At 42.1% G+C, this 121896-nt stretch overlaps 2 protein-coding genes across 2 annotated transcripts; one reads left to right on the plus strand and one right to left on the minus strand.

The window, feature by feature from the left end:
- The first annotated feature begins 25295 nt into the window (after positions 1-25295).
- On the plus strand, positions 25296-42710 carry LOC137301320 (galactosylgalactosylxylosylprotein 3-beta-glucuronosyltransferase 1). The gene is made up of 4 exons (XM_067970772.1): positions 25296-25407; positions 28613-29127; positions 35770-36066; positions 42624-42710. The coding sequence occupies exons 1-4, from the start codon at positions 25296-25298 to the stop codon at positions 42708-42710; spliced, it is 1011 nt and encodes a 336-aa protein (XP_067826873.1).
- Positions 42711-60070: 17360 nt separating this feature from the next.
- On the minus strand, positions 60071-120259 carry LOC137301507 (beta-galactosidase-1-like protein 2). The gene is made up of 19 exons (XM_067971034.1): positions 120021-120259; positions 103335-103532; positions 102464-102532; positions 101243-101338; positions 97199-97307; positions 95668-95760; positions 89358-89439; positions 88638-88699; positions 86539-86620; positions 83704-83841; positions 82924-83004; positions 81915-82021; positions 79958-80104; positions 74713-74784; positions 72529-72607; positions 68539-68626; positions 65891-66002; positions 63582-63698; positions 60071-61945 (listed from the first exon to the last, which is right to left on the minus strand). Exons 1-19 carry the CDS (start codon positions 120143-120145, stop codon positions 61877-61879), a joined length of 1926 nt encoding a protein of 641 aa, XP_067827135.1. The 5' UTR covers positions 120146-120259; the 3' UTR covers positions 60071-61876.
- Between the last annotated feature and the right edge of the window lie 1637 nt (positions 120260-121896).

The following is a 121896-nucleotide window of genomic DNA, read 5'->3' on the forward strand; positions in this document are numbered from 1 at the left end:
GATTATATAGGTAGTTATAGACACTTGTAAGTAATCCAATCAAGCAACTGAATTGATGACATAGCCCACTACAACTCACATGTAGTCTTTTATCTTCATTTAATTTATCAGCAGGTTTTATTGTTTCCATTTTAATTTATACTATGCCAAATCTCCATTTCTTGCCCTTGCAATCGTTTGTCCCTTTGATGTGGAAGTTTTGTGTCCTGCGATGTAGGGCAAAAGGTCAAAGGGTATTATTGATTTTATGATGCAGGAAATTAAGTTATATTGGATCAGATGGCAGGTCCTGCTGTATCACCAGTTTTTCCACAGTGTGATTTGTCTTATCTTGTAAAAGGTAGTTCTCATTGCTCAGGGTAGCACAGCAGATTGGAGCCCAAATGTCCATGGTTGCCAACACAATGCAATTTATGGTCTCAACTGTGTTGTCAAAGTGAAGCAGTGAGTGAATCGCTGGAGCTTTCTTACACTGGAGGGGAAATTGTAGGCCTAATCACCTAGGTCTGCTCTCCTTTACCCCCTTGTGGCCTGTCGTGAAACAGCATCAGGAGCGCAATAGGAAAGATGTCAGCCATGTGCTGTTGGTCAGAAAGAGGCAGGGAAATGGAAAAGGGAAGAAAATAAGAAATTCCTTACAAAAATAAATTGTACGTAAGGGTTTTAAGAAATTATATTATATTGTCCCTTTCCCCTTTTTAGCCACCCAGTACCACTGGGGGCATTAAATCATATCATTTACACTATATTGGCACTTCAAGTAGGAGACCAACTTCCAATGCCATTATGGTGGAAATTATATAATTTAGCACTCCTGGCACAAAGCTTCTCATGACAGGAGCAAGTATCAGGATCTTAGGTGCAGAGGTCAGCATGTCTGATCCATGGTCTGCACAATTTTCTCTCCAGCATAGCTTTTCCTTTTGTTGAAAAGTGATTGCTGCAGTCTCCAGTGGATTAGTTCCATATCTTGGTCAGTCGTACGTCTGTACACAGGAGTTCTCAGTCCCTCGAGAGTACTAAAAATGGGAAGTGAAATCTGGCATTAATAGTATTAATGCATCCAAATCATGATATGAGGAAGATCAGTTTTCATGGATTGGATGGTAGGCAGGACATAACTGTGTAGAGGCTTTTATGGGCGGAAGTAATGTCACTGGGTCAAAATCCTGGAACTCCCTACCGAACAGCATTGTGGGAGTACCTTCACCACTTGGATTGCAATGGTTCAAGAAGAAGGCCCACCACCACCTTCTCAAGGGCAACTAGGGATGATCAATAAATGCTGGCCTTGTTAGCGATGCCCATATCCTGAGAATGAATTAACAACAAAGATTTCCATGTAGGTGATGTTTTGTCATCCCATCACATTGGAAGTAGGAGACCAACTTCCAATGCCATTATGGTGGAAATTATCTGATTCGGAAAGCCAGAGAGTACAGTATAAATGATGACATGACTTCATTCATCTCTGATCATTCATAGTAGACTATGTAGAGAGACCACAGGGTCCATACAACAGAAAAGGACATTGCTCATATATGAGATTTCATTACTTCCCATAATTTCAACTCCATTATCTGAATTATCACCCTTTAATGGTATTAAGAGCCTCAGTTGGTGCACAGTCTGTCAATGTACTATCCAATGTGGTGCTGAGTTATCTAAACCATGAAGCTCCTGGGTTTGATCTTGGCTTTAGTACCGAGTAGGCCGATCTCAGTCGAGGGAGCTATCGGGGTTCTATAATTGGCCATAGAATCACTGGATTGGGTCAAGTGTTAAACTCCTGATCAATATCCACTATGACTCTGGTTGGAATGTGTGGACATCAATTGGAGACAAAAGGTGAGGATAGCATCAGGCAGTGATGTCCCACAGTTAAATAGTCTGCCGACACTCTCTGCCTAAGCTCACCCATGAAGAATAGCGATTTGGGTGAAGTACTGGAGAGTCCAGAATGGGCCAGCAATATCAGGGGAGTCTGGGAGGGGATAAAGGTTTAAACAAATGAAAAAGATCTTAACTGGTAAATTTTCTTGATTGAAACTTAAAAAGTGGAGCATCATATACCTTAATATATGATGCTCCATATAAGCCCATTTAAAAGAATTTCCTGGTTATTTCTTGATGAAATATAATGTTCTTATCACACAGCTTCAATGTGGTGAGAAACTGCAAGGGATTGTAGGCTAACTATAAATAACTGCTGGAAGACTTGAGGCACTTCACTGCTGCAGGGAAAAGGTTCTGTTTTGTCAATTAAAATGGGAATTATATTCATTGAATTAGTACTGTAGTTTAAATGTTATAAAGGGAGACATCTGTACATCTACTGCTTCTCATTCTTCTTTTATTCCTGTGGTTTATTCTTTAAATCTGCTGGTTAGAGGCAGTGCAGGAAGAGAAAGTGTGTGCATAAGTTGCCCTTGATATCGCTAAGTTGCATTCCAGTGAAATTATTAATAATGAATGTTGCATGCAGCATACTGTCTCCTCAGTGATGAATTCTGCTCCCCTTTCATGATTCTATTGAAATGGAACTTATAAAAATATTGCAGGATGATTTGGTACAAAAAAAGGAATAGGATTATTGGGTAAATATTAAATATTTTGTCTTGGTGCAGAGCTTTGCATGATGGGATCCCATATGGGAAAACCCAATTTACAGTCCACATGATTGCCTATTCATCGCCAGGAGTGCTATATTGTAAAATTAACTCCTAGATTTCTTCTGAATTTGTGATAAATGTACTTACTCACGTGTTGTGAGTCACCAAGAACCTTTAGAAAGAAAGAATTTACGTTTATATAGCGCCTTCCACATCCCAAAGTGCTTCACAGGCAATGAAGTACTTTTGAAGTGTAGTCATTTTTGTATTGTAGGGAAACAGGGCAGCCAATTTGCACACAGCAAAATCCCACAAACAGGAATGAGTTAACTGACTAGACAATCTGTTTTAGCAAGGTTGGTTCAGGAATAAGTGTTGGTTATCACAACATGAGAACTCTCCTGCTCTTCTTTAAATAGTGCCATGGATCTTTTACGTCCACCTGAGAGGACAGATGGAGCCTCAATTTAATGTCTCATCTAAAAAACCGCATTCCTTCGGTACTGCAGGGATGTGTCAGCCTAGATTATGTGGTCAAGTCTCTAAAGTGGGATTTGAACCCACGATCTTCTGACTCAGAAACAAGTGTGCTACCACTGAGGTAACGATGTGTTTATATTACAGCTAATGGTCTGAGCTACAGTGATCAGTTCCAGACAGGCATTGTCTTGATTATATTCCTGGCTGTGACTGGAATTATTCTTCTCCAGGAGACGTCCCTGTTCATTTATGCTTACAGGCAGGTGAAGAGCCATTAAAATTTGACACTGCGGATACGTTTAGAAAGAGCCCGGATCATTTTTTGAACCAGGTCTGACTCATGCTGGAGTTATACTCCATGGAGTGTCAAACCCAAGTGGGGCGGATGTGAGACTTCCTTCTCCAGGAGGTGTCACATTGCTTCATTCTGGAATCTGGTTGGGACCCGACTCTGGGGTGTGCTGCATCCCTAACCTTGTTGTGAAATGGAAGCTGCTCTCCAGTGACACTAAGGTTGTAATATAAATGTACCCTTCGAACCAATAGAAAAATAAAAAATGGTCTTCCAATCCTGCACAACTTCAATCCTTTTTCCTTAATTAAGTAAAGAAGTGACTATGATGGGAGCAAAGACCAGAACAGCAAAAAAAAATCTTTTTAGTCAGATTTTGGGCATTTTAAATTTATATAAATCAGGAAGAATTGGTGTCATAAAATAAGAATGTTTGTATTGAGTTTGCTTTTGACACTCGTGTCAGCTTTGATTCTAAGAGTAATACAGAACTCTTTGTCCCCGAGCAGCCTCCAGTCTAATTGGTTTGAAAGCATTGCACACAGCAACAAGGGGGAGCTGAAACATAGCCTTTACAACATTTACAATTCTGAGGCAATTTGGATGAATGGCGTCTTCCATTTAAAAGACAACTTTTTTAAAATCTGCGACTTCATAAACTATAAGACATATAAATGTGATCACAGGACTTTGCAGTGAGTTTTATCTCAGCCCTACCTTTCATGGTAGAATTCAGTCCATAATTGAAGCAGAATTAACTGCAATGGAAATTCTAGAGATGATTGTACATGATCAGAGGGAATATACTGGACCTATAAATCTTAACTAGTATAAATGAGTATAAATTTCACCATATGACATGAGGTACAATGGCCCGGAATTTCCTTGGAGGTGCTTCATAACTTCACCGGAAGTGTGACAGAGGGTGTACACGGGGTATCTGCTGCACGTCCAGTGAAGTTATGGTGACACTGCCTTTTGATTGTCCTGGCATGCCTTTTTTCACATAAAGCATGACATCTTGTGATTGGGCTACTTCTTAATAACCATTCATCTTAACGGTTAGTCAGACATTCATGTATTAGCCATTTGGCAGTCTGGTGTCACAACCGTCTTTGGGACAATGTTCCTCTACCAGCACTGCATTTGCCAAAGTGAGGTAATTTCATCTCTGTTTGCAGTTGCAGACGTACAGGTATTGGTAAGATAGCTCAGCGCACCAATGGAGCAGCCTGACCTGCCTGGTTACTTCTCTTCTTCGGAACACATCAGCACAGAGGATTCCCATTGGGAAACCCACTGCTGTCATAAATAATCAAGTACAACTGGTTCATGAGAACTGAAGTGCCAACAGAAAAAAAATGCATGATCAAAAATAGCCCAGCTCTAAAAACAGCTTTGCACCGTATACCTACGAAACCAGCTCCCACATGATTGTCAGTCTCTAGCATCCCTGAGCGCCAAGTTTCCTGGGCATGAGTTGCAATTGATGCGTGAATGCCCGAAGATCAGGAAATTGCCTCGACCCCTTTTACACATTTTGATGATGATCTTGCCTGTTTCAGATCCAAGTTTCCACCATCCATTCCAACACCACCCCCAAACCCCCACCCCCACTGGAAGTTGGAGTAGGTTGAAGAATAAACAGAGTTCAGTCAGGATTAATCACTGGTGCATTTCCTGCTCCATTACATTCTGTCTGCGCACATTTCCGGGGTGTGATGGAGATGAAAACTATCCCCTTTGGGTCTGCAATGGTCTCCAGGGTGCTTACTGTCTAGTCTCAATGTTTTCTGAATAAATGAACAAGTTGTAATCTCCTGCATTTCAAGTGTTTTAGCTGGTTTTATAAATGCTGCTATAACCCTCCAATACCCTAAGAATTAAGAAAAACAAAGCACTATTGATAAGGATTCCCATAAGGAAAGACAGACGGGGATCAGAGCTCCTCATCAGATCTTTAGACCTTGTCTGTATCTATTTCCAATAAACTGCTCAAATTGAAATCCTCTCTTGGTTTTAAATGGGCCGAGAAACTCTTTGTACTGTTTAATTCCCTGTAATTTATACAGCAAGATCATTTATAAAAAGTGCTGAAGGCTAAGAAATCCAAAGCCTAGAGATGATATTGCTAAGAATTATATTGCTGACGCATTACAAATACTCACAGTGTTTAAATTCAATGTAATTACCAGTGGCAGAACAGGATCTGCAACTCCCTGGAGGCCTGCTGTACTGAAGCTGAAATAAAAATGAAATCTGTGTGTGAGATGCACAAATAAGTGCATTTGATCTCACCAATATATATCATTTATAATGTACTGTAATTTTAAATGTTCTTTGGGACTTTGGGAGAAGATGAAATGTTGGACTGGAATCAAGTGGATGTTCAATTCTCCACATTTTGCTTTGTATGTCAAGATATTCCCTTATGTGTTGTGTGGTTTGGGGCTGTTAACTAAATGCTTTTGCACTATATTAATTGTATGAAAGTATTACATAAGCATTTTTAAAAAAGGTTTTAATGATTTCTCATTTAAAATGCAATGTCCATTAGTTAATTATTTAGTAAATTAGCCCGTAGAAAAATCAATGATTTTGTCAAGATTAAAAAAAGTGATAGAACTTTGGAGTTGTATATGTTTCTATTACATTCCAGGTACTGGTTTGGCACTAGTACTTGATTTAGAGTGGTGTGGGCAGGGAGTCATACTGCCGATTGTGCTGCACTGTACTCAGACAAAGTGGAGGTTAGAGCACAGGTACATAAACTCACTGGTTAGAATATCAATGAAATTTGAAATGTAGCAAAGGAAACAATTATCCTATCTGCTCTTTAACACCAGAAACTTAAACACTGTGCAGTTGATTACTTGGGATGATTGTTAACAAATACTTTGCACTAAATGCAATTATACTATAGCTGCTGTTGACTACCTTTTCAAAGTTGACTACTTTCTCAAAGTTGGCTGATACCACTTGCCAAAATTCAGATCTCATTCAGATTAGCAACCTGGAACTAGAATCATACTGTATTGCAGTGACAGAGGAACTACAGTATAACTGACCTATTAGAAAAACGATTCAAATCCTAAAACTGTTCCCATGTTCCTGTTCTTGCATTTTAAGTGCTTAGAATTCATCCTTTCTGAGGGGAAGAATTAATGAATTTTATGTTCATCAAGGTGAGGGAGGTTACTGCTGGAGAACAAAAAATATTTTGACATTTTGTACCAGGAGTCCACATCAAAAGCTTACAGGTTTGGATACAGCACAAGTGAATCTCCTACTCCATCCCAAAAACGCACCTCAACCCAAAATCATGCGAGCACTGCTGCAACTTTATTTGTAGGATTTAACATTGGCTTTAATTGCCATTAGATGTTTTACCAGAGGAGATTGACACTTTGTCCAACTTGCTTTAGTCTCTTACAACCCACTTGTCACGTAGATAAGAGTGCTTGACATTTAAATGAATCAAGTTGGAATGTCTTTGTGAGTGATTCTTGGCTTTAACCCTTACATTGCTGGTATCATTCATGGAATTTTAATTTGTAATGTAATCCCACATATAACATTAAAACACCTAGTTCACAATTTGAATATTTCCTTTATATCACAATCAAAAGTCCTGTACTGGTAAGAAAAACAATAATCTTATAATAATAGTAATAATAATCCTAGTTTCAACAAAGTTCCCAGGAACACAGAATAACAGATATTCAGATCATGCTGCTATATTATGATTGATTAATAACAGAGTAATAACTACTCAAAATAATTTTCATTTCCCCCCCCCCCCATTTTAATTCCAGGAGTGAAGTCCTTTAACAGGTAGCCCCCTACAGGAAACATACTACAATTAGAAAGAAGGAACTTGTATTTAAAAACTGCCTTCCATGACTTCAGGACGTCCAAAGTACTTTATAGCCATTGAAGTACTTTTGAAGTGTAGTCACTGTTGTAATGTAGGAAATGCGGCAGCCAATTTGCACACAGCATGGTCCCACAAACAGAAATGTGATAAAGACCATATAATCTGTTTTAGCGATGTTAGTTGAGGGATAAATGTTGACCAGGGCACCGGGGAGAACTCCCCTGCTCTTCTTTGGATAGTGCCATGGGATCTTTTACGTTCACCTGAGAGAGCAGACGGGGCCTCGATTTAACGTCTCATCCAAAAGAGGGCACTTTCGACAGTGCAGCATTCCCTCAGTACTGCACTGAAGCATCAACCTAGATTTTGTGCTCAAGTCTCTGGAGTGGGACTTGAATCCACGACCTGACTCAAAGGCGGGAGTGCTACCACTGAGCTGTGGCTGACATTAAGAAAAAGGGGACAATCTTTTTGACAACTTGTTATTGGAAAATAACACAAAGGACAAATCCCAGGTTGAAACAAATCAATCTTGACAGTAATAAAATTGCCATAAAATTAACAAGTAAGCATGCTTTTAAAAAGCTTATCTATGACCCTTTTATTAAGATTGTTTCTGTTTATTTCAGTGTTGGATTTATTTGTTTCCATAATTTTATTTGTTAATTGATAAATGTGTCTTTGAATTTGCATTTGGCGGTGGTTTTTATTTGTGCAATGAGCTGAGGAGGAAACCAATGTGTAATTAGATGGAGGGCACTTTGATGGTCATGTGGGAGTGGACAGGTGGGGAGTGAAGGCCTGTTGGTGAGTTCGAGAATGTAGTTAACACTATTGATAGTGGGCACGGATCAGGTGAGCACGCAGAACCCTCGCAGACAAGGTTCGTGTACCCTGTTGCACCCTTGCGTCTTCGTCCACTTCCTCCTCCAGCTCCTCCCCCTCCTCCTCCTCAGCCTCTTCCTCCTCCTTCTCCTCTTCAGCCTCTTCTTCCTCCTCCTCCACCTCTGGCTCAGGTCATCAGTGGCAAGGGCTGGTTCCGCATGATGGCGAGGTTGTGCAGCATGCAGCATATACACCACGAATCTTCCCATCTGCTCAGTGGAGTACTGTAGGGCTCCTCCAGACCGGTCCAGGCAGCGGAAACATTGTTTCCGGAGGCCATTGGTGTGCTCCATGACGTTGCATGTGGCAGCATTGCTCTTATTGTAGGCCTGTTCTGCAAGTGTGTATGGGTTCCTGACCCGAGTCATGAGGCAGGGTGTGAGGGAATAGCCCTTGTCGCCCAGTAGCCAGCCTTTGACTTGCCGAGCCGGGTGAAAGATAGCTGGCAAGTTGGACTGCCGCATAACGAAGGCGTTGTGCTTGCTCCCAGGGTAGCGGGCATCGACCTCCATGATTCAATGTGTGTGGTCGCACACCAGCTGCAAGTTCAGGGAATGGAAGCCTTATCGGTTGATGAAGACGGCCAAATTGATATGCGGGGCACACAGGGCAATATGCTTGCAGTCAATGGCACCCTGCACTATTGGGAAGCCAGCAATGTGGGTGAACCCCCGTGCTTGCTTGTTCTGCTTGTCTCCATTGAGAGGGAAGGTGATGAATCTATTCCTCATCTGGTACAGTGCGTCTGTGACCTCCCTTATGCAGCAGTGCACTGCATACTGCGAGATGTTGCACATGTCGCCAGCAGAGGCCTGAAATGATCCTGAGCCATAGACGTTCAGCACCACAGTTACCTTCACAGCCACAGGCAATGCTGTCCTTGCCCTGCTCTGAGGCTGCAGTTGTGGCCGCACCAGTTGACAGATCTCCTTCACGTCCTCCTTGGTGACCTCAGCTATTGGATGCAATGCTCCTCGCTCATGTTGAGTTAAGAGAATTGGTTCCAGGAGGCCCTCATTGGATATGGCCTCCTGCTCAGTGCCCTGCGCCTCCTCCTCCTCCTCCCTCTCCTTCAGCTTGACCTGCTATGCATGGCCTCTCTGCGTGCTCCCAGTCGTGCTCAATGCCCAGCGGGAGCCCTAGCAGACTACCCATGATTGCTAGGAATGTTGTTCAACCATGGTTGTAACTTTCCAAACCGTAAGGCAGCAATTGCCAAACCACTCTCAAATGTACTCTAGCAACTCTCAGTAACTATAGGGAGCTTCAAAACACACTTCCTATTCCACCAGCAGCCAGAAACAATAATCCAGCAACTAACCTGTAACATCTGCATGGTCCCTTTAAATGGCGCTGGTGGGGAATCCTCCAGGCACTCTAAGACATGTTCAGGTGTGCATGGTTAAGACTGTGCGTTGAGTTGAGCGTTAAGGTCCAAAATGGTGTCTATTACTTTAAATCAGTGTTGCACACTGATTGTATGCATTTTCTCCCGACTTTACGTGCTGCCAGCGTTCGGTATTTGTGCATGTGCTAATACCCATACCAAGATGGCGTCCGGCATACGTCACGCTGGAAATGTGCGTGCGCAGCCAAGACGCCATCTTGGCAATTCGGGAAGCCATGTAGCGCTCAAACAACAGGCGCTACACAGCCCTATTTCTAGCCCATTATGTTTTTGACGTTTCACGTACGGAAGTTTTGTTGTGTGATGAAATGCAAAGTGTTATTTGTGGGTAGAAATTCAGAAAAATGTATTTCACTGATAAAGTGCACAACAGAGAAATGTAAAATAATATTTGGATTCAGGTTGACAGCTGCCTGATGTTCGTTACGTGATCTGCCTAACATCCAAGACTGATGGCTGCCCTTAGAATCTTCAATTAGGGTTGCCAACTCTGGTTGGACATATTCCAGGAGATTTCATCATGTGACCTTCCGCCTCCAACTGCCCCGCCCCCACGCTCCTGCCATTGGTTGCCCGACACGCCCATTCTCACAGCACACCGTCTTCTCACGCCAATTGGAAATCAAACAGACTCTTCGTTACCTGATTGGATGATTCTTAACTGTCAGTCAAACAGTACTTTTTTCCATTTACAATATTTTATTTTATGCCCCAGTAATTTTTCTCCCAGGTTGCTTGCAATAGTGTCTGGGAGATTAATCTTTTAATTCCTGGAGACTCCAGGACAATCCAGGAGGGTTGGCAACTCTACCTTCAAGTATCAGTTCAAAGATCCCAATCAATCTTATTTAATGGAAAATCACTCCATCATATAAATTCCCAACATGCAGTTCAGGCACTGAAAGGCTCTGCACCAAAATGTCATGAGGAGCACGTCCCTGAATTCCCAATGTGCACTCCTGGTGTACAAAATTCTGCACTAGGAGCAATAAAGACAAAAATTTATTCATCCCTGTCTGACAGGCCCAACACTGTCTGGCTTCACAAGTACAAATTTCCTGAGTTGATCTTAAATTAAGTGAACTTAAGGACATAAAAAGCATGGAACAAGGAAACGTCATTCTGTCTACCAAACGTTTTTCTCTCATAGGCAATGTTTAGTCCACTCTCACATACTCGACCCGACATGTTTAATCACCTCAGGAAAGACTTTGGGGGCGATTTTAAACCCCAAGAACGGGTGGATTGGGGACGGGTGGGAGTTGAAAATAGTTGGTTTTTTTGGATCACAACCACAAAATTTTCGGACTTTGCATTCCCAGTGGGAAGCCTGTACTTTCCGCACTGACGTTAAACCCGGAAATAAAGCCGGGTTGTGGTCGCGGCCCAAGAAACAACTATTCTCAACTCCCACCCGCCCCCAACCCACCTGTTCTTGGGGTTTAAAATCACCCCCTTTGTCCCTTGTATGTGACCCCGACTCTTGCCCCAATGTTTGCTGCATTCACCTGACAGCTTGTGTCCAATCAGATCCTGCACATCCTTGCTTCTCCAGTCCTCCGTCGGCCTACCTGTAACATAGCTAATTAAAACCAGCAATTGACACTGGAAATGTTAAAAAAATCAGCAGTTTTTAAATTATATATCCATCTGCACATGAAAAATGTGAAGCTAATTAATATTTTTTGGGTACCTTTGGTGCATTTATGCTGCACATTTAGTTTTGGAACAACTGCAGCAACTCGCCAAGGCTTCTTCGACAGCACCTCCCAAACCCGCGACCTCTACCACCTAGAAGGACAAGAGCAGCAGGCACATTGGAACAACACCACCTGCACGTTCCCCTCCAAGTCACACGCCATCCTGACTTGGAAATATATCGCCGTTCCTTCATCGTCGCTGGGTCAAAATCCTAGAATTCCCTCCCTAACAGCACTGTGGGAGAACCTTCACCACATGGACTGCAGCGGTTCAAGAAGTCGGCTCACCACCACCTTCTCAAGGGCAATTAGGGATGGGCAATAAATGCCAGCCTCGCCAGCGACGCCCACATCCCATGAACGAATAAAAAAATATATAAAGTCAGGCCCCAACCTGACTCTGGTAAGAAGTGGCATGATCTTTTCTGGGGGAGACAGTAATCTCACACCACTTCATGGAAGGTAAATACAAATACGATGTCAAACCTGCTTTACAAAATGCTCAGGGGCCCACTGGATCTTTTATACCCACCTGATTTACAGAGTTGGGGTGCTCACCTCCATACTCTCTACACATTCAAATTTTAACTGCTGGATGAGTGACTCTGTGCATGCAAGTGGACACACATACAATGTGCAGGATAATTGGAGTTCCAGCCAGGCAATATATATGGGATCCTGCCTGCCTTACGCCCATTCTGCAGCTACCAGTGGGAGGCCAGTTGCTGTAGCACAAACGCAGCCCCAGTCAACATTTTAGCTCTAAAGCTTTGTTAGAGACATTTCAGTTCCCTTCTCATGAATTCTAATCTTTTTCTTGTCTGTGTGCTATGTGCATGCATAAAGAGCAGATGATAATGGAATTTTTATTGTGCTCAGTTTATAATAATTCCTCTTGTCGAGCTTAATCAATTTAGAGAAAAATAATTATGCAGAATAACCCTGTAGTGCCTTTGATTAAAGGTGAAGCTAGCCGTGTGTTGCTGATGTATATACACTAGAGTCCGAACTTATTGCCGTCTTTGGCAGCTATACAAAAAACTTGTTATGGCAAAGGGCAAGTTGGAGAATGGGTGTTTTTCTTGATTTAGTGAGGGACCCATGTGCAATCTGTGTCATATGAGAGAGGCCATAGTATATCAGAGTGTCATTGTGAGAGGAGAGAGTATTCAACTACTGCCGAGAACCCAAAGAATAATCCTTTCATAATCCAGTTAGTTTCTGAAATTTGTGCTTAGTATTTCTAAATTAGGTGCACTGTGTTCCTTTTCCAAAATGCTAACTGGATATGGGTGAGATAATTCCCAATTCATTTTCCCCAACTTAGGACACTCCCTACAGTAGGTTGACCAAGGTACTCATCACCATTACTATTAGCTGGGATGGTATGGATTGTTCATTACTTTTCCAGCCTGGTGGTGACTTTTTAATAGCTCAAATATTCACAGTTATAGATCTAAGCATTGGCTGGCAATAGTAATGTACAGCAGTTTTTCTCCTGCCTTCCAGTTCCACAGATTTATGTGCACTTGTGACTTGGTTAGTTTTATGCTCTCAGAGTCTGAGCTCTACAGAGCCAAGTGACCAGTATCTGTTTGGTAGAATCATCAAGCTCATGATGCAAGTTGCACATACAATTTTGGAGGAAGCTGATAAAGACAATCGTACATGATCAGTGACAAATACAAAGTGGCCAATTGTAGTTGGAGCAACTGGATAACTATTATTTAATATGCCTCAGCCATCCTGTCTCTAACAAGGGCCACGATACAACTTAACCAATACTGATCATCTACAAGCCAGGTAGGCCAGTATGGCTGTATATACACAATATATACAATTCATTCAGGAATAAAGATGCTGCAAATACAAAACAGGTAAGTCAGCATCAATAAAGAGAAAAGATAGTTTAACATTTCACATATAAATCCTTTTCAGATCTGCGGAAGCATCTGTATGAAAACTGTTAACTTGCCTTTTCTATTCCCAGATGCTGGCAGGCCTGCTGTGTGTTTACAGCATTTACTGTTTTTATTTCAGACTTCCAAAATTTGCTTTTTTTTAATCCAGAGGTACTGCTTGAAAAACAACTAGAAGACTATAATGTGGGGCATTCTGATACAGTGCTTTAAAAGTAGGTTCCTAAAGTAAAGCAATCTTTAGGCCTATTTTAAAATAAATTCCAATGACTTGTGAATTGATTGTGGTTTAATTAAATAGCTATTAATCAATGCTTTCCAATAAAAGCATAAAGATGCAGTGAGTCAAGCTTTCAACTGTTGCAGGAACTAGACTCTGTCTCTTTATGACAGATATGTTCATTACTTTTATCTTGTCATTACTTATTCAGGATTATATAGTGTCACAAATGGCATTGAGCAATGTGGTCATGTTCCTCACTGGTAATAACATACATTAGCTATCATTGCACCTCTCCATTGGTCAACAGAATATTAACAGCACTTGATTACGTCAACTTCAACACTTGGTGCACGACCGATTAAGACTGAATTAAGTTCAATGGTTATTACATTAAGTCGCACTCGGCACCTCACCAGCTGGTAGTGAATGGGAAAGAGCTAATCAGAAAAAGTATTAGATATCGACCTCATTTAAAATCTGAATCTATTAAATTTTGATTACAATCCATGACTTTATACGATTTCAAATTTTAATAAGCAAGATTCATTTTCTTCCCTTTTGCTCCCCAAAGATAAAAGTGTTCCATGTTACTCTCTCTTCGTAAGTCATTGTCATTACACTGTTCATGGTGACCATAGTTCTATTTGTGTTAGTTAAAGGCTACCCAAGGAATAAAGATCCAGAAGGAAATGCAAGTAAACAGAATATTCCACATTATAAGCACAAACTTTGCAATTTCAGATCGTGCCCTCCCAGTTGTAAATTCATTGCTGGAGGATTTATGCACATTCCCAATAAAAAAACTCTGAAAAGGGCATTAGTGAGTTCTTAACATAAATGATAATATTAATTAGAGGCTTTAATGAAACCTGGTGCAATTTCCCGAGCCTCGTTTACATGGGTTCTGGCCTAAACTACTGCCGAGGTCTATCACAAGATCCACCCGGAGATTTAAGTACGTTTTACATTGAACAAAAAACAAGAAACTGCAGATGCTAGAAACAAAAACAGAAATTGCTGGAATAACTCAGAAGTCTGGCAGCATCTGTGGAGAGAACAGACAAGTTAACGATTCGGGTGTGAACTCTCATACATTGAGATCATTGTGAATAATTCATTCATATTCCCCAAAAGAAATCCATACTTTTTTGGTGACGAGACCCCCTCCCTCTCCATGAAAAATTAAATAGAACAGTTTCTTGACTTGTCTTTTAGGCTCTCGCTGATAAGGGCTGGAATTGTATAAGTACAATTTAAAAAAGGGTTTGTGAGAAAAAAGCCAAGAAAGAAAGGCCTAGAAAGTGGTTCATGCCCAAATTGGTCTTCTTGAGTCATCAGGACACGACTAGCATGTTGGGGTCATCATGTCCGTCCCTTCAGGCGGTGGTTGTGAAGAGCAGGAAAGTCGACTGGCATATTGGCCCATAGTGAGTCCGGGGGAAGTGGGGAGATCAGGAGGTGGGGATGGGGGTGGGGCGAGTGGCGGTCGGCTGCAGCCCGCAGTTTTAATGTGGGACCAGAAGGATCATTCAGGGAAGTAATTTTTTTTTTAATAACCTTTCTCGTGGCAGCCTCCAGTGGTTTGGTTGCTGTGGTCAGGTGCGATCCAATATGGACAAAGGCCCTGAAAACAGTGCAAAATGATCGCGTGCACGCCGCATGCCATATTGGACCCTTCAGGCGCCCATTCTCGCCCGAAAAATTGACATTTTGCCATTTAATTTCTGGGCCAAGATAATCAAGGAAACTTTGTACAAATATTGCAGAACAGTCAAATTGTAAGAGAGGATAATAAGTGATTGATCATTGAGGAAGTGATTAACAGTAGGAGACCAGTTGTGAATGGTATTTCAAGGTTCACGGGTCAGTAATTAAACATTTGTCAAGCTGCATTCTAGTATATAATGTTATACAGTTTCCTATGTATTGGTTGAAAGCATCAAAGTAAACAAGAAGTGATTTGATATTTTGAAATGTGATAGGAATAATAATTTTATGGTCAAAAGTCTTCATATTAAACCTTCAGTATATTGCTTCTCTGTGGCCTGTCATACGCACAATGATTCTACTCTTATATTGAGGAAATGCGATAATATGCAGAGGATTGAATTGTAACTTGGTGTCATGGGACAGGAAATATCAGTGTTGGGTGTTAATTTGGGTAACCAGAGGACACAGATTTAAGGTGATTGACGAAAGAACCAGAGGCGACATGAGGAAACATTTTTTTATGCAGTGAGTTGTTAAGATCTGGAATGCACTGCCTGAAACGGTGGTAGAAACCAGTTCAATAGTAAGTTTAAAAAGGGAATTGGATAAATACTTAAAGGGAAAACATTTACAGGGCAATGGGGAAAGAGCAGGGGAGTGGGACTAAGTTTATAGTTCTACCAAAGAGCCATGATGGGCTGAATGGCCTCCTTCTGTGCTGCATCATACAATGATCCTATGACACTACTATGTGCATTCATGCAAGTATATAAGAAGTATACATTGATGGTAAGAGGTGCTGTTATAGAATATTTTCTAGGACTGTTCGGCACAGATGTGGTATGAGAAGACTAGAAAATAGCCAATATAATTACACTTTTAAAAAAACAATGCATGGGGAATGATAGACCTGTTGCAATCTCCGTAGGAAAGGACTTGCCCCTTCTGCTATCTGCCACTGGCTGCATGGCCTGTTTGTATTGATTATTGCTAAAGTTGTTTTATAAATAATATTTTTATTCAAAGTCCATCTTTTAAATTTGTGCAGTGATGTGATACAGATGATCCATACACCATATAACTGATAAACCAAGTGTACAAACAGTTCATTGGCTATTACACAGATTGTTAACGTCCTTGACAACTCTACAATGCACTACTTTACATTTTTTTGGTTACTTTATTGCCATTTTCTTAAGTGTGGAATGATACATGTGGTGATACGTCCATGACTGACACGCATATCGATCCTTTTGAATCATTTGACAGCCATGTGCATTGCTGAAAGACACTACTGCATCAAAAGGAACAAGTACTGGTGGCTGCTCCTGGAAGCACATGCTATTATCTAAAGACTATACAAGCTGTAGAAATGGAAAGCCCTAGTGCATTTTTTTTTAGTTCTTTGAATGTGCCAGCACATCCATTAGTTTGGTCACAAAAATGGCAAGGTTCAGTGGAGTACATAATGAAGAAATTGGAACCCTTTGAATTGGCTGTTGTGTTTGCTTGGGAGAAGGTGCCTCTTTCTGGGTGGATTTTTATGTTACACAAGAGTGTTGCCATGGAGACTAGCACAGCTAATGCTTTTAGACAGAGTTACATAAAGGATCATTTTTGGCAAGATGAAAAGTAATATGCTATCATTTGCTTCATACATAGGAAAATTAAGTGCGGTCACATAACCCAGTTTTAGCTCAGAAGCCACAGAAAGGACTTCCTTATGGAAATCACAGCTTCTGACAAAATTCCTGCAAAGGCCATTTAATAAGGTACTGGTTGGTGGAAATATTCTGTTGGCTGCTGAAAATTAAATGAACTAATGGAAGATTAAGGAAAGAAAGTTACTTTCCTAAGAGTTTTCCTTTGAGTATCATAGCGAGTTCCGCGGAGCCTACTCGCTCGTCTCAAGCGATAATGTACATTTGAATAAAATGACCCCGGGGGGGAGGAGGGGAGAGATTTCCTCCGTGCACTGCATCTAATGAAGTTGCAAAATCATTTATATAAGAACAGAATTGTAATTTCATCGCACGGTGTAGAGAGGAAATCTTGCCCACAGGAGAGGTAGCAAACTATATTTGGAAGTGAGTTGCTCCTGTCGTTTTATGTATTTCTAATCTGTGAGGGCTTCTAAGAATGAGGAAAGTTTGTGTGTTTGGATGCTGAATGAAGACAAGCTTAGGCTCAGCTCTGTTGTCCTCGATAGTTGAATAGCCCTCTGACATTCGCTGTCGCAGTTCATGAAGAAGGGGGCTAGCCAGCAGTGCAATTCACTGGGAGGGGTGTGGGAGGGGGGTGAAATCAGGCAGTGCAGCAGATCTTAAAGGGCTGCTGTTTGCCTTTAAAGGAGTGGTGTATTTTTGATGTGGCAAAATTGTTTTGTCTGGTCTTGGTTTCAGGGATTAGTTAAGCATGGCTATATGATTGGGGGCGAGGGGTGGCGGAGGGGGGGGTTAGGCCTCCTAGTGGCCATATCAGAGGGGATCCTTCGCCTTTCATGGTCAGTAGATGGCTTGCTGTGCTTGGAGTTAGGGCAGTTTATGCTGAGAAAGCCTCCAAGAACACACCCCAGAGTGCTTACTGTTCTTTCCAGTTCCAGGCAGAGGCTGAACCTCGTTCATTCTGGTCGGAATATGTCCCATATGTATCCTCAGTCACGTGTTTGTTGTGGGGAGGACTGCATCTTCACCACAGTGGGGATGCATCTGCTTGCAGCTAGTATCAAGAGCTATACAAGCCTATTCATTCCGCTGGAGTCCTGGAACAAGAGTTTCACTGAAGCCTGCCAGATAGAGTTAGAGTATTTACTAGGCAGAAATTGTTTGTAGGCCTCCACCACTACCAACAGTAATATGTAGGTGTTACAAATTTCAGGTCTGCTCTAAATATTTTCTCAGATTCAGCATTTCTAATCTCTCCCATAAGTGGATCCCATGTCCCTTACATCGGGAGTTTACCTTTACTGTCTAATATCTAGCCATATGATAGCACAACCCAGGACCATAACAATAAACCCCTGTGTTAAATAAACTGGTTACTGTAATTTCGCTTTTCCAATCTTTTCAAAGGTAGACTGATTCACACTTTAATGAGACAAGGCTGAACACAAATCAGGGAATCATATAGCACAGACGGAGGCCATTCAGCTCACCGTGCCTGTGTCGACTCTTTGAAAGAGCTATTCAATTAGTCCCACTCCCCGGCTCTCATCAGATCAACATCAACAAATTAGTTTGTTTTACAATTGTTAACTGAACAAACAGAGAACATTTCCACTGAAGCTCACTGCACTTTCACTCAATAATAACAAAAAATAAATATGCCACACTGTCCCTAATAGCCGGCTAAATATTCATTTTGCCTGGTCAGCCATTTCTCTGACTCTGACAGAGTCTATCTTAAGGAAAAGGGACTTGGACACAGTCTGTCTGTCTCTTTCTCACAGCAAACCTCACCAGGCCATGTGTTTTTCATCCTTTGTTCATGCTGGACAGGAAGCCAGCAGTTTGACCCCTTATTCGGTCTCTGTCTCCAGGTTGGCCAATAGGGCTGCCAATTAAACTGGCTACTGCGCCTCTGGGTAGAGGCCCCTTAGAAACTATCTCCTGCTGTTTCTCAGATGAATAATATCATTCAGACATAATGAGCAGTGATGGCTCAGAGAAAAGAAGCTAAATCAGCATAATCACCCAATCTCTTATCTAGGATGAGTTAATGACTCTTACTGTCTCAGAGGGGAATGATACACAAGCAGCAGCACTCCACAAACTGTTTCTTCTAGCTTTAAATACACATCGTCCAGGCTTCCTGTTCGGACCATTTAACTCTTTAAGAACAAAATTTAACTTAAAAGTAATATTTTAATATAAATCAGACCAAGATCCTTCTGCGGTAAAAATGGTCAGAAATTCCAAAACTTGAGGCCTTCCCCATCTTCTGCCAGCTTTCTAGCAATTGTAAACAATTTTACAACACCAAGTTATAGTCCAGCAATTTTATTTTAAATTCACAAGCTTTCGGAGGCTTCCCCCTTCGTCAGGTGAACGATGTTTACCTGACGAAGGGGGAAGCCTCCGAAAGCTTGTGAATTTAAAATAAAATTGCTGGACTATAACTTGGTGTTGTAAAATTGTTTACAATTGTCAACCCCAGTCCATCACCGGCATCTCCACATCATGACTACCAGCTTTCTAGCAAGCACTGCCCTTTGCAACAGCTTTGGATCGAGCCAAGTACCTTTGATTAAACGCTTCTGCCCATTGCCTCAATATTTAATCAGCACAGAAATGGTGCACTGCTTAGTGTAACCATGGCAAAGAGGATCTGTCTTGGAAAATAATTTACCCCTTTAGTACAGAGTGGAGCGACATGGCATCATAAAGCACAATTTAAAAAATTAGATTATAGCAATTGAAATTAAAGGGTTAATTTTCTAACTTGGCGGAGAGATTTGCTTGTAGTGAGAGAGCACATTGTGGTGGAGAGATTTGCTTGTAGTGAGGGAGCACATTGTTCATAACCAAAATGGTTGGGAAATAATGGCTACTGCATACCCGATTTTCCAATATATACTCTCAGCAGGCAAGACTCCCTGCCAGCAGCGGAGAGTCAGAAGATGAACCTTGAAGCTTCACTTTAAAACTACAAGGTGAATCTTTACCGGGCAACAGAAAGCATCATCTGTTGCCGTGTAGATCATGTTACAGACTTTGAGGTGAAGTTTGAGCCGACAGTTTCTGGCTGCTCCAGGAATTGAAAAAAAGAACTTGCGTTAATAACCGAAAGGTCCCCAACGAGATGACAATCTCTCTTTAACACCTCAAAATTACTTTCTCATTAAAACAAAATCAAATTTAATTAAAATCATCACTTTCAATGCACAGACTAATTATGGGGGAACCTTGTTATGACAAAGTCTATCAAGCACACCTCCCGTGCAATAAACAATTTCCTTAGTCTCTGCTATAGATAGTAGAAGAGTTTAAATTTCAATAAGGTGATTAAAATCTGCTTTACCAGTCCCCAGAGCTTGTAATAACAAGGTTACACTGTACTTCATTTCAGTGTGATATAGCAAATAACATAATACACTTCCTATTAGTTGGTGTCATCTTGGCTCCACTCCAGACCTTGAGCAGATAAACCAAACGTAACGCTACATAGTGCTGCATTGTCGGAGGTGCAGTTCCTTGCATGACATGTTAAACCAATGCACTGTCTGCCTGTTCTAGTGATTCAGGTGGATATGAAAGTTCCCATGAACCTGGCTTCTTTTAATAACACCACCAAAAGAAAGATAATTTGGTCATTTATGTTATGCTCGAGGGCTCTCATTGGGCTCAAAATGGCTGCCATTTTTACCTACACAAGAAGTAGAATCCACAATAACTTTTAAAAGGGAAGTGGATAAATATTTGAAAAAGACAAATTTTAAAGAGCATGGGGAGAGCGCAGGGGAATGGAGCTCTTTCAGACAGTTATCACAGGAATAATGGGCCGAATGACCTCCTTCTGTACTGTGCACAATGCTTACACTTACAATAGCAGCCACTAGATAGAGATTTGGAGCAGGCGATAAGCCAATTTTTCCTCTCTCTAACTGTGGCTATATTTCATAAAGATTTTTCTAAAAAAAATTGCTGTTATCATTCTGAGAGAACAAGACTGTACAAAATTCTTGTGCTGCTGATAGAGATGTTAAAACTGTTCTATTTTTGAAGGGGATTGGTTGGATATAATTAAGCGTGAGCTTTATTTTCTTTCATCAGTCATTATAGATGAGATGGAATACAAGGGTAAGCCATCGGACCGGTGAAATAGTATATTGTTAATATAGTTTGAAGCATGGGTTAAACACTACGCTCCAGTATATATCTCAGTATAAGAGCTTTGCAGTTATAAATCTATAATCTTGTGCACAATATAAAATGCTACTTTTTCTTTTAGTCATAAACGGACTGTGGAAAAAGTCCACTTCTGCAGATGAGTAATGTGATCCTACAGAGCAGTGGCATTTGTGTCTGTGCTCTGTGTGGACTGTGATTTGGGAGGCCGGAGCAAGTCGGGGGGGGGAGAGGAGATGAAAACGTTTCTGCTTCCAGAAGTGTCAGCTTCTGAAAAAACTGTTATACTGCATAATCTGGTTGACTGAACTCTTTAAGACTCTGCTCCCTGAGAGCTGTGCTGATATTACAGGACGTGATTTTCTGGATGTTTGCTGGCGGCAAAAGGGCCTTGCCTGCCATAACTGCAAAAGGGGGAAATCCCAGGGGCACTTCCCACCAGTTCCCATCCATTCATTTTAATGGCTGCAATTTCACAAAACGCACACCAGGCACATCTGAGGTACGCATCTGAAAAGTCACCTCTTTCCATTCATTAAGTTAACGGCAGTTCTGAAGTTCAGATCTCACTTCCGGTTTATATTACCCCCTACACAAATTTGCTTTTGATTGGCCTTCAATGAGACCTTAACAAGCAAAAAATTATTTTGCATTAATTTCCAGGAATGGATTTTAGGTTAGACCGAGGTTCAAACAAACAGGTGAAAAGTCTGTTATTGCTTTCCAGAAAAATAGCTATTTAAAAACCTCTACTTTTTCATCCAAGGTATCAATCATATTGAGGAAAATAAAAGAAAGAAGGAACTTGCATTTATATAGCGCCTTTCACAACCTCAGGATGCATCAAAGTGCTTTACAGCCGATGAAATACTTTTGAAGTGTCGTCACTGTTGCAAAGTAAGAAATGCGGCAGCCAAATTGCACACAGCAAGATCCCACAAACAGCAGTGTGATAATGACCAGATAAACCTGTTTTGGTGATGTTGGTTGAAGGATAAATATTGGCCAAGACACCGGGGAGAACTCCCCTGCACTTCTTTGAAAAATGCCATGGGATCTTTTACATCCGCCTGAGAGGGCAGATGGGACCTCGGTTTAACGTCTGCCCCGAAAGGCGGCGCCTCCGACAGTGCAGCACTCACTCAGTACTGAACTGGAATGTCAGCCTAGATTTTGTGCTCAAGTCTCTGGTGTGGGGCTTGAACCCACAACCTTCTGACTCAGAGGCGAGTTATCACTGAACCAAGGCTGACATTGTCATCAGTGAATCAAATGACTTCCCTGAACTCAGCTGAACCTCAGTTATAAACAGTAGTATCTCAATAATGTGACAAGGATTCTTTTATCACGGCCCAGAGTTTGTAAAAACGTTGCACTGTATCTTTTTAATATGAATCGTAAAAGCTGGAAATTCTGCATCTGCAAGAGAAAGATTGGTTAATAGGGTGTGAACCCCTCATCATGTTTTCACCAGTTTTCACACATCCTTTCCTCAAGATGCTGAGGTACAGCACAGCACACAACAGCAGGCCTTTGCTACCTCACACAAATGGACATTCTTCACGAATAAGCCGAGGTACTGAGTGCCAACGGGCCATTCAACTGTGGAAGGCATCACATTTGAGAACTACTTTGTCTTGGCCTGACATCCATCACACAACCTTTCCAACTTGAGTCATTGGATAACAATTAGGAGTGGCAGATCTTCCCCCTCCCTAGCTTTGGTCACTGTGACCAGCAGCACTAATAATGTCCGACAGTCTATAACAGCTAAAAGCAGCATGTTAATTCAGTTGATTGGATCTGTCCCCTAATAATTGGCTCACTCGGTGTCTTCAGTCCACTGGAAGAAGCCACCTAATGTTGGATTAAACCCATACCAGAAAATGCAACGTGGCGTTAACTTTTACTCTCTGCTATTTTTTCTGCAATTTTCTAATCCGTGCTAAATCAGCATAACAATTACCAGTGTTCAGAAGATACCATCCTGACCTGTACCTTCATTGTACAGGCTGGAGCTGCTCATTTCCCAAACCAGCTGGAAGTAGTTTTAAGCTGTGGATGTACTTCCATGGAGAACTAGGTTAAAACTCATTTGTTGTAAATCTCAACTGAGATTTGCAGTTTCCAAAATGTACACCTTATTTAATTTATTTCTGCTTTGTACAAATGAACCTTATAATCAGACAGAAAGGTTTTTATATACACTGAGAGATTAGCATGTCTTTGTATTAAATTTTCATCATATCTATTAACTGTTTTCCACAATCACATCAATCATCTCTTTTTAAAGTTATGAGTGTATTTTTTAATTCCCTCTGTGTTTGTGTATGTGTAGTTGACTATGTGTGTGTGTGTATGTGTTTGTGTGTGTATATGTATGTGTGTGCATATGTGAGTGTGTGTATGTGTTTGTGTATGTATGTGTGTGTGTGTTTATGTGTGTGTGTGTTGGTTGGATAGGGGCATGTGAATTAGTGAGAATTCAGAATCTGGGGCTCGAGTTGATGTTTTTCCTTTCTGACCTTACAGTATGCAATAAAAAGTAATTCAGCCACTTCTCCAAAGGCTTTCCAACAATAAAAAAGAAATGTAACTTGGAAACAAAATTCCCTGATGTCTGTGGGCGATTGTTAAGAACTTCCTGGAATCATGTCTATCCAGAGCACACTGGATTGAATTCTGCACGGTTGTATATAACCCATGGGGGAAGATTTCCTCTGTGTGCTGTGTGCAGTTATATGATAAATCAGTTTTTTTATAAACACATGTAGTGCACAGAGGAAACTCCCCATGCTTAAAAAATGGAATTGTGGCTATTACAGGCCAGTTAAACCACAAGGTTGCATTGATGTGAAGCACAAACTGTGCAGTGTGATTCAGGTGTGAAGTCACGCAGAGTGCATTTAGGCAAAAATTGTGGGGTCAACTCCAAGTATTCGTCTTACATCACTTGGAATTCACACCTGCTGTAGTATAACTGCAGCCCGGTGTGAAGTGAAAAGGTGCCCAGCTGGTTCATTTGAATTGGACAGTGGCTTACCTCGCTGTATGGCAGCAGTAGCAAACAGGCAGCCATGGTTGTGTTATTTAAGCAATAACAGCCCTGAATACCATCCAGTGGGACTGAGGCAGGTAATTCAAGGACTCCACTGTTGGTTTGAGTTCTCCAATTGATCAGACTGCCCATGTCATCCAGTCAAATACACATGGACATCCATTAGTGTCGTTCAGTCATATCTCTTTAAAACTGTGATAGATCAGATTTTTGATTTCAAAAGCCCGCCTGATTTAGTTCTGTTGGTGTGCTCTGTTGCCATGTGTGTTGTGTGCAACCCTGTTTCATGATCATGTTCACAGTCACGCATTACAACTCAGTCATATGTGAAAGTATATTATTCAACCAATCAGAGCATTATATTTTACTCAAACTGATTGATTCTGAAATGTTTTACAGAGTCAAAAATGAATAGGTCTAAATGTTGAATGTGATTCTTATAATTAAGCTGATTTTTGCATAGCTATGATGACAGCAGCTATAATGTGTTATTTAATGAGATGCAATGTATTTTACACTAGTCCATAATACTAGCCCATTGCATTTTAAATCTTGCAATAAGCAGTATGTTGTACATATTGTATAATATGCTAGCTTAGCCAAACAATTAGGAAAAATAACATTCAAGCAATCTTTTTACATTATTTATTTATAATCATATCAAGAGAATCCAAGATTGAGAAGTGTGAGACATTATTTTAATCTAATGTTTGAGAATGAGATAATAACTCTCTTGGGGCACTGTCTCTCATGAGTTAGGATATCATTCCCGCATTGTTTTTGGTTTAGAATTTACAGAGGTTGAGACTGCCTCCCCTTAAGGTATTTTCTCCATGTCCACACAGCTTTGCAGACTTGAGAGGTCAAGACAGCAACCATCTCCCAGGGCTCTGTCACTGCTTCTTTGAAGTGATCACTAGGAATGCCTGGAGTAGTTCTGCCTCTGATTTCCCTTTGGCCTAAACTCTCAGCTTACACAAAACAGCACAGCTGAAACCAGGAATTCAGCACATGGAGCAGTGTGGGTGAAAGGGTATTCCCCAACACTCTGGTTGCTTCATTATGCTGCCATTGTTTGCCCCTAAACTAGGTAAAGCAGCATCTCACCATCCTGGAATAGGATCTTCTGTACCCTAAGTCTTACATTGAAGAGTGTATGAAGTAGGAATGTCTTGTACACCTTGTGTAGAACATTTTGAACTCCACTGTCTGTTGAATGTACTGTAGTTCTCAACCTTATGGGGTTTGTGGTAGGTGATGAAGAAATGTAGGACCAGCCCTGGAGATGCCGAAGAGACGAGACATCCTCGCAATTGTATTGATTGTTTTACCCTGGACTCTGCTTATTACAGTTTGGCACCAAAACACCGTCTCACCTCTGCTGGCCCTGCGAAAGGGTAAGTGATGACCAGGCTTACTGACTTGTCACTGAAATGGCCGTTCATCGTTTTTAAAATGATGCTTAAAAGAAACATGAAGAAAGATGTTCTACAAAGTCCTCTAGATGTAGGATCTCAGAATCTGAAAAATATGAGTCTAGAGATGTGATATTAGAAGGCAAACATGTTTGAATGACATTCCTCTGTCTGCTATTTTAAAGGAGGCATTAACTGCGAATCTTAATACACCTGCTAAAATAGCAGATAGAGTAACGTCCTACAAATGCTAATATTACAATGTCATTTCTAGGTAATTGAGAAGTGTTAATTACCATAATTTTTTGTTTAGATGAAAAAGTGAAAAAGTTAATGGAACCTTTATAAGCTAAAACAGTTGCAGAAATGTTATTAGATTTTGTACGGATATTTTGCTTTAAATAAACTTTTTTCAATTGCTTTGACTTATTTTCTTAAACATAATCTAGTGGGCAGATTTTAGTCTTTACTGCCTAGTCATTAAGCACGATGGAGCGTAGAGAGGAACATTGGTTGGGGAGGTTCACAAGCCAGTAAAAGAACCCGCCTGATTTTCCTTCCATTTAATGAATGGAAGGAAAATCAGGCAGGTCCTGTAACAGGTCCTCCCCCTTAGACTTTCCTCTTTGCACTCCGTCCAAGATGCAGGAGGGCTGAAACTGTCAGATTGATAAGAGGACAGATTGAAGTAAATATGAATAAGGAAACAGCAACTGAATAAGAAAGGAAAGTAATATTTGAGAGCGAGTGCAACAGGAAACACTGGAAACAAAAATTAAGACATTAAAACAGATCATCAGTTGAGTGGCAGAGTTAATTTGGAAAATTAATCTGGCCCAGTCAAACAGTTACAATAGAAAGAAACAGGAAAACAGTGTGGTCGGAACTCTGATACATCAGAGAATATTAAAACATACGAATATATCAGGAAAGATTGAATAGGCTTGGGCTGTTTTCTCTAGAAAACTGAAGACTGAAGGGTGACCTGATAGAGGTCTTTAAGATTAAGAAAGGGTTTGATAGGGTAGACTTGGATAAGACGTTTCCACTTGCAGAGGAGACCAGAATTAGGGGTCATAAATATAAGATAGTCACTAACGAATCTAATAGGGAATTCAGGAGAAACTTCTTCACCCAGAGTGGTAAGAATGTGGAACTCGCTACCACAAGGAGTAGTTGAGGTGACTAACATAGATACATTTAAGGGGAAGCTAGATAAACACATGAGGGTGAAGGGAATAGAATGATATGTTGATAGGGCTGGATGAAGAAGAGTGGGAGGAGGCTTGTGTGGAGCATAAACACTGACATGGACCTGTTGGGCTGAATGGCCTGTTTCTTTGCTGAACATTCTTTGTAATTCTTAGTAAGGTGATAATAAGGTAATAACGATCTGTGTAGGACTCCACTAGTGATCAATCCCCGCACAGAACCACTACTATTGATAACTACCCTTCTGTCTATGAGAATGCAACCAGTTCCTTATCCAACCCAAAATCTACCTTTTAATCCCATAGGACTCAATCTTATTTAGTAGCCTTAAAGTAATGAAGACTAAGAATATGTGGGGCCCACGCATTGCTTATAATCAATTTAGAGAAGCAATTAAAGCTTACCTTATGTACTGAGTGTAGCTTATACAATTTTACAGGGCTCAAATATCTGCACAATATTTGCAGGCCTTGACTCCTCAGTTGCTGACACCCTATAGTCCTGCTTGCTCATTTTATGGTTCTTCAATGCACACGTACACATACCTAATAAGGAAATCATATTTAATTCTTCAGTAAATCTCAGTCCCTCTGACCTGGAATTGGATGAAAATTAGTTCATTATCCTACACAAAAACAGGGTGAATCTGGCCTCTGCCCAGCATTTGATTTAATTGACTGTCACGAATTTTGTAATTTCACTCGGAAGTATTGACTATGTCCGAGATATAACCAGATTAATCCAAAACTATTGGGTGAGTTTTGGTCAGACTCTTAAATGGAGGTAATTATCAAATCTAATTTCTATTAATCTCTTTTCAAGTCTAATTTTTTAGTGAATCTGAAAAGTATATCCAATATTCTAAGATCAAGTAGGAGGTATGAAGAATGTATAGTACTCCTGATAGTCATTGGAATTAGCCCATCAACTGATAAAAGTATATTACCAGGGCCAATATTGGATTTATAGATACTGGACCTGTTCTAATCAGTCACATACCTCCTGTCTGGAAATGCACTTTGTATAAAGTCCCATTGCTAGACAGCACATGTGAGGTAAAAGGTAGGAATTCATACCTACCTGGGACAGTGTGACTCAGGCATGAATCAATGGAAGCACCCATACATACAGTTTGCATGGTTGAAGCTGGATAGGTTGTATGATTATCACAGGGCAGTTGATACTTGAGAGCAGACGAGCAGTGTTAGTGATGGAGGAGCTGCTATATTTTGTCAAATCTTTCAGACACATATAACATCTGCACAAATACAGTATGTTTCTTGTAAAACAGTGTTAATTATCCTTTGCAAATGGGATACTTCATACATTTACACAAATTAAACGTACCTGTGCTTTTTTTTAACAAGTAATATTTTTCTGCTCTCTTTTTCAGTACACCCAAGCCATGCACAGTCCCTAATCAATGGGGTCCAAGGTGTCTTCTAATGATGCTCTGGAATTAGGCTCTGTGAGATAACAAAACCCAGGTTGACTTGTCCCCAGATTTTTCTTTCCCTTCCTTCATTTGGAAGAGCAGTCCCTTCCCTTGAAAGTGAGACTGAAGTCAGATACCAGCTGGGTGCAGAATTGTGATTGTGAATTCATGTCCCTGCATTCTGTGGTGCCCTGATGTATTTTTTACACTTCTGGACTACTGCTATTGGTAGTTGCATTCCAAAAGTAATTAATTGGATGAAGTATTTTGGTATGTTTTGATTTGACAATATGTTATATAAATGCAAGTGTAATCATTATATATTAGATTATTTCATATCATATTGCTCATGATACAGACACATCAGTAAATGGAGTAATGTGGACCGCCATCTAGTGGTGGAGTCTGAGCTCCCCTTTACTGTAGTGAAAGACAACAATTACTGTACCAATAACAAATCAAGGCCAAGTACGTACTCAGTCACTGTAAATTTTAGATAAACAAAACTAAGTTGATGAACGTTTGCCATTTTTCTTTCAGATGATGGGAGTGAGAATGGCAACCGTCGAGATGTTGGCCAGTCATCAGACTCCAAGGAATATTGTCCATCAGATAAGGATATTGTGGAGGTGATCAGGACAGAGTATGTTTATACACGGCCTCCTCCTTGGTCAGACATCCTCCCCACAATCCACGTCATCACTCCAACTTACAGCAGGCCTGTACAGAAGGCAGAACTGACGAGGGTTGCTAACACCCTACTTCACGTTCCCAACCTCCACTGGATAGTGGTGGAGGATGCACAGAGAAGAACGACACTGGTGACCCGACTCCTTAGGGAGACGGGCCTTAACTACACACACTTGAATGTAGAGACACCACGCAGCTACAAGCTGAGAGGGGACATTCGGGATCCTCGATTCCCACGTGGCACCATGCAAAGGAACCTGGCATTGAGGTGGCTTCGGGAAATGTTCAATTTAAACAACACACAGCAAGGGATCATATATTTTGCAGATGATGACAACACATACAGTTTAGAGTTGTTTGAAGAGGTAGGTTATATCTCGTAACCATGGGTGACGGTGATTAGAGCAGGTGACGAGGTTGTGTCCTGAGCAATGGGTTCAGATAGTGTCTCAAACCATGGGGCAGAAATTAGGTCATTTAGGAACACCACCTTAACCCTCGGGTTAAAGACTTTAACATCCTGCCCTCTGTTCTCTTGTGTAATGTACGCTGTATGCATTTGGAATCTCTGTTTGTTCATGCTCTTTCAGCTGCATACATCAGCTGTACAAATAGCATATGTCTCTTGTGTAAATGAGGTAGTTATCCTGTGTAAACGGCATTCTCCTGTGTATGCACACTGGGGGGTAATTTTCTGTGTACACACTAGTGGCAGGGAACCTGGTATCGGAAAATCGTGGGCCTGCAATTTCTTGATATTAGGACAAGGTTCCGTACTGCCAGTACATATGTAGAAAATTACCCCCACTTTACACTTGTACCATTGTTAGATTTTTCCCTACTTTGTTCAGAAGTTTTAAAAGGCCAGTGGACATCGGCAACTAGCAGGTGTAGTTTCCTTGGATTTCCAAAAGACATTCATGAAAGTTCCTCATGTGAGACTAGCAGGGATTGTCAATGCTTATGAATAAATCATAATTTATCTAGATGGACTGAGAACTGGTTAACAACAAAAGGCAAAGAGTGGTGATAAATGGGGAAAAATAGCTTATGATAATGCCACAAAAGATCTGTTCTGGGTCTCTTGTTCACAGTATTTGTGAATGGGTTGGAACCGGGTATTGGTAGTATAGTTTTACTAAATTTGCAGATGACACAAAGCTATGTGGATGGGTAATAGTCGAAAGAAGATTGATTCTCTTTAGGGGGACTTGGATCATATATATAGATAGGCTGAGATAATGTGGATGTATGTAGACAATACATAAGTGAGCAGATAGCAGTAAATGTGTATAATATGAAGACGCATCTAATGATAGAGGCTGAAAATATCTGGTCAGTGTGAAGCAATTATCAATAAGTAGATTGGGTACTGGGTGCATTTGCAGGGCATTGGACTACAAGTCAGAACAAGTTATACTAATATTGTATAGGTCAATGGCGAAGCCAGTCCTGGAGTAAGGTATGCAGATATAATTACCCAGTCTCAAAAAGGATAGAGCTGAATTTGAAAGGGAAGAATGACAAGAAAATCTCAAGCCACTAAACTTATATTTTTCTGCAGAAATGGCTAAAGGGAGACATGATACAGTTTTCAAAATAATGAATGTTTGGAGTAAATCATTTAACTTGGACAATAGGCAATGGGCCAGAGGATACAAGTACAACATTCACAAGTCTTAGAGGTGAGAAAATATTTAAAATGTTAAAAGGATTGGATAGGGTAGTTACAGACAAACTATTTCCTCTGCTTGGAGAAATCAAGAACAAGAGGATATAATCTTAAAATTAGAGCTAGGTCATTTAGGAGAGAAATCGGGAGGAACTTTTTCACACAAAGGGTAGTAGAAATCTGGAATTCTCTCCCTCAAAACGGATGCTGGGGGCACAATTGGAGCTTTCAAGACTGAGATCAATAGATTTTTGATTGGTAAAGGATATGGAGAAAGGTGGGTAAATGGGGTTGAGGTTCAGAGCAGCCATGATCTAATTAAATGGCAGAGCAAGCTCAAGGGGCTGAGTGGCCTGCTTCTGTTCCTATGTGAACACATTGTACAGCCAGAATTATATGCTCATGGTTTGTGTCCCTTTGTTGTCAGGGAGTGACTTTCAAGCAATTGTTGCTGTCTTTATTTTTAACAGTTGATGTGCCCATCTGATTCATCCAGTCTTTACGATAGTCTAGTGTCAATGTGCCCCCCCTCCCACCCATTGGGTTGATGCTAATTTGCTGCATCTGCTTATATTTCTCTGCTGGCCAAACAACATATAATTATCATAAATCATAGTTAAATATTAATAAACTGTTCTCTTTCTCCTACAGTCTGCAGACTTTTAAAATCCAAGCTTGGCATAAACTACCCATTATTTATTGATTTAAATCATCATCTCACCTATTTCTTTTAATCTTGGTAATACCCTCCACTTTGCCTGTGATGCCCCCCCACCCAGGTTTCTCAATATAAGGACAAGATGCATTTTTTCCAATAACAGTGTACATATAAGGTTATTTTGGAAAATCCTATGGGCCCACCGGCTTCCATGGCCAATTCCTATTCTGTGCTCCCAGCACACAAAGCTTCACATCAGGAGTACATGTTCATAAAATCTATCTTCTGACGCCACCTTAGAACTGCAGTATCCGCCAGCTACTTCTCAATTCAAATTCTAAAAGCCCTCCAGTATGTTTGCTGTAGACTGGTTGTGCATTGGTCCATTTCAGCCGACTTTTAAATGACTGCATTTTATGATGATATGCTGAAATGTTTTACCTCAAAGGAATGGAGGAAGTCAGTGATAATGCTCTAGGGCTAGTTTTTGCAAGTTCATTTACACTTTCAGTAGTACATGAACCATTATGCCTCAACTTGAAAAACAATGTACAGCCCATTAGGACTGTTACAATGTGTAATATAGTTTGCATAAATCACGATGCTTTATAGCCCATAGTGGCAATATAATGATAAATATGGTAATGAGACACTGACAAATGAGACATATTCCAATCATTTGTCTTTCACTAATATTGCACTTAACTTTGCATTTTTGACAGTTATTGTGCTTTATGAAGCATTATTAAGAGTCTGGATGTTAGAGCTGACTTTTCTATTGTTCTCTCACATTGTAACTTATTTTTTGACAATACATGCTAATTTATCATATTCAGTAATATAAGGAATCCTCAACAACAAAAACATGGAGACTCTTTGTCTGTGGCACTTTACGCTGAATAGCTTGTCTGTGAAACTCCAATCAGTTGGTTAAAGATCTTGAGCCAGAATATTACTCAGGTAGTTAGAGCGAATACTCTAGCAGAAAGAAACAAGTGTAGTCACTGTTGTTATGTAGTTAAAGAGGGCAGCCTAATGGCACACAGCAAATTTCACAAACAGAAAATGAAATGAATGACATATTCATCTGGTTTTGGTGATGTTAACTGAGGAAGGAATGCTGGCCAGGGCACCAGGAGAACTCTCTGCTCTTCCACCGAGTAGAGCCAGAGTAGATCTTTTACATCCACCTGAATGGACAGGTATGATCTCGGTTAAACTTCTCATCTGAAAGACAGAGGAGGTGAAATTGCTCATGGGGGCAGTAGTGCAAAACGGACAATAGTGAACCGGCAGCCCACTTTACACCACGTCCGATATTATTTTCCACAGATTTCAATAGAAAAACAAATTGGGTGGGGTATAAAACAGGCTTCCGATTCACTATTGCCACTTTGCACTACCGTCTAAGACCAATTCACCCCCAGCACCTCTGACAATGCAGCTGTCCCTCAGTATTGTGTTGGACTGTCAACCAAGATTATGTGCTCAAATCCTGATTTGTGGTATGTATGTTCCTCGTGTCTTACATTGTTAGGGTGACATGCCCAGGCCCAGCCTTTGAGAGTTTCCTTTGTGAAGCATGTTAGTTTGTATTGGTTATTTAAGGTTTTTGTGAAGACACCGCCAAATGTGCTTGGAAATCGAGGGGTGGTGTTTGGTCTGGGCCCCTTTTCCGAACCAAGAGGGCCAAGGAACGGTGGAAATTGTTCCTTGGGCATCAGCATACTCGGCGCGAGCTGCTAGCGCTGGCTGGGCCTCCACTGGCAGCACACCCAAACGAAGGTATTGATGTCAGGTTACCTGTCGCAACTTGACATCATCAATACTGTCACAATCTTTTGTTTTAGAAAGTGGGTTTAGCTCACTTTTGCCAGGATAAATATGAGTGACTCATGCTGCTGGAATAGAAATTCTGTCTGTTCCTAAAGCAGTGTTGGAACATATCAACCATTTTCTTTTGTTATATTCACCTCTTAATAAAAAAAGCAAACAGGTATGTTTTCTACAGGAATGGTATTGTATGTACGTATTAGTAAGGGTATGGGCTTAACTTTGATTTAACACTATCACAAAATATGAAGAAACTCAGATTACAGTTGTTTTCTTTATCATATCCATGCATGCAGTCCCACTGACAAGTAAAGCAATGGGATGGAGAGGGTATGGATGAAGATCCCAAACAGTAGCTTGAATGATGTGTTTTAAGCCACAGGCTTTGCCCAGAATTACCCAGATGAGGTAATGTGATTGACCCTTTAAGGGGTCCACAGTGATGCACCGGCAGTTCTTTCAGCAACTTGATGCCACTCTTGGTCCTCATAAAAGGACAACTCACCATTCTGAGAAGAATCCGTGCAGCAATTGGCTGACCCTTCAGGTAATTTTGAATGCACCATTTGTGTTCCCATTTTACCCTCAGTAATGAGCCAAGCTTCATTCAATGCTGCTTCTCTAATACATTCATTTCACGTGCATTTCATTTAAAACAGTATAGATTCTAAAAAATATTATCGAATCGTTCAGTATTTTGGGATTGTGGGCAGAAATTCATGATCTGTCCTCAGCCCCAAAACAACAGTGGAGAAATCTGCTATTAATCCTTTAAAATGTCGGCCATGGCCATTTTATGCCTACTGTAGTTCCTGTTTATTCAGCCATGTAAAGTTAATGGGAATATGCATTAAAGCTTCTATATTTCTGTAGTGTTCTTTATATAATCATATTTAGCATTAAGATATCTTTAGCAGATGGTGTTAGTGCAGAGGTTCCTCCACATGTGTTGCTGGACTTCTAGATTCTTCACTCTGGATCCTCAACAATTAGTGCTTAAATCCACAACTGCAAAGTTACGATATGGAGGGGGGATCGTGGGGGGAGGAAAGGGCCTCAATTGAAAGGGGAGACGATTCCTCATCACTCCCTTGCCCTGCAGGCAGTAGCCGAATCCAATACTGACACCCCTTCAGACTGGACTTGTCCCACACCTAAGTTTTCGAAAATGAATTGTCTGATATGAAAGCAGATGATCCCTATACTGAGCTTGATAGCATTAAAAATAATTTTAAAATATGTATTTGTCAGATTATGGAGCTTAAAAACTATCAAACATTTTCAGCTGCTCTGATAATTCAGTGAGTAAATGCAGGTGTGACATTAAGCCAAATTGGCCAGGAAGTTCCAAGGCTCTGTTAGCTGATATCAGTCAGCCTGGTGGTGGGGACACGTGCATTACTATAAATGTTGCAGGCTAGAGAGGAATAAAAATCAGCAAGGTTTTGCTCTTCTGATCACTGTACACTCGTGTGGACATTGTTTGGGAAGAAGGACGGGTTCAGCTACGATGGATCCTACTGCTGAAAAGTCTGTTTCCATTTACAGTCTTAATCATGAAGAATGGCCATTTGGATGAGGTCATCAGCACCATTAGCGCGATATCCCAGCATGAATCAGCACCTTCAGAGGTGGAAGGGAGAGGGGAGAATTTGGAACAAAGACAACTTAAAGATCTTCGAGGAAGAGTAATGACTTACATTTAGTAGGAACTCCTAAAAGTTAAAAAAACAAATAATAGATGTATGGTTGCTCCAGAATTACAGCTGTATCTGGACAACAAAAATATGTGTGTAGGCGTATGTGTGTGTGTGTGTGTGTATGTGTGTGCGGCACTCGCGGTGTGTGAATGCTGAAAGATATCTGTTTGTAAAAGGTCATTGGAGTCTCAACAATCACTACATTTACACCCTCCCCCATAGTGAGGGAAAGTCATGTCGTATAATCTCAGTGGACATCCAGGTCAAAGAAATCCCTCTTTCTCCTGTAGCTTCCGTACACAGGAATGTCTGCAGTGCACTGGGGTTACAACAGATTTATAACACACCCATTGACGTCCCATTCATAAACAATGGGAGGGTGAGGGCAGGATCTTTCTTTAGGAGAGACAGGTAGATAAAGATTTAGAGAATAATATGAAGAGATAGAAATGTTGAATATTAAAAATGGAATAAAATGTGAGTCCAGGTAGCGAATAATCAATTTTCTTTGCACATTTTTATAGATTTCCATATAGATTTAGACAAAGAAAATGCAACACTGTGATTTTAAGTCTTCAGGACTGAGGTGGAGTGGTGAAGCAGTGACTTCTAGGGAGAGAGAAATGCTTACAAGTTATATTTCTTCTTTGTAATGGATATTTAAAATACTACATTGACTGCTTCACGTAGCGACACTTACCATACCACTGTTGCTGGCATAACAAGTGGTCACTGATACTGCCACCTGAAGTAGTCATTTCATTTTCTCCCCCCTTTTCGGCTGGAGAAGCCAGAATTTTAGATTTGTACTGTTCAGATAAAACTGAGATGTTGGACATCTGTTGGACAGTAAAATGGAGAATCTTTACTGACACTGTGCTAATATGAGCTGGATGGCTGGCTCTAATCACAAGAGAGAACACAGCGTATCCACAGTGAGAATGTTCTGAACTCTGGTCCAGACCTTCCGTCCATGCTGATTAAATAGAGATTTCACATTTGATGGGAGTTTTGATTGTGTGTTAAATCCTGCTTAAATACACAAAGGATTGATCCTTTAGATGGATTTATATTGTAGTACTGTTGACTTGATTTAAATGAACAGAACATGCTACTACTCAGTTTTTTTTTCACTTTCAATTAGATGCGCACCACAAGGAAAGTCTCAGTCTGGCCTGTTGCTTTTGTGGGCGGACTCCGATATGAATCTCCAAAAGTGAATGCAGCAGGAAAAGTTTATGGATGGAAAACAGTGTTTGACCCGCACAGACCATTCGCCATAGATATGGCAGGGTTTGCAATAAACCTTCGGTTAATTCTGCAGAGACCTCAAGCTTACTTCAAGCTGCGTGGAGTCAAGGGTGGCTATCAAGAAAGTAGTCTCCTTCGAGAGTTAGTGACACTCAATGACCTGGAACCTAAAGCAGCCAATTGCACTAAGGTAGACCTTATGTATAAATTTCACTTACTGCCGGAACTTGATTTGTTTGACAAAGAAGGAACTTGCTATATCTATCACCTTCCACTTCCTCAGGATGACCCAAAGTGCTTTAAAGCCAATTAATTACTTCTTGAGGTCTAGTCACTGTTGTTTTGTAGGCAAACACAGCAGCCAATTTGCTCACAGCAAGATCCTACAAACAGCAATGTGATAAATGACCAGTTCATTTGATTTTTGAAGTGTTGACAGGGATTGGCCAGGACAGTGGGAAACTCCCCTGCTTTTCTTCGAGTAGAGCCATGGAATTTTTATGTCCACCTGAGAGGGCAGAGTGAGCCTTGGTTTAACATCTCGTCTAAAAGATAGCACCTCTAACAATACAGTACTCTCTCAATACTGCAGTGAGATATCAGCTTAGATTATCGAGTAGGGCTTGAACCCATGACCTTCTGACTTAAAGGCAAGAGTGCCTCCACTGAGTCAAAGGCTGAATTAATTACATTTTCTCCTTTGTACAGAAAACACTGCAGTTCAGCCCAAATGTTTCTTAAAAATGTAATGTTAATATGTGCTATCATGAGGGGTTTATGGAGATAGTAATTCTGATGATTGCTGTTTAAGTTAACTAGTGTGTGAGAATTGGATAGTAATTAATGTACCTCAGCTATCTCATATAATTTTTAATAGTATTAAAATATTTCCCATATGATGTCACCTAATGTATCTTTTATACAAATCACAGTTAACATGTAATACTGAAGAGTCAACACTGCCAAATAATCTAAAAATATATAATTACCTATACTATACCTATACAATACCAATACCTGCCCCCACCATACATGCAGCCTCTTTGAGTACAGAAGGCTATTTTCAGAGCTTAGAAAATAGGAACATTATCTTCTACATATAAAATGTACAAAAGAGCATGTCCCCCTTTTTAAACCCTATTTTCCTTCCTTTCTTGAGTTAGCTGCCAGATGGTAAAAGGAAGAAATGTGAGATGGTTCACAGTCTGATTCCTCCTCTTCCTAATGGAATAATGACTAGTCTCTGCTCTAAAGTATTTGCTGTGTTTAGAGATGGGGAAGAGTCAAAGAGCTGGCTGCCATTTTCTTCATGATTTATTGCCATTTACCTCATGATGACATCATGTTAAAGTGGCATTTTGACATTATTTGAGCAAATACCTTTAGAAAAAGGGGCCTCATCATCACAGCATTATTTCAAATGACAGAATTCCTTGAATAAACTAAAAGGATAATGTCATTTTGCAGCAGAAATCCTACAGCAGTTTGTGAGGAGAGTAAGAAGGCAGATAGTGCCTGGCATCAATCTCTCTTTAATGTTGACATTATAATCTCAAAGTATTTTGCAAGAGAAAAGTTATCGGGCTAAAAGGAAAACCATTTTTCAGAAAATGAAATAGAAACATTGGTGTTTTTAATAAAATAACTAAAATACAGTTCCCAATTGTTCCATTGTTTTCCTGAACCTAAGGAGATGATTGCAGCCTAACACTGGGGTGCTGTAAAGTTCTGCAGTCAATTACATGGTTTATTCCCTTCATCATCCCATTGCGTTTATTGAAAAACTTTTATTGCAGTAAGTGGCTTCTATCAAGTCAGGCTAAAAGCTTGCTTGTTCATAACTTGATATTTTCCTCGAATAATTTTCTTATGGTTCTATCATGCCACACCTGTCATGTGTACGCTTTTCTTTACTACATAGTGGCTTACTGAGGTTGTGTTCAGAATGATATTTGTACCTTCAACGGATCATAGTCTGCTCTAAATGTTATTTTTTTTTTGCGGAGAGCACATAAAGCTTGCAGTAGGATGATATTAAGAATCATAGAATCGTTACAGCACAGAAGGAGGCCATTCGGCCCATCGAGTCCGCGCCAGCTCCATGCAAGAGCAATCCAGCTGATGCCACTATCTCCGCAGCCTTGCAATTTTTTTCCTTTCAAGTACTTATCAAGTTCCCTTTTGAAGGCCATGATTGAATCTGCCTCCATCACCCCCTCGGGCAGGGTAGGTAAAACAGAACAAACTGTCTAACAGGAAAGGACAACCCCTAAGCCACAACACCGTGGTGAAAAATGGCATGTGAGTTATATGGTCCTGCCATTAAAGCAACAGAGAAGACCTTGAAAACTCAAGAGATTCAATGACTGAATTTGTCTCACCGTGGACTCTTGACTCAGCTCGCTCAGCAATGTTTCAGACTTTGCACAAGGACACTCTGCTGGGCCTGTGTGGAAGCTTTTATTCATACTGAGGAACCTAAGTGAAGAGTCAGGTCCATTGTGCAGAACAACACTAAGGCTGGAAAGAGCAATGTTTGTTTGGCGTATGATGACACTAAGATACACATCAAACAAATACCAGTAGCCCAATATTACAAGATGCATTGGCAGGAGCAACATTTTATTTCATATGGAAATGTAGTGTAACAAGCACATAAAATTAATTACCTCCGTCATCTATTTCGAGAGATGACCTTCAGGGTTTCAAAAGGTATTGGAGGATTGCCTGCATATGTGGAACTGTGCCCCAAAAGGGGTCAGTGGTCAAAAAAAAAATCAGTCCATATATGTGAATGTTCAAGATGGTAGAACACACAATTATGGACTGCCTGTGCCTGAGACCATCTATTAAAGTGTTGCTTCTGTGAAAATTTGGGTAGAGTTCTGCTGATTATAGCAATGAGTAGCTGAGCCATACAGACAAGTTAGGTCTTGTATCTGTATTGAATTAGCTGATCGCAGCTGAGAAGACAGTAAGGTCAACAATTGGCTCCAGTGATTTAGGGAGAGGGAAGTTGGCCGGGATTCCCATTCCTCATCGTCATCCAACACCACCTGATGGAAGTGCACTTTTAAGAACATTGGGTGGGGACCGGCAGTGATGCCTCCTGTAGCCTAGCAGGTATAGATTCATGAATGAAGAATGGCATTTTGGGTGAGGGTGCCCTGCTCACAGAGTACTCCAGCAAAACATCGGTGCCCTCACGAGAGAAGGAAGGAGTGGAGAAAACTGATGGAAAAAGGAGAGAGAAAAAAAGAAACATTGAAAGGAAATATCTCATAGTGGCTCCATGGTGCCCCATAGGGGTATATCAACACACCATAGGATGAAGTTTCATGCTTATAGCTCCCCACATAGTCAGCTCAGCCAGAACTCCTCCCTTGTCTGGTGTGTGTACTGATTTAAACCCACAAACGCCTCACAATTCTCCTCAATGCATAAATACAGAGCAGAATCATTGAGCGGAGAAGAAAAGACAGGAAAGAGATTATGGTAGTGTTGTGGAAAGATGAACTGTGAAAAATGAGTTATCTATTTTAAAGATTTATGTAAAACACTGTGTGGTAAAATTCAATTTCTGCAGTTCACATCTGCGATATAATTTCTAACAAAGCACTGCAGTGATTCATGCTGGCACTTTGAAGCATTAAACACACAATATAAATCACAGCAACATGGCCTCAGTATAATCAACCATCTCTTCTCTATCAAATGACACCTCTTTCCTCGCTCACCTTTCTACAGCAACAATTCTTTTAAAGTTTGTGTCACTTTTCTTTCAATTCTGTGCAGAGAAACTACCTAAAGCACCGAGATTCTGGATTCAGGTGCCTGAGAGCTTTTTTTTCGCCTTGCATTATAATTTGTCACAGTGACAATGTCCGGACTCTGGTGGCAGATACACTACAACAAAGAAATAAATTGCTATGTATGTTCGCAGTGAATACATGGCCTCTTATTTCAGCTAGAGTCTAGTAACATGAGTATATTTTAAAATCGGCGTTATTTGTGTTAATGCTCTTTTTGCGATATTAATTCTCAAGTTTTCCTTTTATCTGTTTAATTGTGTTTCCTATGAACACACCTCAGCTTGTGAAAGAGAAAGACATGCTAATGTTTTGATGGGGCTCCTTTACTAGAACTGTCCTAAGGAAGGGTTCCCCACAAATTGTCATCTTGTCTTATCTTTTTCAAATGCTGACTGACCTGCCGTACAATTATAACTTTTGCAGTTTTTATTCATTTGTATCCAGTTTCTGTTAACTTCCAATGGCCTTTCTCCAGTAAAAGGAATCAGCCTAATGCAGGGACAAATCTATAACTCAGTCCTTAGGGTTAAGTAAGTGGAAGTATGGGAGATTGAGGCCTTTATATTGGGCATGGCATGTATCTCCTAGATGTTATCTAGCAGCTAGTTACATGTTCGTCAAACAATTCTTATGGGATTGAAACAGTTTGTTTTCTCTTTAATCTTTTCCCCACTTTTAGGTTCCTCCTGTCCCTTGATGTCACACACATTCCCTGTAATAGAAACATAGGAACAGGAGTTGGCCATTCAGACCCTTGAGTCTGTTCTCCCATTCAGTGAGATCACGGCTGATCTGTATCCTAACTCCATCCACCCGCCTTGGCTCCATATCCCTTAATACCCTTGGCTAACAAAAATCTCTCGATCTCAGATTTAAAATTATTCATTGAGCGAGCATCTACTGCTTTTTATGGGAGAGAGTTCCACACTTCTACCGCCCTGTGTGTGAAGAAGTGTTTCCCAACTTCTCTCCTGAATGGCCTGGCTCTGATTTTAAGGTTATGCCCCCTTGTCCTAGACTCCCCCAGCAGCGAAAAAAGTTTCTCTCTATCTACCCTATAAATTTCTTTCGAAATCCTAAAAAACACGATCAAATCACCCTTTAACCTTCTATATTCCAGGGAATACAAGCCTAGTTTATGTAATCTCTCCTCATAATTTAACCCTTGGAGCCCTGATGCTATAACATTAATATTTAGAAATACTCCTTTACTTTAGTGTTCTGTTTTGTTCAGGCCAAAGGGGATGAGGGTCCCATCAGAACAGCTCCAAGTATTCCCCGGAAGGATGACGTCACTAACGGCCCATTCAAATTAAAAATGTGTGGCAGTGAAACAACAGTTTGGTAATTGCAGTTAATGAAACAGTCGATGCCCTGTGGCATCCACCGTTCATTGAATGCTTCAAGTGAACTAATGAACACTGCGTGTTCGTATTCCATGGTCACCCATGGGCATACTAAAGATTGAGACATGGGCAAGCGGTTTGAGAGCAAGCCACCAGAACAAGAAGTGTCCCCCCCGTCCCAAAATAAAAAAAGCTGAGTCTGCCCCAACTAAATACCTGTGGTAGTCAGTTTAGATAACAATTTGATCATTTTGCCAGTTAAACAGTTCATGCCCACCAATTGTGGAAGGCTTCAAGCAAACCTATGGGTAAAATGTGACTGTACTCTGTTGAGTGTACGTTGGAGACAATCCTTTAACAATGAGTATCTGACAATCAATTTAATCAACTACTTTGAAGCAGACTATTGCAGACAGAGGACTCTAAAATGACTTTCTGTTAGCAGAGGCTAAGAGCTACTGAATGCCGCTGCATCTTATGTTGTTTCAAAACATAAATAAAGGTATTCCTTTATTGGATCACGAAGACCGCTGAAATCAGTTCAAAACAAGAATTTACTTTCCCCAGCCGAGAGGATAGGTTGACAAACTCCTACTAGACCTCTGCAAATGGCATTCTGTTACCAACTGCTAGTAGAGCATGGGAGTTTCTTGGCTTTGAATTTCTCACCTTCCAGGGGTACAAAGGAATGGATTGGCCTCCACTTGATACCTCCTTTGATGGCCAATCCAAGTACAGAAACCCATAGCCTACCTTTGTGTAGCATGTTGCACTAGAATCATAGAATCATGGAATCATAGAAAATAGGAGCAAGAGTAGACCATTCGGCCCTTCAGGTCTGCTCCGCCATTCAAAATGATCATGGCTGATCTTCTAACTCAGTACCCTGTTCCCGCTTTTATAGAATTGTACAAGTATAGCAAGCGACTGCACCAAATCCATTAGTAAAGTCTTGGAAGGCAACTTACTTTATTTGATCTCAGTAAGTAGCATGCATGTCCTAACGATGCTGGATTACTGAATAATTCCCATCCTATTATCACATCATAGGGTTGGTAACCAGAGGACACAGATTTAAGATAATTGGCGAAAAAACCAGGGGGAGATGAGAAGTCATTTTTTTATGAGTTGTTATGATCTGAAACACACTGCCTGAAAGGGTGGTAGAAGCAAATTCAATTGTAACTTTCAAAGGGCAATTGGATATATACTTGAAAAGAAGAAATTTGCAGGGCTATGGGGAAAGAGCAGGGGAGTGGGACTAATTGGATATCCCTTTCAAAGAGTCGGCATAGACACGATGGGTTGTATGATTCTATGAATCTATTGCCTTTGTTTTTCAAAAATACAAATTAAATCACATTTTCAATGGATCCCTGTTGCCAAGAAAGTTGCACAATGTATCATAGGGGAGTTACACAACTTAGTTTCTGTAATCTACACTATTGTCACATCTCAATGGTTCTGCATTGTTTTGAATAGGAACAGAGATCAAACTCAGTGCTACGAAGGCAGAATTCATATTGGGTATTGTGTTATTATGAAACCTATTATATTCTTACTTTTGCCTTTTCTTTTTTTGCTCACAGATACTAGTTTGGCACACACGGACTGAGAAACCCGTGCTGGTGAATGAAGGCAAAAAAGGCTTTACAGATCCAAACGTGGAAATATAAATGCACAGGTAAATAGTTAAAAAGTCAGCATTAAGTGTACTGTAGCACCTATCTTCCCAGGATACTGTACTGTCAGTATACTGGAGTGAGATATACTTTATTTGATTGCAAGTCAACAATAGTTAGGATCAACTCATTTGCCCAAGTCCGAAAGACCAGTGGCAGGATAGGGCAGGACGGGAGATGGAAACATGGGCCTAAGTACACATCAACGGGAAAGAACCTGCTATAAGCACATCTCAGAATATCATGGTGCGCTGCCTGTGATTTTCCAATATGCAGTGGGTGAGGTCGCTCATTGCCAAGGTGTAATCAGGAAATTTAAACCATGGTTTGAGTCCTGAAATTTGCTTTCCCAATGATGAAAAGTCTTTGAAAACCTGAACCAATAAGGAGTGTCTCCACATCACGAGCGCAGAAGTAAATGGGAAAACTGAAATATCTATTTTGAAATCAGATTTTTGTGCCTGTCCTACTCGGTGGAGCCTGACCAAAAACTGAAATACTTGGCAAAAAGATATTGCAGAAGCCACATTGTTCCTGTATACTTGGTTAATAGATGAGACAGAGTTATTTTTCCCATTTACCATAGTCTCAGATGTAAGGAGTAACTTTGTGAGGCTACGCTGTTGACTGCAGCCTCACCAGATGGGAATCTGGGTCAAAGATAGGGTGGTACTGCTGATTCTACAGCCTGTGCTCATGTCTAGCAAGGAGCTACACTAGTGAGAGAGCCTTGCAAATTACTCCTACAATGTGGCATTTGGTTCTTGAATTGCAGATGATGCCCAGAAATTCATTTCTCATCACATTGCATGCACAGTTATTTTAAAGTTGCTCTTTACAGCTATTTAGCTGGTGACAATGTCTTTCCCAGCCCTCGGGGAAGGTACATATAGGTCACTGCATGGGGCAGACAGGAATGCTTCAGCCACTTAACCTGCTGGAGACCAAACATGATGGCCATCCACTGATCTGACAGGTCCTTTGACATTATTTTTCTATTGAAGGTATCATTGCCACCAGTGAGGTGGGTAGTGCACACCATTTACATCACAGTGGAGCTGGTGCTGGCTGTGGCACAATTGGCAAAACAAATGGGCCATTACAACAAGAACTTAAATTTATATGGTTCTTTTAAGACAAAGAATGTCCCAAGGTGCTGAGAGTTGTGAGGAAAACAAATGGCAAGTTAAGAAGGGAGATATTAGGTGGGCTGACTGAAGCCTTGGCTGATGAAATAGGTTTTGGAAAGGTTTTTAAAGGACGAGAAGGAGGTGGAGAGGTTTAGCAAGGGAATTCCAGAGAATAGGACCCTGGATGTCGAAGACTCTGACACCATTTTGCGGGGGTGAAGGAAGAGGGGGATGCACAAAAGGCCAGAGTCAGAGGGGCAAATGTTCAGGGGAATGGAATATAGGACTGGAGGCAAGTGCAGAGATAGGGTGAGGCTGGGCCATGGAGGGAATTAATAACAGACATGACGATTTAAAATGTAATGCATTGGAGGTCAGCAAGGACAGGGTTAATGGGTGAGTGGGATTTGGTGAAGGGCAAGATGTGTGACACTAAATGAATGTCTATTGTCCACTAAGCCAACAACTCTCTATATGTATTAACTGGTACATCTTTCCATCAGAGCACTATGACATTTAACACATTTTTTCATTTAGATTTACTCTGTGATAAAAACATCAGCATATTAATACATGAGAATTAAAGCATGTTCACAAGCATTTGTGTCCAACTTATTCGACATTGTTTTTTTCTTGCAGACAAACTGACATTAAATCCGGCTACAAGCTGATTGCTCTGTTCCTTCACCACATGTACAATGGATAAAATGGTAGTGGTTTTATTTTTAGCAAAAGTAAACATTTCTGATTATGTACCTAACATGACTGAACAAAGAACAAATCATGTCACCAGATAATTGAACTGGACAAAGCACAGAAGAGATTCCTGAGAAACGAACCATAATAATTGAAATAGAGATTGTGATCTGTGATTTAATTTGGCAAGACTCTATGACTTATGATTGAGGAAGATAGGTTCCTTTGTATGTGAGAGTATATGCCCACACAGATGGCTCCGTCGCAATGCATTCTGTTGCATGGGAAAAGGAAGATGCATGCACTCAGTGTGAATACCAAACCAGAAAAATTACTGGCCTTAAAAGGCTTCCTACAAGATACGGGAAAGCAGTGAAGAAGATTGGGCTGTAATAGTGAGTTACCACAATGAACCTTTTCTACCATTTATCTGAAGAAACCTAAGGAATGGAATGTTCTGGTTTACATACCTCGTGAGCCTGCATCTATTTGTTTATTCTTTACATGTGCGTGTATTGTATTCCACCTTCATTTAGACCACATGGACACTGACTCAAAGTTTCCATGAAGTGTGTAATACTCTGTCAACCTGTAGTGTTCATCCCCTTTTTGTGAAGGCTCTTTTGAGACTTGGTAATTCATTAGCTGGCACACCCTTAGTGAGCAAGGATCTTATTTCTTCAGCTTGGTTCCAGTAGTACCTGTTCATACTTAGAAGATCACTGCAGTTTGAGAGGAGCCTGTGTGAACCTTTAGTTAGTTTAGCTAACTGGGCCAAATTAGCAAAAGAGAAAACAGGTAGTATACGAGGGCCAATTATTCAGCTCAACCAAGTTATCAAGGAAGGCTACATTCAAAGGAATGCATCATAGATGAATAGATGGAGGCCATACCTACTGGATATGACACACATACACACATAGAGCAATCTTTCCCCATAGCCCTGTAAACTTTTTCCCTTTAAGTATTTATCTAATTCCCTTTTGAAAGTTAAGACCGCATTTTACTGCTAATTATGAGTGATAGCCATTTTCAATAAGGTACCCGAATTATGGAACAGAATGGGTAATCTGCTTTTAGTCTTCAGTAGGTTCACGTGCACTGGACAAGATTTCAGCAGATTCAGCATTAGTTAGATAATATCGTATGTATAATAAGGAAGGATGGATGATATGGGAACAGTAAAGGTCACCCTGCTTCAGTATAAAATGATTCTAATCTGAGGTTACAGTATATTCACTACGCAGAGAGGGACTCAGAATTACATCTAACCCATGAATGAATAACAATGAAAAGTGCTGGAAATGCATAACAAGGCAATCAAAAACAGGAAGAAAAGGTTAATGTTTAAAGTATGATCCAGTTTTGGAACTTGCCCAGATCTAATGAAAGATCCAACCTGAAATGTTAACCCTTTCATTTCTCCTTAGACACTGATTGAACTGCTGGCTAGTGCAGCAATTTCTGATTTTATTTCAGATTTCTGTTATTCATGGTTTTTCTTTTTATCTCTAATGCATGATAGACCTGGGGTGGGGTTCTGGATATTGATAACAGAGGAACAGTTTGCATTCCTCCACTGATCTTCCCCTCATATTCATGAGCACAAATTGCACCAACATTTTGTTTTCATTTTTTCAAAGTTGAGTTCCTTCCCTCGATATTATATTGAATAGAGAGCATCTCATTTAATTAACTCTTATTTTAGATTGTGACGTCATTACATTTGTTAGTTGGCCCGTCATTCGGTAAATGTCGCCTAGTTGTGGCAGGACTGGTCCAGCAAGATGTATATCAGAAGGTTCACACAGGGCTGTCAGAATCGTTAGCTTTGGTGGCGTGATGTAACATTTTTGTGTGTGCTTTTGTTCTAACAATATCAGTGACCGTAATCGCACAAAAAGATGCCCCGTAAAGGAGTGTAGCAAATGGGTCCAAGATCAGAATCAATGCACATTTGGTCGGTTCAAATACTTCTGTGAAAATTTAATTTGGGGCTCTAAACTTTAATTCTGGTCCAAGTCCATGGAAATCTGAAAAGTAGATTCTGGATGAAATAAAGAATTCTGGTCATAGATACCTGGACACAACAACACAACTTGCATTTATATAGCGCCTTTGACATAGTAAAACGTCCCATGACACTAAGCAACATCAAGGTTGAAATCACACTGTGCGCTATTAGTAATAATCATGTTGATGCTTTTGTATGAAATTCCTCTGTCCTCTATTTTAATGAGGGTGCCATGATGTGGAGATGCCGGTGATGGACTGGGGTTGACAATTGTAAACAATTTTACAACACCAAGTTATAGTCCAACAAATTTATTTTAAATTCCACAAGCTTTCGGAGGCTTCCTCCTTCCTCAGGTGAACGAGGAAGGAGGAAGCCTCCGAAAGCTTGTGGAATTTAAAATAAATTTGTTGGACTATAACTTGGTGTTGTAAAATTGTTTACAATTAATGAGGGTGATAACCTCTTTACAATAACGCACAGTGCAATTTCAGTCTTGTCATGTCTTACAGATTGTACATGGTGCCATATCTGCAGTTTGCTTATGTGACTACGGATTAGGAGTTGGTGGGTTTACCCTATCCATTCCTAAGTTCATCTTGCTTCAATAATCCTGGAGCACTGCTTATGGAGAGTCTAGGTAAAAGTATTGCAAGGAAGGAAAGATTAATCACCAAGCATTTCTACAAATGAATGCAGCAGCTTCTCCACATCTAGTCAGTATCCGAGGTAAAGCATTCTTAGTACCCCATGCTTTGCAGCAAGATTGAACACTTAGAACCAGCAGAATAAATCAGTTCAGATCCAACAATGCAACATGTTCCAATTACATATCCATGTGTTTATGAAAACTGCTGTTTTAATCCATTTCAGTACACGGAGGTCAAAGGCACCTTGTAGTGTCAGTTTGGCTCAGTTGGTAGCACTCTTGCTTGAGAGTTGGAAAATTGAGAGTTCGAGCTCCACCCCTGGACCAAAGCACTTAAGTTAGACTGACACTTCAGGGGTTAAATTGGTTAACCCCCGAATTCGGGCGCGGGCATCGCGGTTTGCAATTAACGCCCGCCTGGTGGTTCCGATGCAGGCAGCACAAGACATTCATGTTTCCTGTTTCATGTTACCTGATAGAAGCGCAGCAGTCAGGCTGAGCTGCGATGCTCTCACCAGGTTCGTACTTCTCACCAGCAAGGGGGGCCCAAATATCGCACCTCTTAAAGGCAGCCTGCACCTCTTACTTGCAAAAAATAAGATACGGGTCCGCACGGAGACTCAACGGAGACCAGACATCGCACAAGTAAAACACAGATGCAGGTCCCATCCCTATGTTTACAAACTGTTGTTATGTTAAAACATTGAATAAAGGTTGCGCACTACTAAATCCCACATCCTCCAATCTGCACGAGAGACCTCACCAATCTGCCGATCTGGGTTTGTACCAGGCCTGCAAGAGTGCATGCACCAAGGTTCTCTGCTGATGCACTAGAGGCCTTGGTGCAAGAGGTGGACAGAAGGAGAGGCATCCTAGATCTGCAGGGGGGCAAGGGGCCCTCCAGACATATGCTCAAGAGGCAGTGGGAGTCAGTAGGGGACAAAGTTAATGCCAGGCGCATAGCACCACGAACATGGATGCAGTGCAGGAAGAAGTTCGATGCTTTGACACAAGTGGTCAAGGTGAGTGAGGTCAAGTGTCAAGTGGCGTCTCCTACCAACTGCACCACTAGCCGCATCCACTGCACCACACACTACACCCCCCCATCACTGGCATACCAACAAACTCTTTCAATCAGTACTCAACTCTTCCAATCAGATGCTTCCTCTCACCCTCACACAGTACCACTGTTGCAAGCCGCACACCCACAACTCACAGGCCACACATATTGGCAGCTATTCAACCATGACAGGCACATCATCCAGATATCCTGCAGGATACTCACCGACACACTTCTTGCTTTCTTGCAGGAGAAGGTGGTGCATAACAGGAGGCAGTGAGTGGCAGAGACATTTAGCCCCTCGAGCCTGTTCCGCCATTCAATGAGATCATAGTTGATCTGTGACCTAACTCCATACCTTAGCCCCAAATCCCTTAATACCCTTGGTTCACAGAAATCTATCAATCTCAGATTTAGAATTCACAATTCAGCTAGCATCAATGCTGTTTTCAGAAGAGTGTTCCAAATTTCTACCACTCTTTGCGTGTAGAAGCGTTTCCTAACTTCACTCCTGCAAGTCCTGGCTCTAAATGGTAGGCTATGTCCCCTCGTCCTAGTATTCAAGAATAGGAGACCTTCAAAAACAGGTACAAATGCATCAGCGGCCAAAAGCAATAATCCATCAACTAACCTGTAAATCCTGCATGGGGATGTTCGCTGATGACTGCACAGTGTTCAGTTCCATTCGCAACCCCTCAGATAATGAAGCAGTCCGAGCCCGCATGCAGCAAGACCTGGACAACATCCAGGCTTGGGCTCATAAGTGGCAAGTAACATTCGCGCCAGATAAGTGCCAGGCAATGACCATCTCCAACAAGAGAGAGTCTAACCACCTCCCCTTGACATTCAACGGCATTACCATCGCCGAATCCCCCACCATCAACATCCTGGGGGTCACCATTGACCAGAAACTGAACTGGACCAGCCATATAAATACTGTGGCTACGAGAGCAGGTCAGAGGCTGGGTATTCTGAGGCGAGTGACTCACCTCCTGACTCCCCAAAGCCTTTCCACCATCTACAAGGCACAAGTCAGGAGTGTGATGGAATACTCTCCACTTGCCTGGATGAGTGCAGCTCCAACAACACTCAAGAAGCTCGACACCATCCAAGATAAAGCAGCCCGCTTCATTGGCACCCCATCCACCACCCTAAACATTCACTCCCTTCACCACCGGCGCACTGTGGCTGCAGTGTGCACCATCCACAGGATGCACTGCAGCAACTCGCCAAGGCTTCTTCGACATCACCTCCCAAACCCGCGACCTCTACCACCTAGAAGGACAAGAGCAGCAGGCGCATGGGAACAACACCACCTGCACGTTCCCCTCCAAGTCACACACCATCCCGACTTGGAAATATATCACCGTTCCTTCATTGTCGCTGGGTCAAAATCCTGGAACTCCCTAACAGCACTGTGGGAGAACTGTCACCACACGGACTGCAGCGGTTCAAGAAGGCGGCTCACCACCACCTTCTCGAGGGCAATTAGGGATGGGCAATAAATGCTGGCCTTGCCAGCGACGCCCACATCCCGTGAACGAATAAAAAAAAAATAGCGCTGGTGGGGGATCCTCCAGGCTGTCTAAGCCATGTTCAGTTGGTCATGGTTAAGACAATGCATCGGCTGGAGCATTGAGTGCCAAAATGGTATCTATCCCTTTAAATCAGCGTTGCACACTGATCTAACGTATAATCTCCCTACTTTACATGTTGCCGGCGTTCATTATCTGCGTCTGCGCTATCACCTTTACCAAGATGGCATCTGGCGCATTCTGGACGCCATTTTGGAACTTTGGGAGGCCACGTAGAGTCTACACAACGGGTGCTACACACCCAAATTTCTAGCCGAAGATTGCAATACTGAGGGAGTGTTGAAGGTGCTGTTTTTTTTGGATGAGATGTTAAACCAAGGTCCCTTCTTCCTGTTTCAGTGGCTCAGGTGGATGTTAGCAATCCCATGCTACTATTCAAGGAAAAGCAGGGAGTTCTTCCAAGCCAATATTCTCCCTCAACCAGCGCCACCAAAAACAGATTGACTGGTCATCCATTTCATTGCTGCTTGTCAGATCTTGCTGTTAGCAAAATGGCTGCCACGTTCACCTACCTAACAGTGACTGCACTTCAAAGTGGTTCACTGGGGGGGGGGGGGGGGGCGGAATTTTAACTTTGGGCGATGGTATAAAATGAGCGACATTGAATAGCCCGGCCATTATACATCCCACCCAACTCTACCTTCCATTGCCTTCAATAGAAAGAAAAGTCAGGCTTGGTATGTAAAGGGCGGCTAATTTGCTATCCCTCATTTTACACCGTGGCCCAATGTTAAAATTACCCCTACTGTGTTTGGGGATGTCCTAAGGAATGTGATAAGGAATTATATATCAATGTAAATTCTTTCATGTTCGTTCTTTTATAGGGCAATTATAGTCTATATTTAAGAGATCATTTCAATCTTGTGCTGCCGGTGTGGAGCCTCACCTGGTGGTCAGGCCTATCAGAAATTATGGTTTTCGCTCCATTGATTTCAACGGTTAGAAAATCATGTGCAGCACTTACTTATATTTCCAATATGTATTCCTGGCAGATGAGGGCCCACACTGGGAGTGCAAAGTTGGAGAATGAGCCCTTAAAATGTCATCATGAACTCGTTTTGGTTTGCAGTGTTACAAAATTTGTAGTACGACTGAAGTTAAGCCTGTGTTACTTCGGCCTTTGGTTTTAGAGTTGAAATCACCTGGCCAGACTTCAAACTAACGGTAGCATCATTGCAGCACTTGGGGAGCCAACTTGTTAAACTTTAATTTTAAGGTTGCACTGGACTGTGATTACAATTTACATGTTAGTACAGGGCTGTAGGCTCTTCACGAGCATTAGAACTTTCATTGTCCAGTTAGCAGAACTCCATCCATGAACAACCTTTCTCCTAATAAGGGCACTGTCATAATAAAACAGAGCTACTTTAAAATACCCTTCCTCTTGGCTCCGCAGTTATGCCAAGGTATGTCAGATGCAGAGGACAGCAACAGGCTGTGTGATCTCAGCAGCACACAAAAATGTTTCATCACGACCATTATCACTCAGAAGTATGGATATTTTAGCACATGCAATGTTCAAAGCTCATTCCTGAAAAATAAGACATCTCAGCCCATTCAGTCAAAGTAATAAACAATAAGGAAGGGGGCAGAGGATCCTTGAACCTCAGATTGTTTTAGTACAATCTTGTAGATTTTAGATTCTCAAATATCCAGTTGTGCCCCTGTCTTTGTGAGGTAAGATACAGCAAAGTCTTTTCTTAGTATTATCACTGGGAGTTCTACAAGAAATGTGTTAAATGCATTATGCAGACAGTCATAACCAATAACCATTACACCAGACAGCCTTATGCTGTACTTTAATAGCTCCCTGTTGAATGACGTAGATCTTATCAAGTTTCAGCTGTATACGTGCAGTCACTTATATTTAAGCAATAATGGATAACAGGGAAGATGTTTGTGCTGACACATTCCGTTATGGAATATTTGTTGTCATGTATATGTTTCAGCATCTCCTACCTGCTTCTGTTAAACTTTGTTACTCTGTGGCTTCTTTATAAGACTTTTACTACTTTGGAGAAGATGAACTATTTTCCAGTGGCTACCACAAAGCTTCAGGAAGATAGAAATTGGTACAAATGACTTCCCCTCCCCCACCCGCATACCCAGTCGGCAAATGCATCACATGTTGTAGCTTTAAGCCACGTTGACCAGGCAGGATGAAGGTTTGATCCCTAGTCTGTATCTGAGTTACCCAATGGCATTGGTGGTGGTACAATTGATTTCAGTACCTCCTGGCAAGGGAAAAGCGAATCCAGCCAGAATTCCTGTTCCCCATCACTATCCAATGATCCTGTGGATGCTAATTGAGGACAGGATTGGTTTTGGTGTTGAGGCCTCATAACCAATAGTCCTCATCCATGAGGAACTGACATTTAGTCAAGGTACCAGAGGACTGTTAACTTTGAAACTGTACCCCAGCAGGAGAAGAGGGGTAACAGAAGAAAATCAGAGGGAAAGATTGAAGAGGCAAAAAAAAAATCTAAGGAATAGATGATGGGGATTGATAGATTAAAACCACTAAGTTAGGTTGATTATAATAACTTTAACACACAAATCAGGAATGGTTCATCCTGCACAATGAACAGGGAAGGAGATCTGCCGTCCTTTCCAGGTCTGGTCTATATGTGACTCCAGTCCCACAACAATGTGGCTGTCTCTTAACTGCCTTCTGAAGTGGCCTAACAAGCCACTCAGTTGGCCCACCACCACCTTCTCAGGACAACTAGAGATGGACAATAAATGCCTGCCTTGCCAGCAACACCCACATCCCAAAAATAATTTTTCTTTTAAATCAAGCGCTTGTCCATTGTTAATTCCACTGGAACAATATATGTTATTCAATTTGGATGAATTTCGTTATAAACTCCTCCCCTCAAAAAGAACGTTCTTGAGATGGGACGCAATATTATTAAGAACAGGCACATCTAGCATAAATAAGTAAATCACTGAGAGCAAATACCCCTTAAATTGGTATCTCCTCTCCAGTTGATAAGATGGTGTCATTCTTCGCCAGCAACTTATTATTGCCACCAAGTAATCTCTAGCTGTGTGTATCTTTCTGAGGAACAATTATACAGTAATATGTAACATACTAACTGGAAAAGTATCTTGTAAGTGCATTACATTGACTGAAGAGGCTATGGGCAACAGGAAATTAATTACATTGGCCTGTATGATCTTTGAAATATGCAAATAGTTAGGACTTGTAAACGTCTTGTGTCATAAATTAAATCTGTATGTGGGCAGAGCCTCAAGATGTGGCATTACAGTAACTGATGTTTACACACCTCATGGGGAGTTAGAGCAGCAGCTGGACAAACAGAACGTGCTGCAGATAATACTTTGGTATCAAATATAAAAATGTGAAGCACAATTTTATTCGATGTAATCCTCAGCACTTGACAAATTACAGCTTCTCTTCTATCCTCCTAGAACTGACAGCACAGCTGAACAATTCCTTCTCGTTTTATATGCTTTCTGTAGAATTAACTGAAGTTATCTAACACAACTGCTGTTCACTAACATCTGCTGTTTAATTTATTTCTATTTATAATTTAAGAAAATTGTTTAATGAAATCCTTTTTTTTAAAAAAAAAGAAAATCTCTTTGAGTGATGCCATATTTTAACTTGTGATTCAAACCTGTGCTTGAAAATACATCCAATCCCTGTGACGAGGGAAGAGATGATTAAGTTACTATGTTGAGCCACTGTATGGAAAAACTCCAGAGAAAGTGAGGCAAGTATAATTAAGACAAGTATAAAAAGCCAACTGTTAGCCACTCTACTACATTGTTTCATTACCGTGACAAAAACAGGGCCTGAAATAATCCAGATCACACAAGGAGACACTACTGGACAAGGACCCCTCCAAAAAAGGATCGTAGAAACCCAACACTCAAAACGACAGAAGAAATTAAAAGGGAGAATTGCAGAGTCTTTAGCAGCTTCTAAAAGATTTTTTTTCCTGTTGACCTGAAATGTATTTATATTAATGAAATCTGCTGAATTTTCAATCCTTACATAACAAAATCTATTTAAAAGCAGTCTTCTAGTTTACAATTGTTTTCTTGGTAACAATTGTTTTCTTGGTGACAAGTGACTGTCTTATCAAAAGCAACAAAATAATTGCATTGTCGTTACTAATACGTTGGATTTGCCTTTGTAGTGTGCCTGATAGCAAAGTTGGTGTTACCTTTTACCAGGAACAGAGCTGGTCCTGTGATAGTCCACACGTTAGTACCAGTGACATTGAGATACAGTTAGCTGCTATTTGAATAACACAAGTGCCAGCTTAGCAATCACCCTTACCCAATGGAGGTTCTTTCATTGATTAGTCCAGAGTGGCTTTACCATTACATAACTGGTGTCATATTTCCCATAGCCCTTTCTCTTTCACTATCACGGTCAGACACAAACAAAAGCAGATTAGAACAGGAAAACAATAAGTTGTGTCTTTTAGCAAAAGCAAAAGAGGAAAAGTGACTACTGACCATTCAGTGGCAGTGTCCAATTCATGTTATCAATGAGACTAATCAAGTATTTGGATATAGCTTGACAGCACATGATCATTAGTTGAAAAAAAGCTATTTTAATTCTGTGTAACTCATTAGTAAAACTACACTTTGAATATTGTGGGCAATTCTGAATGCCCCACCTTTGAATGGACACAGAGACATTGGAGAAGGTTTAGGAAAGAGCAAGTAGGCTGATTCCAGGAACATAGGGCACTAAGGTATAAGGAGAGACTTGCAGAATTGGATTTGTTTTTATTGGAACGAAAGAAGACTGGGAGATTGGATTAAAGTATTTCAATGTGTGGTTAGCGTTGAAGTAATCAGGTTATTTGACTGTGACTGCAGAACAGGGTTGGGGGGGGGGGACATGTAGAAAATGAAGGAATTCCAAATGGGACTAAAAATTAGAAAAACATTTTTCCCACTGAGAGAGGGATGTGTGTAAAGACTCCCAGCTGAATAAGAACATAAGAAATGGACAAGGAAAGGTCATGTACTCCAATGAAGCTCATCCCTCTCAATTCTGATGTTGATGACCTCATTGGAAGAAAAAGAGCTAAATTAGATGGGATAGAATCATAGAAAGTATACCACCGAAGAAAGGTCTTTGCACATCACACACATGCCTGTGCTGACTCTTCAACTGGAGCTATCTACTATAATCCCATTTTCCCTGACCTTTCCCCCATAAACACAGGTCAAAGGCCACTCGGGACATGATGGTTCAGGTGCTGTCGGGACCAGGGATGCGTCAGTGTGGAATACAACTGGTCAGAGTGGGTTGTGAGGCTGAATTAATATTCTGTGTGATTACTTCTGGGGGTCAGTGAGTAATCTCAGGGCCTGGGCCACTTACAGATTTAGCTGCCGTTCATTGTCTCCCCATTGAGATTGAGGGAGTTGGTTAGACCATAAGAGATAGGAGCAGGAGTAGGCCATTCGGCCCCTAGAGCCTGCTCCGCCATTTAATGAGATCATGGCTGATCTGATTTTTAACCTCAACTCCACTTTCCCGCCCTTTCCCCATATCCTTTGACTCCCTTGCTGATCAAAAAGATCCTGTTAGAATCCAAGGCAGGACAAACGATAGGTGGTGTGTGGAGAGAATAGGTTTGAAAATTACCTTTACTTGTGTTTTACTAAAACATAAGTAAAGCAGGTTATTCACTTAGTGTACAGCCCAGGCCAGAGACTGTGCTGCAGACCACACATGCATCATATAATATAGTGTCACATACTCTATCACCAGTATCATTCAGCTTGCAACATGGCTGTAACACTTGATATATTTGATATGAAAAAAGAAAATGCAGGAAGTGCATAGCAGTTACATGGGGAGCTAAAAAGCAAAAAATCTCCAGCTTTGTCTGTTACCATTTATATAAGATCTACATTAAAGATGACCTCATATTTGCCCACAGTCTCAACCATATTTAAGGTAGAGAAATTAAGCTCTTACATGCAGCAGGTACTAGTTATTGTGGTTATCCTTATATATTACACATGGGATCATCATTAGCCAGGCATAGCATGCAATGCGCAACTTAATTATCCTCATTGTACACAATTATCCAGGGCTAGAGTTGAACAAACTAAGAGGCAGATCCCTGCACTGCACTAGCACCATTCTCCTTACCATCTAACACACTGTAACTGCATTTCTGTCCACACGTTACACAAGCCCACGATCACACTAACCCACTTTTTCGAATTGCAGACCAGACTACTGGACTTGTGTGTCTGAATCCATTAGTTGAGGCCGATTTTGAAGAATTGTGCAGCAATTGTTCCCTTGTCTCTTCCAGCTGGTAATTTAGGAGCACAGTTTTCGGTTTGGCGATATTGGACTACGGATTTGGCACTAAAATGGCACTAATATTTGCATGAATTACAGTCAAAAAAGTTTTTCTAACCACCATTCTGGTCTGGGCTGTACACTAAGTGAATAACCTGCTTTACTTATGTTTTAGTAAAATACATTTCTTGCAGTGCAAACCAATTCAAACACTCTGCGGTTTTCATACTCAGTGCTGGATTATGGGGATGAGAACCAGAGTGCAGGAGTGAGGAAAGGGAATGCCAGCCTCAACCTATGACAAAAGCTAATATTCATGACAAATGTCACTGGAAAGGACTTTTAAAAAGATATAGAAACAGATATACCCGTTTGCTGTGCCTATCCAAATCACATGATAAATATATTACATGACCAAGGCAACCAAGGGATATGGGGATAGAGCGGGAAAGTGGAGTTGAGGTACATCAACCATGATCTGACTGAATGGCTGAGCAGGCTCGAGGGGCCGAATGGCCTACTCCTGCTTCTATTTCTTATGTTCTTATGACAATATATGAGACTTGAATACCTCTGCCATGTCCGGGGAGGATTTTCCAGCACCTCGCTCATAATCCTAGGCAAGATACAAACCTTAAAACCCAAGCTTGGTAACGTCTAATCACCACTTCCTGTACCATGGGCTTTGACCCTTCACCTAGGTTCCCAATAAATATAAAGTAGTGATGTATTAGCTATTGCAAACTGGAACTTTAATTTATATTCCATAGTAGCCACGTGCACAGTGCAAGTTCGTATCTGCACGAGTCAGATGTCAACACCCTGTTTAGCAGTCACCATTAGAGTACGGCTCTCAGCTGAAACAAAGTGAATTCATAGCAATGAATGACCCATGTAAGAAGATGTAGCCCTCCTTCTTAAGGAAAATAATCTACAATAAAGGAGTTCTCCAGTAATTCATGCTCATTTTCACCTTTTCAGACTAATGTTTGCAAACTCCACCTATTGCTCTGTGTATCAGATATGAACCCTATGTTTTGAAGAACTTGAAATTAATAATCAAAGTTTGTAACAGTATGAAACTTTTTCAAAATACATAGACTAAAAGTGTGCCTCTTTTTCTTGGCCTTTGTTGCAAGATCTTTAGGTTCATATCTTTGAATTTCAGTGATAGTTTGCACTTTCTAGTTTTCCTTGCTTTAAGGCAGTATAGAGCTCTGCAGCAGTGTTATCCTGGATCTCCCTTTAAAAACAGCCATTTTAAAACTAAATTAAATTTCCTTCCTGCTTAATTCCAACAATTTATTTTGGCTAAGGGCTCTGCTACTAAATAGCTGGTTACTTGATTTTGAATTTTTTTTTTCAAGTTGGCTTGAAGTTATCATGAGGGCTGAAAAGAGAAACTGCAGCTTTCTTAATGAAAGCCTGTACTGCTGTTTACTTTTAACACCACCAGGTGGCAGAGTAGGCATACAGTTTCGTGAGATTGCGCAAAAAAAATGCACAAAATTAAAGACATGAGAATATAAAACTACTGAACAGCTCACAAACCAGTAACATTAGGCTACATCTTGTCAACTGCCAGTGCAGGCTTTTCTTTAATTCTATGCCCGAATACCTGAGAGAAACACAGACCACTGTCTTCAGCACTGCAAAACACAACCAGCCCCAAGATAAATGGGCCACTGATACATGATTCACACATTCTTTGGACCCAGGCTGCCAAAACTGCTTTTTCCTAAATTCATAAAGATGTTGCTGAGAAGGTTGTCCAAGCATCGGAATGATTTTTGTTTCTCACTGTATAATAAATGTATTTGATTTCTTTCTACATAGATCGTAACATTTTCAGTCTCTGTGACGGTTGCACTTTTTTTTTGCATGTTAATGTACTGTTGATTGCACACAATCCCTCATAATGTCATTTTAGTAAAAGAGAATCCTAAATAAAAAATATATGACAAAGTACAGTTGTATGCTATGGTTGTTGAAAGGGGCTGATGTATATTGACCTGCTCTTTATCGGAAACACCAACGTATGTATTAAACGTGTATCCAAACTCAGGCTCAATTTCCAAGATTTTTCTACTCAGCAGCATTAATTGCAGGGATTTTTTCTATTTCAAAAAAAATTGCTGAATTCAATGGTTTCATCAAGCACAGCTAAGTGTCAGCTTCAATCCACTGCTGGCACTCTTGTCTTTGGCTGAACTGTTGTTGGCTTGCACCCTGTATCAGTAGTTTGCGCCCATTTTCAGAGGTAACGTCCTTCGGATGAGATATTAAACCCAGGTCCTTATCTGCTGGTTCAGGTTATATTAAAGACCACCTGACACTATTCAAAGAACAGAAGGTTCCCCAATCACTTGGTTCCAATCATCCATCTTGGAGCCATTTCAACCACAGAGAGACCTGACTTACCTTCCACTCACCCAAGTAGAATATAGTTGGTCATTAGACAAGTGACAAGAACAGATTTGAGCTGTGGCTAGGCAGATGCATGCCCCTTGATCTCCTTACAGGAAGCAGGATGAGCAGCATAACTCACCACAGGTGTGTGTATCGCCACTGTCTTCTGACCACAGCTTGGACACACACCGTACCACACTGAATGGTTGGGACAAAGCTTCTGCAGCAGCTGCTTGCCTCTCTGCAACCCAATCATAGGAGGCACTGGACCCTGGAGATATGATCGTGTGTTTTCATAGCCAGCTTTAAGCTAATGCTCTCCAGCAGCTGTCATCCTGAGTCTCAGAATCTCCTCGTTAACTGGACATCTGTCTCCAGCAGAGTGAAAGAACTGCACAGGAGAGCTCGTCAATGTGCTAGCTGCCATGATACTCTAGATGCCCAATTGTACCCACCATTCTGCTCATAACCTGCCGTTGCTGTTCTCCACATACAACAGGGTATACTCTCTCTTTGATGACCACGAACAGGTCAATGCCAGCTCATTAGTAACAATTAGTAAAGGTCTGAGAGTTCCTCCAGATAACTAATTTATAGACATCATCTAAAGCAATCTGCTTGAAATAGGCCCAACATATTGATACTGTTCTCAGGAATTGGTGGTTAATTTTGTTGGAGATCTTTCATCAGTTGATAGCAGAGCAGAATATAGTCCACAAACCAATGAACCTTCCCTTTGGTGACAGATTTATTTAGTAGTATAGGACAGGATGATGGTGGCACTGCAGATTCAATAGGATGTTGTTACAGGGAGATACAGGGTGATGAGTAGGTGCTTCCCCAGAGGGAGGGAAAATTGAAGTGACGATTCTAACCTCTCCCACCCCTCCTAGTGGCTGGACTTTGAATGGCACTGGAGCCCCAAGCTGTTGTAATTCCACCCTCAAACCCCAGGCACTTATTTCTTACTCTCTGGTTTGCTCTACCTTAATTTCATAGGCCTGAAGGTTTGGAAAGTGCTGTTTGTACAGCTATGCCTCTGGTGAATAAATATTAAATTAGAACCCATAGATGTGTTAGTGCCAACAATTTGAGATGTGCAAATTAATGGGAACATGGAGATAAAACTCTACATGTGACTTTCAACCCACCTACACAGCACATAAAGAGAAAAGGCTTGGACACTCCTGCCATAGGAGGTGAACAGCTTGACCTCTTCCCTGGTTCTGTCTGCAGGACCAATAAATAAGAGTCAGAAGTAATTTAGGCAACAGTATTTTAGGTCTGTTCTTACAGAGCTGATCCAGGTGTGCAATTCATCCACCTTCCCAGATTATTTATTTCGGTGTCACGCAGAACCTGTAGGCTTCAAAAGGAGACCCGGCTTCCCCTTTCAGGCCCTTATCATTAATCCAGGGGCTGGATAGAAATAGTTTGTAAAGAAAAATAAAATAACAATGAGAGCAAAATAAACAAGCAGTAGCAATGTAAGGTTATGGGCTTTAATTATTTTTTAATTCAAATTTTTATTCAATTGTGCAAAGTTTACAAGCATTCCCTCGTCATGGTACTTTAAGGGTCACATAGAAGTTGCAGATACAAACGTTTTAGGGCCTTACAAAGCTGTGTACATTTGGGTTCGATGGGGTGGATGTCTTTCTATGGTAAGTATGTAAAAACATTAAGGGAGGGCCTGAAGACATTAAAAACTGAAAGGAACTTAACAGAGACGATGTTAAGGACAAAAAAAAAATGCTATTTTCTGTAAAATAATAGGTATTAATAATAAAATATGTATGGCCCAAGTATGGTAACCTATAGCTATGAGGAGAGACTTAAATGTTTTGACAGAATGAAAAGTGAAAGGCTATTTCCCTTGGTTCGGCAGTTAATAAAGTGAGTCATCAATTTAAAAAATGTGACTAAGAAAATGAGTAGCGAGGTTAGGAACGTAGTTATGAACTTCATCAGAAGTAGTAGTTCAGACAGCGAGCAATGCATCTTTTAAGGGAAGGATAGATAAACAGTTGAAGCAGAGGAAGAAACAGAGCTATGGGGAGAGAATATGACACTTGAATTAGTTTAGCAAATGATAGCGCACCATGATCACAATCACAGAGGATGTCATTTGTGCCTTTGATTAAGGCCGTTTCAATGACTGTTACCATGGTGCAATAACCCTCCTCGACCTCTTTGTGACCTTTGACGCGGTCCACCACATTATCTTCCTCCAGTGCTTCTCCTCCGTTGTTCAGCTCAGTGGGACTGCCCTCACTTGATTCTACCCTTACCTATCCAGTCAGCTCCTGTGAAGTCACTCCTCCTAATATCTTCTTTGGTTCAGTGTCGATTTGTCTGTGTAAGCTTCTAGGAAGCACCTTGGGCCTTTTCTTCTATGTTAAAGGTGCTTTAAATGCGAGTTGGTGTTGTTGGATTCACAGGGAGTTGAAAAGCACCCATACACCAGTGCTTCCTCCTGAGTTAGTCATCCAAAAACTAACAACCGCTGTAGACTGACCATCATAGTCAGAAAAACTTGAGATGCTGAGACAAAGCTGAAGGACAGCAACTGCCTTTAGCTGGCACATGGTACAAGATCTAATGGCACTGTGTGGAAATAGTTCAATAACTTAATGTGTGTGTGTGAGAGGAAGCACCTGTAAGAAATGGGAAGAGATTGTTACACAGTGCCTCCTGAGAAAGTCAAAAACAACTTTGCTGCTTCTGCCCCAGTTTGATATTTCACACCATTTTATAACATGGAGCGGTCAGTGGATGGAGAATTCATCTAAATATAACCCTAACGAGAAAATTAAAAGGCAAGACAGATGAAATGGATTTTTGTTAAATACTATACAAAAATGGTCTTACACAATTCAACCTTGAAATTATGCTGTGGGTTAATAACGTAGAAGCAATTAACACACTTGTCTGCAATCCTTTTGCCCGCTTAGTTAGCGATGGTGTCAATGCATTTATTTTAAACAGGTTAACCTCTTTGCTAAAATTGTGGGCAAAGAAATTTCAGACGGATGTGTTGAGCGTTTCTACACTACTACTCAGAGTGTAATTTTAAGGACTTAAAAACTTTAAATGGTGAGAATTCTATAATAGATCAAACCAACTGAATAAGTTGTTCAGGTACTTTCCAATGAAGGTTTTATTCCAACATTTGAATGCAGCGTTCATCAGACTTCGGTACAACTGAATGCTTTTCTCCATCAAAAAGTAAAAGTCAGTCAGTCAGGAATAGTCGAGAAAAATTCTTCATTCTCATCTTCATTCTTGTTGAGCTTATCCTAAGTCAGGCTTCTTTACAAACTCAACTGTTTTTCCCACATTGGTCTCTTCAAAAATTACAATCTAATTTAAAGGAAAAAAATGTGAAAGCAATATAGTACAGCACAAATGAAAGAGGAAGGGTAGTCTGGGGGGCAGACTTACTGTTCAGTGCCTTTGTGGAACAATATTAAAACAGGTGTTACCATTTAAAAAAAATAACTGTCCCAACATGAACCCTGTCTGTCAGCTTTCCTTCCTTCCAGAGATGCCTTAGCGATGCCAGTGACAGGAAGGGAGATCCGCCTGTATCACAGAGCAGCCCCACTGATTTTAATACAGGAGGCTCCGAGAGTGGACCAAGGGCCTATTCGTAATGGGGAAGTACCATTGGTCATTTTCAGAGATATGGTTGTACGTTGCAATACTCACCACTCACTCTGCAGTAAAATACATCAATTGGATTTATATACAATGGTATATCCTCAGGACAGCCCAAAGTTCTTTACAGCCAATGAATGATTTTTGAAGTGTAGTCATTGTTTCGTAGCCAATTCGCGCACAGCAAAGTCCCATAAAAAGCAATTAGATAAGTGACCAGTTAATCTATTTTTGATGGTATTGTTTGAGGATAAATAGGACACAAGGAACTCCAATCTTGTTCAACTAGTACCACATCCACCTGAGTAGGCAGTTTAACACCTCATCTGAAAGGCAACACCTCAGACCATGTACCACTGGAGTGTCAGCCTAGATTATGAAGTGGAGATGCCAGTGATGGACTGGGGTTGACAATTGTAAACAATTTTACAACACCAAGTTATAGTCCAGCAATTTTATTTTAAATTCACAAGCTTTCGGAGGCTTCCTCCTTCCTCAGGTGAACGTTGTTGGAAAACATTCACCTGAGGAAGGAGGAAGCCTCCGAAAGCTTGTGAATTTAAAATAAAATTGCTGGACTATAACTTAGCCTAGATTATGTGTGTGAATCTTGGATGGGGGGGCATGAACCCATGGTCTTCTAACTAAATAGCTCAGCTGGTTAACGCCATTGAGTAGCTGAGCCAGGCAAGGGAGGCAAGAATGCTATCACTGAGCAAACACTTACAATGCTGTGGACTCTGATCTTTTACACCATCGGGCCAATGATCTCAGAGTGAAGTCCACATTAGATTTATTCAAGATCAACAATGATCATTAATTATTACCCACTGGGACTAATCAAAGCCTTCTTTCACAAAACTCTTTTTTCATGTAAAGGAAATACAAAAAGAGGTTTTGAAAGTATCTGAAGAGAAGTGTTAGAAAATGGAATTAGAAAAATAATCAAACAGAAGAATTTTTCATTCGAAACATTAGCTTGAAATAACATTTTGAAAAATGTTGATTTTGCTGCTGAAATTTTGGTCCAATGATCGAAGAGTAAGGTACACAGCAGAGAGGCACTGGAACAGTTATCGCTGCTTACAACACAGAACAACCTGCTCATTAAACGTTGATATATTTTTCACCTTCACACCATTTCTGCTCTAATGTGCACAACAGGTCATACGGAAACCCAGGTAACACAATTATGTCAAAACTGTTCCAATAAAGGACGAATTTGAAACAAAAAATACCTCACTTGTGACACTCTCAAATTATCGCCTACAAGGGGATGGAAAAGAATCATGGATTCCAACAACTGTGCAAACAGTTATAATCTGTCTGACTGACTTACCTCATTATTGCCATGCTGTATCCACGGAGCTGGTAAGTACAGTGTCCGTTGTGGCCCTATGTCCCAGTAGCGGCCTAAATTCATTCCATTCACAAACACCACTCCTTTTCCCCAGTCCTAAAAGTTACAGCAAGAATACTTAAAACCTAGTCAGAAATGTTTTGCAAGAATACAAACTGTTCATGTGAGGGTGGGGGGTGAATGCTGAGGAAGCTGCCAGAAATACCACTGACGAGTCTATATTATATTTAATGATCTGTTCTTCCCCCATTTCAAGTCTCCACACAGCAGGAGCCTTTCAGCTGACATCAATTACCAGGCCTGTCAGCAAGTGACTCCACAAGAAGTAGTACTGATCGACATCCTTTCCCATCCTGGATGCTGATCAGGGAACTGCCTTTTTTTTTTAAATTGGGGAGCCACCAAGGTTGAACAGACTAGAGAAGGTGAGATAAATCTGGAGCAGTGATCAACTGATACCAAGCTTGGGTTTTAAATGCTGGAGATTGTAGGAGTTAAGGAAGACTGGAGAAGGTATGAAGTCCCATAGTTTTGAGATCCTGGGAAAGAATAAGTGGGGAAGGAGATTGTGCGACAAGTCTTGATTTCAACACAGTGAGGATAGGGAGAAGAGGAAGAGAGTGTAAGACAAGTATTTGCAGCTTAGGGGAACAGGAAAGAAACAATGATTAGTTACAAGACCAGTCAGTAAGTGACTTCACAACAACAACAACAACTTGCATTTATATAGCACCTTTAACATAGTAATGTTATCAAACAAAGTTTGACACCCAGCCACATAAAGAGATATTAGGACAGGTGAACAAAAGCTTGATCAAAGAGGTAGGTTTATTGAAGTATCTTAAAAGGAGGAGAGACAGGGAGTAATACTGGTTGTCATCCTTTCTCGGTGCTAATTGCGATACTATTTTTAACTGGGGATAAAATATAGATTTTAGCCTGGCAGTGTACTGACCAGAAAGGATGCAACCAGTTCCTGTGGAGCCACTCTACGATGGGGCTGTCAGATGAATGGCTCCTTGCTGAGTCATGAAATGCCAGTTCCCGTGGGGAGGGAGGGAAAATAACAGTAATTTTAAAGTCTCTTTTACCAGGTAGAAGTTTTTTAAAAAAATAAGACTGAGGAGCACTTTGAATTGCCCGTACTGTAATCTCCTCCTGCACTTACCTTCCACTTTTAAAATAACTCTGCATGCTCTAGTGAAGTAAGATATTTACACATTAAATGCAAAAATTTTTTTAAATTTTTTTTTTTAAACACAGCATAGCATACCACACAAACACTTCACAATGATGTTCAGGGACAGATTTTACCTGTTCCTGCACCTGAGAGACTGCCTGGGCACAGGAAATTCACAGAGCCCACCTGATTTTCGATCCAGTTGAATTATTTTTTTAAAAACTAGGTGGGCTCTGTTGGGGCTGTGCGTTCTCCCGTCTGATTTTCCTGCACTTGCCGTGCCCTGGGCCCATTCATTAGCTCCGGGTGCAAGAAACTGGAAAATCTTCCCTATAATTTCTTAATGTTCAATTTCATACTTAATATTTAGGAAAAATTTAGAAAATGTTAAATGTTAATGCAAACAGAACTTGAAGTAAGGTTAAACAAACTGAAAACTCGTTACTTCTGGGGTTTGAAGTAAATTTCAACACAAATGGATTAGGATCGACCTGAATCGATTGCCTGCCTCCTTCTGTCTCTGATTCACCTCACTACTGTCTGTCATGTCTCAGCTCATGGCACAGATGACTGTAAGGTGAATGAATCGATTCTGGATCAATAGAATTTACTCTCCGGTCTAAACTGAGTTTAAAGGATCGCAGTAACCAAGAATAAAGAGAGAGAAAGTAAAGAGCAGATTTCACAAAATTTAAACAAATTATGAGAAGGCGATTCAGCACAAGAGCAGCAATAACATAAATAAAGTAATTCAGAGATAAGTTCAGTCAAAATGGAGACAGGTTCTCAAACTGTTCAGATAAAAATTACCACAAACGCCCAGGAGAATGAATCCTCAGGTAGGTCAGATTTAGTTTCTTAGTTACTATGTTTTAAAGTGCTGAGTAATACCTACACAGCCTTTAAAAGTAACTTTATTGTTTAAAAAGTTCAGTATCATTTATTTTCCCACTTTTTGGGTGAGTAGCTCTATGGGCAGGTGTTTTGTTTTTTATTTCAACTGTCTTATTCAGTAAATCTCACATTTCAGGATACAAGTTATACATTTAAAAAAATATATATTGCTACCCCAAGCAGGAAGCTTATTGAACAAAACGGTTTTGCTCACCGTAAGTTTTATAAAGGTGTCGTGAGGCAATGAGTCCACATGTAGTAAGCCATAGAAAAAGGCAGGTAAGGTAGGTTTTACCAGAATAGATTTCAACTGGATAGTTGAGAAACTTCAATCCAGGAGAGAAAAACAAAAAGAAAACAGTGTTATTCCCAAGAACCAGCGTACGATTATCATTCAGCAAATGTTACAATCATTAATCCTTCGGTTTGGATGTCATTGTGCAGAACTACACTGGCTGATTCTGCAAAATAAATATTGGACAAAAACAGACCCACAAACTCCGCAATCTTATTTATTTTAAAAATAGGAGTAACTATAAAGCAGTACTGTTATCTTGGAGCTCAAAAGAATGTGTAATCAGCTTGAGTCTCACTATCGTTGTTTAGGACAGTATTTAACTCCCTCATAAAGTTTACTGCCTTCTATAAAAATCTCTCTGATCGGATATTCGAAATAAAGTCTATCCCTAATAGCTCAACTGGTCAATGCCATTGAGTAGCTGAGCCAGGCAAGGGAGGCATCAGGTTTGATCTCCAATCTGTGCTGAGTTAGCTCATCTCAGCTGGGGCAGTGGCAAGGACACCACAATTGTCCTCAGTACCCCTGAGTTGGGGAGGGAAAAAGTAACTAAAGGTTCTACTCCTGATAGCTGTTCAGTGACTCCTGCTGGAAATGTGTGTGTGCGCACACACACGGGCAAGAACAGGATCAGACTCGGCTGTAATATCCCTCTGCAGTCAACTAGCCTAGACTCACACACAGGGAATGGGCGAGGCACCCGGGGTGGGGGAGTCCAGTGCCTATGGAACTGTAACTCTGATGCTTTTAGTAAAGAAGAACGGTTGGCAGAAAGATGAAGACATATATAGTATACTTTCAATAGTCCAGTAATCATCTGTAAATAATTTCTTAATAAATCTACAATAATCCTTTCGTGTGATCATCACACATCAGTTAGGCACTAATTCATGATCAGTCTGAACTCAATTCACAATGGGCATGGCACATGGTTTAAAAAAACTGGACGGGCACTAAACTGGCAATCCCACTCAAGGGCATAAGGATTACTAGTGTGGGAAGTAAGAAATATTCAGACTTGGGCAGAGCAATGAGAACTTTGCCTGGCATTTACCTGGGCTGTGAGTATTTGATGTTAGCCATGGGCGACCGAGGTTGAAAACTCAGATTCTTCACATCGTTGAGCACAAAATTCATCCGAGTTGGATCAGTGGAGCAATTTGTAGACAGTGATCTAATCTCAGTGTACAGCTAATAGTCATAAAAATTATAAGAGCCTTGTTCGTCTAGCTTATATTATCTGAACTACTCCCTTGTAATCATGATCAGGTATTCGTTATTTAAGATTAACTTAGGGAATTAGTTCTGGACTAAATTAACATGCCGATGTGTTTGCCCATGTGTTGGTAATTTGAATATTGGATGTATAAATGCTGGATCTCCAATAACCTCATCAGGGAGTATGGAGGATTCACAATGTTCAATGGAGTGAAGGAAGTGAATTAACAAACAGTCATAATGTCATGTTGTTATCCCTCTCTGAGGTCGTGACTGCCTCAGTTTGTCCTGATTCTGGTACTTCACATGGTAAGCACAGAAACAGTTGAATTTTAATAGTGATCATAACTATTTGCAATTGATTTAAAAATAAACTTTATTAAATTCACTTATTCCCTTTAAGAAAACAATCATATGAATTACAAAGAGAACACTATGTGAGGCAGAACAATGATACACAATGAGGGGACTGAAGAAACTAGTGTGACAACTAGAATCAGGCTCACTTGAGGTCTGGGTGCGGTCGGCTCACACAGGGGAAATAAATATCATTCCCATCGGTTGGCAAATCTTCCCAAGCCATGGAAGGCCCTATCATGTAGTAACAGAGAGGAGGGGGAGGAGGGGGGGTGGGGGGGATATTCCTTTGCAGGAAGGTAAAGATGCAGCTCCCCAGTGCAACCCATTACTAGCAAGGTGTACTGTGGTAAAGCACTCTCCTATAGTGTACACAACTGCTGAATGCTCACAAATTTAATTAGTGAATCAACTTTTTCAGTCATTTCACTTTCATAACAATCAGCTGGAGTTAGTAAATGTTTTTTAAAAAGGCTTTTTAATTAAAAAAAATAAAGAACAAAAAACACACAATTTAAAACGTGGAAGTGAAAAGCAAGAAAAATCAAAAAGGAGGCGGTGGGGGGGAACACAAGCTTAAAATATAAGGAAGTCAGCAAGAAAAATGTATCATGACTCTTTGGCACTAAATTGGTGCTTGTACCCACTAGGAATTGAATATAGGCTTATACCCTTCAGAGAACAGAGACGTCTTATCCAAGTTGGAATCTGAACTCTGGTCTCACAGCTGAAAGTACATGATTATAACACACTGGGAGTACGAGAGCACAGAGAAAGAACATGATTATAACACACTGACTACAAGATCACAGAGAAAGTACATGATTAAAACACACTGGGACTACAAGGGCACATAGAAAATACACTTCCAGAAGCCCAAAACAATAAAAAGTAAAACTATCTTTACAGGAATTGCCATAATTATACAAATCAGAGATTGCACAATGTAACAAATCAACTGGAAACACATTGAATTCATGGTACTTTACCTCTCAATAAAACTTGTTTTCATCTCTAAGGGGTAGATTGTAAAGCCCTTCAAAGGTTCCTTATTCAGAAAAATATCTCCTATGAGACCTGAAAAATGAAAAGAAACTGGGTATTTTACTAAATAAAGTAACCTCATATTAAAAGGTGGTAGTCATTATCCTTTGAACTAAGTTATATACTAATCTAATCAATGGGAGAACATAACAATAATGAAATACATGGACAGCTGCCTCTTAAAAGGATTTCTGGGCAAAATAAAGTGAACGTCCTGTTCATCAACTACAGGGGTGCCCTCAGGCAGCCATTCTGTTCTTCTTCACTTTGCTCAAAACATCTCTGAATAATCCCCAAAAGAATAGAATTTCTTCAGGTGACCACAGTGCAATCAAACAACAAATTGCATTTATATTAACACCTTTAACATGGAAAAACATCACAAGGCCTTTACAGAAGTGTAATCAGGCAAAAATGGATGCCGAGCCAGAGGAAATATTAGGAGCCGTGACTAAAAGCTTGATCAAAGAGGTGGGTTTTAAGGAGGGCGTTAAAGAAGAAGAGGGAGCTGGCGAGGCTTCGGAAGGGAATTCCAGAGCTTGGGGCCTGGGTGTCTGAAGGTAGGGGGAGGTGGTGGAGCGAAGGGAGTGGGGGGTGCACAAGAGGCCAGAGTCTTGGGAACACAGAGCTCTCGGAGGATTGTAGGGCTGGAAAAGGTTTCAGGGATAGGGAGGGGCGAGACCATGCTGGGATTTAAACATGCAATGAGAATTTTAAATTGCAGGTGTTGAGGGACCAGGAGCCAATGTAGGTCGGCAAGGACAGGGGCTTTGGGCAAACAGGATTTGGTGCTGGTTAGAATAGGGGCAGCTGAGTTTTGGATGAGCTGACGTTTAGGGTGAGTGAAGGATGGAAGGCTAGCGAGGAGAACATTGGAATAGTTGAGTCTGAAGGTGAAAACAGACTTCTTGTGGGATATAACTAAATACATGACCTGACTACTTGCAAAACCAGGTAAAGTATTGAATTAATTTGACCACCTTATCTGAAGACTAAGAACAGCATTTTACCAATTACCTTACTTGAGGAATGGGGAAAGAGGGAAAGAGGGCAGAGAGTGCGAGTACATTATGTGCAATACATCTTTATTTAAAGGATAATAACTAATGCATCTGAAATAATCTCAGGGTGCACATACACTGCAACGACTGATCTGTGTCTGCCTCTTGCAATTCGGCTTCCAGCCAGGCAGAACATTGTTAACATCACTTGGCTCCTGCTTGTCCTGTTCAGAAGAGGATGCATGCTTTTTGTGCGTGCTTGGTTACAAAAATATGAAGAAGTCTCTCCTAACAGCTAGATTTTTAAATGCTTAAGAGAGTTCAGAGGAGAGAGTCACTGCCCTCTAAACATTTGAATTCAGGTAAACTAGGTGCTTAGTAGGTCCAATGCACTTCTGAACATTTTGCAAATTTACTCTCCATGTGATGGTAAGCCAAAGCAATGAGAGATTAACTCATTCAAGGAATCTCTGCTCTGGAGTCAGGCTGGGCCCTAATCCAGATTTACGCAGCAAGTTTAGGGTCAGTGCAAAGCTTAAATTGTTTTGCACGGATGTTAACCTGCGAATGCATTTGCACTGTAAGTTTATCTAACAGAGGCATGGTCTATCCTATGCGTTAACAGAAGTCAAATCTACACATACAAGGTTCCCTCCTGCTTGCAGCCTGTTTTTTTCTTTCTGATCTGCTTGGCTTGAAGTTACTCTGCATTTACCGTATGGTGTTTAGTGGCCTTGCTGCTGCTCAGGTCTCATGACTGCATTCTCCAGTCGAAGAATGGTAGTCTCACATACAGGAATTTTTCACCATGGTGTGACATTCTTTTTATATATGGAGGTTGAATAAATAAGAAATAGCCTACCTTTGCTCCTCCTTATCATACTCCAATATCTTATGTAACCTACCTTAAATAGCACGTCAGGAGTTAGGAGATCTCAACCTGAGAAATGCCAAGTACTGCAAGCCAAATCTAATAAGGTATCACTGCTTAAGATTCGGCTGCACAGTGCTCATTTTTTGGGCGCTAGATGCCCTCCTAAGCCTCCAATATGGCAAATGCAAGCAACCTTACATGGGGATCGATCGACAGTTCTGACAGGCCACAGCAAAGAATCGCATAGACCTCCTCAGAAGACAAACACGGGACGCAACCAACAGAGTACCCTTCGTCGTCCAGTACTTCCCCGGAGCGAAGAAACTACGCCATGTTCTCCGCAGCCTTCAACATGTCATCGATGACGACGAACACCTCGCTAAGGCCATCCCCACGCCTCCACTACTCACCTTCAAACAGTCACCCAACCTCAAACAGACCATCGTTCGTAGCAAATTATCCAGCCTTCAGGAGAACAGCGTCCACGACACCACACAACCCTGCCATGGCAACCTCTGCAAGACATGCCAGATCATCGACAAAGATACCACCATCACACGAGAGGACACCACCCACCAGGTACATGGTTCATACTCCTGTGACTCGGCCAACGTTGTCTACCTCATACGTTGCAGGAAAGGATGCCCCGGAGCATGGTACATTGGCGAGACCATGCAGACACTGCGACAACGGATGAACGGACACCGCGCAACAATCGCCAGTCGGGAGGGTTCCCTCCGAGTCAGGGAACACTTCAGCAGTCAAGGACATTCAGCCAGCGATCTTCGGGTAAGCGTTCTCCAAGGCGGCCTTCGAGACACACGACAACGCAAAATCGTCGAGCAGAAATTGATAGCCAAGTTCCGCACCCATGAGGACGGCCTCAACCGGGATCTTGGGTTCATGTCACGCTACACGTAACCCCACCAGCGGAAAAAAAAGTTATCTGTTTTTAATACAACTGGACATTCTCTCTCTCTCTGCCTTTCGGGTCTCTTTCTCTCTTTGTCTGTGTAATCTGACCCATTGTGTATTCAGTATACTGGAATGTAATGTTTTCCGTGGCTAACCTGTCTGAACACCAACGACACCTTTGATTGCTGTGACCGTCTCCCAGCCTGATATATGCTATGCGATTTTAGAACCTCACTCACCTGACGAAGGAGGTAAGCTCCGAAAGCTTGTGATTTTCAAATAAAACTGTTGGACTATAACCTGGTGTTGTAAGATTGCTTACATTTGTCCACCCCAGTCCATCACCGGCATCTCCACATCATGTCCAATATGGCAGGCAGGGAGCGGACGCAGATTTCCGGCCGGAAGTGGGCCACTCGCCATATTAGATAAGGTGGTTGCGCTGTCACTAGGAGCGCATGTCGGGAACATTTAAAGGGGGAAATAATGAATTTAAATTAGGGTCCTGCGCTTCTAGCAGCGGCCAGATAATGGTTCACTCACACCGGCTTGATGTTAATGAGCTCGGTCAGTTGGTTGCTACTCTATTCATTGACCCTTGTTGGAAAGCTCACATGTGTGGCTATTAGGCGAGGGCAGGATCGGGCTCAGCTGACCCCCATGGTCAGATAGCCTGTTAACCCTCGCTGTGTAGACTCACATGTGAAGAAAGACAATATGGGTAAGATCAGAGGGTGGCCATCACCCATTGAACTGTACCCCAGCATCTTTAAAACTAAGGAACAATATTCACGCAACAAACTGATGCTTCCTACCCTGTAGAAACTGAGGTTCATTAAATGAACTTCAGAGTTCTGGCCTTAGCTCCACATGCGACTATCAGAACAAGATGTTTATTATCACAGTGATATCATGCTAATGTTTGAAATGTCATCCAGTTAATATTTTGTGTGTTTGAGCCTATCAATATGCTATAGATTTGTATTTCTGGTAAAATACAACCTATTGTTCTTGCTGGGCAGATTTTGTACATTAGAATTAATAATGTAATAGAATGGTTCAGATATCTGCACTGGTTGGGAGTGTTGGGTGATCATGTACTAACAGCACTGACCACATTGTTAATCACCAACTTATAAAATCACCTTTTCGCTGGTCGTCAAGCTTTTCGCCATAGTTAACTCTGCCACGATTTTCCACCAAAAGGCTCAAATTTCGTTTACCCTGCAAGAAAAAGAAATCAGTTTCAATGCAGAGGAACATTACAGAACCTCATAATCAAATCATTTAACCAGAGGAGTTCTTACGTGATGAGGCATACCCTTCCCTGGGTGATATTTTAGATTCACGTTGTAGTAGATTTATAAGGAGTTAAACAATGTAAATACAGACAATACAAAATATGGCATGACAGCAGTGTTAAACCAGAACATAAAAATCTTACATTTCTACAGGTTGCTCTTGTTATAAAATACCAACACAATAAAACTATAGGGGATATTTTACAAGACCCCACATTGGTGGAGAGCTCCACACACAGCCTGTGGGCATGGTGCCAGCGATTTGCCATCCATTATAATCAATGGAAAATAGTGGGTTTTTACAATGTCTGATGGCTGTGTGCAAGGCTTAGCAGATTGTTTGTGGTCTCACTAAAATTTACCATGCAGCGATTTTTAATAATTTTCATTTAAAAGATGCAGCCCAGATTGGGACAGTTGTAAAACATTTACCATTTTGGAGCAATTGAAGTCCATGTTAACTGCAGTGTTGGGCAATGCCTGCATTTTATTTTTTATTTACATCTCATGGAAACATTGTTGACTGTACACTGGAAATCTTTTATGGTGGTCATCCTTTTTACTGCAATTACTGCAAATACCAGATATTAGCTTACACACTGATTCTATGATCCAGTTATACAAGTCACTCCTTTGCTACCAAATACTCCACAAAGTATGTTCTTGACTTTTTCCAATGTTGTTCTTAAACTACCACCTTGGCCTCTTCTGAGTCAGAAGGTTGTAGATTCAAGCCCCTCTCCTGGGCTTGGGCACATAATCTAAACTATCACTTCAGTGCAGCACTGAGGGAGTGCTACATTGTTGAAGATGCTGACTTTTGGATGAGAGTTTAAACCCTGTTCAAGTGACATTATTCGAAAAAGAACGAAGGAGTACTCCTGGTGTCCTGACCAACATTTATCCCTCATTCAACACCTCCAGAAACAGATCATTTATCTCATTTGCTGTACACAAATTGTCTGCTTTGTTTGCCCATAAAACAGCAAAACAAATCATTGGCTGTGAAGCAACTTTGGACATTGAGAGGAGATGAAAGACATTATATATAAATGCAAGTTCTTTCTTTTATCGTAGTCACCGTTTTTGTGGAACTAACAGTAATAAAGGCACGATTATGTGCTGCAATCTTCAAAAGCAGAAATACTGAGAAATATCTATTCAATTATCTACACACAAATTTTGGAGACTTGGGGCACGTTTTAAAAGTGAAAAACGGTGGGTTGGGGACGGGGGGTGGTGGGGGGCATTCAAAATTGCATCCATTTCAGACCTGCCCCAACCCGCCCATTTCCGGTTTTCACCGGGGCGTGCCGAGGGGCGGGCGACCAACCAGCTCCCAGGAGGCGGATCGGGCCTTAAAACCTTTCAAGGAGGCTGCGGGCCTCCATTTTCCCAGTTTCCAATTTCAACCCCGGGGGGTTGCTGGGATTCCCGGGCCTTGTCTTTCACGCCATGTAAAAGGAAGCGAGAAGGCCTGAGACTAACAGATAGGTTCCTTTCTGGCACAGGTTGTGGGCCCAGAGGAGCAGGAGTGCTTCCCCTAGGCTCAACAAGCTTACCTGACGCGACCCCCTAACAGGTGCGGACCCCAGCCCCCGATCTCCGCCCCCCCCCCCCCCCAACGATCAAGGACCCCCCGATCCCAACAGCCTCCCCCCGATCCCTCCCCCCCATGACTGACTCCTCCATGACCCTGTGCCAACCCATGCCCCTGTGCCAACCCATGCCCCATGCCAAGCTATGCCCCCCCCCGTGCCCCATCCCCCTTCCTATCCATACAAACAAAGACTTACCTGCAAACTTACCTGAACACGTCCTCTCCCTGGCCGCTCTCCCGTCCGACTGTCAATCAGGCCAGTCAGTCGGACGGCAAACCGACAAAAAACAATAAAAGATGTCCTTACGTCAAAACGGTAAGGACGTCCGGGAAACCTGTACTTCCAGGTTTCTTGTCCACAATTTGACCCCCCACCCCCTTCCCAGCTCGGAGTCAAAATCATGCCCTTGATATTTAAAGGCACCTACCGTAGCATCTGGGATTGTCAATTCCACCTTTCTGTAATCCAGGAATCCAATTGACTGACCATCAACAAACACCTGAAACAATCAGAAAATAAACTCATTTGTGCAACTAGAAAACCAAAGAGTTGTGTGTGAATGCCCTTCAGCAGAAGAGGGAGTACAGGAGGGATAGGAGCAACTTAAAGAAGGAAAAGCACCATGGATGCCTACTGCTTGAGCACGTTTTAATATCCAGTAGTCTATAGCTTCTCCTTCGTAGAATGCCTCACATGATATATTTTCAGTTCCTTTCAACCAAGCAAGCTGGTTAACATAAAACTGGTCAAACTCATAGATTTGCCTGGAATTAAAGACAGCCAGCACAGTCTGTGTCTGATGCCTCTCAGAATTCAAATAATTAAATAAAATCTGGAATTAAAAAAACTAGCATCAGTAATGGTGGCCAAGAAACTACCGGATTGTTGTAAAACCCATCTGGTTCACTAATGTCCTTTAGGGAAAGAAACCTGCCGTCCTTACCCAGTCTGGCCTATATGTGACTCCAGACCCACAGCAATGCGGTTGATTCTTAATTGCCCTCTGAAATGGCCTAGCAAGCCACTCAGTTGTAAAATCTCGCTAAAGAAAATCATAATATAAATAAAACTGGACGGACCACCCGACATCGGACCACTAGGTACCGGACACGACAAAGGCAAACCAAGCCCAGTCGATCCTGCAAAGTCCTCACCGCCTGACTCCCCAAAGCCTTTCCACCATCTACAAGGCACAAGTCAGGAGTGCAATGGAATACTCTCCACTTGCCTGGACGAATGCAGCTCCAACGACACTCAAGAAGCTCGACAACATCCAGGACACCCCATCCACCACCCTAAACATTCACTCCCTTCACCACTGGCGCACAATGGCTGCAGTGTGTACCATCCACAGGATGCACTGCAGCAACTCACCAAGGCTTCTTCGACAGCACCTCCTAAACCCGCGACCTCTACCACCTAGAAGGACAAGGGCAGCAGGCACATGGGAACACCACCACCTGCACGTTCCCATCCAAGTCACACACCATCCCGACTTGGAAATATATCGTCGTTCCTTCATTGTCGCTGGGTCAAAATCCTGGAACTCCCTTCCCAACAGCACTGTGGGAGAACCTTCACCACACGGACTGCAGCGGTTCAAGGCGGCGGCTCACCACCACCTTCTCAAGGGCAATTAGGGATGGGCAATAAATGCTGGCCTAGCCAGCGATGCCCACATCCCGTGAACGAATAAAAAATTGCTAAAGGATCCTCCTTGTCCTCATTGGACCCTACCACTCATATACCTGATGTGATCCTTGTTGGAGGACTAGCACATTCTTCACGATCATCGTCAATGGGGTGTGGCTGGAATAAGCAGCTGTCATGGTGATAGCTCTTGTAAGCTACTTCACATGTTACTTACTGTCGCAGCATCATCAAGTTCTTGTATCCAATATAGGTTTAGTGTCAGTCCAGAAGGGTCTGTGGATGTTACTACAGAACCATAGCAATCATAGTTGTTTGTGGGATTGAGCGCAGCTTTATGCTAGTTCAAAGTAACTGGCCAATGAAGACAATGAATATGGGAAAACTCAGCTACATCAACGTCTCTCTAAACTGGGTAAAGAAGAAAGTTGTCCTTCTGTGTTTTTCCGATTAATGGATACAGAAGTTTAGAAAGGGACAATCAATTTAACAGAGGAGATTGCCATCATTATGTTAATGGAAGATAGGGTCCTGGCTGTAACAGTGTCCACAGAAGTTAAAGCACTGATGGAGGCCATTCATCTCATGTTTCCTATGCCAGCTCTTTACCAGAGCAATCCGAAACTAATCCCACTGCCCTGCTCTCTCCCCAAATCTTGCACATCACTGGCTAACACTGTCCAGGCTCACATATTAATCATGACCACCTGAGCAATGTATCGGAGGGCACCACGGAACCACATTCTGCATAAGTCACCATATGCAGAGGTAATGGCAGAAAATAAACATTCAATGCCTGATAGCAAAGAAGGTGCAGTGAACAATTTTCTTGCAAAAGCTTCTCACAACAAAGCTGGATTAATCATTTGTTTGACCTGGAACAAATCTTACAGCCTGGGTCAGTGTGAACTCCCCTGCAATGATGGGAATAATAAATTCACAATGAAATGCCTGATTCCCATCATCCTTTAGATGGGTGAAAATAATTCCACTGACGTAGTTTTGAATTTCCAGCAGATAAGCTCATATGTTTGCTGATCGGGCCTTAAGTGAGTCCGAGATAAGTATGTGCTCTCCATTAATAAAATCCTAACTTAGCAGGTTCAAACTCCTGCAGACAAGCAGAAGTGCAAGTTAGCAGAAAAATAAATAAACACACACAAATAGCAGACCTCCCATAGCATTGCTCATGGTGAGTGGGAGCATATGCCATTTTGTGACAGTAAGAGTCATATCAACAAAGTATGAAGGGGAAAGTGAGATAGGAAGTAAGTGTTACACAATTCTAAATTGAAGAAAGGCGAATTTTACTAAGCTGAGAAGTGATTTAGCAAAAGTGGACTGGAAACAGCTACTTGAAGGCAAATCAGTGTCAAAGCTATGGGAGACATTCAAGGGGGAGATTCAAGGGGTTCAGAGTAATCATATTCCCACAAAGAAAAAGGGTGGGACTGCCAAATATAGAGTCCCCTGGATGACAAGGAGCATACAGAGTAAGATAAGGCAAAAAAAGGGAAGCATATGTCAGACTCCAAGAGCTCAATACTGCAGAAAGCCTAGAGGAGTATAGAAAGTGCAGGGGTAAAATTAAAAAGGAACTTAGGAAAGCAAAGAGAGGGCATGAAAAAATATTGGCAAGTAAAAACCCCAAAATGTTTTATAAATACATAAAGAGCAAACGGATAACTAAGGAACGAGTAGGGCCTATTAGAGTCCAAAAATGTAGCCTATGTGTGGAGGTGGAAGACGTGGGTATGGTTCTTAATGAATACTTTGCATCTGTCTTCACAAAAGAGGGGGACGATGCAGAGATTGTAGTTAAGGAGGAGGAGTGTGAAATATTGGATGGGATAAACATAGTGAGAGAGGAAGTATTAAGGGGTTTAGCATCCTTGAAAGTAGATAAATTGCCAGGCCCGGATGAAATATATCCCAGGCTGTTAAGAGAAGCAAGGGAGGAAATAGCGGAGGCTCTGACCATCATTTTCCAATCCTCCCTGGCTACAGGCATAGTACCGGAGGATTGGAGGACTGCTAACATTGTACCGTTGTTTAAAAAGGGAGAAGAGATAGACCGAGTAATTATAGTCAATCTAACCTCGGTGGTGGGCAAATTATTGGAATCAATTCTGAGGGACAACGTAAATTATCATTTAGAAAGACACGGGTTAATCAAGGACAGTCAGCTTGAATTTGTTAAGGGACAGTCATGTCTGACTAACTCGATTGAATTTTTTGAGGAGGTAACAAGGAAGGTCGATGAGGATGATGCGTTTGATGTAGTCTACATGGATTTTAACAAGGTCCCACATGGCGGACTGGTAAAAAAGTAAAAGTCCATGGGATCCAAAGGAAAGTGGCTATTTGGATCCAAAATTGGCTCAAAGGCAGGAAGCAAAGGGTAATAGTTGATGGGTGTTTTTGCAACTAGAAGGGGGTTTTCAGTGGGGTTCCACAAGGCTCAGTACTAGGTCCCTTGCTTTTCATGGTATATATTAATGATTTGGACTTGAATGTGGAAGGCTTGATCAAGAAGTTTGTAAATGATACAAAAATTGGCCGTGTGATTGATAGCGAGGAGGAAAGCTGTAGTCTGCAGGAAGATATCTATGGACTGGTCAGGTGGGCAGAAAAGTGGCAAATGGATTCCAATCCAGAAGTGTGAGGTAATGCATTTGGGGAGGACAAACAAGGCAAGGGAATACACGAGAAATGGGAGGATACTGAGAGGTGTAAAAGGAAGAGAGGGATCTTGGAGTGCATGTCCACTGATCCCTGAAGGTAGCAGGGCAGGTAAACAAGGTGGTTAAAAAAACATAAGGGATACTTTCCTTTATTAGCCGAGGCTTAGAATATAAGAGCGGGGAGGTTATGCTAGAACTGTATAGAACATTTATACGTTAGGCCACAGCTTGAGTACTGTGTACAGTTCTGGTCACCACATTACAGGAAAGATGTGATTGCACTAGAGAGGGTACAGAGGAGATTTACAAGGATGTTGCCAAGGCTGGAGAATTTTAGCTATGAGAAAAGATTGGATAGGCTGGGGTTGTTTTCTTTGGAACAAAGGAGGCTGAGGAGAGATTTAATTGAGGTATATAAAATGACAGGACTAGATAGAGTGGATAAGGAGGACCTATTTCCCTTAGCAGAGGGGTCAGTGACCAGGAGGCATAGATTTAAAGTAATTGGTAGAAGGTTTAGAGGGGAGCTGAGGAGAAATTTTTTCATCCAGAGGGTGGTGAGGGTCAACTCATTTAAAAAGTACAGGGCTATGGACCAAGTGCTGGAAAGTGGGATTAAGCTAGATAGCTCTTTTCCGGCTGGCACAGACACGATGGGCCAAATGGCCTCCTTCTGTGCCGTAACCTTCCATGATTCTATATGAAGCGCATGCTACATGCAGGCCCTGAATTTCCTCAATTAAATTGGTATTAAAATGCCATTATTTGGGCAGAGAGGTGGAATTTCCAGTGGGACCTGGTTATGCTGGGTCTTCGCCCCTTTCTTCCAACTGTCAAAATGTAATTTTGAAGTGAAGACAGGAACATACTTCACCTGTCCATATATGGATGGACTTATTATGATGTCATGTAAATGAGAGAAATATGCTGAGCAACATATTTCCCATCTTGTGTGCCCTAGCAACACTGAGTGTAAGATACGCTCTCGTTTCCAGCATTGCTGAATTTAGGGGTGTTAAATTTTATGTGGATTAGTTCCCTACTGCAATCAATTGCAGGGCGATGAATAAGGGTAGAAAAACTGCTAAATTCAAAATTTGGCAGCATTTATTATTTTTTAACGCAAACAACATGTGCTCAGAGGTCCTTCAGCGGAGTGATGCCTTAATATACGGATGACTTCTGTCCACACAGTTCTCTTCCTCCTCCACCCGACTCACAGGTGCAAAATACTTAGTGCTGAAAAGTGAAAAAAAGTGTATCTTCCGCAGCACTGACATTACTCACCTTGGATAAGTATAAACTCACCAAAAATATAAAAACACACTGTTTGATTACCTGTGCTCGGTCACGGACATTCTGCTCCGAACGAAGTACTCCTCCACTATTTATTACTGTGTTATATAACGTGTACCCATAGGCTTGCCCACTGCCATTGTTGATCGGCAGGTTTTCCATATTAATAGGACTTTCACTTTCAACTGGCTACAAAAGACGACAGTGGAACATGTTACTTTTGTAATAACTTCAAACATTTGTGCATAGTTCAAACCTTTCACCTGTCTGCCACTTGACTCCAAGAGATACTCAGTAAACTCATCCACAGCACGCTAAGGCTTAACATTTGGAAACCTCTAACAAAGCAAGAGTGAAGAAACTTTTTGAGTTCGACCTGATGACCTTGTGTGTTAAGGCACCTCTTGCTGTACTATTAAGTCAGAGAGACCAGAGAGTGGTTAGAATGTGGAACTCGCTACCACATGGAGTAGATGAGGCGAATATCAAAGATGCCTATAAGGGGAAGCTAGATAAGCACATGAGGAAGAAAGGAATAGAAGGTTGTGCTGATAGTATTAGATGAAGTAGGGTGAAAGGAGGCTCGTTTGGAGCATAAACACCAGCATGGACCAAATAGTCTGTTTCTGTGCTGTTAATTCTATATAATTCTATGTAGTGTAATGGTTATGGACTATTAGTAACTCAAAGATTATGAGTTCAAATCCCACCATGGAAAGTTAAGAAAATGAATTCAATAAATCTGGTAATTTGTAATATAATGAGCTTGAAAACTGTAAAAACCTCAACTGGCTCGCTAATGTCCTTTAGGGAAAGGAACCAGGCATTCCTGTCAAGTCTGGCCAACACATGACTCTCACTGCTTGGTTGATTACTGATGCCCTCCGAAGTAGCCTAGTAAGCCAGTACTAGTACACAGGTGACCTAAACAAATTTCTCAATCAGGAAGGTGGTGAATGCCACAGGCCTCAGAATATGACAGAAATAACATCAATGGAAAGCATTGGATAGGGATTAGTAGCTGCCTCCATAAGGCAGCTTGTTTTTCATTATAATGAATAAAACAAAGTTTATTGCTGGTAAACTCATTAAGTTCTGATGAATTCAAATCCCAAATGTGGCACTCACAAAGAAAGTTACGTCATCCAGCTCACTGCAACATCATCGCTTCAGGTAAACCCACAATACACATTTGCAGTCCATTCAAAGATCTCTGCAAGTTTTAAATGTCAAGGAAATGAGTATTGTGGTCAATTAATTATTGGATAGAGAAAAATGCTACTGTACAGGATAGAAAATCAGAATCGATCCCGCACAGGCGAATTTATTGGAGAAAATCTAAATATTCACGTTTAAATTTTTTAAAACAATGGATTTACAGCTCTTCCTACATTAGAAACCTCAGGCATTAAAGTCATGCATAGTTGATCAGATGGTCTCATTTTCCACAGGGGCAACCCCGTGTGAGCTGGGAGGTATTTGACTCTCTTCCCTCATTTACTTTGCCTCACATTTTTAGTTCCCCCACAAACCATTCCTCAGCTGAGAGAGCTGGTATGCGACGGCAACGATGCCTTGTACGCAGCTCCTGGGAGGTGGGCGAGAATGGGCTGAATTTACTTGCCTTCAGATGTTTGTTCTTCCCATTGGGATTGAGATTTGCTTGGCACCTCCCCCTAAAGAACTCCCGGTCGGTTTGAACGGGTTAACATCTATGTAACAATAACACACAGAGGAACACAGTGCGAGTGAATTAAGTGCTCATATTTGAACTTGCAGATTAGAAGTTCTACCCTACTATGTGGGAGAAAAACTTTGTAATACAACTTGCTGAGAGGTGACCACCACGATAGCGACTTCTAAATGTCGTGTGCTTGTGAGCTGGATTCAGATTTCCAGACCTGTTATCATCTGAATCCAAATTGCACTAGCTTCACTCACCACCAGTGTATAATTCGCTTGGACAAATACACAGTAAGTAGCAATCACTAAAATGTACCTTTTCTAATTGACTGAGTGCTTCCCACAAAGGAATGTATTCCTTTAGATGAATAGTGCTGTATTGCGATTTAAACATTTGAGTAGGTGGTTCAGGTAATTCTTGACCTGCGACAGAGCGGAAAAGATTAGCCTAATTTTTAACACAACTGGCGAATTATTAAAATCATTAAAAACATTTTTTGGGGAGCAGTGAAGAATGGCAAAAGTAAAATGTTTTTGTATGAAATGAATTTGACTTTTGACTTTCCCAATTGTTGTATGAATTGATTAATTTAACTGGAAGTCTTGCTGATGTCACGTGACCACAGGTTAAATCCACCATCTCCAATTTCAATTCTTAAAACTGTATATTCAAAATGAGTGAGAAATTCCAATACGAGGATGATGCAGTGTTAAACTCAAGCTGTGACATGGGTGGAATAGGAGAGGGCAGAGGATTGGGATCATCAATCATTCCAAAGCCAGCTATTTGATAGATTAAATGCAGAGTAAAGCTCCTTACACATTATGCCTTAAATCCAAATTCTCCCTCCCAGTGCAACCTTTCTTACACCAGTCACCCAGGAAACCTGCCCAATCTGTAATCACGAATCTAGTGCGAAATTATGGGCAGTTTGTGCATTGGGTACCAGAGAGGATGCTTTACTCGCATCGGTCTGACCGTGATTCAGGCATAGTTCCAAGTCGCCTAATGTAACATGTTTTAAGGAACAAACTTCAGTTAAGGTGTACAAACACAGGTAGGGAAGTGTGCTTTTAGAAAGCATGTTGTTGAAGTGTGTATGCCTTCTATCTGACTATTCATATTACATTCTACTCACATAGTACAAAGAGGGAAGTTTAAACTAGGACATGTTATTGTAGGAGAGGGCTGAGGGACAATTTTACCCTTTCCATTTTCATGCCTAGCATGTTGCTGCTGGTAAGACTGTGACTGGGACAAACAAGTTGTGGACTTTGCTTTCGCAACAAATAATGCAAAATTCACAAAAGTAAAGTGTATTTACCCAAGTACTTGCTGTAGAGATCCCGAATTTGAAAGTATTTGGCTGTGCAGTCTCCTGCTTCCGACAAGGGTGCATCGTAATCTGGAATACAAGAGCAATATTAAGCCAAATGAAAAAATATCAACCAGTGGGTTCAACATTATTCAGTACTTCAAGAAACCACAAATGAAATCTGACCTTTGTCAATCAGTTAGTTCCAGAATAATAATGATCAAGGCTATACAGTGCAGCATGGAACTCAAGTACAGAATTATAAAATGCAACTATAAACATCTCATTTGACTGAAGGGAGAAAGGACTCAATTAAAATTTGGAAGTAAATGACAGTTTTGGGAGGAGATGGAATGCACTTTAGATTAAAAGCATTTCCTCAAACCTCAAAAAGAAGATGATATACAAAAGATAGTTTTATGCATTCCTACCTGATAGAAGATGCTTCAATTGGTGCACGTCTGAAAGCAGGCTGAGGACACCTGAAGACCCACTCCAACAACTTATGTAACTTTTTGTTTTCATACCAGACATTCTACAAATGGTTTCTGGTTGCCTGATTTTCCCATTAGAGCGAATTGAAAAGTGGTCCTGCTCTAATAACGCTCATTATATGGAGAAACCAAAACCAAGTTAAAAGTATTTTCCTGTGCAGCATCCAGCTCTGAAGCCAAACAGGATTGCCTGCCCAGATTTGCTTTAAAGAAACCCATTAAGACTTTGATCTCCTAAAATGAACAGTTGCCAAACCATTGAGTAAATCTGGCAACACACCTGAAGTGTACTCACCATAGCTGGTGACATCAGCAATATAGTTGCCAAAGTCCTGAGCACCATTCATAAAGCCGAAGTTAGTTCCTCCGTGAAACATGTAGAGATTGATAGAAACGCCTTCGTTTAAAAGTGTCGCAATGGTATTCAATGCGCCTGCGGTAGAAATCAATTATGTATAACATCCTCATGCGGTGAGATAGAGAAGAAATATATCTTGTCAATATTCAAATACAATCTGTTCCTAAAGTACATAGTGGCTTTACAATACATATAACCATAAGTATAGGAAACTTAACAGAAAAACGTACACAGATCTACTGAAGTACAAGGCTTACATTTGTATAGAAAACTAGTGCAGGCAGATTGACGCTTATGTTATTGATAGGAGATCCACCTCTATCTTCCAACTTTGCCTCTTTCTGTTGTAGCCATGCTCGCCTCTCCCTATTTTATCTATACTACCATGATTGATGCTCCTCTTCACGTTCCTCATTTATTCCTCCTAAGCTATAAATAAACACAGTATCCTCCAAGATTCATTGCAAGTCTGAACACACTAAATCATTTTTTCTCAGGACTTCAAAACCATGCAACTGCTTCCCTTCATCAGTTTTCCATTTCTCCTACAATCTACAGGTTTTAAACGCATAAATCTTGGTGTCACCTAACCACTGCTTCTTGCAAATAGGATTACTACAATGATTGGATATTTGACCAAACATCAAAAGCAAGCAGCGGTGTTTTACCTTGCAGCAAGTACTTGCTGTTCCTCGAAACTATGCCTATAATTCAAGGCACACGTGATAAAGAAATTGTAAGAAGCAAATTAACAGTTTGTTGGTAACTAGAGGGCATCAATTTAAGATCATCACCAGAAAAATGACGGAAGAGGTAGGGTGAATTTTTTTAAGCAGAGGATTGTTAGGACATGGAATGCCTGACCAGAAATAGTGGGGGATAGCAGAATCCATAATAGCTTTTAAAAGTGAAGGAGTTAAATATTTGACAAAGAAGCATTTTAAAGGCTACAGGGTAAGAGCAGAGGAATGAGATTAGGTAGAGAACTCTTTCAGAGAGCTGGCACAGGCACGACAGGCCAAATGGCCTCCTTCTGTGCTGTAAAATTCTAAAATTCATTTCTAACAGATTTTCTTTTAAAAATAAAAACAATTCCGCAATTGCTCAACTTGCTGAGGTAGTGAGTGGCTGACCCATAGAGACCCAAGTATGGTCCTAGGTTCAATCTCTGGTCTGGCCTGAGCCCACTCCAGAGACTTAAACACATAATCCAGACTGACGCTCCAATGCAGTACTGAGGGAGTGCTGCACTGTCGAAAGTGCCGTTCTTTGGACGAGATGTTAAACCGAGACCCCATCTGCCCTCTCAAGTGAACGTAAAAGATCCTATGGCACTATTCGAAGAAGAGCAGGTGAGTCTCCCCAGTGTCCTGGCAAATATTCATTCTTCAACCAATATCACATTGTTGTTTGTGGGAGCTTGCTGTGCGCAAATTGGCTGCTGCTTTTCCTACATTACAACAGTGACTACACTTCAAAATGTACCTCATTGGCTGTAAAGCACTTTGGGATGTCATGTGGTTGTGAAAGGCACTATATAAATGCAAGATCTTCCCCTCTTTCATTTCATGCCTATGTCATCAGAAAGTCTAAATGCGCTACACACAATTAATTACTGTGCAGGTGAAATGATTGTAAGAAGATACATAACAACACTCAGCTGGGGCAGCTGTAGGAGTGCTGCAATGGGCCATGCACAGATATAGTGGCCTCGATATTAACCCTCACGATGGGTGGGAGAGGGAGAGGGTCGAAGGGAGGTTAAAAAGCGAAATGCGCCAAACAAGATCGCAACCCGCAGCACGTGTGTCCACCGCCTTTTTTGCGCCACCGTATTTCAGGGCGTCCAAGTGTCCCGCCATGGAGAGCGAGGATATTTAACATATTTAAATCAGGCTCCTACAGTGCAAATGGGAGCCTGATTTGAAGTTAACGGCTGCTGCATGGGCTCCCCAGGGGTCTGAAAATTCGGCAGTGAAATGGAGTCGGGAGCTGCCAACTCTCCAAGGTAAGTGGCTGTTTCAGCACTCCTCGTGGGCCAAGGGGAGCAGGAGTGCTCCCCCAGGTCCCTTAAGGAAGCCTTTGGCCTCCCCCAGCCCTGATCGCAGGCCTTTCCCGATTACCAACCTCCCCACCCCCCACCATCTGATTGCCAAGCTTCCTCCCCTCCCGACCTCTCCCCCCCGCCCCCACCGATTGCCGGGGACTGTCCCTAATGGTTTCTGGCTGCGGCCCCCTGCCGCTGGTGTTCCCTCCCACCCGCCGGCCAGGCTGCCGCTAAGATCAGCAGGACCTTCAGGCTCTTCAGCCATTTTCGGCCTCACGCTCCCCACCTCCCCGTAAATATCAGGGCCAGTGTTTGAGAATTCCACTGGGATATACTTATTCATCACTGTTGCAAGGCTTTGGGTAATATCTCATTGTAATCCTGTTCTTCGTGAGCTGATGACAGATTGTAAACTTTTCACAAGAGGGAGCCAAGAGCCAATTTCACACATTTTAATTTCCATGACGAGCTTGCAATCTGCCAGTAAGATTATTACCAGGACAAAGATTTGCATGGACTATAATATTATGACAAATAGGCCAACACAAAACTCACAAAAATAAAACCCAAGCAAAACTAGCAGTAAACTGCTCTCAGCAACTCCAACCTTCATAATGCAAATTATTGAAAGGGCAGAATAAACGATTATTTACTAAAACGAGGCCAATGAAAGGAAAAAAAGAGACAAACTTATATGCAAAAAATGCTCAAACAAATGCACATACCCTCCTGGTAGATGTGATGACTGCCTCCCCAGTGATCAAACCAGCCAATCCAATACTCCATTACCATCTTAGGTTTGCCAGGCTAAAAATGGAGGGAAAAAGACTGGGTACATGATAATGGAGCAATGCATTCATTTCACTTAATAAGAAAAGTTCATAAGTTACAATACACAAAAGAAAGAATTCTCACAGAGAGCGAGAGAGAGAGAAAGAAAATCAACGCAGGAGATTTACTGTCAACTGGTCAGGGATTGTGACATTCCGCTTCCGGATTATTATTAACATTTAATTTTCTTCCCCTTTCTCTCTTCCTTTCTTGAAGGTGCTGATTCCCTGGTGATTTATGTTTCCATAATGCTGACTGCTCTCTGGTACCTCACCCCATTGGCTATTTTTCCACTCGTCAGCCTAAACAGTGAATACTGGCAAGCTATTTGACTGTGGAAGGCATCACAACCAAACCCAAACCTGTTTGTAGTGAACATTCACACATGCACAGGACTCCCTGGATAGCAAACAATAGCAGATTTTTTTACCCTTCTTAGCCCAAGTCCCTGAGGCTAACTGTAGCATCCCTACCTTTATCTGGCTGAGATCAATGCAAACCAAGAATCCAACCTGGATTCTTTAGGTTCTGTAGCTTAACACTGTACTGAGCTGTTCTGTTATTGACGCCTTGGCCGTTGGGAAGCTCAGAGTCTGAACTGCTAAAGCCTCTGCTCAGAGAAGGTTACTTCAGATCTATAAATGTTCTCAATCTAGATTTGGAAACTTTTACTGGCAGAAAATCAAAAATCTGACAACATATGAAAGCTCAGTGAGAATGGAATGGCTTCATGTTGCAGGGTTTAGTACAGTATATCAGCGTGTACATTTTCAAACAGGTTTTCATTTCAAGGAATTTGTATATCCTAAATAGACAAGAGAAGAAAGCATGGAATAACAAAAGGCCATTTGACCACCAAGCCAGTTCCTTCTGCAGACCATGTACAACCATAGGCCCTATCCAACCCATTTGATCTCCTGGTGCCTTCAACATAAATCAAGCAATGCTTAAAAATATTTATCTACATTATTCAGCCTTCACCAGTTGCCTTCCTTAGCAAGGTATTTCCATGGTCCCAGCAGCCCAGGACTCTTCATGTTCCACAAAATATTTGATCATTTGAGATTGTGGGTTATTTGTATAACGCTCAATCTCAGTCCTTATACTGATATTCACTCTCCTTTTTAAAGGTGTTGAACAACACAATATCAACTGCTTTAACATAAGAAAATCCTTTTGATCTCCAGTCATGATTGAGGCTCATTAATTTTATACTTAATTTCTATAGGTCTGTACTCAAGGCCCAAACTGAATAATCAATTGCATCTATGTTAACCATTCATAAAGAATTTTAAAAGCCTGAATCATGTCTGTTGCCAATCTGCAATCATCCTTGCTGTTCTTTTCTAAACCCTTTCCAATGCATCAAATTGTTTGCGATTGTAGTGCGCTGAAAATATTCTGAACGTGATCGTACCAACGGGTTAAATTAACCAATTTGAACTTGATCTAATAGTTTTACATTATAATGTAACGGTCATATCTTGCTTATAGCACAATGACCAACGCAGCTTGTGAATCACGATACGTACGTTAATACCTTCTAATTATGTTACAAATACAGTTTCCAAATTAAAGGAACATTCTGGGATTAGACCCTGCAATGGCCTTATCTTCAAATATTTACACCAAAAATTCTAAGTGGCTAATCTTCCAACTGCACTTGCCTTTTGCTTCTTTCCCAGGCCAGTACACAAACACTAAAACATCTACTTTGGTACTCATTCCCTACTGCCAGCACCTCAGCGATTCCCCGAAACTGCAGAGGTATACTAGGAGCTGCGGCTGAGAGCTGAACCCTTATGTCTCAGCGTCCCTGAACTCTGAAACTGTGATCAGGGTGCCTGGCCGTGCGCAGTGTGAGCCTTTTTTCTTTTTGACAATGGAATGGAGAGGATGCAAGAACAAATTCTCAAAATTAAGGACATTGTATGACCTTACCATGAATGAATCTTTTAACCAAGTAAACAAGAATATATTTTAAAAATCTTACTCTTAGATTTTTCAGAAGTGATAGTCCAGAATCCAGCTTTTGAAAGTTGATAGTTGGTAAAGCTGTATAGAAATGGATTAGAAAGCCAACACGTTCATACAAACAGGAAATTCACCTTTTCACCTAATTATAGAGGTCAACAATACTGTATATTGGAGAAGTTTTCCATGTGTTTAACATGTGCTTGTCTAAGTAAGGGAAGATAACACTACAGCCTGGAGTATAAGAACATAAGAAGAGCCAAGAACAAAAAAGGCCATTTAGCCCAATGAAGCTCATTTGTCTTGTGCCCCAACTCCCTCATGATAGCATCCAGCTGCATTTTGAACATCACACCCTTCTCTCACACCCACCACCACTTTTCAATGACAAAATAATCATTCGTCTCAGTACTTTCAATTAAGCGGGTGAGGACCCACACATACCATGATTGGGTATAGATCTTATAAAATGTGGTAGGGTCCTTGGACAAAACAGATTTAAATGGATCACCTCTTATATACAGATGTTTACTATGTCATGGCTTACTGTGTCTTATGCTATTTGCAACGCTAGTAATTTGTAACTGAAAATGTTTTTGTACCTAAGCAAAATTAATTGTAGCTGTTTCATACATAACTGTGGAAGTATGATTTTTATTTCAACTTGTATTCCATGCATAATAATTATTAAAATTTTCATGAAATCATTCATCTCCCTAACCCCCGAGTTGGTACATACCTCCTGCAATTGATCCCTTACTTAATCCGTCTTTGTTGTCAGAAGTCATCAATAATTCCACTATCCCTCTGCTCAACAGGGCCTTTCGGGATTAAAACAGTAATTACTTTGGGTCTGTTTATTCAAACTGCCAACAAGGATCTCAAATGCGTGGCCTGCACAACACATGCAATATGAAGAAGTCACTGTTTCAGCTTTGAACGCTTTTAGGGATGAAACCAACGTATTGTTGGAGGCTGACATTTAGTCTTTGAAAACATTCGGCACACTGAAGAGGTGAGTTACGCTTCACATTTTGCATCGACGCAAAATGGATGTACAACTGGTGAGTGAAGTCACCTGAATCAAACTTAGGCAGGCAGTGCGTCCACCTCTCACACTGCTGGGGCTTCACACTGGCTGCAGTATAACCGGTACAAAAATTTTTTAGATTCCATGTTTAAACATTTAGCGTTAGCAGGGAGCCAACTGTTCCACTGGGTCATTAGTAACATTAAAATTTAATGGACATTTGGATGTTGCTGAGTGGAGTTCTGAACATGTAAACACACAGGCACAGAGCTGTATTATCATTGGCCAGAGAGCTGTGTGAAGTCAGCAGTATAATGTAAATTCATCAATCCCAGCAGCTCGGAGAATCGACACAACAGTGCTGCAGCGAGATCTCCAACTTGAGCATGGCTCTCCTCCTGGAGCATAGAATTCATGAATTTACTCATTTTATATTTAATTGGGTCTACAGTAATTTGACACCAGAAATCACTGAGTGCAATAGCAGTGCATGAATGCTTAACACATCTGTAAACAATTTTACAACACCAAGTTATAGTCCAGCAATTTTATTTTAAATTCACAAGCTTTCGGAGGCTACCTCCTTCCTCAGGTGAACGATGTGGAAATGAAGTCCTCGAAATGAAGTCGCATTTATAATTCACAGAACAATGCTTGGTGATAACAGACAGTTTTTTCAACTGCCCGTTGCCAAGGCAATCAGTGTGCAGACAGACAGGTGTTACCTGCCAGGTCTCAGAATATACAAATCACCAAAAAAAACAACAAACAAAAAAAAACAGAGATAGAGAGGTAGAAACATAGAAAAGACAGCAACTGACCCGTTATATTAAAAACAGATAACATTTGTTTGCTGGTGGGGTAACGTGTAGCGTGACATGAACCCAAGATCCCGGTTGAGGCCGTCCTCATGGGTGCGGAACTTGGCTATCAATTTCTGCTCGACGATTTTGCGTTGTCGTGTGTCTCGAAGGCCGCCTTGGAGTACGCTTACCCGAAGGTCGGTGGCTGAATGTCCTTGACTGCTGAAGTGTTCCCCGACTGGGAGGGAACCCTCCTGTTTGGCGATTGTTGCGCGGTGTCCGTTCATCCGTTGTCGCAGTGTCTGCATGGTCTCGCCAATGTACCATGCTCTGGGGCATCCTTTCCTGCAACGTATGAGGTAGACAACGTTGGCCGAGTCACAGGAGTATGAACCATGCACCTGGTGTGTGGTGTCCTCTCGTGTGATGGTGGTATCTGTGTCGATGATCTGGCATGTCTTGCAGAGGTTACCGCGCGCGGCAGGGTTGTGTGGTGTCGTGGACGCTGTTCTCTTGAAAGCTAGGTAATTTGCTGCGAACGATGGTCTGTTTGAGGTTGGGTGGCTGTTTAAAGGCGAGTAGTGGAGGTGTGGGGATGGCCATAGCGAGGTGTTTGTCGTCATTGATGACATGTTGAAGGCTGCGGAGAACATGGCGTAGTTTCTCCGCTCCGGGGAAGTACTGGACGACAAAGGGTACTCTGTTGGTTGCGTCCCGTGTTAGTCTCCTGAGGAGGTCTATGCGATTTTTTGCTGTGGCCCGTCGGAACTGTCGATCGATGAGTCGAGCGTCATATCCCGTTCTTACTAGGGCGTCTTTCAGCGTCTGTAGGTGTCCATCGCGTTCCTCCTCGTCTGAGCAGACCCTGTGTATTCGCAGGGCCTGTCCATAGGGGATGGCCTCTTTGACGTGGTTAGGGTGGAAGCTGGAAAAGTGGAGCATCGTGAGGTTGTCCGTGGGCTTGCGGTAGAGTGAGGTGCTGAGGTGCCCGTCTTTGATGGAGATTCGTGTGTCCAAGAAAGAAACTGATTCTGAGGAGTAGTCCATGGTGAGCTTGATGGTGGGATGGAACTTGTTGATGTTATCGTGTAGTCTCTTCAGTGATTCTTCGCCGTGGGTCCATAGAAAGAAAATGTCGTCTATGTATCTGGTGTATAGTGTTGGTTGGAGGTCTTGTGCAGTGAAGAAGTCCTGCTCGAACTTGTGCATGAAAATGTTGGCGTATTGGGGTGCGAATTTGGTCCCCATGGCTGTTCCGTGTGTTTGGGTAAAGAACTGGTTATCGAAGGTGAAGACATTGTGATCCAGGATGAAGCGGATGAGTTGTAGGATGGCGTCCGGAGATTGGCTGTTGTTGGTGTTGAGTATTGATGCTGTCGCAGCGATGCCGTCATCGTGGGGGATACTGGTGTAGAGTGCCGAGACGTCCATCGTGGTGAGAAGTGTTCCTGGTTCAACTGGTCCGTGGGTACTGAGTTTTTGTAGGAAGTCTGTAGTGTCGCGACAGAAGCTGGGGGTTCCCTGTACGATGGGTTTCAGGATGCCCTCGATGTATCCAGAGAGGTTCTCACACAGGGTTCCGTTGCCTGATACGATAGGACGTCCGGGTGTGTTGGCTTTGTGTATCTTTGGGAGGCAGTAGAAGTCTCCCACGCGGGGAGTACGTGGGATGAGAGTGTGTAGGATGCTTTGAAGGTCTGGATCGAAGGTCTTGATCAGTTTGTTGAGCTGGTGGGTGTGTTCTTTGGTCGGGTCTGCGGGTAACCGTCTGTAGTGTTCCTGGTTGTCCAGTTGTCGGTATGCTTCTTTGCAATAGTCCGTTCTGTTCTGTATGACTATGGCTCCTCCTTTGTCCGCTGGTTTGATGACAATGTTGCGGTTGGTCTTGAGAGCAGCAAACCCAATGAGACAATCGACGATCCGGAACAGCAGACAGAGGGATCCGCGGTACAGCAACCGAAGAGGAAAGAGTCAAACTGGACTCCTCCAGAGGGTCTCTGCCCTCAGCTGGACATGTATGCTCAAGCTGTCAGGAAATGCGTCAATGCCAGATTCATCAGCCGCACTCAGAAGACAGTCCAGAATGTCACCCGAGCACAACGCAACGCTCTCAAGACCAACCGCAACATTGTCATCAAACCAGCGGACAAAGGAGGAGCCATAGTCATACAGAACAGAACGGACTATTGCAAAGAAGCATACCGACAACTGGACAACCAGGAACACTACAGACGGTTACCCGCAGACCCGACCAAAGAACACACCCACCAGCTCAACAAACTGATCAAGACCTTCGATCCAGACCTTCAAAGCATCCTACACACTCTCATCCCACGTACTCCCCGCGTGGGAGACTTCTACTGCCTCCCAAAGATACACAAAGCCAACACACCCGGACGTCCTATCGTATCAGGCAACGGAACCCTGTGTGAGAACCTCTCTGGATACATCGAGGGCATCCTGAAACCCATCGTACAGGGAACCCCCAGCTTCTGTCGCGACACTACAGACTTCCTACAAAAACTCAGTACCCACGGACCAGTTGAACCAGGAACACTTCTCACCACGATGGACGTCTCGGCACTCTACACCAGTATCCCCCACGATGACGGCATCGCTGCGACAGCATCAATACTCAACACCAACAACAGCCAATCTCCGGACGCCATCCTACAACTCATCCGCTTCATCCTGGATCACAATGTCTTCACCTTCGATAACCAGTTCTTTACCCAAACACACGGAACAGCCATGGGGACCAAATTCGCACCCCAATACGCCAACATTTTCATGCACAAGTTCGAGCAGGACTTCTTCACTGCACAAGACCTCCAACCAACACTATACACCAGATACATAGACGACATTTTCTTTCTATGGACCCACGGCGAAGAATCACTGAAGAGACTACACGATAACATCAACAAGTTCCATCCCACCATCAAGCTCACCATGGACTACTCCTCAGAATCAGTTTCTTTCTTGGACACACGAATCTCCATCAAAGACGGGCACCTCAGCACCTCACTCTACCGCAAGCCCACGGACAACCTCACGATGCTCCACTTTTCCAGCTTCCACCCTAACCACGTCAAAGAGGCCATCCCCTATGGACAGGCCCTGCGAATACACAGGGTCTGCTCAGACGAGGAGGAACGCGATGGACACCTACAGACGCTGAAAGACGCCCTAGTAAGAACGGGATATGACGCTCGACTCATCGATCGACAGTTCCGACGGGCCACAGCAAAAAATCGCATAGACCTCCTCAGGAGACTAACACGGGACGCAACCAACAGAGTACCCTTTGTCGTCCAGTACTTCCCCGGAGCGGAGAAACTACGCCATGTTCTCCGCAGCCTTCAACATGTCATCAATGACGACAAACACCTCGCTATGGCCATCCCCACACCTCCACTACTCGCCTTTAAACAGCCACCCAACCTCAAACAGACCATCGTTCGCAGCAAATTACCTAGCTTTCAAGAGAACAGCGTCCACGACACCACACAACCCTGCCGCGCGCGGTAACCTCTGCAAGACATGCCAGATCATCGACACAGATACCACCATCACACGAGAGGACACCACACACCAGGTGCATGGTTCATACTCCTGTGACTCGGCCAACGTTGTCTACCTCATACGTTGCAGGAAAGGATGCCCCAGAGCATGGTACATTGGCGAGACCATGCAGACACTGCGACAACGGATGAACGGACACCGCGCAACAATCGCCAAACAGGAGGGTTCCCTCCCAGTCGGGGAACACTTCAGCAGTCAAGGACATTCAGCCACCGACCTTCGGGTAAGCGTACTCCAAGGCGGCCTTCGAGACACACGACAACGCAAAATCGTCGAGCAGAAATTGATAGCCAAGTTCCGCACCCATGAGGACGGCCTCAACCGGGATCTTGGGTTCATGTCACGCTACACGTTACCCCACCAGCAAACAAATGTTATCTGTTTTTAATATAACGGGTCAGTTGCTGTCTTTTCTATGTTTCTACCTCTCTATCTCTGTTTTTTTTTGTTTGTTGTTTTTTTTGGTGATTTGTATATTCTGAGACCTGGCAGGTAACACCTGTCTGTCTGCACACTGATTGCCTTGGCAACGGGCAGTTGAAAAAACTGTCTGTTATCACCAAGCATTGTTCTGTGAATTATAAATGCGACTTCATTTCGAGGACTTCATTTCCACATCGTTCACCTGAGGAAGGAGGTAGCCTCCGAAAGCTTGTGAATTTAAAATAAAATTGCTGGACTATAACTTGGTGTTGTAAAATTGTTTACAATTGTCAACCCCAGTCCATCACCGGCATCTCCACATCATGCTTAACACATCTGTGTGACATCACTTTGCTCACTATTTCAACAGAAGGGTTAATCTATTTAATATGGTGCACAGTAAATTCTAGGAAACCCCGCAGCAAATGAAGGAGGAGTTCTTCATGGTGACCAAATTAGTTCCATTTTCATAGTGTGAAAGATACACAATTGCTGAGTATCCTGTAGCATGCATGAGATACAATAGTTTAATAATGTATCAGAGTGGTAGGACATAGGTTTATGCTAACTGTTTCCCATATAGAAAATTCCAAGATGCCAAGTAGAAGTCTGTAGCCATAATGACGCAAAGGATGAAAAAAGACCTTTGAACCCCTCAAATCTCCTCCCCCTAATACACTCACTTTTGCAGCCTGCCATGACAAAGATAAGTACAGAAGAGGGAGGCCATTTGGCTCATGTAACTCATCCTTCTGCAGAAACCTATAATGTCCCCTTCACAACATTCAACTATCTCATGAATGAGTCCAAAGCTTTTGCCTCTACTGTCCTGCCCAGTAGGCCATTCCAGGTGTTGATCACTTTTTACCTGAAGAAGTGCTTCCTGACATCAGTCCTGAATATGGCCTTTGGCAGCTTGTACCGAGCCATTAAAACAGAAGAATAAAGATAAGAAAAGTTCATTGGCCCTGGATTCTTCCCACAAGGAGTACAAAGGACAAAAAGGTAAAAGGCAAGTCACTGCAGGATACTTTGTAATCTTCCTAGCAACTTTTCTAGAGTGGAATTAGCAGGGGCCTAGGACCAGGTCACCCCTGCCCGTTCATCCAAGGAATCGTCCTTGATGGACTGAGATAGAGGAATAAGACTTAAAATTATATTAGCGTATATTACTTTCATTCACATAGATAAATAGCACATATCATTACCTGCTGCACATAACCCATGTACTGCTGATCTTCGCCATAGCCACCATATTCATTTTCTACTTGCATAGCAATGATTGGGCCTCCTTTTGTGTACTACAAATCATGAAAACAGGGTTAGAAGCTATTTTAATAATTAAAACTCACCTTCAACATGCCCATTTTTTCCCTTTCTTCTTCTGTCCATTTTCTCCTCTCCTGGAGGTGTTGACATTTTACTGGGTATAGTTTCACGCTGCCGGGCACCTTCCAATATCTCATCCAAGTGGCCATTCTTCAACTGTGAGGTTAGACAGGGAGTATCGGCAAGCTACAAAGCTGCTGCCACTATCAAAACCAAGTCTGATCCTGTCCTCACCAAACAATAACAAGCAACAACTTACATTTATTTATTTTTTTATTCATTCTCGGGATGTGGGTGTTGCTGGCGAGGCTTGCGTTTATTGCCCATCCCTAGTTGCCCTGAGAAGGTGGTGGTGGACCTTCTTCTTGAATCACTAATAATGGCTTGATACAACGGAGTGGCTTGCTAGACTACCACGTTGGTGTGGGACTGCAGTCACGTACAGGTCGGACCAGGTGAAGATGGCAGGTTTCCTTCCCTAAAGGACATTAGTGAATCAGTCGGGTTTTAATAACGTCGGTGAACCTCCCAAAGTATTTTACACAGGCATAATCAAAGAAATGGATGCCGAACCAAAGAGGGAACTATTAGGAGGGCCTTGGTCAAACAGGTGGGTTTTAAGGAGGGTCTTATAGGAGAGGAGGTGGAGAGGCTGAGGGATTTAGGGAAGAGAACATCCAGACACATGTACTTGCAGCAAGAGTTGCTGGATATCGACCAGGAATGGTAACCATAGCTAATTTTCTAGGGCCTGTTTGATGGTCCATTCCTTTAAATATAGTCCTGGGTATCCTCATGTGGAAACATTTGAAAAAAATAATACAACTACCTCAGAGTACATTCGTTTTCGTAAAACCAACCCTACCAAGAAAGCAGATAGGATTCAAAACTCAATAAACCCAGTCTTTTAATCTCATCTTGAAAATTGGATTTATAAAAGGAGTTGTGGATCCCTGGGGATTGAAGACCAGAACTATTTAAATGCTGCAATATTACACTTGAAGACAGAAAATGAGTCCTAAAATCATATGGGAATGAGGGATATAGTCACAAGGCTTTAGTCTTAGTACAATTAACTTTATAAACCCCATGCTAGCATAATCCTGAGGAGGGATAACCAGGTCAGTGATGTATAAAAGTACATCATCTGCATAAAAGGATATTTTATGTTGTTGACCAACAAGTTGCAAATTGCAAATATCTGGATCAGAACAAATGCTGGTTGACAGGGGGTCAATTTGTCAAGCCTGAACAATACAGAGGACGGGGGAACCTTACCAAGAACTGCAAAATAAATAACATTTCTCAGAGACACTGCACAGCCACAAAATACCAAGAACTACAGTGAATTGGTCAGGCTCACCTGAAAGGAGGCAACACCAAGAACTACAGTGAATTGGTCAGGCTCACCTGAAAGGAGGCAACTTTAGGAATCAGTACATCAAAAAATGTATTGACCGCATCAGTAAACCCGAAGTACATTGTGCGCAGTTTCATGTTCTTGTCTCTCAGCAGCCAACTACAGGGAACAAAATTACACAACAAATTTAGTGGACAGACGAATAGGTAAGCACCTAATAATGATCAAAGTTTCCTGTCACCAATGGTCATTTTTCCTTAGCGCTGGTTCATTTAACTAAAGAGAACCTACATACTCCCTTGTATTAATCAACAGAATAAGACTGGATATTACTGCCTTATAATTATAGGATTCAAATGTGGAGGCCTGTCTGTCACTGTCCCGCACAATATCCCACCAGTGGAAAAAAACATTAAATGGTAAGGAATCACTAAGGTCTAAATTATTTTTTGCAGATTTTAATGACTGGGACTGAGCACAATTTTGCTGCGGTCAGTTTTGTTAAGACTTCTGTAAGTAGAATCTCGGCCAATTACAACACAGCTAATGTCACCACAAAAATGTAGAAAATGCTGATTTATTCCTGCTATTAAGAATTCCAGTACTGTTGTCTTCCCCGACACTGGTTGAGCTAATTCAGGTATGTGTGTTTGGTGTATTAAAGTTTATAAGGTGCATAGGCATTTGATCACAATTAGTCATGGATATTACTTGCGCACACAACCTACATATCAATTCACCTGTAAACCAAGTGCAGGCTTTCTGCATATGGACAAATACTCCAAACGCACTATGAAAACCACCAGATTGAATGACTATAGACAGAAATATACAGGGATTGATTTGCATGTGCCTAAACAGTGAATGGAGCTCAGCAATGAGGGGACAAGAACCATACGGGGTGAAATTCCACCATGTAGGAACATAGGAACAGGAGTAAGTCATTTAGCCCCTCGAGTCTGTTCCGCCATTCAATGAGGTCATGGCTGATCTGTGACCTAGCTCCATATACCCACCTTAACCCCATATCCCTTAATACCTTCAATTAACAAAATTCCATCAATCTCAGATTTAAAATGAACAATTGAGCTGGCATCAATTGCCGTTTGCGGAAGAGAGTCCCAAACTTCTACCACCCTTTGCGTGTAGAACGGTTTCCTAACTTCACTCCAGAAAGTCCTGGCTCTAATTTTTAGGCTAAGTCCCTAGTGTTAGACTCCCCAACTAGCGGAAATAGTTTCTTTATCAGTTCCCCTTAACATCTTGAAAACTTCGATCAAATAACCACTTAATCGTCAAAAATCCAGGGAATACAACCCTAGTTTGTGTAATCGCTCCTCATAATTTAACCCTTGGACTCCCGATATCATTCTAGTAAATCTACGCTGCACTCCCTCCAAGGCCAATATATCCTTCCTAAGGTGTGGTGCCCAGAAGTGAGCACAGTACTCCAGGTATGGTCTAACCAGGCTTTGTATAGCTGTAGTATAACTTCTACTCCCTTGTATTCTAGTGTTCTAGATATAAAGGCCAGCATTCCATTAGCCTTTTTGATTATTTTCTGTACCTGTCTATACATTTTAATGATCTATGTACATGGACCCCTAAGTCTCTTTGGACCTCCAGATTTTTAAGCTTTTCACCATATGGAAAGTACTGAATCTATCCTTTTTAGGTCCAAAGTGAATGCCCTCACACTTGCCTGCATTAAAATCCATTTGCCAGTTTTGCCATTCACTTAATCTATTAATATCTCTCTGTAATTTTATGCTTTCATCTACTCTGCTTACAATGCTTCCTATCTTTGTGTCATCTTGGATGTGTGGCTCTCTATCACATCATCTAAGTCATTAATAAATACAGTGTATAGTTGAGGGGCCAACACAGATCCCTGTGGGGCACCACTAGTCACATCCTGCCAATTTTAGCACCTGCCCATTAACCCTACTCTCTGTCTCCTGTCGCTCAGCCAATTTCCTAACCAGGTCAATAATTTGCCCTCAATTCCATAAGCTTCAACTTTAGCTAACAGCCTCTTATGGAGGACTTTATCAAATGCCTTCTAGAAGTCCCTGTCCACTATTTTAGTGACCTCTTCCAAAAAAATTCAATCTGGTTCGTCAGGCATGACCTACCATTTACAAATCCATGCTGGCTCTCTCTGATCAGCTGAAAATTTTCAAGGTATTCAGTCACTCTATCCTTAATTATAGACTCTAGTAATTTCCCGACAACAGATGTTAGGCTAACTGGTCTATAATTCCCTGGTTTCCCTCTCTTACCTTTCTTAAATAGCAGAGTGACATGTGCAATTTTCGAATCTAAAGGAATGGTTCCTGAATCGAGAGAACTTTGGAAGATTATAGTGTGATATTTACAGTGCACTGGTTAACACATTTGTGCAAAATTTCTTTGTCCACTAAACTAAACAAGTAGCAATGTTGTTAAAATAGTGAACAGAAGAACTCCACATGAAAGCATTAACAATTATATGGCAAATAACACAAGAGTTAAAGACCAACCCCATACAGGGGCAACCTCAGTAGATTCTGAAACTTGGAGGATGCTATTTAGCCTGGCTGAAGGTTAGTAGATAGAAAAGTATGAAAACATAAGAATCTAATACTGATTTAAAAGCTTACTGGAAAAAGAATACATCTGTATATTAATAGTCTTACGTGCATGTGCACTTCCCATCAACTATTTCCATTGTAAATTATTATGCCCACATTGACAATGGAAACTGCCTATGTAAATGTGTCACACATTAATTGCACCCTCCCCTTCACAATGAAGACACTGCAGGGCAACTACTGGCAGGAGGATGAAAATACAATGGAGGCAAGTTTACACAGGTACTTTCCATCATAAATGTGGATATAGGAATTCATAATGGATAAAAATGAGAATAGAATGTATGACTTTAAAATGGGAGCTGAATTACGTTCACGTGCCCTGCCTTTTAATCCCACTGCACCTGAAGATTACACTAGGTCATGACTTCCTGCGTGCAAAGCCATGGGAAATCAACTACTGCAATAGAAAATAACCATTTTACTGTGCAACTAATGGGATGGATGCTGATAAAACTTGATACAAAACATACTTAACTGATGGATCTGAAAAATCCCTCCTGAGCATTATGAAAACCTAAATCAACAAGAAGTGGAGTTCTTGAATAAGCAATTGAGAGCACTTTGGTTAAAACCACGTTTTTTTCCACCCCAATTAACAGTTCCACCCTACATACCCTCTGCACTCTATCATTTAATATGGTTGTTGTCTACTTTGAATGAATCACAGGCAACATTTATAGATCACAACTTTTCAAAACTTTTCTATCTTGACTGCTTTTAAGGTTTCATATGTAAATATAAGTACAGAAATAGTACAATTATCTGTACAATATCTTTACAGAATAAGCACCAAAAAAAGGAAAATCTTCTCCGACGCCAGCCACGTCATCGTGGTGAAAGCCAGAATTCTTTCTGCTCAAAGCCGACCAATTCCTCTTCTGAGTCTAAGAGTTACAAACATATTTGTTGTTCTTATCCCTGCCCCCACTGTGTAATGCTGCACGGTTTTCTCTGCAATAGCCTTTACCAAGGCTTTTAAAAAGCAAGATTTTTCCTGCTAGTTTAGTGAATACATTTTAGAATGGGAGCATGACCTAGCACAGCAGGGCAAACATTGCTATTTTCTACCAGCCCTACTGGCTTATTCACATCCACATTTTGTAAAGATTAGCACAGAATCTCTAAATTTCTATACAGTACACACTCTGCAGTATCTTCTAAGTCACTAATACGTAGGAGATAAACTTTAATTATAGCAACTCCAGCTTTGTTCTCTCAGCTTATGAGGTAATTTGAGTCCATCAATATGTTCCTATCCTGTAACACACTGCAGCCTATTCTTAGATCTAACTCTAAGCAAGGATAACATCCACAACGATAGCTAGAAACACAAACCCACTTTCAGTAACGTGGGCAAAGGTTCTGTAGATACTGCTGCATTAAGTTTAATCTTCAGTCTGGATCATTTGAAACACAAAGATTTTGCTGTGTTCTGTGTCTGATTCCTGCTGCATTTACCTGGGCAAACCACCAAGGTCCCACTCCGAGCAGATGTATGGTCCTGGACGTAAAATTACCCATAAATCCAGATCATTGGCCAGTTTGAGGTATGCTCTGTGAGAGAAAATAATATTACAATATGCTGAACCTTTGAACAAAGTGGTGAACTTGTGGTGTCTTTAGCGGTGAATTCTATGTCCTGCACTCACTGGGGGCTCCTTATCCTTGGCTGTAACCAAACAGCATCTTAATTCTCTCGGCATAGGTAAGTGGGATATGTCCATATGGGGAGAGAGTATTCACTTCATATTGGACAAATAAAAACTATTTATGGTTTTCTACATTTCAACAGTGCCTACATTTCAAAAGTACTTAATTTGATGTGATGCACTTTGGGACATCCTGAGGTCATGAAAGGCACTACAAAAATGCAAGTTGTTCTTCTTATGTGGATTTCTCAGTAGTTTGGTTTGGAGGCTGTTAAGCGTGGTGTTAGGTTTTCACGTGTGTCAGATACCTAGCTGACCAAAAATGATATAATGCTATAAAGAAATCAGATTTAGTGTTAAAAAGAAATCAAATATACTACAGTAAATAAATCAAATACAGTGTTAAACAAATTAGATATCATAAACAAAGATCTTTATAAAGAGTGTACAGTATATTTAGAATTTGCATTATTGTTATTACGTTATGTCCCATCACAAACCCTACAAAAACGTTAAGCCAAACATGACTTTGGAACACCTCACTAACAACCATTCATGACTATGACTGTAATATAATGGGAAGTATGGGTAAATATTAATGTATGAAGCAGCCTCCTAACTGATGGTTAGCCAGTTAAGACAGGGAGTGATCCACAGAATCAGTTGGGTGACAGGTTTAATTCCCATTCTGTGCTGACATAGCTGATCTCACCTGAGAGGGCAATTAGGCTTAGCATACCTAGGTTAGGAAGGGGTTTTAAAAAAAACAGGATTCCAGCTTAATCATTACCAGAAACCCTTGCTGGAAGTGCACATGGAGGCTGGATGAGGACAGGGACAGACTTGATTATGATGCTTCCTGTGGTCAAATAGTTTGCTGACACTCACTGCTGAGGCTTACATATGAAGGATGATCTACCAAAGGGTGACTGGTGTCCACAGAACTCTGCCCCAGAAAATAACCAATGCTTTTAAGGGAGGAGGAGAGGGAGAAAATCAACCAAGAAAAAAAAAGGAAGTATCTACTTACTCAAGATCAAGATTGTCCTTGAAATTATATGTTCCCCTCTGTGGTTCATGAAGATTCCAAGGTACATATCTGTAACAAGAATACAAATACTGATACTGTATATAAATCAGCAAGAAATGCTCACTAGAATATCCATGCAGTCACACTACATGTTGATGTGATCATGCTCCCAAGCTCAATCCATTCCACAGCCATTCCCACCAGTGGACAAGAACTGCATTACAACAGTTTCTAGCACTTAAGCCTGGCCTATAAGCTTGTGCAAAAGCAGCTGTGGCTCTGCTTCATAATCTGCTGTTAATCTTAAAAGGTCCCTATAAAATACCAGCTATTACGATTTACAAAGTTCCTCCTGGCTATGGGAGTCTCTCCCAGGAAGCGGAAGACAAAAGGAGGTCCTCTGGTTAAGCACAATTGAAACTTAGCTGTAACCAGTTCAACTCTCACAATGCTGTATCCAAACTGCAATTGATCAGAGAAACTCACTGCCATTAGGGTTATGGCAGGACCAGGGATCGGACAAAATTTTTCAATTACAATGCTTAGGCGAGACCAGTCTGTGTCCTCCCGAGTAAGACCACAATCCAAAATCTCGCCTGCTCCGCAGGGCAAACATCCCAGTAACACTATTACTGACAAGGGCGCCTGCTCTTATTATTCAAATGACCCCTCTCCCAGGATTTGGGACAGGGTCATGGGGAGGGGAAAAGAGCAGGTGTAAGTTCCCTCCTGCTGCACTATAGACAGTGGAGCAGGGTTTCCAGAATTTCCAATCCAACAACTTCAGCAGAGGACAGGAAATTGGCAGAGAAAAATTGGCAAAGAGAAGAAGGCAGAAACTAACTTGTATATAGATGCAATCATTACTTACGTTGTTAAAGTGTTCAAACCTAAAGCTTTCATCTTCAACATTCGGTCAGTCCAGTACGCCCGCGGAACACGAAAGTAGTGCATCGAGCCACCCAGGATGAAAAACTTATTTCCTTCCAACTGAAAATATTCCCTGTCAGCCTGCAATCCCACTTTTCTGCTGAACATTCTTCCTGGAGTGAGAGGTATCCAATGGAACCTAAAAAGCAGATGGAAAACGTCTTAGTTCCAAGTATAATCGTAGCCGAGCAAGCCATTTATGGAGTAGACACATAGTGAGCTCGCCTACAAATCCGTAAGTGCCAGACAGCTTTAGCAGAGATGAGCTAAGATAGGCCAAATTGCCTTCCTCATCCGTATCTTTCCTGTGAATCACTGGCGTTTAGTAGTCATATGACCAAATGACTGTGCTGGGGGGAAGCCAATGGCTTACAAAACAAAGATATTTATCCATTTTACTACCCACACAATCATCATTCTAAAGGTAATTGTTTGAAAACTGTTGCAGATCTCCTGCAATTTGTGCGTAGCTCAGCACAAACACACTTCAATCTACATGTGTTCTGAGCTAACCAGCTTTTTCCACAAGCATAACAAAAGGCATATCATATTATACTCAAAAACAAGTACATCTGGTGATCTCTACAATACTTGGTGTTTCTAAAGGTTTCCCCATTACATCACTGTTGTACTCAGTTAAAAGGTTATGCTAACCGTAGCCACAAATTCTTACCATCTTCACAATAACCTGCGTTATATCTATTTTGGAATCTATCTGTTCCTCTTGGCAACTAGTTCAAGGCTGATTGGGACATTTTGCCAAGGGGCTGCCATATTAGGAAGAGTAAGGCTTTCCTGTAGATTCCTAACATTCTTTCTCATTCAATTTCATATAAACTGAGCTAGAGAACTGTCATAATCGGTGAAAGTCTACTATCTTTGTCTCTCCCACTTCCCCCTTTTTGAAGTGGTGATCTGCTGGCAAGAAAAAAAATCTTTGATGTAAAGTTTCTCACTAGTAAGTTCTTGTATGTATTTGTGATTTTTCAAATTCTTCTAGTGTAATATTCTTAGTGCTCTGAGAATAACTTGCAGTGCTGTGTATTTGCAGTCTTTGCATAAAATACAAGATTCAACCCTCTGTGATGGTAATGAGGAGGATATGTTCTCAACATGGATCCAGCCTGTCACAGTGAAGTGACAAAAATCACATGATCTAAACAGGGATCCAGCTCCTTGTGGTGATGTAATAGATCACATGTTCTAAATACACTGGGGAAGATTTTAATGAGTTCACACTCTATTGGGGAATCTCACCACCCCCCCATGCCCTCCCACTCTGGTTCAGATAAAGAAACTGGTATGCATGTTTCTCATGATTTTTAGACCATTAAAATGAATGGGTGGAAAATCATGTAAAATGTGAATCCAAATGTCCGATACATGCTACAGATGGGTGAGATTTCCTGCCAAGCAGCACAGATTTGGAAAATACTGACTCTACGCAGGATAGAGTGAAGAATACACACATGCAAGAGTTTCTCTCAAACATAAACTCAGACACCAATCTGGCCACAGTCCAAATGGCAGTCAGTTTATATTGGTTTTACAAAAGCTGATTCATTTTAAGATAAGTATATGGGAAGTTAAAATCTTTTGTGTATTTCCCTCTCCATTATAACTGAGGATTTCTTTATTTGTTTGGAGATTGATTGCCACTGTGCACATTTACCATTGATATTCAAGCAGCCATTTAGTTTTAGAGGGAAGTGATTCATATCCAAGCCAATGGATTGGAATTCCAGTAAAATGTTTGGTGTTAAACATCATCTAGCTGTATTACAAATCTTATATCTGCATGCACTTTCTGTCTACAAAACCGTATTTTCTATTGACATGTTTTTGTCACACTTTTGTGCCAACTTTCTCTATTATTACATTTTCCTAAGTCCACATGTATAATAGAAACTGCCGATATAAACTTGGCACATTGTAATTATACCCTCCTGCCAGTGTAGCTTCCTAGTTCTTTAGTCTGCACTGCAGTGAAACTGCGATGCTCCAACCAACTCTAGCTCCCTGCTTCCCTATTTGCTGCAACTTTTGGTAAAAATTAATGTATAAAAGTGAAGGATGAACGACTTTGAAATAGGGACTGAATTAAGTCTGTGTGCCCTCGTCCAAGGGATACCCTGCCCTCTAATCCAACCTCACTTGAAGACTAGACTTGATATTTACTTCAAATGTTTACCAAAGGAGGTTGACAAGTAAGCGAAAAGTTAGCAATATTAGCGAATGAACAGTTAATGCATTTACATGACATCTCTCTTTCTGATATTTTAATATAGACATTTGCCAGTTTATTTAAATTGGTTAAAGTCCCTGCTAAAATAAGAGAGAGCAATGTTACACATATGCATTAAACATTCATCCATTAATATCACCAGTGATTTCGAGGCATGTTAATTATTGTGGTATACAGTGTATTATATGCATCAAATTGTTTCTCTAATTTTTCTCAATTTTCCGTGTTGCTCAAAATTTTTGGCATATTTTGCTGTAACAAATCACCACCAAAAGCAGATTTAAAAAATGGAAATTAGAACTCCATGACCCTAATATTAAGGTTAGCTTGGAGCACAAAATCAAATGACATTAATGTAGGGTCTATTAACATAGAAAATATCCTAAGGCACTTTACAGAGGGGAGAGAGAAAAAAAATAAAGGAACAAAACACCAAGCGATGGTGGAGAGTTGGAAGAGATGACCACAAGCTTGGTCAAAAAGATGAGAGGTTTTGAAGGTGGAGTTTTAAGTGAAGAGGTGAAGAGATTTAGAGGGGAGTTCCAAAGAGTAGGGTGAAGGTGAATGGAACCACTAGTGGGGCGAAGGGTAAGGGGATGCTAAAAACATCAGAGTTTGAATACCAAAGGGTGCAGGAGGAGATGTAAAGCTAGAGGGGGTTGCAGAGATAGAATGAGGCAAGGTCAAGGGGGGATTTGAAGATTCCACTCTCTCAATGTGCAGCTTGTTTGTGGCCATTATGCAAGTGAAATCTCTCTTCATTCGGAGCTTCCATAAAGCCTTCATTTTAAGGCAATCCACTGTGTCACCACTCTTTGACTCAGAGGGTTGGCTTCTGGGAGACCAAGGATATTCCCTGCAGCAATTGGCCATAACACCTGTGCAGCATTCCAGAAACAGCTGAGCAATGGTATAAGGTGTATTCAGAGTAATCACTGAGCTTGTTGGCATGGCTGGATCTATCTAGGGGCATCCTGCAATCCAGTCCAGTAGAGCCTCAAGGATCATGGTTGTGCACTGTATAGTGCATAACTTTGCTTCACCAAAGAGCCCTTGAATGTGGAAGGCCCTTATGAGCATGAACGGCATCAGCAAGGGAAAAAGGTATGGAGGAAAATCTGCTTCAAGCTGCAAGAAACATTCATGCCACTCTCAGAGACCAACCTTCTCTTGATTTCTACACTTGGGATACTGCATTAACAGTCCTGTCTGCATCATTACAACAGTGACTACAGGGTAAATTTTAACCCCACAAATGGGTGGGTTTTTTTAAGTGAAATTTTTTAAGGATGCTACGGGCCTTCATTTTAATAGCTTTTTTATTTTTAACTCTTGGGGGCCGGGATTCCCGGGCCTTCTGCTTCACACCACGCAAGAGGAAATGAGAAGGCCCAGATCAACAGGTGAGTGCCTTTATTGCACAGCTTGTGGGCCAGGAGGAGCAGGAGTTTTTTCCTCCAGGCCCAACTAGCTAACCTGCCTCAATCCCACACACGTGATCGGCCAACCCCTCCCCATCTCCGACCCTCCCCCCCGATGACTGAGCCCCTGATGACCCCCCCCACAAAATGACCGCCAACCCCGATGGAAAAGCTTCCCCCACGATCGATCCCCACTGCCCCGATGACTGATGATCGACACCCCCCCCACCGATCTAAGATTTACCTGCTGGCATCTGCTCCCTGGCTGCTCTCCCGTCCGACTGACAGCCAGCCTGTCAATCTGGCCGGCCTGTCGGGCAGGAAACCCACAGAAAAAGAATGAAAGGCGTCCTCACATCATAATCGTAAGGACGTCCGGGAAACCCGTCCTTCTCGGTTTCCTGTCAGGAATTCCCAGCTCTCCATTAAAATTTACCCCTACACTTCAAAAGTACTTCATTGGTTGTAAAGCACTTTAGGACATACTGAGGTCATGAAAGGTGCTATGTAAACGCAAGTCCTTTCCTTTCTTTCCTCTACAACTATCCCATAATATACAAACCCTTCTCCACATGCAACAACTCATCAAGCTCCCATTTAAGGAACTTCCAAACTTTAGCAAGAACAATGCCTGCACGCACAACTTTAGTGCCACCGTTATTTTAATTAGAAACCATAATGTGCGTCGCCCAAGTGTTTCTTAGAACCATACTTCCCCTTTATGTCAGTATTGAAGTATGTGTGCTTAATTCTACCCTTGTGCTTCTCCTAGGTACTACCTCAGTGGCAAATTGTTTGCGGTGGCTGGCTGCTGCGCTGCAATAAAAGCATCCTGTGACTGAGGTGGTCCTTGTTTCTAAGCAGCAACGTCACTAGATAGACCAACTGCAGGTTGCGCCTCTTCTCCTGCTGCACAGGCAACCAGGCCCTGCTTTCTTTCTTCTACACGTGTAGGCATCGGAGAGGACCAGGAAGGTCAGATTGTGCAGCCGGGTTGATAGACAGCGCCATCATCTTCTTCCATTCCTGCAATGCCATTGGTATTGGCTACTAGCTCAATATGGCCACTGATCTTCAGAAAGCAGACCTAATGGCCCCAGTGAGGTAGGTGAAGCCCAGATTGATGCTGCCCTACAATCCAGCTCCATCCCTTTGGAGATTAGAAGAGACAACCCTCTCCATTCTGTCACCCATGCTTCTATGCCAAAAGTCTGAATATTGAAGGAAGAAGTATAGATTCCATCATGGCACAGGCTCCATCGTGGACTGTAGAGATGCAAGTCCATTTCCCAATGTCCTTCACATTGCTGCTTGTGGGCTCCTCCACCCAAGCTACCATCTATAGCACATCACCTGGCATGGCCACCAATGCCTGCAGCAACATTCAGCTCTGGCTCATTCTCCAACTTCCTGCTTTGGATATCTGAGTTAGTGCTTGAGATGCATAAAGTGCGAGCTTGTGGTGTAAAGTGCTGGGAGGGCTGGACATACTACAAACTATGTGTTCTTCCTTAGGCATCTAGAGGAGGAAAAGATGAAGAGAGATTTGTATAGTTTCCTGATGAGCAGCATTGATGTGTTGCTTACAGCTGAAGGGAGTGACATGAGGGTTTCATGATATGGGTTTGCTGACTGTTAGTGTGAGATACAATAGAATGAGAAGGAAGAGAAGCAGGTGGTCATCATGAACCTACACCATGATGACCTTCTACTTCAGTCTCTGATGCAATCTATGGCCTTGCTCCCCAAGATAAGCGTTTCTCCCTCTTCGGACGTTTGAGCTTTGGGAGACATTCCACTATAGCAGCTCTCTCTCAAGTATTTTTGGCTGATTGAACCCGGCTCCAACCCGCAGACTTCCAGGTTCCCCACTGACATGTCTGGGTGCACGTGCGCCTCCCGAATGTGGAAGTCCCACCGGCAATTAAAGCCGGCGGGATGACAGTTAAGACAGTTGTTGAGATAGTTTAAGTAGTTGAACTACGTAATTTTCTCTACTTTGAGGCAGGGTGCGATTTTGAAGCATCCTCAGTGTGTTTCCCGTGCTGTGGGAAACACTCCATGTTGCAACAGACAGCAGCCAGTGAGCCATTCAAATGCTTATTTGACAGATGGGGAGAAAAGATCACTTATTGCAGCAGGGCACTCAGTTCTTTCACACACAGTTTTGGCTGCAAGATCTTTTTGTTTTCTCTGCAAATTCTTACTTTCCACTCAAAATTCTTCAGTTCAAACATATTTAACTACTTTGCAGACCCCCTCAAACTCACACCGTCAGGATGGGGGTCGCCATGGCTGCATTCACCACTACATCCGAGGACGAACAACATCACCAGCCTCACCAGGCATGGCGTCCACCTCCGCCACTTGGAGCTCCACAATATAGTGCTGCGCCACAGACACCTGCACAAGAGCACAAAGGGCAACAACAGAGAGGGATACTGCTTGAGGAGGCCCTATCCACATCTGCCATCCACATTGAGGAGGAGGCAGAGGCAGAGGAGGAGGAACCCATGGGCAGAGCAGCAGCTCACCTGGCTGCTCGTGAGGCCATGGAGTCACGGATATGTGAACAATTCTCCTAACATCAGAAAGTGTGAACAGTCCGGTCCTCAAACCACCTGGAGAGTCCAGCGCCCACACCAGCCCCCCCACCCCTCCCTGCACAAAACAGTCCTACAACTACACATACACCCACTGTAAAGGGACCCAATAGGTGGCATCAAGTGTCACCGTTCATGGTGAACCTCATGAAAGGGCCCTATCACAAATGCCAGTCAACAATGGCCAAAACGTGGCAATAGTGGTGACAATAATAATATTTAATGCGAGTTGAGCAAAAAGCTAATATAAATGAAAAACACGACCAACCGTCAAACACCCTTGTGCATACCCTTCGTGCTTACAAAACCTTCGCCTTTCTCTTCCAACTACTTCCACGTGGTACATCCCCTGTGGCTGCAGCAGAGGTAGTGGCAGGTTGCTCTTGTGCATGCCTTGACTGCTTAGATGCTTTGGGCCTACATCCTCTAGGTTTTGGAGCCCGTGAGGGCTCCTCCAACGACTGCTCCACCTGCACCTGTGCAGGGACAGACTCGGCCACCTGGAGGGGGTAGCATTGCGGGTACTGGTTGAGAGGGGAGCAACGGGTGAGACGTAGGAGCGCTTTGAATAGCATCCCCACTTCCATGTCCCCTTTTGCCATTATGTGGGCCAGGCCCATATCACTCCTACCACTCTGCTGGACAACAGTTTGGAGGATATGTGTGAAGCCTTGTAAGGCCAGTGCTAGTGTATCTGCCTGCCAGTTTATGGCGGCAGGATGTTGTTCACTGAGTCCGAGCGAACGTTGTCAGGGCCTGAATGGACGTATTTGTGAGCCATGCTCGAAGTTCATGGAGGCTAGCCTTCTCTCCATCGCAGACATTCCCGCACTTACCCATGACAGTATCTCGGAGAGTTGCTCGCGTCCCTGTGACACTATCTCCGAGATTCCCTCCCGTACCTGTGCCACCATTCCACTCATGCAGGAGTTGGACTCCTCCACCCTCTGCTCTGTTGTGGAGAGTCCGCATGGCACCTGTTCCAGCACCTCGCAAATGTGCTGCTGTCCCTCGCATCTGCATCCAGCTGGGCAGAACCTGGAGAGAAGTGCTCCCACCGACGCGGACTCTCCGCAGCTGCCCCTGCCACCAGCGTCTGCTTGTGCTCATGTGTGTGGTAATTCACCAGGTGCCAACCCAACTAACTGAGGACTAGGACCCACCGAGGTATGAGTATCTGCACTGATGGATGGCTCACTAAGATGTGACACTGCACCCTCAGAGGCCGACAGGTCCTCTGAGGAACCACCTTCTGCCGTCACAGCAGTCAATGAAGGCCCTGTAAGAGAACAGAAGACAATATTAAGCATTATCACAGATGTGTCATGTTGCGATGAGCATACTGAGATGCTGAAGATGGCAAGGCATGTTAACATCAATTCATATTGTGTGTGATGGATGTTAAAGTTATGTCACCAGAAGTTTGTCGGGTGCCAGTCTCGGCATCTCCGGCAGACAGGCACTCGAGGGTTTGACTGAGCTCCAGCGCCTCCTGCTCCGCATCTGTGAAGACGACGATTTGTTGCGGCAACCCCTCCAGTACTCGCCCTCTCCCATGCATTCGGAGCTCTCTTCTCCTATAAAGGGAGAAAGTACAGACGCATGAGTGAGTGATGGTGACGTGGCCAACCGATGAATGCAATTGGTTTGGGTGCGGCTGACCATGAAAGAGATGCATCAGAGGGTGAGTATGAGACAGAGCCATGACATTGTCTGAGGATTGGGTTGAGTGGTAGTGGTGGGGTAAGTAATGGGGAGGTGAGGAGGTGCTGAGGATGAGCCTTAAGTGGATGTGAGGAGTGATGTGATAAAGTAGTGTTGGCAGTGCAGAATAAGCTGGGGGTGGGGGGCTGTGATGTGGAAGACGGAATGTAGGAGAATGAGTAAGTGTACTCACTTTGGCTGACCTAGTTAGGTCTTTGAAACGCTTCCTGCACTGAACCCAGGTGCGGGATATGTTGCTGTTGCTGGTGGCCTCCTCAGCCACCTCTAGCCAGACCTTCTTGGTGGCAGAGGCAGGGCACTTCCTTCCGTCCGCTGGGTAAAACACATCCCTCCTCCTCCTCCTCACCCCATCCAATAGTACCTGGAATGAGGCATCGTTGAATCTTGGAGCAGCCTTGCCCCTGTGCTGCTCCATTGTGTTGTGTGGGTGTTCGCTCCAGGAAATGCCATTGGAGGACTGCCCCTTTAAATAGAGCTCCTCCACCTGACAGCCTGTGATGTGGGTGCGCAGTCCACTCACTGCGCAGCTTTCGGACGGCAAACCCGGAAGCCACTAAGTGGCACCAATTGACTCGTGATCACGTGAGAAACGGATATATTTATTGGGCGGGTTACCTACGCACCCAATCAACCCCTGCTGCCATCCCGCCTCCACTCTAATGTCGGGGCCCTTATGTCAAACAAGATAAGGGGGTTCAGCCATATGTCAAAGCATGTAATAACAGCAAGCAAGCTGTTAATTTTAGGTCCAAATTGGAAATAGGTTTGTTCAATCACAAGTATAAAATCTTAGGATGGGGAGATGGACACAAAGTTGGAACTTTCCCACACGTTTTTTAAATAGCTAATGTCAAAATGGGGTGGTTCTCTATTCACTGTGCTTCTAAAATGGAGGACGGGTGACACATGGGCATGATTTTAGCTCGGAGCCGGGACCCCAGCGCATGTGTAGATATGCACGTGGGGAACCCGGAAGTCAAGTGAGTGTGTCGCAATCTGCGATCGCAACTCAATTGAAGGTAAGTATTTGTGCTTCCGGGTTTACCACGTGCCGGGCAGCCAGATTGACAGGCTGGGTGCTTGTCAGAGAGGAGGGAGGGAGAGAGAGATTGTGGGCCGTGAAAGAAATCGAGGAGTGGGGGGGGGGGGGGGGGGGGGAGGAGAAAGGTGGAGGGGTGACATTGTGTGGGCTTTGGAGAAGATCGGGGGAAGTGGCCCGATCACACCAGGTGAACCTGTTGGCCTGGATGAAGCTCTCCTGCTCCTCCGGGCCCACAAGCAGTGCAATAAAGTCACTCACCTCATGGATCCAGTCCTTCTCACCTGCTTTCACCTGACGTGAATCAGAAGCGATGGGAAACCCGAACAGATAAGGTAAAATTCGTTTGACATATCTAATACCTGAAGTGCCCGAACTATCGCAATGAGGTACATTGCCCTTTTAAATATTGGCCCGCCGGCTTTAAGTGGGGATGAGACTTCTAGGTTTCTGTTGCGCGCGCGCATCCAATCGAGCCTTGGTTAAACCCAGGAGTGGGCACGTTGGAGCTGAGATGCGACTCCGCTCCAAAAACAAATGATTTTTATTGCCCACCTACCCCAACCCCGTTCTTGGGGATTAAAATTACACCCATTATGAATGAAGCACAGTTGGTTAATCAGAAATCTACTAAGATAAAAGACGCTTTGTTCTAGATGCAAAGTTAATTGCATGATGATGGGATTTTAACAGGTATTTAAGATCCAGATGACTAATTCCTCATTAGTATTCCAGATAACCATCCTTACATAATGTACCTTTGATAATGAGTTATTGACAGCACAGCTTTCAAAGACCACAAAACTCAAAGATGGAGCATTCCCCTGCTATCTTTAATTCTGGTGTGAGAGTGCCAAATTCTTTGGACGAACTGGAACTTGAATCATCTACATACATAGATTGCAAGGAGTAACTTACTGGGCATTTTCACCCTTTGTGCAGAGCAAGTCAAAGTTCTATTCTTTAAGTTTTCTGCTATTAAGTACCGTGCTGCGTCTTTCTGCTTTTGTATTATTTCACCCATAAATAAATCTGAACAAGTAGCTCAGCCTGTACACATGGTCTGGCAATATGTTATTTTCCACTTTCTGAGGTGATGACAGAACATGATGAGCATCAACATATTCTTCTAGTGAACGACTTACTACGATTTGAGAATAAATGTTAAACCAGAAATACACTAATCCGTTCAAAGATGCAAACTTTGTGAAATAAAATTCATATTATTACTGAAACTGCCGCTTAGCCAAGGATACCAGTAACCGTGTCGAGAAAAAGCCCAAATTGTAACCGCAGTAGTGAATAAACCAACAACAAATTGCATTTATATAGCGCCTTTAACGTAGTAAAACGTCCCAACGCACTTCACAGGAGCGATTATTAAAGACAGGTGACCAAAAGCTTGGTCAAAGAGGTAAGTTTTAAGGAGGTTTTAACCATTAGTATCAGAAGTATTTGAAGTGAAGGTCTTTCCAGATTAAACAAGGGTTACCATCACAAAAGAATAAAAACTCTGTTCTTTGCAAAGTATGTGAACAATTGCCAGAGTGCTGTGCATTCTCCATCTGTGATGCTTCACCAAGCTGGTGGTAAAGTGCTGTTGAGGTACATTATTATCCAACGGTGTACAATTAAGTAACACGTGGGTATTACATACCTTGATAACCTTTCTGAAGCCAGCAAATTTCTTCTTCACCTTCTCCCAGGTTTCGGTCACAGGGAATTCACTCAGCTACTTCCATCCAGGCTCTGATGCTCCTCTTTACTGGCAGATGACTCTTAGCTCTAAAAAGGGCCATCCTTCTATGCAAGGCCTTCAAAGCTGCTTTAACGAATAGGGCCTTTCTGACTCATGCCCTTGCTCCAGCCATTACAAACCCTCTGCAGTAGCAGGATAGCTTTAAGGGCAGCCAGGTGCAAAACCGCAGGGAGCGCCAGCACACGGTGAAAAACCGCAGGGAGCGCCAGCACACGGTGAAAAACCGCAGGGAGCGCCAGCACACGGTGCAGCACCAGCACACGGTGCAGCACCAGCACACGGTGCAGCACCAGCACACGGTGCAGCACCAGCACACGGTGCAGCACCAGCACACGGTGCAGCACCAGCACACGGTGCAGCACCAGCACACGGTGCAGCACCAGCACACGGTGCAGCACCAGCACACGGTGCAGCACCAGCACACGGTGCAGCACCAGCACACGGTGCAGCACCAGCACACGGTGCAGCACCAGCACACGGTGCAGCACCAGCACACGGTGCAGCACCAGCACACGGTGCAGCACCAGCACACGGTGCAGCACCAGCACACGGTGCAGCACCAGCACACGGTGCAGCACCAGCACACGGTGCAGCACCAGCACACGGTGCAGCACCAGCACACGGTGCAGCACCAGCACACGGTGCAGCACCAGCACACGGTGCAGCACCATGTGCTGCACAGCACCTACTCAGAAAATTACCCACACAATGCAAATGAGTTTAGAAGATTAAAGCTTCACTGGATAACTGGCAAGTGAAACCTGCCAAAACATTTACAGATTTGCAGAACTTCTAAAAAAGGAGACTGACTGATTAACCACACACTATTTTAAAGCCTAAAAACACAAGTGTCAACAAAAGGAAAACTTATTTGTTCCTGTGCAAACAAAAATCAGCCAAGACTGCTGCAGATGAAAGAACAAGAACTAAGCTGTGGCTCAGGATGAGGTCTTACATAGAACAAGACGGAGAAAAGAAATCGTGGAACAAAAAGGGCCCATTAAAGTCACATAGATCATATACAATCTATTCCATCATAAACTGAATCCCACTTATTCAATCCCGAGAGAAAGTTTTGCATAAATCCTTCCTGATCCCCAATAGTAATCAAGCAATGCTCTAGAATATCTATCTATCCCCAAATTTTCACTATTCAATCCCAACTGGTTGCTTTCCATATGGTCGTTTTATTGCTGCAATTACCTAGAAACCATGGTGTTCCACAAAACGTTCAAATATATCTACCTTTACTTAAACTTAAAATCGGCAATGCCTTTCCTAACGAGACATGCATTCAGCCTTTTTTAAGGGAATTAACAGATGCTGTTCCACTATGTAACATATTAATTTTGTAGTCTTGACTTGTAGTTTTGTGCTACAGTTCAAGTTAAACAGGTATTCTATATCCTCATTTTAAAATGTTGGATCAAGTCCACTTCCTGATGCTATTTTTTTCCCAGTGTGACAATCTTCAGCCTAATGAATCTCTCTTCATAAATCATGATATTCTGGCTATTCTACAAAAGCCTCCCTAATGAATTGATGTTCTTTTAAAACACAGGGTAGCCCAAATGTGCACAATATTCTAAATGTGGCATTGCCAAACATTTATGCAAGGTTAGAATAATTATTTTTCCAGACTCGAGATGGAAGGAGAAATTAGCACACAGAACTGTCGAGCAGCAGTTTGATGGGGTTTTTTTTTAAAAAAAAGAGACTGCACATCCTAGTGCTCGATTAGCCTCGTTGATAATAGCTTCACATTCTCAGGAACCTTTTGGTGAATAAGAGTCAACAAATCCAAATCTTTTTCCTTGGTTTATGGTCATCATTTCAATGGAACACACTTCTCCTGAACCAATATGTATTTGCCCAAATTAAAATTCAGGTGACATTCTTTAAACTATCCACATAATTGGTCCAGATCACTTAGAATGGTTCAATTCTGTCTTTTATTCGTAGCTCTGTGTCATTAGCAAATTTTGTAATATTACATGTCGTATTTGCCTTGACTTATAAGTCAGGCAATCAGCAGGAAACCCAGAACAGAAACCTGCAAAACTCCCCTAGTCACAGCCCCTAACCAGAGCTTTTACTGTTCATCATCACTTTCCATGTCCTAGTGCCAAGATTAATCATTTCAGTTTCCTGGGCTTTTTATAAGTTTAGTATTGTGTCCTTTCAATGTTTTAAGAAAGTGGATTCTGCGACCCATGCTCTCCCAACATTAAAATATGGAGCTCTGTGCAATTGTGTAAGCTTGCACATACACAGCTCCTTCCTGGTGAGCAAAGCGTGAGTTGCCCCCACCCCCACCCCCTCCGGGTGAAGCCCACTGAATAATTCACGTCTTACTGGCTGCACTTGACACTTTGCAACTACCTTTCCCATAGTGTCACTGCATCCTTTGACGCTTGTTTAGAAAGCATTAGGGACCCACAGTCCCTCAGCGTGGACTGCACGCCATCATTTGTTTAGACATTCTAACAACCAGCAACCTGCATTCTTACTAAAGACAGGATACTAATTTGGCTGTAAAATAAAGATTGCTTCAGGGGATAGCAGCACAACTGACTGTTCACTTTAGTCAGTAGCACTATTAGTGAACTGCAAATAAAATATGATCACTGGCATTACTACTCCTTTATAAGCTTTTTGTTTTCGTCCCCTTTATATTTCCCCCGTGTAACTCTATTCCATAGTCTGCCTAAGGGAGCAAGCAACCTGCTCCCATTCCCCTACCGATACCCACTCTGCTAACTGCACTAAAGCTACTTGGGACAATGTTCCCTATTGATAAATGTGGAAACATCCCAGTCTCTGCTTAACATGTCTCCACAATGACATGGCTGTGGCCTGGAAGTAACGAACTGGAAGACAGGGGTAAAACACAGCTGCAAAGCCACATCTTACCACACCAAGGCATAACATATTGGAGCAGCACTCTCACACGTGCAAAAAAATTAAACGTACAGCATCACAGGCGCCCAAACTTGGAGGCCTCAAAATAAATGTAAATTGATCTCAACTGGCATCCACTGAGTCTTCCAATGTAGCCCATAATAACTCAGCCCAGCAGTGAGTTTCTGGAAATGTACTCTAATTGGCCCTGCAAATCTACTAACTCACTCAAGCAGGTACATTCAAAAGAAAAAAATCCCAACTGTCTGATTAAGTTATTTTAATCTAAAAAGGGAGGAAGGTCTTTGCCAGATCAGATGTTGCAGGCAGTCACAATCTCAGCAAAAGCAACTAATGCTGCACTGATTATCTCTTTCAAAAAGAAGCCTATTATATATACATGGTTAGAAAAAAGATGGAAGGTTAGGATATGCATAGACACAAATTATCAAATATGGATTTTCACTTGATTACTGGGGAATGGGGGCATTATGGGAGAGAGAGAAAAATAATAGAATGTTAAGTTAGGCCCACAGCACTCCAGTTTACCATCTCATGTTTCCCAGGTCAAAATTTCAATGCACTGTGCAGTGTATCACAACTTTGCAGATTCTCTTGCTTTCTCGTGCTGCAGACTAACAGGTCAGTTCATGTGGCCTCAACGTCCTGCTATGATCTGTACACAGGAACCTCCAAAGAATGACAGGACCATGTATGGAAAACTCCCAAATTTCACCAGTTCTTGCAGGAGAATTTATTTTTTTGAGAAAACTAAGTGGAGGGCCAAGGCCCATAGTGCAGGACACAACCACCGTTGAAAAAGTAGGGGAAGACAAGATAAATCATGAATCAGTGATTAGGTGATGGCAAGTTTGGGTTCTAATAGCCTATAGATTGTAGGAAATAGTGAAGACTAAATCAGCAAAGTCATTATACACTTAGAGTGGAAGATGGCACAATTAGTCTTGATTTCAACACAATGAGGATGTAGCAAGGAAGAAGAGCTTGTCCAACGGCCTGTTTACAGCTTAGAAAAGTGAGAGAGAAATTCAGAGTAACACTGACATCAACATCATAGTATATACTCTCTTTTCAATCAGAATCAACGATGCAGAGAGAAGGATGAGTAAATTACAAAGTTACAATCAGCCAAAAAAACTATCTGACTTCATAAAATCTTTGGCCCATTTGATTTCATCCTTATACCAGCCTTACCATCTCCCCATTACAGCATTCTAATTGTTTCTTAAGTAAGTCCAGTACCCTGGCCCCATCCACTCCTCCTGTTAATCTGTTCCAGCTGTTGATAACTTTTGTGTAAAGAAATACTTCCTGGTGTTTGTCCTAAACTTGCCTTTCATAATCATGAACTTGTGCCCTCTTGTCCTGCTGCCTTGGCATATGCAACAGTACTGTTCCAGGCTTATCTTCTCTATATCTTAAAACATCTTAAGTACCTCTCTTTATACAATCTCCTGAGACATCTCCTTTTGCGGTCAAATCGCCGGTTTATCTAGTTGTTCCTTAAAGCTCATCCTTCCGACAGCCTCATTGCTCTTACTGCATGTTATATGTTGCAACAACCCAAAACAATACAATTATCATCTAGTTTATTTAATGCTTCTTCCCATTACTTAACTGAGATGATCTATTACATCATCCAACAATCATTCCAATGATACCTCCTCTCTGTTTTTTTCCTCTCTTCCACCACATCTATTAATAAACTTGTACAGCTCTTATCTTTCAATTCTGAACAAAGGCACGAACCCAAAACATCAACTGTCTGTTCTCACCACAAATACTGACTGACCTGCCGTGTTTCCAAATTTTCTGTTTTTCTTACACTACTTCAGATCTGGCCTAACATATTTACATTGGAACAGCGAAAAACTGATGATTTCTTTAGCTGAGGCTCAGTGTACACCACATTTTCTCAAATTGGCATCCACCCCATACCCTCGAAGGCAACCAAGTGAACCCAGAAGTCTATGAAATCATCAAATTTCTATATTTGTGTATTTGTTAACTTATTAGCAAATTATTTCTATTACCGTATACTACTACTACTACTACTACTACTACTAATAATAATAATGGTTTCTGCAGTTATAGTACTATTTTCCTTTGGGTAGATGACATTGTCTTTCAGATATTTGTAGGGTTAGAGATCTGCAACAACAATTTGTAAGTCATTGAAGTTAGCTTTGGTCTGGATATGTGGACGTTACTAAACTTTGCTACTGAGAGGAACCAAGAAATACACTCTTTTAACATCATTGTTTAGGGATACAACCAAACCCTACAAATGCCAGTTTTGTTATATTGTAGCACTCTTGTCTCCGAGTCAGAAGCTCATAGGTTCAAGCCCCACTCCAAGACTTAAAACACATAATCTAGGCTAATAACTCAATGCAGAACTGAGTGAATGCTGCATTGTCAGAGATGGCACCTGTCAGATGAGATGTTAAACTGAGATCCTCTCTGTCTGTTCAGGTGAATGTAGAAGAATCTATGGCATTACTTGAAGAAGAGCTGGGTAGTTGTCCTGGCCAACATATATCCCTCAACCAACACCACCAAAATAGATTAACTGATTATCTATCTCATTGCAGTTTGTGGGACCTTGCTGTGCGCAAAATGGCAACCATGTTTGCCTACATAACAATACTTCAGAAGTAACTCATTGGCTGTAAAGAACTTAGGGACATCCTGAGGGTGTGAAAGGTACTATATAAATACAACTTTCTAACATAGTAAATACTGCATCTCACAGTGCTTCAGCAAACATTTCCAGCACACCCCAAAACTTCAAACTAAAAGGGTTGGAGGAGAATAAATAAACGAATGCGCCACCATTAGACGTGAGGGCAGAATCACACAAACAAATCATAAAAATGCGTGGTGGATGTGATGCAGACTCTCACTCAGTACCTGAGTCTGTACAGTACCAGTGCCACTACAATCAGAAGCAGGAGTCCAATTCTCCGCACATGCTCCCTCCTCACTGCAATGACCTGCATGGACGTCGATCCTTTCTGTGATAGTAACTTTAACATCAAAGTCAACACCTTCTCTCCTTCGGCGGCACAAAAAAAAACCAACCCGCAGGCTCCTCACTCCGCCGGGACAGCGCAACCCTTCCGGCTCCCTGACAACCCTGGCCGACACCCTCGCACCGCTGCCCATTGGCTGCCCGCAACCTCATGCTCCGTCCTCATTGGTTCAGATGTTTCCCTCCCGCCCCGCCCACTGGGATGACCCGGGATCCCATTGGTCAGAAGTGTCGATCGCGTTCCGATTGGTGCTTTGAGCCGTCAATTGATTGTGTGCGGGAGCTCTGATTGGCTCCTAAAGTTGGAGCGCTGTAAAGTTCTTTTGGTTGTTCGGCGGATAGAGAGAGAGAGAAAGGGAAAGAGAGGGGAGAGAGAAAGAGGGGAGAGAAAGGAAGAGGGAGAAAGAGAAAGAGAGGGGAGAGAGAAAGAGGGGAGAGAAAGGAAGAGGGAGAAAGAGAAAGAGAGGGGGGGAAAAGGCAGCGAGAGAGGGGGAGAGAAAGAGAAAAAGTGGGAGAAAGAGAAAGGGAGAGAGAACGATAAAGAGGGGGAGAGACAGAAAGGGAGAGAGAGAGGGAGAGAGAGAAGAGAAAGGGAAAGGGAGGGGAAAGAGAAAGAGGGGAGAGAAAGGGAGAGAGAGAAAGAGGGAGAAAGAGAAAGAGAGGGGGGAAAGGCAGCGAGAGAGGGGGAGAGAAAGAGGGGAGAGAGAGAAAGAGAAAAAGTGGGAGAAAGAGAAAGGGAGAGAGAACGATAAAGAGGGGGAGAGACAGAAAGGGAGAGAGAGAGAGAAAGAGGGGAGAGGGAAGGGGAGAGAGTGGGTGAGGGAGAAGGGGAGGGAGAGGGGAGGAGGAGGAGAGAGAGGGGGACAGAGAGGGAGAATTGGGGATGGGAAGGGAGGGAAGGAAGAGAGAAAGGGAGGCAGGGGGACAGAAAGGGAGAGTTGGGGAGGGGAAGGGAGAGGCGGGGCAGGACAGGCAGGAGGGGAAAAGAGGGAGGGAGAGAGGAGGAGGGGGAGAGGGAGGGGACAAGAGAGGGGAAGATTTGGTCTGGTCTCAATGTATTAAATCCTCCTAATATAATGGTTTATAAATCAGGGTTCAAGTCATGTTACTGAGTTGAGGCAACTTTCTGGGATGTGCCATTTTCTTGCCCATTCTTTCATTTTGGTCGTGGCATCTCCACCTGACCAGGGATGTACTGTGCCAGGAGGCTACTAGCAGCTGGACGATAATCCCTTTTGAATATGTAGAGTTGCTCTCTTAGAGAGTAAGTGTACATGAGCATGATTACAGGTCCCATTCCATTTCATAAAGATCAAGATCTGGCACATATTTAGAAATTTAAGGTGCGGCAATTATGTGAATCGTTTCAGTATAGCTCTGCTTTTTATGGCAGCCACAAAAGGATGTTGTTATTCTGGTAAAGTGTCCCATATATCATTTTACCATTAGTCGAAAGAAGCAGAATGGCCTAATTACATTATTCAATCACATAATATCACATTTCCACTAACAATGTAAATGTAATGAAAAAGTGGAGAAAAGCAGCCAAGTGAAAAGCATTCTAATTGTTCACACAGCCACAAAAACTCAAACGTTCTCAACCACCAATCTAGTTATTTCTTTGCAGTTTGTGGGATCTTACTGTGTCAAAATTGGCTGCCGCGTTTGCCTACATAACAACAGTGACTGCAAAAGTAATTCATTGGTTTTAAATCACTTTGGAATGTCCTAAGGATGTGATAGGGCCCTTTATAA

Source organism: Heptranchias perlo, chromosome 33, assembly GCF_035084215.1.
Source record: "Heptranchias perlo isolate sHepPer1 chromosome 33, sHepPer1.hap1, whole genome shotgun sequence".
Classification (NCBI taxonomy): domain Eukaryota; kingdom Metazoa; phylum Chordata; class Chondrichthyes; order Hexanchiformes; family Hexanchidae; genus Heptranchias; species Heptranchias perlo.

What these genes read in the sequence shown, in the direction of transcription:
- LOC137301320 (XM_067970772.1), top strand. Translation starts at nt 25,296, where the DNA reads ATGCCGAAGAGACGAGACATCCTCGCAATTGTATTGATTGTTTTACCC. An exon ending in TCTGCTGGCCCTGCGAAAGG is followed by an intron (nt 25,408 to 28,612) that starts GTAAGTGATGAC and finishes TTTTTCTTTCAG; the next exon opens with ATGATGGGAGTGAGAATGGC. An exon ending in GTTTAGAGTTGTTTGAAGAG is followed by an intron (nt 29,128 to 35,769) that starts GTAGGTTATATC and finishes ACTTTCAATTAG; the next exon opens with ATGCGCACCACAAGGAAAGT.
- LOC137301507 (XM_067971034.1), bottom strand. Translation starts at nt 120,145, where the DNA reads ATGTTAAAGTTACTATCACAGAAAGGATCGACGTCCATGCAGGTCATT. An exon ending in AAGGACAATCTTGATCTTGA is followed by an intron (nt 101,339 to 102,463) that starts GTAAGTAGATAC and finishes TTTCTCTCACAG; the next exon opens with AGCATACCTCAAACTGGCCA. An exon ending in TCATCACATCTACCAGGAGG is followed by an intron (nt 83,842 to 86,538) that starts GTATGTGCATTT and finishes TTTCTACCGCAG; the next exon opens with GCGCATTGAATACCATTGCG.